A 144,179-nucleotide genomic window follows, 5' to 3' on the forward strand; every position below is an offset into this window, starting at 1 on the left:
AAACTATGTAGCAGCTTATCAATTGATCAAATAGATCCACACCACCCATTGCATGATTATATTTTCTCACAATTTCAGGTCTTTCTACTTTCACATATTTATGGTGCTTTTTGTCCCAAAGCTCAACTTCATCCACTGAGCCTTTACCAACAAAGTTTGAGCACAATACAATTGGCCTATCGTCTAACCACTTACACATGGTAATTTCATCACCACTAGTCATTTCTTCACAGTAACCTCTGGTTTGTTTCATTATTGTTTTATCATCTGAAAAAGGCAAGTTCTTTCCAAATCTGTTTTGACGGACAGTACCTGCTGCATTGATGCCTTGAGATTTCAGAACTTGAAACAGGAGGACCTAATCCAAATTTTTTTACAGCATGCGGTATTTAGTTCAGTTGTAGCGCCTTGATCCAAAAGTAAATCATGAAACTTAAGTTTGGAAAGTAGGAGACGAGATACTGGCAGAAGTAAAGCTGTGAGTACCAGGCGTGAGTCGTGCTTCGGTAGCTCAGGTGGTAGAGCACTTGCCCGCAAAAGGCAAAGGTCCCGAGTTCGAGTCTCGGTCGGGCACACAGTTTTAATCTGCCAGGAAGTTTCATCGATCCATTCTGTTATTTAACCATCGCTGGAGTTTTCATGGCTATTTACAGATCCAAATATTTAAAGAAAAATACAATCGCTGTATTGGACAAAGAACAGAAAGAGAATTATAATAAGAATCCGTAGCTTGGTTAAACAGTAACAACATTCAACAAGCTCTTAATGGTGGCAAAGTAAGAATACCTGGTGCAAAAGTAGATGGGTTTGGTAAAGAAACTAATACTGTTTATCAATACCATGGCTGTTATTGGCATGGATGTAAAAAATGTTTCAAAAGTGAGACGATTAACAATAAAAATAAGGAGACAATAGATGACATTTATCAAAAGACTTTGAGAAGAAGTCCAGAAATACGAAATGCTGGATACAATCTGGTATAGATGTGGGAATGTGATTGGGTGAACTCAGCAGAATATAAAAGGCTTAAGAAATTAAAGCAGTTGCCTGAAATTGTTGAACTGTTGAATCCAAGAGACACTTTTTGTGGTGGTCTAACAAATTCAATAAAATTAAGAGATAAAGCAGATGGTGTTAGCTCAAAAGTAAAATATATTGATGTATGTAGTATTTATCCTGTGCAATTTCATGACTTTTATCCTGAACAACATCCAAGAAAAGTATATAGAATAAAATATTATTCTAAAAAATGGTACAGTTTAATAAAATGTGAAGTATTGGCTCTTAGAGGATTGTATCGCCCTGTTTTGCCTGTACATATGCAAATCGATAAAAATGGAAAACTGTTGTTCCCTTTGTGTGTCAAATGTGGTCAAGAAAAAATGGATAAGTGCAATCACAGCGATGATGAAAGAAGTTTTATTAGAACTTGGGATGACTGATGAAGTGAAGAAAGATGTAGAAAAAGGATATGAAATTTTAAATGTGTATGATGTTTGGGATTTTAAAAATAAAACCAATATGTTGTTTGAAAATTATGTGAAAGATTTTCTGAAAATAAAACTCGGAACCAGTCAATATAATTTCGAGTCTGCTGAAGAGTATATCAAAACAGTTAAAGTGAAGTTGGATATTGACTTGGATCATAGCAGAAAAAAGGAAAATCTGGGAAAACCAGCTGTTGCTAAGATATATCTTAATATGAGTCAAACAGAATACATAACCAATTTACAGCACTTTTATGAGATACTGCTGGATGACCAATTAGATAACTTAGATATCAATTTTATTACAGAGCAGATGGTTCAGATGAGATATAATTTCAAGGTTTATTAGATGGAAAACAACACAGCTACATATATTTTTATAGCTGCATTCACCACATCAATGCAAGATTCAGATTATATGATATGTTAGATAAACTAGGAGAATCTGTTATATATTTTGATATCGATTCTGTGGTATATATTGATGATGGTGAAAATACTGTGGAAACAGGCTGTATGTTAGGCGAATGGATTGATGAAATGGTAAATAACTGGATTACAGATTAGGCATCAACAGGCCCAAAAAGATACTGTTATGAGAATAATGATAAAAAGACAGAGATGAAGGCAAAGGGCTTCACTCTAAACAACAGGAATATTCAAAAGTTGAACGGTGAATCCATGATATGGCTAATTGAGAGTGAAGTGGAAGAAAAGATACAGTTAGAGTACAATCAGATAACTAGAGATCATGAAACAAAAAATCTGGTCAACAAATAGGTTAAGAAAGAATTCTCATTTCAGTATGATAAAACAGTGGTTCTAGAAAATTTTGATGCAGTGCCTTATGGCTATTGAATCTCTTCTAATGAAAAAATAAACTTCATACCACATTCTTTATACAAATAATATAAAGTAGTTAGTTGCGTTTTGTTGTATTCTGTGCTATCTAAGTTTTTGGTTATAGAGTGAGATACTTTTAAAAATAATGAATAATCTTTCAAATATTTTTTGTAGTTCTGTTAAGAAATTATTAATAGACAAATTAGAATCAACTATTTGCTTTACAGTCATAAAATAGAGAGAACTGGAGTTTTCTAATTCCTCCCATATTTCTGTATCAGTTTCCTCATAGCTATCAAAGTTCTTTTCATGTTTTTCCCCATAAATTCTCTTTAATACATTAACATGTTCAGTATGATTCTGACTTCTCAAGTGTTGTATAATTAATGATGGTTTAAAATATTCTTTGCAAGAATTACACTTAATATGTTTCTCTCTAGGATTATTACTTCTCTCAATAAAGATGTCAAATTTGAATTCGTCCCACACATTAGTCATATTTATAAAGATTAAAAATTTAAAAGCTTATTAAAATTTTGTTCTACATAAATGGACGCTCTACTGAAGAAGCTCAATAATGAAAGCAATTGTAGTTTGTTTAAAACGATTAATGAGTTAGAAGTAAATAAATTTTATTATATTACAGGCTGTGAATATTTAAAAACTAGAAATGGGGGGAAAATTGCATGTAACTTGATGGAAAATTCAAAGCTACTTTACTAAACAGATACAACACATTAATTAGTGGTTGGGACTTTCAATATTTTGAAGAAGGTGACATTAGCTAAAATATAAAGGAATGAAGAAGATTAAAAATAAAGATTACGAATTTCATGTTGTGGAGTTCGTTGTGTTACTTTTGGGTGCGTTGGTTTGCACACTCAAGTGATTCGTTTATAAAAAATGTCATTAACTAAGTTTCTAGTGTGCTCAACTACCCGTTTATAACAAAATGAAAAATGTCAATAAATTACCTATGAGTGCGCTCAGTCCGCCCACTTACTACTTAAACGATTTACTTCCTTTCTTCCATTTGTCTCCTTCCATTTGACTGCCCTAATGCATTCTTTCTGTTCATATGTCTAAGCATTTTCCGAGAGAGAATTATCGGGGATGGCTGCAAACCAGTTGGAAGAGAGCAGCATATCGTTGGTGAATTTAAATAAAAATAATTATTCATTTGTTTAAATATTAATTTACAGCTTCGTATCACATACAAACTTTACAAATCAACCAAAAATTATTCTGTAACACCAGAAGTATGAAAAATTCATATTTAAGTAAATAAACACAGTACATGAATTAAGAATATACAGGGCGTTTTGAAAAGATTGACCTGGTTTTTGGCAGTAATAATTACAAAACGTGGGACGCACCGGCAGGGAAACCCGTTTTTTTTTTCCTTAGTGGACGTGTCCAAGTTTTCAAGAAAATCGCCTTAGCTGTCATTCAATACGTTTTCTCAGTTTGCAGTCTCTCACAAGTAAGATAACGTCTGCTTAACGGAAAGCGTCTTGTGCGCTGTACTTTGCAAAGAGTCAGTCAGTGATTTCGGCCCAGCGTGCTTTTGTCGGCGTTTTGGCATTGATTCGCCTGGACCCAAAAACATTCGTCGCTGATTTCGTCAATTTGAAGAGACAGGTTGCTTGAGCAAAAGTAAGAGACCAGATGATAGTATGGTGGAAGGAATCCGGTGGACGTCTGAGCGGAGCCCACGGAAGTCTACTCGCCACGATTCCGATGACTTCATTTTCCAATAGGATGGAGCTCCATCACAATGGCACAACAACGTGTGTTAGTTTCTCAATGCCGCTCTGCCTCAACGCTGGACAGGGCGCACGGGACCCCCATACACTGCTCTGCATTCTTGGTTTCCGAGGTCGCCATACGTGAAGGAAAGTGTGTTCATATCTCCTCTAGCTCGTGACATGCAAGAAGTCAAGAACAGAATAACAGCCGCCATAACTTCTGTAAAAGCAGATACATTGTGTAAAGTTCATGATAAATTTAGCAATTCTCTGGATTTTGCTCGTGCTGCTGCTGCTGGACGCATAGATCATTTTTAATAGCTTAAACTTTAAGATTTTTTGAGTATTTTGCAATTAATCCCATGTTTGTAGTATGTTTTTATTAATAAATATTGAGTTTTGAAATCAGATTACTCTTTTTGAAACACTGTGTACTTCATTTGACAAATACAGTTTTTCCCCTGTATCTCTTTGACATAAGATACGATATTTCTGTTGAGAGAGGCTGGCTCAGTAACTCAGAAACGAGTGGATGCCACTTTCGTCTGTCCCCGTGTTCTGTGCCTCTGACTGTCCACTGCCACTGGTGGCCGCTGTCTGGGATGTGGCGCCACCATCTGGAAACTCCGTGGGAAAACTGTAGCTGAAACTGCTCCTTTCTCTCTTCTGGCCAAAAAACATAACTTCTTCTGATATTCTCAAGTTCTCAACTGCCAGGAGGAAAGTGCACACCTGAAAAATAACATCAGCCTTTAGCGTATAAACGCGACACTGTATTAGTGTAATAAAAACTCTCACTGTAAATGTTTGTACTACTGTCATGTACAAACAGTGTTTCAAAATAAGGTGCATTCTTACAGATGATAGATGAATGTTTTGCGCTAATAAACTGGAGGTAGGCTAGTGTGAGTAGCATAGCTAAAAAATTTGTAGTTTGATCTCCCTAACAGCGCGTATTTTAAAATTAATTTCGTTGTGGTGTTTGAGACATTCCTGATGTAATAACTGCTTCATTGGTTCACGGTCGTCGCGTCGGATAACGTTGTGAAACTCCGCTTCGTCCGAACAGGCCTCGAAAGCCCCAATGGTACCGATCTACCGCCGTGTCATCGTCAGTCTATAAGAATTACTGGATACGGATATGGAGGGGTACACAGCACACCAATTTCCGGGCCGTAGTCAGATTTCGCGGCTGGAACCGCTGTTTCTAAGTCAAGTAGCTCCTCAGTTAGCCTCACTAGGCCTGAGTGATCCCCGCTTGCGAACAGCGCTCGGCAGACCTGGATTGCCAGCCTTCCTACTGCTAGCCCAGCCCGACAGCGCTCAACTTCGGTGATCTGACGGGAACGCTGCACGGTTGTGAAAGCCGCACGGTAGTTCAATGAGATAGCCACTAGTCATTTTCAGGTGTTTACTGGCGTTTTGCTGCAGTGGTTCGCCAGAAAACTCGCTAGAAAAACGCTGGCGCCAGTGGGTGGGGCTATAACGTCATCATAGACGAATCACAGAGCACAAAATCGACCAGAGCACCTTACCAGAGAAGTGGACCACGGTCTACGCTTTCGCAAGTCGAAGCCCTGCGTTCGCGTGGGCAGAGTGTTGGCACCCGGTGTAAGTGCCGACTCCGATTCCCCGTCTGAGTCGACTCATTGGATTCCTTGGTCTGCGGCCGCGATGCCTTAGTGTCGCCATTGCTGGTTTCCATGCCTTGCTGAGTTGAAACCCCGTGTCTCTCGTTACTTACGCACTTTCCGATTGCTTCTTTAATTATAGAGTCTCGGCACGTGGAGGCAGACGAAAGGATCTATGTCTCTCCATAGTTCATGCTATAACCCTTGTGAAGACAGTGCTCAGAATAGCAGACTTTCCTGGCTGACCCGATTTGGTATGACGTCTATTTTCAGCGCATCTAACATTGCGACCTGTCTGTCCAAAGTATGATTTCCCACACAGGCACAGGAATTTATATATCCCTGACGTCCTTACCCCAAGGTCGCCTTTAACAGAACCCATCATCGTTTTCACTTGCGCTGGTGGACAGAAGACACATTTTATTTGATGTTTCTTGTACGGCCTGCCGATATTAGAGGACGCACCACCAACATAGGGTAGAAAACCATCCTCGTGCGGTTCTCCATTTCTTCTGGCTATTCCTGAAGTTAAGTGCATGCAGGTTGAAATCCATTACGGATCGGTTTATCAGAGTACAAACACAAAGCAAAGATAGATAAGCTCTACTGATAAGCTCCCTGCAGCTGAGATAACTGTAGACCTATGAACGACAGTCAGAATGCGTCACTGCGTTGAGATGGATGATGGCAATTCCTGAAGTTAAGTGCATGCAGGTTGAAATCCATTACAGATCGGTTTACCAGAATACAAACACAAAGCAAAGATAGATAAGCTCTACTGATAAGCTCCCTGCAGCTGAGATAACTCTAGCCCTATGAACGACAGTCATAATACGTCACTGTGTTGAGATGGATGATGGCTATTCCTGAAGTTAAGTGCATGCAGGTTGAAATCCATTACAGATCGGTTTATCAGAACACAAACACAAAGCAAAGATAGATAAGCTCTACTGATAAGCTCCCTGCAGCTGAGATAACTCTAGCGCTATGAACGACAGTCATAATACGTCACTGCGTTGAGATGGATGATGGCAATTCCTGAAGTTAAGCGCATGCAGGTTGAAATCCATTACAGATCGGTTTATCAGAACACAAACACAAAGCAAAGATAGATAAGCTCTACTGATAACCTCCCTGCAGCTGAGATAACTCTAGCCCTATGAACGACAGTCATAATACGTCACTGCGTTGAGGTGGATGATGGCACTTCCTGAAGTTAAGTGCATGGAGGTTGAAATCCATTACAGATCGGTTTATCAGAATACAAACACAAAGCAAAGATAGATAAGCTCTACTGATAAGCTCCCTGCAGCTGAGATAACTCTAGCCCTATGAACGACAGTCATAATACGTCACTGCGTTGAGATGGATGATGGCTATTCCTGAAGTTAAGTGCATGCAGGTTGAAATCCATTACCGATCGATTTATCATAACACACACAAAGCAAAGATAGATAAGCTCTACTGAGAAGCTCCCTGCAGCTGAGATAACTCTAGCGCTATGAACGACAGTCATAATACGTCACTGCGTTGGGATGGATGATGGCTATTCCTGAATTTAAGTGCATGCAGGTTGAAATCCATTACAGATCGGTTTATCAGAATACAAACACAAAGCAAAGATAGATAAGCTCTACTGATAAGCTCCCTGCAGCTGAGATAACTCTAGCCCTATGAACGACAGTCATAATACGTCACTGCGTTGAGATGGATGATGGCTATTCCTGAAGTTAAGTGCATGCAGGTTGAAATACATTACAGATCGGTTTATCAGAATACAAACACAAAGTTAAGATAGATAAGCTCTACTGATAAGCTCCCTGCAGCTGAGATAACTCTAGCCCTATGAACAACAGTCATAATACGTCACTGCGTTGAGATGGATGATGGCTATTCCTGATGTTAAGTGCATGCAGGTTGAAATCCATTACAGATCGGTTTATCAGAATACAAACACAAAGCAAAGATAGATAAGCTCTACTGATAACCTCCCTGCAGCTGAGATAACTCTAGCCCTATGAACGACAGTCTTTATACGTCACTGCGTTGAGATGGATGATGGCAATTCCTGAAGTTAAGTTTATGCAGGTTGAAATCCATTACAGATCGGTTTATCAGAATACAAACACAAAGCAAAGTTAGATAAGCTCTACTGATAAGCTCCCTGCAGCTGAGATAACTCTAGCCCTATGAACGACAGTCATAATACGTCACTGCGTTGAGATGGATGATGGCAATTCCTGAAGTTAAGTGCATGCAGGTTGAAATCCATAACGGATCGGTTTATCAGAATACAAACACAAAGCAAAGATAGATAAGCTCTACTAATAAGCTCCCTGCAGCTGAGATAACTCTAGCGCTATGAACGACAGTCATAATACGTCACTGCATTGGGATGGATGATGGCTATTCCTGAAGTTAAGTGCATGCAGGTTGAAATCCATTACAGATCGGTTTATGAGAATACAAACACAAAGCTAAGATAGATAAGCTCTACTGATAAGCTCCCTGCAGCTGAGATAACTCTAGCCCTATGAACAACAGTCACAATACGTCACTGCGTTGAGATGGATGATGGCTATTCCTGATGTTAAGTGCATGCAGGTTGAAATCCATTACAGATCGGTTTATCAGAATACAAACACAAAGCAAAGATAGAGAAGCTCTACTGATAAGCTCCCTGCAGCTGAGATAACTCTAGCCCTATGAACGACAGTCATAATACGTCACTGCGTTGAGATGGATGATGGCTATTCCTGAAGTTAAGTGCATGCAGGTTGAAATCCATTACGCATCGGTTTATCAGAACACAAACACAAAGCAAAGATAGATAAGCTCTACTGATAAGCTCCCTGCAGCTGAGATAACTCTAGTGCTATGAACGACAGTCATAATACGTCACTGCGTTGAGATGGATGATGGCTATTCCTGAAGTTAAGTGCATGCAGGTTGAAATCCATTACAGATCGGTTTATCAGAACACAAACACAAAGCAAAGATAGATAAGCTCTACTGATAACCTCCCTGCAGCTGAGATAACTCTAGCCCTATGAACGACAGTCATAATACGTCACTGCGTTGAGGTGGATGATGGCAATTCCTGAAGTTAAGTGCATGGAGGTTGAAATCCATTACAGATCGGTTTATCAGAATACAAACACAAAGCAAAGATAGATAAGCTCTACTGATAAGCTCCCTGCAGCTGAGATAACTCTAGCCCTATGAACGACAGTCATAATACGTCACTGCGTTGAGATGGATGATGGCTATTCCTGAAGTTAAGTGCATGCAGGTTGAAATCCATTACCGATCGATTTATCAGAACACAAACACAAAGCAAAGATAGATAAGCTCTACTGAGAAGCTCCCTGCAGCTGAGATAACTCTAGCGCTATGAACGACAGTCATAATACGTCACTGCGTTGAGATGGATGATGGCTATTCCTGAATTTAAGTGCATGCAGGTTGAAATCCATTACAGATCGGTTTATCAGAATACAAACACAAAGCTAAGATAGATAAGCTCTACTGATAAGCTCCCTGCAGCTGATATAACTCTAGCGCTATGAACGACAGTCATAATACGTCACTGCGTTGAGATGGATGATGGCAATTCCTGAAGTTAAGTGCATGCAGGTTGAAATCCATTACAGATCGGTTTATCAGAATACAAACACAAAGCAAAGATAGATAAGCTTTACTGATAAGCTCCCTGCAGCTGAGATAACTCTAGTGCTATGAACGACAGTCATAATACGTCACTGCGTTGAGATGGATGATGGCTATTCCTGAAGTTAAGTGCATGCAGGTTGAAATCCATTACAGATCGGTTTATCAGAATACAAACACAAAGCAAAGATAGATAAGCTCTACTGACAAGCTCCCTGCAGCTGAGATAACTCTAGCCCTATGAACGACAGTCATAATACGTCACTGCATTGAGATGGATGATGGCAATTCCTGAAGGTAAGTGCATGCAGGTTGAAATCCATCACAGATCGGTTTATCAGAATACAAACACAAAGCAAAGATAGATAAGCTCTACTGATAAGCTCCCTGCAGCTGAGATAACTCTAGCGCTATGAACGACAGTCATAATACGTCACTGCGTTGAGATGGATGATGGCTATTCCTGAAGTTAAGTGCATGCAGGTTGAAATCCATTACAGATCGGTTTATCAGAATACAAACACAAAGCAAAGATAGATAAGCTCTACTGATAAGCTCCCTGCAGCTGAGATAACTCTAGCCCTATGAACGACAGTCATAATACGTCATTGCGTTGAGATGGATGATGGCTATTCCTGAAGTTAAGTGCATGCAGGTTGAAATCTATTACAGATCGGTTTATCAGAATACAAACACAAATCAAAGATAGATAAGCTCTATTGATAAGCTCCCTGCAGCTGAGATAACTTTAGCCCTATGAACGACAGTCATAATGCGTCACTGCATTGAGGTGGATGATGGCAATTCCTGAAGTTAAGTGCATGGAGGTTGAAATCCATTACAGATCGGTTTATCAGAATACAAACACAAAGCAAAGATAGATAAGCTCTACTGATAAGCTCCCTGCAGCTGAGATAACTCTAGCCCTATGAACGACAGTCATAATACGTCACTGCATTGAGATGGATGATGGCTATTCCTGAAGTTAAGTGCATGCAGGTTGAAATCCATTACGGATCGGTTTATCAGAATACAAACACAAAGCAAAGATAGATAAGCTCTACTGATAAGCTCCCTGCAGCTGAGATAACTCTAGCGCTATGAACGACAGTCATAATACGTCACTGCATTGAGATGGATGATGGCTATTCCTGAAGTTAAGTGCATGCAGGTTGAAATCCATCACAGATCGGTTTATCAGAATACAAACACAAAGCAAAGATAGATAAGCTCTACTGATAAGCTACCTGCAGCTGAGATAACTCTAGCGCTATGAACGACAATCATAATACGTCACTGTGTTGAGATGGATGATGGCAATTCCTGAAGTTAAGTGCATGCAGGTTTAAATCCATTACAGATCGGTTTATCAGAATACAAACACAAAGCAAAGATAGATAAGCTCTACTGATAAGCTCCCTGCAGCTGAGATAACTCTAGCGCTATGAACGACAGTCATAATACGTCACTGCGATGAGGTGGATGATGGCTATTCATAAAGTTAAGTGCATGCAGGTTGAAATCCATTACGGATCGGTTTATCAGAATACAAACACAAAGCAAAGATAGATAAGCTCTACTGAGAAGCTCCCTGCAGCTGAGATAACTCTAGCCCCTATGAACGACGGTCATAATACGTCACTGCATTGAGATGGATGATGGCAATTCCTGAAGTTAAGTGCATGCAAGTTGAAATCCATTACAGATCGGTTTATCAGAATACAAACACAAAGCAAAGATAGATAAGCTCTACTGATAAGCTCCCTGCAGCTGAGATAACTCTAGCGCTATGAACGACAGTCATAATACGTCACTGCGTTGAGATGGATGATGGCAATTCCTGAAGTTAAGTGCATGCAGGTTGAAATCCATTACAGATCGGTTTATCAGAATACAAACATAAAGCAAAGATAGATAAGCTCTACTGATAAGCTCCCTGCAGCTGAGATAACTCTAGCCCTATGAACGACAGGCATAATACATCACTGCGTTGAGATGGATGATGGCAATTCCTGAAGTTAAGTGCATGCAGGTTGAAATCCATTACAGATCGGTTTATCAGAATACAAACACAAAGCAAAGGTAGATAAGCTCTACTGATAAGCTCCCTGCAGCTGAGATAACTCTAGCGCTATGAACGACAGTCATAATACGTCACTGCGTTGAGATGGATGATGGCAATTCCTGAAGTTAAGTGCTTGCAGGTTGAAATCCATTACAGATCGGTTTATCAGAATACAAACACAAAGCAAAGATAGATAAGCTCTACTAATAAGCTCCCTGCAGCTGAGATAACTCTAGCGCTATGAACGACAGTCATAATACGTCACTGCGTTGGGATGGATGATGGCAATTCCTGAAGTAAAGTGCATGCAGGTTGAAATCCATTACAGATCGGTTTATCAGAATACAAACACAAAGCAAAGATAGATAAGCTCTACTGAAAAGCTCCCTGAAGCTGACATAACTCTAGCGCTATGAACGACAGTCATAATACGTCACTGCGTTGAGATGGATGATGGCTATTCCTGAAGTTAAGTGCATGCAGGTTGAAATCCATTACAGATCGGTTTATCAGAATACAAACACAAAGCAAAGATAGATATGCTCTACTGATAAGCTCCCTGCAGCTGAGATAACTCTAGCGCTATGAACGACAATCATAATACGTCACTGCGTTGAGATGGATGATGGCAATTCCTGAAGTTAAGTGCATGCAGGTTTAAATCCATTACAGATCGGTTTATCAGAATACAAACACAAAGCAAAGATAGATAAGCTCTACTGATAAGCTCCCTGCAGCTGAGATAACTCTAGCGCTATGAACGACAGTCATAATACGTCACTGCGTTGAGATGGATGATGGCAATTCCTGAAGTTAAGTGCATGCAGGTTGAAATCCATTACAGATCGGTTTATCAGAATACAAACATAAAGCAAAGATAGATAAGCTCTACTGATAAGCTCCCTGCAGCTGAGATAACTCTAGCCCTATGAACGACAGGCATAATACATCACTGCGTTGAGATGGATGATGGCAATTCCTGAAGTTAAGTGCATGCAGGTTTAAATCCATTACAGATCGGTTTATCAGAATACAAACACAAAGCAAAGATAGATAAGCTCTACTGATAAGCTCCCTGCAGCTGAGATAACTCTAGCGCTATGAACGACAGTCATAATACGTTACTGCGTTGAGATGGATGATGGCAATTCCTGAAGTTAAGTGCATGCAGGTTGAAATCCATTACAGATCGGTTTATCAGAATACAAACACAAAGCAAAGATAGATAAGCTCTACTGATAAGCTCCCTGCAGCTGAGATAACTCTAGCACTATGAACGACAGTCATAATACGTCACTGCGTTGAGATGGATGATGGCTATTCCTGAAGTTAAGTGCATGCAGGTTGAAATCCATTACGGATCGGTTTATCAGAATACAAACACAAAGCAAAGATAGATAAGCTCTACTGATAAGCTCCCTGCAGCTGAGATAACTCTAGCGCTATGAACGACAGTCATAATACGTCACTGCGTTGAGATGGATGATGGCAATTCCTGAAGTTAAGTGCATGCAGGTTGAAATCCATTACAGATCGGTTTATCAGAATACAAACACAAAGCAAAGATAGATAAGCTCTACTGATAACCTCCCTGCAGCTGAGATAACTCTAGCGTTATGAACGACAGTCATAATACGTCACTGCGTTGAGATGGATGATGGCAATTCCTGAAGTTAAGTGCATGCAGGTTGAAATCCATTACAGATCGGTTTATCAGAATACAAACACAAAGCAAAGATAGATAAGCTCCACTGATAAGCTCCCTGCAGCTGAGATAACTCTAGCGCTATGAACGACAGTCATAATACGTCACTGCGTTGAGATGGATGATGGCTATTCCTGAAGTTAAGTGCATGCAGGTTGAAATCCATTATGGATCCGTTTATCAGAATACAAACACAAATCAAAGATAGATAAGCTCTACTGATAAGCTCCCTGCAGCTGAGATAACTCTAGCGCTATGAACGACAGTCATAATACGTCACTGCGTTGAGGTGGATGATGGCTATTCCTGAAGTTAAGTGCATGCAGGTTGCAATTCAGTACGGATCGTTTTATCAGAATACAAACACAAAGCAAAGATAGACAAGCTCTACTGATAAGCTCCCTGCAGCTGAGATAACTCTAGCGCTATGAACGACAGTCGTAATACGTCACTGCGTTGAGATGGATGAAGACAGCCCTTAGCTCGTTGGTATACACCACTGTGAGTTGGATTACAGAACCTGATGTGGCCTTAGGGAACGTCTTCTTTTCTGGGGGCCAAGACATTTAAGAATGGGATGACTTGATTTTTCTCCACTTCCATGCTGAACCAGATGCTCGGATGGACGGAGTTAAGATGTTTCAGAAATGCAGCAAGTGATGCTGCCCCATATGGCTATACCACAAAAGTGCCATACACATATCTCCAGAATCTTTTAGGTTTTGACACAGCTGACTGATTGCTTTTTTCTCGAGGTCTTCCCTGAAAAGGTTAGCTGCTACTGGAGACAAAGTCAGTTTGCTCAAAATATCGGTCATTAAATAAAAAGTAGGACAAGGTAAGCACATGTTTCAATAGCTGTAAGATAGCCTCCTCCAACTTAGCTCCTATGGGTTGTAGTCAATCCATCGGAGATACTCGTGTGGACAAAGAGACCACATTGAAACTCAATAATATGTCAGCTGGTTCGAGACGCAAAGTGTTTAATCTCTGTATAACATTAATTTTATATATATGCATAACCATTTGTCTCCCATAGTAGCTAGCATTTTCATGGAAGACTTCGAGGAAAAAGCAGTTCAGTCAACTGTGTTGAAACCTAAATGTTTCTGGAGATACGTGGATGACACCTTTTTAGTAAGGCCACATGAGGCAGCAAGGCTTCCTGCATTTCTGAAAAACCTTAACTCCCTCCACCCAAGCATTTTGTTCACCATGGAAGTGGAGAGAAATGAAGGCAGGGTCACAGGGTGTGCAAACGATGCTGGGTTCTGTTAAGGTTTAAGGAGATCACGGATCGATAAAATTCCGTGCCAGGGAAATCATACATTGGCCAGACGTGTCGCACTGTTAGCGATAGATGCGCCGAAGATAGACGTCACGCCAGATTGGGTCGAGTAGAAAAGTCTGCTGTTGCTGATCTTGACAGAGGATGTAGTATGAACTACGGAGAGACAAAGATCCTTTCGTCCACCTCCACGTACTGGGACTTTAATACACAAGGCATGGGGACCAGCATTGGCGTCACTAGCGCATCGTCGGACACAGACGAGCGAATTAGAGTCAACATAGACGCCTATTGGAATCCGGGCGCTGGACCACCATTTGCGACCGTGATTTTCCCGCGTCGCGCATGCGTAGACTGTGGCCCCTTTCTCTGACAGGGGCGCTGGATGTAGCCATGCTCCATGATTTGTCTGAGATGACGTTACAGCCCCACCCCTTCGCGCCCGCGCTTATATAGCGCGCCGGCGCATATATTGGCGATCCACTGCAGCGACAAGTCAGTGAGCACCTGAAGATGACGTGCAGCTGTCTCGTTGAAATATAGTGCAGCCTTCACATTATTCCACGCAACGTCCGCAAAAATGAAGCACCAAATAGAATGTCAGCACAAAAAAGTTATGACGTACACACAGGAAAGTTTGATTTAATGGGATAATGAGGTACAGAGATCTCGGCAATTCTCGACTTCGCGTTCTGAGGAAAACAAGGAATTGCTTTGGAAAATACTAATGTTTGGCTAACATGAATATAGGTAAAGGCTGAACATGGAAGTAGCGAAATAGACTGTACATGCAGTCCTCCGAATATATTAAAAAGTTTTACTTGCGACGAAACCATGATGTACAGGAAGTTGCACATAAAACAACCATTGCGGAACAGAACTTTTGGAGTAAATGTTAAATTGCGACAAGAATATAAATACACTACTGGCCATTATAATTGCTACACAACGAAGATGACGTGCTACAGACGCGAAATTTAACCGACAGGAAGAAGATGCTGTGATATGCAAATGATTAGCGTTTCAGAGCATTCACACAAGGTTGGCGCCGGTGGCGACACCTACAACGTGCTGACATGAGGAAAGTGTCCAACCGATTTCTCATACACAAACAACACTTGACTGGCGTTGCCTGGTGAAACGTTGTTGTGATGCCTCGTGTAAGGAGGAGAAATGCGTACCATCACGTTTCCAACTTTGATAAATGTTGGATTGTAGCCTATCGCGATTGCGGTTTATCGTATCGCGACATTGCTGCACGCGTTGGTCGAGACCCAATGACTGTAAGCAGAATACGGAATCGGTGGGTTCAGGAGGGTAATACGGAACGCCGTGCTCGATCCCAACGGCCTCGTATCACTAGCAGTCGAGATGACAGGCATCTTATGCGCATGGCTGTAACGGATCGTGCAGCCACGTCTCGATCCCTGAGTCAGCAGATGGGGACGTTTGCAAGACAACAACCATCTGCACGGACAGTTCGACGACGTTTGCAGCAGCCTGGATTATCAGTTCGGAGACCATGGCTGCGGTTACCCTTGAAGCTGCATCAAAGACAGGAGCGCCTGCGATGGTGTACTCAACGACGAACCTGGGTGCTCGGATGGCAAAACGATATTTTTTTCGGATGAATCCAAGTTCTGTTTACAGCATCATGATGGTCGCATCCGTGTTTGGCGACATCGCGGTGAACGCACATTGGAAGTGTGTATTCGTCATCGCCATACTGGCGTATCACCCGGCGCGATGGTATGAGGTGCCATTTGTTACACGTCTCGGTGACCTCTTGTTCGTAATGACGGCACTTTGAACAGTGGACATTACATTTCAGATGTGTTACGACCCCTGGCTCTACCCTTCATGCGATCCCACCGAAACCCCACATTTCAGCAGGATAATGCACGACCGCATGTTGCAGGTCATGTACGGGCCTTTGTGGATACAGAAAATGTTCGACTGTTGCCCTGGCCAGCACATTCTCCAGATCTCTTATCAATTGAAAACGTCTGGTCAATGGTGGCCCAGCAACTGGCTCGTCACAATACGCCAGTCACTACTGTTGATGAACTGTGGTATCGTGTTGAAGGTGCATGGGCAGATGTACCTGCACACGCCATCCAAGCTCTGTTTGACTCAATGCCCGGGCGTATAAAGACCGTTATTACGGCCAGAGGTGGTTTTTATGGTTATTGATTTCTCAGGATCTATCAACCCAAACTGCGTGAAAATGTAATCACATGTCAGTTCTAGTATAAAATATTTGTCCAATGAATACCCGTTTATCATCTGCATTTCTTCTTGGTGTAGCAATTTTAATGGTCAGTAGTGTATTTGTTGGAAAATGTTATATTGACTGGTGGTTTCATAAGTAGGAGCGACTGACACTTGTGCTCTGAATTAAATTTCGTAACGTGACTGTAGGGAATTGATAAGTGACAGCACGGCACGGTATGACAGCCTATAGGATAACTGACCAACATCTGTATTAAATACATATGTTTGGTACGTGATACGTGATTGGGGAAATGTCAATAAAGCAGCTTTCATGCTAGCCAGTGCACCATGTCTTCACACTTGATTGGACGAGCTGCTTCAAAGACATTAGCTGCTACGACGAGAATGCAGCCAAAATAAAACAGAAGCTCTGATCTCAAGCTTTTGTGATATTTGACAACAAAAATTATATTGTCCAAAACTGGATGCGCCAAATGAGTCGGAGGAGAGGTAGAATAAGTTACACGAGACATCCCAAATGAACTCTTTCAAAAGATTGTGGACTCATTACCCTCGTGTTTAAGCAATCTGATGGACGCCGCTTGTACCTAAGTGTGTGCCCAAACTAGACTGCAATTCTAGATGAAGAATATGAAACAGTAGTTCAGAAGGGATTATTCAGGGTTGTATTTCACATGTTTTTCTTTCTGTTGACAGAGCATGGATAAAAGGAAACCAAGGAGAAATTTGAAAATGGAATTAAAGTTCAGAGAGAAGAAACGACGTCAAAGAGCTAGGAATGAATGGAGCGGATAATGTTTTGTGTAGCTCCACAACAGATGCTTATACAGACGACGACGGATACTACGGAAGTAACTGTAAGTAATCGCAAAATATAGTCGCGAAAACCTTTTTGGTCAACAAATTTACATTTTTAGATATAGTAACTTCTTAACTTCCCACTCAAACTTACAATGACATCATTTCCTTGCATATAGAAAGCTGTAGGGAATGCCCTACAGAAACTAACATTCACAAAATAAGGCAAGAATCACGGCAGACATTAACTGTTGCTATGCATAATTTTCGTGATAATAATTATCACTTAAAACATGTTTGCATTTTTAGAACTGAATAAAAGTACCCATCGATGACGGCGCGAAGGTACCGAAACATGTTTGGTAAAGTTCAGCGTTGAGAATTTTAAAATCAAAATTTGTATTCCTTTTTGCTTGCCACATATGTGAGACGCTGCTACAGTTTTGTGATCTGGAGATAAGGTACTGGCTTTTTAGCAGACGGATACCACAAGGCTTTAGAACCTAAATTAAGAAACCAAATCAGAGGTTTGGGAGCCTGAATAAAGAAACCGACGTCTGCCAGGTATTGCACGGTTACCAGGTATGACCCCTACGGCGATGGCGTTGCCGGTTCCTGTTATTGGACCGATAGTTTCAATGTCACCGTGGATCAAAGCAATAGAGAGAGATATTACGTGTCAATTTAAAAATAAAAACTACGTGCAGTGAAACGCAGACAATAGGTTGCTGCAATATTGTCTGTTACCTGGAACATTCCCTCAGATTTGTCTGTCGTTTTCAGGTACTGTTAGAGCACGTTGGAAAATCGACCACGGTTTTCTAAATGCTTGAAAACATGCTCTTTAGAAATGATATTAGTTTGAAATCAGTTATGCAAAAGAGATTTACTAAAAGCAAATTGAATGTGATTTATTCTCGTAATTTTTACGAAAATCTAGGCTGAACTGATTTTGTGGAAATTTAGAAAGCAGCACGTGAATGATATGTTACTAACTTGCTGTTTCCAAAATTTTATTTTTATCATGCCTTTAATCAACGAGGTATAACCGAAAGTTAAAACTGTATGCGCAGCTAGTTTACATCAATTTATATAGCTCTGTTGCATATTTTACCCACTGTTCTGGGAGGAGGCTAAAAATACGTTGTTTCGAAGGAGACTCGTTTTGAGGCTTTAGCAGAAAACGATATTTTGGAAAATATTAGCTCAATGATTTTGTATTCTACATTCTTGTGCTACCGAGGTACTGCGAATTAAGTTTCGTGTTCACCATGTGTTTACTCTACGAGATATAAGAACCCAAAGTTCGCATTTTTTTCGTGTCACTGTTTCCGTGCCCAAATCTGGTTAAAATCATCTAGTATTATTATCCCGCGTTTGGTAATCAAATACACTCTTCTAGGCCGTTTAAACCATGGACTTTCTAATAAGTCCAGGTTAGAGAGATTCTTAGGACACAGTTTTTTGCGCGTTTTTGACCTTTTCACGAAATCTTCAACTTCGTACTTCAATTACTCAGTATTGGAAAGTGGTGCATGAATGAAACTTTATATCTGGGGATCTTGTATATTTAGGTTACTACATGCCAAGGTTCACGTTCGTCACACCGTTAGTCTCTTGCTATATAAAAAATAAACATGGAAATTTTTCGAACGTCCATTTTTTCGGTTATTTTATCTAAAATTTTCTGGTTGAAGATAGCTCTTAAAATTATTTTCGTTATTGCTCTTAAGATAATGTTTACAGCTGTAGAAGACGGACAAATTTCATTTCTTTCAACAAAGAGTGTCCGAGATATAACAAGTTTACATCGTCAGAAGTTCACGCTCGCTCTGCGCCAAGTCGTCCATGGAGTCAAACTAGTGACTGTATGTCAGGCAGTATTACTTCGACGAACGTTAAAATTTACCTTTGTTCATAGGGGATATGTGCGAATATTCACATGACATGTCATCAAAATCATTCTTTCATGGAGAACAGATACTTCGTTGGCGAGTGTGGTTGAGGGAGGGCATTGGTCGGATGGAGTTCTTTTAAGGAAACTATGTATTGCTATGAGTACTGCAGAAAGGCCGTTATGCTATTTCTGGATTGAGCTGAAGTGAATATAAATACTGTGATTAGTTTTCATATTGTCTTGCAACCACTGATTCTCTGTTCACGCCACTTCTCCGCAAGCACGTGTGCTGCATCGAAAAGTTATTCCTTGTTTCCCGGCGCGAGTTGTATTAGTAATAGCAGTAGTAGTAGTGTGTATGCTGATCTCTTTTGCTGGTTATCAGAAGAAATTACATTCGTAAGCTGGTCAACTTTCTGACTGGAGTATTGTTTTTTGAAAGGGAGCACGTGTTACGCAATATGTTAGGCTGGTGCGTACGTTCGTAGCATTTTCCCGGAAGTTTAATAACGTATACTATGCTATGTGTGGAACACATATCTGCTGAACAAGCTCTCATAGCACTTAAGGTATGCATTTTTGAGCCCACGTTTATTGGACATTTTTTGCTTCTATTGGTCCGTACTATCACCTCTGACTGCCTGCCCTGCTGTCTTAGCAACAACAGCACCAGTACGTGTATCCGACTGTCAGAGGTATCAGAACTGTTTTCGCTTATAACTTTCGACTGGTTCGTTTCCTTGAATTTTGTCATTTTGGGATGGCTGAAGGGCGATCTGTTAAATTGTGAAAAACCATTCAACAGCCAGGATCGCATATATTACTTTTTTTAATTTAAGGCAACCTATTTCAACAGATTATGCTGTCATCTTCAGGTCTCAAAATCTTTTTGCTGTAAACATGTTCCTTTTACGCTGACATCACACATGTTAAGTGGATAAAAATATCACATTAATAAAATATTTAAAAACATAAAGCCTCTTGTGCAACAGGCTATGTGCATATACATATTTTTCACAGTTGCATGTTGCACCATAAAATCACGGTATACAAAAAGCGCGTTTCCAGGGCAGCGACCTTAGCCTTTTTAACGTCGTCGTGGAATCACCCTGCATACACATACAGGGTGCGCCAAAAAAATGTTTACACACTTTGAACTGTCATAGACAAATTATTTCCCGTTCTACAAGGTTAAATATTTGTGAGAAAGTAATGTTATGTTTCTTCGACAGGTGGCAGCAGTGGCAAGGAAGTAACTGCAACATGGCGGATGTGCGTTTGAGCTTTGAACCGCGGAAGCAGATAATTAAGTGGTACTGGAAGTTGGAGAATGTAGCTGCGGTTCGAAGACAGTGAAGAAGTGAGTGTGGTACAGAACCACCTTCAAGGTTAACAATTACACGTCTACGAGAGAAATTCGAAATTCATGGAACCGTGTGTGATGTGCATAAAGGTCGACCAGGGCGACCTCGTACAGCTACGAGTGATGATTTCACAACTGCGGTCTTGGAACTGTTTCAGCGTTCGCCTCAAAAATCTCCAAGGCAAGCGGTAATTGAGAGTAATGTAAGTGCTGGTAGTGTGCTACGCATTCTGAAGAAAGGCAAGTTTCGTGTGTACATTCCAAGGCTGGTGCAACAGCTTAAGTGACGATGATCCAGATCGAAGGTTAGACTCTTGTGAATGGGTTCAGGAGATGGTGAGACGTGAACCGGGATTTATGGGTAGCATAATTTGGTCGGATGAAGCCCAATTCAAACTCAATGGAACTGTGAATAGACACGATTGTGTACGGGGCTGAAGATAATCCTCACATTACAGATGAGAAGGCTGTGAATTTGCCTGGTGTAAATGTGTGGTGTGGTTTGTCTGCAAGGGGACTTATTGGGCCTTTCCGCTTTGAAGGTACTGTTACTGGAGAAACGTACCTAACAATGCTTGCTGACTCCATATTCCCTGCCATTCGTGCATTATACGGCAATGATGAGTTTTCTTTACAACAAGATGGCGCCCTGCCGCACTATCATAGGGACGTACGAGCATACCTAGATCACAATGTGCCAGGCCAGTGGATAGGCTGCAGGGGACCAATCGAGTTTCCTGCACGCTCTCCAGACCTCACGCCGCTGGATTTCTTCTTATGGGGCACAGTAAGAGATGAGGTGTACAAACGTACACTACGTAACCTGGACACACTTTGGAATGAGATTCAGGCGGTGTGCGCAGAAATCTCATTGGACACTTTGGTACGATGTACGGAATCAGTGGTGACTCGTACTCAGAAATGTATTGATGCTGAAGGCCACCAGTTTGAACATTAATCACATTTGCAAAGTACATTTATTTTTCGAATTGGACTTTAAGCTATCCATTTCCAGAAATTTAACATTGTAGAACGGGAAATAAATTTTCTATAACGCTTCAAAGTGTGTATACATTTTTTTGACACACCCTGTATGTGTACATGCGCCGGCGCCTATAATTTTGACGCTGTGTGCCGTCGTTGGATGGCGTTTCCGGACACAGGTTCCTGTGTAAAACTCGATCCACTAAGTTCCGTCTACAACCTCGTGAACTTGAAAAACCTGTAGAGCTTGGTTATAATAATTAAACTTTCGGTACTTTAAAGCACGCCCCCGCCTCCTCCCACCATGAAAACCGAGTGATCGTAGGACAATGAAATTTTACGGAAATTTTTGCAAAGCCATGCGGAAATGAAATTACGAATATGACGTTGAAAGAAACACATTTTAATTTCCACATAAGAGGGTAAAGTCTGTTAACTGCATACCGCTTCTAAGTCCCAGGCTACAAGCGTTCCGTAACGGGACTGCCGTCAGTAGCGTACAGCCTGGAACCACACTGGACATTCCTCTACTGCTGCCCGGGACTTCTCAGCTGGGACACAGTCTGCCCCCTTCGCTCCGCTCACGTCAAACCCCACACTGCGTCCGGCATTCTCCGCCGTGGCAACAGAATCTTCTTCAACAATTTGTAGCGCAACTGGCTGTCAGCTTCTCCCAGGAACAATTCCCAAATCGCCAGTTAATGCGGATGAGTAGGAGAAACAAATCCGTAATGTTCGGATACAACATTAGTAACGTCCTGCAGACACAGTCACGTCCTTTAAATATCTGGGCGAAACGTTGCAAAGCTAACATATAAGGACTGTGGTCGGAAAGGCGAATGACCGGCTTCGTTCTATTGGCAGAATTCAGATTCACCTTTAAAGGCGACCGCATATAGTACGCTAGTGCGACCTATTCTTCACTACTGTCGGAGTGTTTGGGATCCGTACCAGGACGGCTTAAAGGAAGACATACAAGCAATTCAAAAGAGGACTGCGAGATTTGTTACTGGCAGTTTCGAACAACACGCAAGCGTTACAGCGACCCTTCGGGAACTCAAATGGAAATTCCCAGAGGGAAGACTATTGAGGAAATTCAGATAACCGCCATTTGAAGCTGACTGTACAACGATTCTGTTGTTTCCAACATACATTGTCCGCAGCTCGTGGTCTCACGGTCGCGTTCTCGCTTCCCGAGCACCTGCCTCGGGATGGCTGGGTGTGTGTTGTCCTCATCATTTCATCATCATTCATGAAAGTGGCAAGGCTGGGCTGAGCGAAGGTTGGGAATTTGTACGGGTGCTGATAACCGCGCAGTTGAGCGCCCCACAACCCGAACATCATCATCATCATCATCCAACATACAATGCACGTAAGGGCCACGAAGATAAGATACGAGAAATTAGAGCTCATACGGAGGCATACAGACAGTCGTTTTTGCCACACGTCCTAAGGTCGATTGCAGAGTATCGATGTAGATGTAGAGGTAGTTGTAATTCGAATTTTGAATCATGTTCTTCAATTCCGGTGTCGAAAGAGGACCTCTCAACCTTTCTTTCACGCTTCGATACTCCCGAAGAGCAGGAGCGCTATTGCTGTTATTTTGATATAACCGCTTTACCGTAAAGCTCTGCTCACCTCATCCAAACCTACGTTGACTGTCTGCAGCTGTAGTGCACGCTGATGCTTGCTTGTGTTTCACCTCTACGTCCGCGTACCACTACACGCACTTAACGGCAAGTCATGATGACACTAAGACTACTACCAACGTAAATCCTGGAGCGCACAGTTTGAGTGAAATACCTATAAAACTGGGTACTCATACGGTAAATATTTTCCCGTCAACAGCGGCTCAAGTGGCTAAAGTCTGACTATAACCATTCTGTGCTTTCCTAACTACATAACGTGTCTGCAACACCAACAGGTGGCATTCTACATCTACATCTACATCTACATCATTACTCTGCAGTTCACATTTAAGTGCTTGGCAGAGGGTTCATCGAAGCACAATCGTACTATCTCCCTACCATTCCACTTCCGAACAGCGCGCGGGAAAAACGAACACCTAAACCTTTCTGTTCGAGCTCTGATTTCTCTTATTTTATTTTGATGATCATTCCTACCTATGTAGGTTGGGCTCAACAAAATATTTTCGCATTCGGAAGAGAAAGTTGGTGACTGAAATTTCGTAAATAGATCTCGCCGCGACGAAAAACGTCTTTGCTTTAATGACTTCCATCCCAACTCGCGTATCGTATCTGCCACACTCTCTCCCCTATTACGCGATAATACAAAACGAGCTGCCCTTTTTTGCACCCTTTCGATGTCCTCCGTCAATCCCACCTGGTAAGGATCCCACACCGCGCAGCAATATTCTAACAGAGGACGAACGAGTGTAGTGTAAGCTGTCTCTTTAGTGGACTTGTTGCATCTTCTAAGTGTCCTGCCAATGAAACGCAACCTTTGGCTCGCCTTCCCCACAATATTATCTATGTGGTCTTTCCAACTGAAGTTGTTCGTAATTTTTTCACCCAGGTACTTAGTTGACAGTCTTGAGAATTGTACTATTTATCGAGTAATCGAATTCCAACGAATTTCTTTTGGAACTCATGTGGATCACCTCATACTTTCCGTTATTTAGCGTCACTGCCACCTGCCACACTATACAGCAATCTTTTCTAAATCGCTTTGTAACTGATACTGGTCTTCGGATGACCTTAGTAGACGGTAAATCACAGCATTATCTGCGAACAACCTAAGAGAACCGTTCAGATTGCCACCCAGGTCATTTATATAGATCAGGAACAGCAGAGGTCCCAGGACGCTTCCCTGGGGAACACCTGATATCACTTCAGTTTTACTCGATGACTTTCCCTCTGTTACTACGAACTGCCACCTTCCTGACAGGAAATCACGAATCCAGTCGCACAACTGAGACGATACCCCATAGGCCCGCAGCTTGATTAGAAGTCGCTTGTGAGGAACGGTGTCAAAAGCATTCCGGGAATCTAGGAATACGGAATCAACTTGAGATCCCCTGTCGATAGCAGCCATTACTTCGTGCGAATAAAGAGCTAGCTGCGTTGCACAAGAACGATGTTTTCTGAAACCGTGCTGATTGCCTATCCCTTCGAGGTGATTCATAATGTTTGAATACAGTATATGCTCCAAAACGCTACTGCAAACCGACGTCAATGATATAGGTCTGTAGTTAGATGGATTACTCCTACTACCCTTCTTAAACACTGGTGCGACCTGCGCAATTTTCCAATCTGTAGGTACAGATCTATCGGTGAGCGAGGGGTTGTATGTGATTGCTAAGTAGGGAGCTATTGTATCAGCGTAATCTGAAAGGAACCTAATCGGTATACAATCTGGACCTGAAGACTTGCCCGTATCAAGCGATTTGAGTTTCTTCGCAACCCCTAAGGTATCTACTTCTAAGAAACTCATGGTGGCAGCTGTCCGTGTTTCAAATTCTGGCATATTCCATTCGTCTTCCCTGGTGAAGGAATTTCGGAAAACTGCGTTCAATAACTCCGCTTTAGCGGCACAGTCGTCGGTAACAGTACCATCGGCACTGCGCAGCGAAGGTATTGACTGCGTCTTGCCGCTTGTGTACTTTACATACGACCAGAATTTCTTCGGATTTTCTACCAAATTTCGAGACAATGTTTCGTTGTGGAACCTATTAAAGGCATCTCGCATTGAAGTCCGTGCCAAATTTCGCGCTTCTGTAAATTTTCGCCAATCTTCGGGATTTCGCGTTCTTCTGAACTTCGCATGCTTTTTCCGTTGCCTATGCACCACTCCCGTGGTGGGTGGTCTCACATGTGTATGGTTTCACGTATTGACGACTTGTGTTAATTGTAACGGTATACAGTGCACAGTTGCTATTTTGTAATATATCAAGGTTAATGGCGATCGATTTGCACAGCTGTAGTGCAATATTCCTCTCTTCCCCTCCACCGCAAAATAAATTAAAAGCCATATCATCCTACACCTCCCATCTCTTGAGCATACTACGCCGAATGTATTTGATGTCTTTGAACTTCGTCTAAGGTAAGTTTTTTCAGACTCTCAGTCTACGAGTCGCGTAGGTAAGTTAAAAAGAGTTCCCATTGCGGTAATTACTGCGAATGTCATCGACAGACCACTCGTGTTAATTAAGTTCAGGAAACTGCGCTTCAAGATTGATCCTTAGAACCGTACTAAAGCAGTAGGAATATCTAGGCAACCGACGGGTATACATGATAAGTTGTGTTTCTTCTTCGACATTTAGGAGTCGGATTTTATGTGAGCTAACAAAGGGCTTCATAGCTGTCAAAGGTAATGCATATTTTCAGGTCGATGACTTTAGTGATATTGCAGCTGTTATTCTGGTCGTATCTGAGTATGTGATTGAATGTGTCCATGCACTTTTCACTCTTACAGAACAGTCAAATATTTTGATATTATACTATTAATGTTATCATTATATTATTATTTTGACGTAATTACAAGCTATATAAGGCCAATTGTTATTGACGCAACAATGGTTAGACAGACTCGTCTGTTACTCCAATTGTCTCTCCAATTCGTAATTTTCAAAAATCTTACCTTCTTTTCGAGATTACTAAAAAATCAGCTGTCCTCATTGTTTTCTTCCTTCTTACTCATGTATACGTGTAATCTAATTACATTATCAGTCCACTTAATGTTCCTAGCATTTAGCTTTGCTATAATGTTAGGAATCTTAAATTAATTATAGAGCATTCGCCATCCCTTAGTGACATCCCAGATCACGTAAGATCTGGAGTGACATGAGCCTTCATTACACCAAATACTTTGTAAGTTTCCTCTCGAAATTCCTTCGTGCTGCGTATGTTAAAAGTGCAGTCTAAGTGATGGACAGATGCCCGTCTTTGCCTTGCTATATGTATATTTGAACTTTATGACGTCGTGCAGGGCATAAAACACTTCGTGTACGCTTTCAATGCTGGTTTTAGTGTTAGCTATCATATACTACAGTTAACATTCCACCCTTCCCAAATATAAATTGCAATGAATTTGTTCAAATGTTTCGGTTTAAACTATTAATTTTATCATTACCTTCGGTAATATAAGCAAAAATATATAATTTTTGTATTCTTTATTATATGCTTGTAATTTAAGGCAAATGGGTAGGTTGAAGTTAGATATAGTGGGAATTAGTGAAGTTTGGTGGCAGGAGGAACAAGACTTTTGGTCAGGCGAATACAGGGTTATAAATACAAAATCAAATAGGGGTAATGCAGGAGTAGGTTTAATAATGAATAAAAAAATAGGTGTGCGGGTAAGCTACTACCAACAGCATAGTGAACGCATTATTGTGGCCAAGATAGACACGAAGGCCATGCCTACTACAGTAGTACAAGTTTATATGAAAAACTAGCTCTGCAGATGATGAAGAAATTGATGAAATGTATGATAAGATAAAAGAAATTATTCAGGTAGTGAAGGGAGACGAAAATTTAATAGTCATGGGTGACTGGAATTCGAGAGTAGGAAAAGGGAGAGAAGGAAACATAGTGAGTGAATATGGATTGGAGGAGAGAAATGAAAGAGGAAGCCGTCTGGAAGAATTTTGCACAGAGCATAAGTTAATCATAGCTAACACTTGGTTCAAGAATCATAAAAGAAAGTTGTATACATGGAAGAGTCCTGGAGAAACTAGGAGGTATCAGATAGATTATATAATGGTAAGACAGAGATTTAGGAACCAGGTTTTAAATTGTAATACATTTCCAGGGGCAGATGTGGACTCTGACCACAATCTATTGGTTATGAACTGTAGATTAAAACTGAAGAAACTGCAAAAAGGTGGGAATTTAAGAAGATGGGACCTGGATAAACTGAAAGAACCAGAGGTTGTACAGAGTTTCAGGGAGAGCATAATGGAACAATTGACAGGAATGGGGGAAAGAAATACAGTAGAAGAAGAATGGGTAGCTCTGAGGGATGAAGTAGTGAAGGCAACAGAGGATCAAGTAGATAAAAAGACGAGTGCTAGTAGAAATCCTTGGGTAACAGAAGAGATATTGAATTTACTTGATGAAAAGAGAAAATATGAAAACTTAGTAAATGAAGCAGGCAAAATGGAATACAAACGTCTCAAAAATGAGATGTACTTGAGGACAATATTATGGAAATGGAAGAGGATGTAGATGCAGATGAAGTGGGAGATACGATACTGCGTGAAGAGTTTGCCAGAGCACTGAAAGACCTGAGTCGAAACAAGGCCCCGGGAGTAGACAACATTCCATTGGAACTACTGACGGCCTTGGGAGAGCCAGTCCTGACAAAACTCTACCATCTGGTGAGCAAGATATATGAGACAGGCGAAATACCCTCAGACTTCAAGAAGAATATAATCATTCCAATCCCAAAGAAAGCAGGTGTTGACAGATGTGAAAATTACCGAACTATCAGTTTAATAAGTCACAGCTGCAAAATACTAACGCGAATTCCTTACAGACGAATGGAAAAACTGGTAGATACCGGGAGCGAAAGGCAATTTACAATGTTTACAGAAAGCAGATGGTAGTTATAACAGTACGAGGCGTATGAAATGGAAGCAGTGGTTGGGAAGGAGTGAGACAGGGTTGTAGCCTATCCCCGATGTTATTCAATATGTATATTGAGAAAGCAATAAAGGAAACAAAAGAAAAGTTCGGAGTAGGTATTAAAACCCATGGAGAAGAAATAAAAACTTTGAGGTTCGCCGACGACATTCTAATTCTGCCAGAGACAGCAAAGATCTTGAAAGAGCAGTTGAATGGAATGGACAGTGTCTTGAAAGGAGGGTATAAGATGAACATCAACAAAAGGGAATTAGATTAGGAAATGAGACACTTAAAGTAGTAAAGGAGTTTTGCTATTTGGGGAGCAAAATAACTGATGATGGTCGAAGTAGAGAGGATATAAAATGCAGACTGGCAATGGCAAGGAAAGCGTTTCTGAAGAAGAAAAATTTGTTAACATCGAATATAGATTTAAATGTCAGGAAGTCGTTTCTGAAAGTATTTGTATGGAGTGTAGCCATGTATGGAAGTGAAACATGGACGATAACTAGTTTGGACAAGAAGAGAAGAGAAGCTTTCGAAATGTGGTGCTACAGAAGAATGCTGAAGATTAGATGGGTAGATCACATAACTAATGAGGACGTATTGAATAGAATTGGAGAGAAGAGGAGTTTGTGGCACAACTTGACGAGAAAAAGGGACCGGTTGGAAAGACATGTTCTGAGGCATCAAGGGATCACAAATTTAGCATTGGAGGGCAGCGTGGATGGTAAAAATCGTAGAGGGAGACCAAGAGATGAATACACTAAGCAGATTCAGAAGGATGTAGGTTGCAGTAAGTACTGGGAGATGAAGAAGCTTGCACAGGATAGAGTAGCATGGAGAGCTGCATCAAACCCGTCGCAGGACTGAAGACTGTAAATCTGTTGAAGGTGAAGTTAAGAAACTAAAATTCGTCCCTTCGGTTACAATAGAGCAGTTTCGTGCAATTACCTCTAATATTATAATTCTACTCAATCAAAATACTGTTAATTTTTTATATGCGTGAACCAATGAAAAACTGAATTATAGTATCAGTTGTGCGAAAACACAATCAGAATACAACTTTTACACAAATGGTCAGACTGTGTCATCATAAGACCTCCACATATCTTAGCATGACACCTCCATCATAGTTAAAAAACATTTTTTGTCAACAACCGTCGTACTTACCGTCAAATGCCCTTTCTTCCTGGCCTTGTGGTAGATGAGATTGAGACATTTCCTTCGCACCTTTGCAGAGATCAAGGATACAGCAAACTGCAAACCATGAGACTATGTCAATGCATTTTTACTATCTTTACCGTAATAAAAAAATTAGCAGAAATCCACAGAGAAAAAAAACACCTATTTTACAAGCCTACATATTTTCCAACAATGGAAATACATTTTGAGTCCAAATCTCGTAGCGAAGCACCCTTGAAATTGTAAGAAGGTAGCAAACCTGGCAAAGTGTCGCAATTGCTAAAAATGCTTGGGAATTGAATGTACATCCTAAACTCCTCCCCCCTCTCCTCTCTGACCCTCTTTCCCCTCTCTTCCACCATGTCCTCCTCCTTTCCCTCTTTCTGTCCATCTCCTAATTCCTCTTCTCTATGTTCACTTCATCCCCCCCATACCCCACCGCGGCCACTTACCATTTCTGTTTATTGTTACTACAAACAAAACCTTGATTCCCCGTAGTATGTCGATAGTCCCAGCCAATTTACCTGTTCACTTTAAGCAACTTCAGTATCCAAACACCTCTTTATCTGATAAACACACATCAAAAACAGTTTTGCATCGCCCCAGTTCCCAGAACTCCTGAAGATAGACGTTGACAATGGATATTGTATCACAGACACAGTCCCTTTGACTGTTCAGAGATGTCACTAAACCCGCCCAAAGATGTAAACAACCATGCATGAGCAGCGCGTATTAGGCAGAACGGGTCCGACAGCCGATCAGTTCCAGTCATTCCACCGGGAAGGAGGTCCACAGCTCGTGTAGTCTGTCGTTCAACCATGCCGGTTCGATCTGGTCAACAAGGGAAGTGTCTAGGCGTCTCGGAGTGAACCAGAACGATATTGTTCGACATGGTGGAGGTACAAAGAGACAGGAACTGTCGATGACATGCCTCGCTCAGGCCGCCCAAGGGTTACTACTGCAGTTGATGACCGCTACCTACGGACTATGGCTCGGAGGAATCCTGACAGCAACGCCACCACGTTGAATAATGCTTTTAGTGCTGCCACAGGACGACGTGTTACAACTCAAACTTTGCGCAATAGGCTGCATGATGTGCAACTTCACTCCCAAGGTCCATGGCGAGGTCCATCTTTGCAACCGCGACACCATGCAGCGCGGTACAGATGGGTCCAACAACATCCCGAATGAACCGCTCAAGATTGGCATCACGTTCTCTTCACCGATGAGTGTCGCATATGCCTTCAACCAGACAATCATCGGAGACGTGTTTGGAGGTAACCCGGTCAGGCTGAACGCCTTAACACACTGTCCAGCGAGTGCAGCAAGGTGGAGGTTCCCTGCTATTTTGGGGTGGCATTATGTGGGGCTGACGTACGCCGCTGGTGGTCATGGAAGGCGCCGTAATGGCTGTACGATACATGAAAGCCATCCTCCGACCGATAGTGCAACCACATCGACAGCATATTGGCGAGGCATTAGTCTTCATGGACGACAATTCGCGCCCCCATCATGCACATCTTACGAATGACTTCCTTCAGGATGACGACATCGCTCGACTAGAGTGGCCAGCATGTTCACCAGACATAACCCGTATCGAATATGCCTGGGATAGATTGAAAAGGGCTGTTTATGGACGACGTGACCCACCAACCACTCGGAGGGATATGCGCCGAATCGCCGTTGAGGAGTGGGACAACCTGGACCAACAGTGCCTTGATGAACTTGCGGATAGTATGCCACGACGAATACAGGCATACATCAATGCAAGAAGCCGTGTTACTGGATATTAGAGGTACAGGTGTGTACAGCAGTCTGGAGCACCACCTCTGAAGGTCTCGCTGTATGGTGGTACAACATGCAATGTGTGGTTTTCATGAGCAATAAAAAGGGCGGAAATGATGTTTATGTTGATCTCTATTCCAGCTTTCTGTACAGGTTCCGGCGCTCTCTGAACCGAGGCGATGCAAAAAGTTTTTTTTGATGTGTGCATATGAGAAGCATGCACCTTCAGTGACGGCATTTCGCAATATTTTAGTCTGTGAATGGATAGGATTACTAACTTTCGGACTATTCAGGTTCCGTAGTAGTATTCTAATCATAAGCCGTAAATACAGCTTTCCTGTATTCTGTAAAAATGATGGCGAGAAATAAAATAAAGCATCGCACTGTTGTGTGTAGAATTTTTGTTTGAAAATACGTATAAGGAGAAAGATTATATACACTGGAGAAAAAAGTTTGTCTAGTAGTTTACAAGCGCCCCCCCCCCCTTTCGTAGTTGAAACGGTGTCATATATCCTCCGCCCTGTGAATTTTCCGCCCTGCGAAATTTCCGCCCAGAAATGGTCGAGGAAGGGCCTACTAATCCCCTGGGGATGTGATCTAGCATGCTCAAGCCGTACGGTACTAGGCATACTGTATATTGCGTGTAACAATTTCAATGTAATTAATTCTGATATGTATATGTTTTTACGTAGAGAGTTCTTACTGATTAAAAGCAAAAAAAGAAAATGATTCTATTAATTTATGCAGAAATTTGGTTTATAGCACACACACAGCAATGTTGCCCAAATGGAGCACAAAATAAGTAAATAAATAAATAAACAAGTAAATTGCGGCCAGATTTTTGAAGGGCCATTTGTTGGCTGGTTCAATGCTGAAATTTGTTAAACTTACGTCGGAGAAGCACTCGACACAAAGGACATGAAAGAAGGCGCAAAAATATTATAGTTGAAGAGAGCATTTGTAGAGAATCAAAAATTTGACGAGACTAACAAAAATTAAGAACCTATTAAGTAGGTGGTTCTTGATAAAATCTTGCACATAACTGTCATGCAAAGTATGACAGTGTATTAGTTGAAGAAAGAGCACATGAAGAAGAATCCAATGAAAGTAGTAGTAATATTTTCTTTTTTGGTATCTGTCAGTGACCTTTGACTGTCTTGAAAATCTAACAGTTGAATCTTCAAAGTGGTAAGTGACAAAAAATTTAAAAACAAACATTACTCATTCGTTTTTGTTTAACAGATAATGAGATAAAAAAAAGCGTTAACTAACAGTTAACGTCTGACTCCTTCTATATCAGCCACAGCGTGAGAATGTTTTTAAAACTTGGATGGCACATTCAACTAAAAATAACAGTTTGTACTAATTTTGTTGTAGTCTCTTTACCACAGACATGAGTTTGAACAACACATACAAATTTGTTAAAAGTTTCAAGCGTAGTTGAATTTTTAAACCTTAAAACCTTAGGAACAAGTCTAACTGTAAATACCTTACCTAGACAGCACCTCAAACGGAAGAATGGTTCTATCTGAATTAGTAAATAAATAAAGGATTTTGTGAGCATGGTAATTGATGAGAATGACAGAAGTCCACGTTTGATTCCAAAATACATAGCTCAACCACTGCGTAAACGTCAGTCTGAAGTTGTGACTCACAACTTCTTCACATTCGAAGGCCAGACATACCAACAATTAAAGGGAACAGCCATGGGTACCAGGATGGCCCCCTCGAACGGCAACCTATTTATGGGTCGCTTAGAGGAAGCCTTCTTGGTTACCCAGGCCTGCCAACCCAAAGTTTGGTACAGATTTATTGATGACATCTTCATGATCTGGACTCACAGTGAAGAAGTACTCCAGAGTTTCCTCTCCAACCTCAACTCCATCAGATTCACCTGATCCTACTCCAAATACCATGCCACTTTCCTTGACATTGACCTCCATCTGTCCAATGGCCAGTTTCACACATCCGTCCACATCAAACCCACCAACAAGCAACAGTACCTCCATTATGACAGCTGCCACCCATTCCATATCAAACGGTCCCTTCCCTACAGCCTAGGTCTTCGTGGCAAACGAATCTGCTCCATTCCTGAATCCCTGAACCATTACACCAGTAACCTGAAAATAACTTTCGCATCTCGCAACTACCCTGGTACAGTAGCAAGTAACCAGAGCCACTTCCTCATCCCCTCAAACCTAGAACCTCCCATAGAAGAACCCCAAAAGTGCCCCACTTGTGACAGGATACTTTCTGGGACTGGATCAGACTGTGTGAATGTGGCTCTCCAGCAGGGATACGACTTCTTCAAATCCTGCCTTGAAATGAGATCCATCCTTCATGAAATCCTCCCCACTCCACCAAGAGTGTCTTTCTGCCGTCCACCTAATTCTCGTAACGTCTTGGTTCACCCCTATGAAATCCCAAAACCACCTTCCCTACCCTCTGGCTCCTACCCTTGTAACAGCCCCCGGTGTAAAATCTGTCCCATGCACCCTCCCACCACCACCTACTCCAGTCCTGTAACCCGGAAGGTGTACACGATCAAAGGCAGAGCCATGTGTGAAAGCACCCATTTGATTTACCAGCTGACCTGCCTACACTGTGAAGCTTTCTATGTGGGAATGACCAGCAAAAAACCGTCCATTCGCATGAACGGACACAGACAGACAGTGTTTGTTGGTAATGAGGATCACCCTGTGGGTAAACATGCCTTGGTGCACGGCCAGCACATCTTGGCACAGTGTTACACCGTCCGGGTTATCTGGATACTTCCCACTAACACCAACCTATCAGAACTCCAGAGATGGGAACTTGCCCTTCAATATATCCTCTCTTCCTGTTACCCACCAGGCCTCAACCTCTGCTAATTTCAAGTTGCCGCCGCTCATACCTCACCCGTCATTCAACAACATCTTTGCCTCTGTACTTCCGCCTCGACTGACATCTCTGCCCAAACTCTTTGCCTTTACACATGTCTGCTTGTGTCTGTATATGTGCGGATGGATATGTGTGTGTGTGCGAGTGTATACCTGTCCCTTTTTCCCCATAAGGTAAGTCATTCCACTCCCGGGATTGGAATGACCCCTTACCCTTTCCCTTAAAACCCACATCCTTTCGTCTTTCCCTCTTTCCTGATGAAGCAACCGTGGGTTGCGAAGGCTTGAATTTTGTGTGTGTGTTTGTTAGTGTCTCCATCAACGTACCATCCATTGGCAAGTTACATCATCTTTGTTTTATATATATATATATATATATATATATATATATATATATATATATATATATAATTTAGTTTTTGAAGGTAGGAATAACCTTCAAGCAAACCCCTTACCTCACCATACCCCTCGTACTTTTTCAGTAGTTTCTCCAGCCGTACATCCCGTTTATGTACACTGTTTTCTTTCTTTTACCTTCCAACATCAGTTCTGTTCTCATTAACGCGCAAGTTGAATTTTCTGCTTCCGTTTTCAGGCAAGTAATTACATCACTAATTTTAGGATTTGGTTTGGAAAGCATATTAATAATTTTGTCGTGCCAGCCCTTTACAGAGTTAGTTGTTCGATAGAGCCGTTTGTAGCAACTCCAAAGGCTGATAGGATGTTCTTCATTTTCCAACCATCTCTCTACAAAATAGCCGAAAAAGTCAGAAAGCCTAGGAAAATCCGGTGCCTGTGAGTGTATCTGCAGCCAGCCATCACATACATCTTCAGGCCGTAGAAATGCCAGCATAGCACACATGCGAATTTGTTGTCTTATTTCATTTTCTTTATATTTGCGATTGAGTCCAAGATCCTGTACTGCGACTTTGCCCTTTGCTTGTAATACGTTCTCTTCGTTATTCGCTGTTCTGGCATTTCTGTCACAAAGTCGTACCCTCGATTAGATCCTCTGAATAGATTTTGGAAATAGACGTATTTTCCTCTCGTGCCCTCTTCTTTGCCTGGTTCCGAGTCCTCAGTACTTTCAACCTTGCGTCACGCGGAGCTCTACATTGATGCTCGTGCTGAAAGAGCACTGTAGAATTCTTGGTTTTAAGCTTTCCTCGGCAATGCTTCTCTTTCTGTTTCGAACAGCGCCAAATCACAGTCCCATCTTCCTTCGTTTTGTTCACTGTGTAAGAATAACCTTCATAGTGGCAACTAGGCTTACCACGAATTGCCGTTGAAACTTCCATATCACAACTACTGAGATGGTAATATCCAAGTGGCACGATGTGAAGTCTACGAAAATTAGAGGGATACTAACAGGCAGACGGAACTGTGCGGGCGGAGTTCGGTTTGGCCGAGTCCAGCGAACAGGTAGAGCAAGGTGATTAGGACGGTCCGCTGCATGTAGGACGGGACACAATGGACGCAGGTACGAGGCGGAGAGTTCGTAGATTTCTGGTGGGGAGGAAAGTTCGCAGGGCGGAGAATTCATGTATTCTCCGCCCTCTGAAATTTCCGCCCAGAAATGGTCGACGAAGGGCCTACTAATCCCCTGGGGATGTGATCTAGCATGCTCAAGCCGTACGGTACTAGGCATACTGTATATTGCGTGTAACAATTTCAATGTAATTAATTCTGATATGTATATGTTTTTACGTAGAGAGTTCTTACTGATTAAAAGTAAAAAAAATTATTATATTAATTTATACAGAAATTTGGTTTAGAACACACACACAGCGATGTCGCCCAAATGGAGCACAAAATAAGTAAATAAATAAATAAACAAGTAAATTGCGGTCAGGTTTTTGAAGGGCCATTTGTTGGCTGGTTCAATTTTGAAATTTGTTAAACTTACGTCGGAGAACCACTCGACCCAAAGGACATGAAAGAAGGCGCAAAAATATTATAGTTCAAGAGAGCATTTGTAGATGATCAAAAAATTGAGGAGACTAACAAAAATTAAGAACCTATTAAGTAGGTGGTTCTCGATAAAACTGAAGGACTTAAAGAAAACGTAGAAAATCTTGCACGTAACTTTCATGCAAAAGAAGACAGTGTATTAGTTGAAAAAAAAAACTGAAACCGCACATTTTCATAACACAGCATTTTTTTCCTTGGAGTCCATTTTAACAGAAAACATATACATTACAGTTTAAGGAAAATGTATAGTATAGCTCTCTGAATGGTCATTAGAGTATCGTGTAAAAATTTGAAACAAAGTAGTCAGAAACTTTTCGAGACTTTAGGAAGCAACGTTTCCCCCATCATATATTGTATACATATTTATATATTATGCATATTTAAATAATGTATAGCCTATGTCCGTCCGAAAGTTCATTAAAGTAACACGTAAAAATTGAAGTGCTTCAGATAAAAGCTTTTCTCAACTTTTCATAACGACGTTCCCTCCTTATACATTACATATGTATTTGTATATTACGTGTATTAAGAATATATAGCCTAGGTCCATCCGTCGATTCATTAGAGTATCATGTGAAAATATGAAGTAAATCATTCAAATACTTTTCGAATTTTTCGACAACAATGCTAAAAACCGACTTGTCCATATATAGTAGGATGGATGTGCCGCGAAAATGATTGGCAAACCTCGCAAAGCGCTGAATAACGTGATCACCGTGTCTTTTCCTGTACGACACACCGAGAATGATGTAACACGTGCGCTTGTTGGCCTTGTCACCTGTGCATCTAGTTCTGACCTCTGTGTTTCTGTCACTTCACTCAAACTCCACATTAGCACTTCGATAACGAATAATCGCAGGAAGTACGACAACACAGCACCTTCTGTTTTGTGGAATATGGCTCCGTAAGCATGTCTTAGCATATACTTTTTGAAGCAAGTGTTAAGCTTTTTGCCAAATAAGAGCTCATTTATGCAAATCCGATAGTCGTTATACTAGTCTGTTACGTGGTGTTGTATATTTAGCAAGCTTCTGTGTGTACATCGATTACACACAAATGCAAACTTTGACAGATAGAAGGACACGTCTTCGAATTGCAAAATCATTTTTATTCGTTTTTATCCATTTTAGTTATGTTACTTCTCTTGTTGGAAGTGAAAGACGATTACGTGGAAATGTGAAGTATGTTCGTAGAGAAATAAAACGGTAAATATAAACTTTCTCTAATTAAGCGTAAATTTTCTGTGATCGAATCGCCATTACATTCCGGATTTGATTCGTATGTTAGTAAAACACTGAAATGAAATCGCATACAAAAACCAAGAACTACAAGATCCGTACTATAATACAAGTAAGTTTGAATGTAAACTGCCACATCATTATATAAATTAAAAAGGGAGTTAAGTTTTGAGCTAGACAAGAGAGGACAAGTGTCGTGTGTAATAAACTCCGTATCATCAAAATGAACGTTCACTCTCGTCTGAACTGTAACGGATTTGACCTGGTGTTGTAGACCATCAACAAGGCTAGCAACCTCACACAGTTGTTTCTATCCCACCAAAAGAACGAAAATCACGGTATGTGGCTTCCGAATATATGATTATTATGAGTCTGATGTAACGCGAGATCCTTTCAGTTGAACGAATATCTTACTTCAGTGACATTCATAGTTATGCCAAACTACGTAATTAAATGGTAACCACACGTTATAATCTTTTAATGAAACTTACATAACGGTTGATCGCTAATTCAGTTTATATATAGGTCCACGTGGACAGTCAGCTTCTTACACCATTTCCATGCTGTTTGCCTCATATCAGTTGTTTTTATGCAGTTCAAAAGTTTGAACTAGCTGTTAGCTTTATGTGTTGATCAGATTTTGCTTCAGCAAATGTGCCACACAATAATATACCGGGTGATCAAAAAGTCAGTATAAATTTGAAAACTGAATAAATCACAGAATAATGAAGATAGAGAGGTACAATTGACACCCATGCTTGGAATGACATGGGGTTTTGTTAGAACCAAAGAATACAAAAGTTCAAAAAATGTCCGGCAGATGGCGCTTCATCTGGTCAGAATAGCAGTAATTAGCATAACAAAGTAAGACAAAGCGAAGATGATGTTCTTCTCAGGAGATGCTCAATATGTTACCATCATTCCTCAACAATAGCTGTAGTCGAGGAATAATGTTGTAAACAGCACTGTAAAGCATGTCCGGAGTTATGGTGAGCCATTGGCGTCGGATGTTGTCTTTTAGCATCCCTAGAGATGTCGGTCGATGACAAAAGTGGTGGCTGACCACACGATCATCACCAAACGACACGCGCAAGAGATCTTTCACGCGTCTAGCAATAAGGGATGGAGCGCCATCCTGCATAAACATCGTACGTTCCAGCAGGTGTTTATTAGCCACGCTGGGGATGATGCGATTCTGTAACATATCGGCGTACCTCTCACCCGTCACGGTAGCAGTTACAAAACCAGAATCATGCATTTCCTCGAAGAAAAAAGGCCCTATAACGGTAGATGTGGTAAATCCAACCCATACCGTGACTTTCTCGTCGTGCAATGGAGTCTCCACGACAGTTCTAGGATTTTCGGTAGCCCAAATTCTGCAGTTGTGGGCGTTGACAGACCCTCGGAGCGTTAAATGAGATTAGTCGGTCCACAACACGTTACTCAATCAATCGTCATCTTCCGCCATCTTCTGGATCACCCACGCCGCAAATGCCCTCCGCTTCACTAAATCTCCAGGTAACAGTTCGTGATGCCGATGGATTTTGTACGGATAGCATCGGAGGGTACGGCTAAGAGCCAACCAAACAGTAGTGTAGGGAATGCCGGTGCGACGTGCGACTGCACGAGCGCTGACTTCCCCGTGCATAGACGAACCTGCTACAGTCTCCATTTCTTCCTGAACTGTCTCAGCAGCATTACACCTTGTGCTCGGTCGGCCACTACGGGGTCTATCGTCTAATCGTCAAAATAACCCGTGGTTTCGAACTTCGAAATCATTCTCGCCACAGCTGCATTTGTCAACGGACCTTTACTCGTTCGATTCCTCTTCCTATGGCGATAGGATCGTAACGCTGAACTAGCACATTCCCCATTCTGATAATCACTAAAAGCGCCTTTTCATCTAACGTCAACATGCTGCGACTGCTGGCGCATCTGATTCTCTCTCTTTTTCTTTTTCTTTTTTTTCTTTATTGTATTTCAATTCCCCGTCAGGGCAGGCTGGCAGCAGCATATGCGCTGCTCTTCAGCCGAAAGACATAGAAGAAACAATAGAAGACATTTAAAAATAACAAAGGAGAGAATATGGTGAACATAGATATAAAAAAGGGGGAACATCATGGAAGGCAATAGACAAAAAACGGGGTGACCGTAAAATGGAGATAAAAAACTGTTAAAACTGTTTAAAAGTAGCACACACAAAAAGCCACACACTGCGACAATTAAAAGAACACAAGGCACAGTATGACTGGAGCATAAAAGGTATCGACAGATGGCGCAGCACATAACAAACACTGACAGCGAACCTCAAGGCAGCACACAATTAAAATCACACCTCTTGACGCACAGGAGAAACAGCACTGAACACAACACTGATGTGGCACACTGATGATGATCAAAACAGGGGATCTGCCAGGCGCAAGGAGATGAGAGAGACCGGAAGAAGGGAGGGAGGGGGGCGCGCTGAAGTGGGTCAGGTAGGGAGGGATGTGGGAAGGAAAGAGGCAAGTATGGGGTGCAGGGTCTCAGGGGAGGGGGGGGGGGGGAAGGAGGAAAATCCGCTCTGGGAGAAGGAAGGAAGAGGAAAAAAGGGGGCCCTGGGGAGGGGGGGGGGGAACAAGGCCAGGTTATAGTTGGAAGGAAGGGTAGATGTCACGGCGAAGTTCATCATCCGGGAGGGGAAGGAGTTGGAAATTGCCCTGATGAAGGAGATGGAGGGTGTGGAGGTGGAGAGAGGGAGGGATAAAGCGATAGAGGCGCGGCAACGGGTGGCGGGTGGAGAGGAGGGAGGAAACCAGAGGGTGGGGGGGATCAAGCCTGCAGACAATGTAAAGGATGTGGAGATGTTGGAGGAACAGGAGGAGGTGGGGGAAGGGGATCAGTTCATACAGGAGCCGTGTGGGTGAAGGAAGGCGGATACGGAAGGCAAGGCTGAGCGCATGGCGTTCAAGGATTTGGAGGGCCTTGTAAAAGCAGGTGGGGGAGGAGATCCAGGCGACGCTGGCATAACAGAGGATAGGACGGATGAGGGATTTGTAGGTGTGGGGGATGGTAGAAGGATGCAATCCCCATGTCTGGCCAGACAGGAGTTTCAGAAGGCGGAGGCAGGAATGGGCTTTCTGCTGGACGGTCTGGATATGAGGGGTCCAGGTGGGGTGTCGGTCGAGGGTGAGGCCAAGGTATTTCAGGGTGGGGGTGAGCTGGATGGGACGACCATAAAGGGTGAGGTAGAAATCATGGAGGCGAAAGGCACGAGTGGTGCAGCCTATGATGATTGCCTGGGTTTTGGAGGGGTTGAGACGGAGGAACCACTGGTTACACCAAGTGGTGAACTGGTTAAGGTGGGTTTGGAGGGTATGTTGAGACCGTTGAAGGGTAGGATAGAGAGCCAGGAAGGTGGTGTCATCAGCATACTGGAGAAGGTGGACTGGTGGGGGTGGCTTGGGCATATCATCTGTATACAAGAGATAAAGGAGAGGGGAGAGGACAGAACCCTGGGGGACGCCAGCCATGGGATAAAAGATATGGGAGTTGGTGTTGTGGAGGGTGACATAGGAAGGACGGTACGAGAGGAAGGAAGCGACCAGATGGACAAAATTGATAGGCAGGGTGTAGGTTTGAAGAGGAGAGATTCTCTCTCTCATTAGAGCTCCTTTTATACACGATTGTCATGCGCAGTCACTGACGTTTTGCTGTCCAGCGCCATCTGTCAGACATTTTGTGAACTTTGTTTTATTTTTTATTTTTTATTTTTTGTTCTCATAAAACCCCATGTCATTCCAAGCATGAGTGTCAATTTTTACCTCTCTATCTACATTATTCCGTGGTTTATTAAGTTTTCAAATTTATACTGACTTTCTGATCACCCGGTATTTTGATACTTAATGATATACACATTGAGTTCACCAAATCTTTCAAACGTAAGGAGTTGTAATCCAAGTGTAATAATCCCGATTTCCCTCCGTCACTAAAAGTCGCAATTACACCCTTCTCCTGTATGTTACCTGTGTGCCTTAAATTTCACCCTCGAAGGTACCTTTTGCAGAGTGAAGGAGATAGGCAGCAGTTGTACTAATTATTATTCTTTAATTTCCCTTCAGTGTCTACTGTCTAGCAGGGGGTATGCTTTTTTAGGATTTGGCAAATTTTTATTATCAGCTGAGAAACTGGTGTTGCTCGGGTATGTATTTATTCCAATTTTCTATTAGTCCATCTCGTCGTTTCACCTCCCTCTGCCCACCTCCTCCTGCCCATCTCTGTGCTTCTCCCCCTACCCCTCTCTCTGTCTATCAGCCCTTCCCCCTCTCTCCGTCCATCTGCTCGTTCCCCCTCTGCCCATCGCCCATCTACTCCTCTCACCTCTCTCTGTCCATTTCCGTCCTCTCTCTGACAATCTCCTTCCCCTTCCCCCCCCCCCCCCCGTCCAATATCGGTGTCCATCTCCCCCTTTCCTCGTTTTGTCTGCCAGTCTCCTCCTCCTCCTCCTCCTCCTCCTCTCGTGACGTTACCACTCGACTTGGAGACTGGTGGTTCTTACTCCCATTTGTTCTATTTTCCGAACTTTACATGAGAACTCGCACTCACACTGCAGAACTAATACTATTGGAAGAAATCATGTTTTGTGTCAGTGCACACGTCGTTACAGAGAAAAAAAAACAGTCTGAGTAAGCCATTAGCCAGAAATATACTTTCTTGTAGGAGTAAAAGTCAAACCAGGAATGCAAGAGACCGTCAGTTAGGTTTGGATAGTAGGAGACGAGGGACTGGCGGAAGTAAAGCTATGTTAGCAGGTTGTGAGTCGTGAGTGGATAGCTCATTCTGTGATACAAGGTCCAGTCACATTCATGTTACCACCGCCTATTTATGATGTCAGCTCACAATACCCAGTCGCAAATGGTGGGTGGCTGCACTAGCAATGAAGGGTAAGGGTATGTAAAGCATATCGGGAAGACAGGGGAACATGGAAAACGATTCAGTGATAGTGTTAATGTGCAAATGGAGCGATTTATCTGCTATCCCAAAGCCCAAGATCATTGGGTTTCGAGCCATGGGTGGATGAATTTCCGAGATGGTTAAATATGTAAACTAACTGCTTACCACAGTGGATAAAGTATACTGTGCATGGCAAAATGGCGCTATCCAAAACCACCGCCAATGCAAATGTGGTGCACCATGGACCATAGGTGACAGAGGTGAATGCCGGACATGGTGGCCAAGTGGTTCTAGGGGCTTCAGTCCAGAACGGCGCTACTGCTACAGTCGCAGGTTCGAATCCTGCCTCAGGCATGGATGTGTGTGATGTCCTTATGTTAGTTAGGTTTAAGTAGTTCTAAGTTCTAGGGGACTGATGACCTCCACTGTTAAGTGCTCAGAGTCAGAGCCACAGAGGTGAACGTCAGCTGCAGAGATGCATATGGGCAAATAGGCAGGCAACTGTTGAGCAACTAACTGCCCAAATGAAGCAAGGAGCCCCCAACAGTGTCTCCTCAATGACCGTTCAGTAGGTGTTGCTCTATATGGGCTTGAGCAGCAGGCACCTGGTTCGTGCACCCATGCTGACTGCTGTGGATCAGCGACAAAGACTGGAATAAGCAGTACTGCGACAGGACGTCCGCTGAGTGAGGACACGCGTCCTTTTCAGATGAACAACATTTTTTTCTCCATCTAACAAATGTCTGTTGGCATGCACAACTTGAAATGTATGAAAGCAGACATCCTGCAACAATCATCGGAAATGTCAAGGCCAGAGGAGGAAGCCTTATTGTCAATGAATTCGTGGCATCCCCTGGGCGATCTAGTCATTCTGGAAGACACAATGGATCAACACAAGATTGTAGGTATCCTTGGGGACCATGTAGACCTCTACATGGAGTTTTTTTTTCCTTGGCATGATGGCATATACAAACAATGCAACATGTCACACAGCAGGTAGGGTACATGCGTGATTCAGTGGGCCCCAGAATGAGATAGTAAACTCCCCCCAATGAAAATCTTTGGTACTACCTCTATCAGGCTGTTCGCATCATGGAGCCTCAACCAAGAGACCTAGTGCAGCTGACCACGACACTGAGGTCTGCATGGATCCATATCCCTATCAGTACGTTCCAGAACCTTACCAACACTCTTCCTGTACGTCTCACTACAGTCCAAGCTGAAAAAGTGCTTATTCAGGTATTTGACAGATGGTCACAAAAGTGTGGCTGGACAGTGAAGCGTTTACGCACTGTATGCAAAAGTTCCGGATCTAGTCCTGGCTGGCATGCAGTTTGCATCTGCCAGAAAGTTTCAGATTAGTTTCAGCTACATAATATGTGGTGTATGGTACATTTTAATTTACCTCGATTTGTTCTTCCATACTTTCCTTTACGGGATGTTTCCGCCTGATGACATACTGGTACAGCATCCAGTATCCACAATGTTCGAATATGGCCTGCAACGTTACAGGGTCGTGCAGCCCCGCCTGGAAGTCCCCGAGGAGGCTGAGGTCACCGCCAGCCAACAGCAGCTTGTACAAGGCGAACCAGCGTCCACCCTCAGCGGCGTACCTCACGGGAGTCCAGCCGAGCAGGCCGTCCACAGCAGACAACGTGGCCTCCCAAGCGTCTCCCCACAGTCGCCGCAGCACAGGGATGGAGAAGACCCTGCCGTGCCCTACCGTGTCGGTGGCCGCGGTCAGATGCAGTGCGTTGCGGCCGCACTCGTCTGTCTGTCCGGGGTCGGCACCCTCGGCCATCAGCGCCTTCACCTGGCCCTCGTCGCCGTCCAGTACCGCCTCCAGCAGCGGCCGGCCCCTCACTGCCCTGCGGTTGAAGGACTCCACAAAGAACTCGAGTCGATTGCGCACGTAGGCCTTGCGGTACAGTGCCGCACGACTCTGCTTGCCATCCCCGAGGAAACACCATTTGGCGAGGAAGTGTTCGGCGAATGTCCTGTGCAGAAACGCTGGCTTCCCATCGGCAAACTCGTACACAATTCCGGCCTTCACAAAGTAGTCCCTATTGAATGACGGCTTTGCCAGTATGTCCGGACCGCGTAACAGAACGGATGCTGCGAGGGGCATCAACTGTTCCTCGTGCTTATTCAGTGCCTCCTCCACTTCTCTCTTCTTCCCAGGAGCGGAAAAGTTGTCACCACACTTCTCCTCATAAAGCCTTCTGAATTTATTTCGGAAGAAAGCTTCGTACAGAGTCACAATGTCGTATTTCTCACCTAATTCCTGGGACAGATTTGCAAACATTTCAGCAAACAGAGGCGTTCTCAGTAGATTCCTAACGTTCTGCTTAAGACGAAGGAAACGTTGGATGTTTCCCCTAGAGGAGTGGCGTCTGAAGAATTCTGTTAGCTCTAAGTTACTGAAACGCTCCAGCGAGTGGGCATCCACACCCGTCTGAGCCTTCAAGAGACTGACAGTTTCTGGCCTCGTCGTCACCAGTAGCCTGCCCTCGCGTGGTGACAGCAGAGGCAACACCCCGAGACACCTTCTGATGTAATCTGGGCACACCTCGTCGAAGCCATCCACGAGACAGACCACTCTTGGGGACTCTAGCAAATTGTAGCGAAGCAGTGCGTACTCCAGTTCACCAAACTCGCCCTCCCTAAAGACTGACCCCCTTAAGATGCCTTCCACAGCTTTCTCGTCGCTATCACTGTGCTCTAAAACCGTGTAAAACTCCAAAAGATTAACTCTTAATAGCCAACAGCCGGGGACCCTTTCTTTTATTTTCTTTGCCACATATGACAGCATCTTCGACTTTCCCGCTCCGGGACCCCCCACCACGATTACTGTGTTTCTACTAGTGTCCTGTGCTTCGAGCTGTACTTTTTGCTGTTTACTTTCACACTCGCGAATCCTATCCAGAGACGAGAAGAACTCGTCCGTCAGTAGCCTCTGGTCCGCCAACTCCCTTGCTACGTAGTGTGCAGGCAGCGTTTCCAGCTCGTGGCCCATCCTCAGAGGTTGCGACAGCCGTGCCAGAGCCAGCAAGAGCGCCGGCTTTTCGTCCAGCAGTGACTTGAGAGCATCGACTCCTGCCACCAGGTCCCGCAGGTGGCATTCGTAGGTGTCCCCGTTCAGTCTGACTTTGATGTCCAGGAAATCATTCCAGGTGTCATCGGAGACGTCAGATGATTTGTATTTGTCGTACAAGCAGTTAATTCCCCGTGATGACACAATGACGAGACGCCGATCATCTTTTATCTGGCTTACCAGCTCATCCAAAATGATAGGACTGTCTTCTTTATCATCGTCTACAATCACCTGTAAATGATTGAAACAGATTAGTTAAATACAAATGTTTTCGAAACTTATTTAAAGAAAAAGCACATGATATGCAACTCACCTGAATCAAGGCACAAAGGATTTACAGACGTTGGACCTGGGTTTCCTGCTTAATACACAGATGCTGCAACATAATGCCCCTGGCCAATCCTGTTATGTCCAAAAGAACAGACACCATACACACACACACACACACACACACACACACACACACACACAGTGAGGAAGATATATATATATATATATATATATATATATATATATATATATATATAAAATAAAGGTGAGGATGGCCACTGAGCCGGCCGGTGTGGCCAAGCAGTTAAAGGCGCTACAGTCTGGAACCGCGTGACCGCTACGGTCGCAGGTTCGAATCCTGCCTCGGGCATGGATGTGTGTGATGTCCTTAGGTTAGTTAGGTTTAAGTAGTTCTAAGTTCTAGGGGACTGATGACCTCAGCAGTTGAGTCCCATAGTGCTCAGAGCCATTTGAACCATGGCCACTGATCTCTTCAGTGTGGATGCACACCAGGCTCGAACTGTTACAGGAATTGGCGAAATGTCACGAATGATGAGGAAATGGGCAATGGGAGTTACGTTAGTAGTGTGTCGATAAGTTGAGACTTTGGGTCTGGTGGGATGAGTGCTGGGGTAGTCCGTGGAGTTGCCCAGACCCCTGTGTCCAGATGGCTTAGTTATCAGACCATCTGCCTAGTAAGCAGTTTCCCCACTGATTTAGATCAATTAGATTAGATTAGATTTACTTTCATTCCAATTGATCCGTAATGAGGAGGTCCTCCAGGATGTGGAAGATGTCAGAAAAACAACAATACGTGACAAATATTTACAACTAAAACAAATAAGCTAATGTACCATTCCACAGGTCCCAAGTGGAATGATCATCATTTTTTAATGAACACTACATGAAACAGTCATTTTACAAATATTAGTGCACTGAATTTAAAATTAAAAAGTTTTTTTATTTATTTATAAGGTAATGAACATGTAATACAACTACTATAATACTTATTTACAATGAACACATTACTGCACTGAAATTGTGCAGAAATTATATATGTATATGTATGTATAACAGTTGATTTTACTGAGAAATTCATCAATGGAGTAGAAGGAGTTTGCCACCAATAAATCCTTTAGGCTTGTCTTAAAGTGAATTTCATTGGTTGTTAAGCTTTTTATAGCTACTGGCAAGTTATTGAAAATGTGTGTTCCTGAATAATGCACACCTTTTGTACAAGACTAAGTGACTTTAAATCCTTGTGAAGATTATTCTTATTTCTAGTATTGATTCCATGAATTGAGTTGTTGGTTTGAAAAAGTGATATATTTTTAATGACAAATTTCATTAAGGAATAAATATATTGGGATGCAGTAGTTAGTACCCCTAGTTCCCTAAACAGGCTTCTGCAGGATGTTCTTGTGCCCGGAAAACTTTAGCTTGGCTTGATGAATTACCCCATAAAATAATCCCATATGACATTATGGAATGAAAGTAAGCATAGTATGCCAGCTTTTTCATTTTTATATCCCCTATGTCTGACAAAATTCGCATTGCAAACAGTGACTTGTTAAGATGCTTCAGCAGTTCCGTGGTGTGCTCCTCCCAGTTGAATTTATTATCGAGCTGTAATACCAAGAATTTAACACTGTCCACTTCTTCTATCTTCTTGTCATCGTATGTTAGACATATACTCGTGGGACACCCCTTACTAGTCCTGAACTGCATGTAGTGTGTTTTTTCAAAGTTTAGTGACAAAGATTTGGCTAGGAACCAGTGATTAATGTCCACAAATATTTTATTAGCTGATCTTTCTAAGAATTTTGCTACTTATTGCAATGTTTGTATCATCGGTAAACAAAACAAACTTGGCATCTGGTAATGTTACTGATGAAAAGTCATTGATATACACAAGAAAAAGTAAGGGCCCCAAAATGGAACATTGTGGGACCACACATGTAATTAGTTCCCAGTTGGATGATGCCTGATAGCTTGATACATGTCTTTTTCCTATTAACACCCTTTGTTACCTGCCACAGATATAAGATTTGATTCATTTTGCAGCATTTCCTGTTACACTATAATATTCTAATTTACTTAAAAAGAATATTGTGATTTACACAGTCTAATTCCTTTGACAAATCACAAAATATACCAGTTGCTTGAAATTTTTTGTCTAATGAATTAAGCACATTTTCGCTGTAAGAGTAGATAGCCTTCTCAACATTAGAACCCTTTAGAAATCTAAACTGTGACTTTGACAATATGTTATTTGAGATAAAATGGTTATAAAGCTGATTGTACATTACTTTTTCTAAAATTTTTGAGAATGCTGGCAACAGTGAAATTGGACGGAAATTTGATGCTATTTCTTTATCTCCCTTCTTAAACAGTGGCTTAACTTCAGCATATTTCAACCTTTCAGGAAATATTCCACTGATAAACGACTGGTTACACAGATAGCTTAATATGTTACTTAGCTCACAATCACATTTTTTAATTAACTTTGTAGATATTTCATCATACCCACTGGATGTTTTTGATTTTAAAGATTTTATGATGGACCTTATTTCTGCTTGGGTAGTGAGGGCCAAATTCATATTATGGAAGTTACTTGAAATGTCTGGTCTGAGGTATTCCATAGCAGCATCTACCGAACGTGAGAGCACCATCTTTTCTGTAATAGTTATAAAATGTTTGTTAAAAAGTTCTGCAACACTATACATATCTGTCACCAATGAATCATTTACTCTTAATGCTATTTCTTCCTCTTCATGTCTGGTTCTACCGGTCTCCTCCTTCACTATATCAAATATTGTCTTTATTTTGTTATCTGATATGACTATCGTTTCCTTGTAATATATTTGCTTTGACGTCCATATTACAGTCTTTAATATTTTGCAATATTTCTTGTAATGTGCTATAGCATCAACATCGGAACTGTTTCGGATTGACAGATACAGTTTTCCCACTTGCAACCAATGTCTGTAATTTCTTTGTGTCTTAATTGTAGCTGCTGGGTCAAAAATGGTGTTTTCTCTTTTGGACACGTATGAAACAACAGACACTACATTTACACATGTGAATTTTCGCGTATCGAAACATATACTTCTGTTTACAACATGAAATGTGTTGATACTTACTTTTTTTCAGACCTATGATTTCTACATTCTGTTAGATACTTTCATACGATTCAGTTTTCGCATTTAGTTTCGTTTAAGGAAATTAATCTTACGCTGGATAAGATGTATTAGCAGCAAGAACCACCGTTTGTTCCCAGTGAAATAATAGGGCTTGTGCCAGAGAGCTATCATAGGCTAATTTCACCAATCTTATGGCGCAAGAGCACTGCAATATTTGGCTTGAGACGCAGTTGAGAAACAGGTTATTGATCAAGCTGAATTATCTGCTTGAAAGTAGGAGCTCAAAACGACTCAGTTCACACACTTTCCCACACAATACTTCGTCTTAACTAACATGAATAAATTAAAACTTGGGCTACCTTCCACACAATTTTCCTAGGCAAAATATTATATCAGATTCATGTTCCCTATATCAAACAAACCCAATAGTCTGACATGCTTGTCTGTGTCATTCCATTCAACTTCTACTTTAGTAACATTCTAGAGAATTTTTATACGTGCAGCCTTTATGTCAATCTGTGCAATCAGAACATTGCTAATATGATTTACATGCATGTGGAAGTTGTGTTATGTGACTCACTGAAGCATTTATCTCAGTGAATCAGCGATATTACATATTTCCATAGTTACTACTAGAGGTAAACGATGTGTGGAAATAGCAACTCTCCATATTTACTGGACGAACGAACCGACCTCGAGCACAAAAATATGTATCGAAAACTTCATTGACATTGTAAAGCAGAAAAACGGGTAAAATAACCAAACCAGAGATACTAAGTAACTCACATCCATTGTAATAGCATAAACACTGTAGAAGAAAGATACAACATAAACTATAAAAAAACTATCAGAAAAAAATAAGAATGAAACATAATAATCCCAACACAACCCAGGTGAAAACGAAAGCAGATGTTTCAAATTTCAGGTCCAAGAAGTCAGTCACACAGGAGACTCGTGCAAACATATTGTCATTCGGACAGACTCCCGTATGGACGACATAGTAATAAGCACTCTGGAATAGAGAAACAATTGGAAGATTTGAAAACAAGTAATCACCAGGTCTGCAAGGAATCCCAATTTGGGTTTACATAGAGTACTCTACGACATCGGCCCCTTACCTAGCCTGCATTTATTGTGAATCTCTCTTCAGCACAAAGTCCCAAGTTACTGGGAAAAAAGCGCAGGTGACTCCAGTATGGGAGAAGGGTAAAGGTACGGACCCGCAAAATTAGAGCTCAATATCCCTAACTTATGTTTGTTGCAGAATTCTTGAACATATTATCAGTTCGAATATACTAAACTTTCTTGAGTCGGCGAAGCTTATGTCCACGAATCAGCATGTTTTTAGAAAGCATTGGTCGTGTGAACTCAGGGTGCCCTTTTCTCACATGATATACTGCGAATTATTCATAAAGGGCAACAGGCTGACTGCGTATTTCGAAATTTGCGGAAATCATTTGACCCGGTGCCCCATTGGAGGCAGTTAAAGGAGGTACGAACATATGGATTAAGTTCACAGATACGTGAGTGGCTCAACGACTTCGTAAGTAACAGAACCCACTGCATTGTCCTCGACGGCGAGCGCTCATCAGAGACAGAGCTATCGTCAGGAGTGCCCCAGGGACGTGAGATAGACCGCGGTTGTGCTCTATACAGGGTGTTACAGAGAGGTACGGCCAAACTTTCAGGAAACATTCCTCACACACAAATAAAGAAAATATGTCATGTGCACACGTGTCTGGAAACGCTTACTTTCCATGTTAGAGCTCATTTTATTACTTCTCTTCAAATCACATTAATCATGGAATGGAAACACACAGCAACAGAACGTACCAGCGTGGCTTCAAACACTTTGTTACAGGAAACGTTCAAAATGTCCTCCGTTAGCGAGGATACATGCATCCACCCTCCGTCGCATGGAATCCCTGATGCGCTGATGCAGCCCTGGAGAATGGCGTATTGTATCACAGCCGTCCACAATACGAGCACGAAGAGTCTCTACATTTGGTACCGGGGTTGCGTAGACAAGAGCTTTCAAATTCCCCCGTAAATGAAAGTCAAGAGGGTTGAGGTCAGGAGAGCGTGGAGGCCATAGAATTGGTCCGCGTCTACCAATCCATCGGTCACCGAATCTGTTGTTGAGAAGCGTACGAACACTTCGACTGAAATGTGCAGGAGCTCCATCGTGCATGAACCACATGTTGTGTCGTACTTGTAAAGGCACATGTTCTAGCAGCACAGGTAGAGCATCCCGTATGAAATCATGATAACGTGCTCCATTGAGCGTAGGTGGAAGAACATGGGGCCCAACCAAGACATCACCAACAATGCCTGCCCAAACGTTCACACAAAATCTGTGCTGATGACGCGATTGCACAGCTGCGTGCGGATTCTCGTCAGCCCACACATGTTGATTGTGAAAATTTACAATTTGATCACGTTGGAATGAAGCCTCATCCGTAAAGAGAACATTTGCACTGAAATGAGGATTGACACATTGTTGGATGAACCATTCGCAGAAGTGTACCCGTGGAGGCCAATCAGCTGCTGATAGTGCCTGCACACGCTGTACATGGTACGGAAACAACTGGTTCTCCCGTAGCACTCTCCATACAGTGACGTGGTCAACGTTACCTTGTAGAGCAGCAACTTCTCTGACGCTCACATTAGGGTTATGGTCAACTGCACGAAGAATTGCTTCGTCCATTGCAGGTGTCCTCGTCGTTCTAGGTCTTCCCCAGTCGCGACTCATAGGCTGGAATGTTCCGTGCTCCCTAAGACGCCGATCAATTGCTTCGAACGTCTTCCTGTCGGGACACGTTCGTTCTGGAAATCTGTCTCGATACAAACGTACCGCGCCACGGCTATTGCCCCGTGCTTATCCATACATCAAATGGGCATCTGCCAACTCCGGATTTGTAAACATTGCACTGACAGCAAAACCACGTTCGTGATGAACACTAACCTGTTGATGCTACGTACTGATGTGCTTGATGCTAGTACCGTAGAGCAATGAGTCGCATGTCAACACTAGCACCGAAGTCTACATTATCTTCCTTCAATTGGGCCAACTGGCGGTGAATCGAGGAAGTACAGTACATACTGACGAAACTAAAATGAGCTCTAACATGGAAATTAAGCGTTTCCGGACACATGTCCACATCATTTCTTTATTTGTGTGTGAAGAATGTTTCCTGAAAGTTTGGCCGTACCTTTTTGTAACACCCTGTATACATAAATGATTTGGCAGACGGGGTGGGCAGCAATCAGCGTGTGTTTGCTGATGATGCTGCGGTGTTCTGTAAGGTGTCGAAGTTGAGTGGCTGCAGGAAGACACAAAAGCACTTGGACAACATTTTCAGTTCGTGTGATGAATGGCGACTAGTTCTAAATGCGGAGAAATCTAAGGATATGGGCATCAGTAGGAAGAACAAACCTGTAATATTAGAATATAGTTTTACTTGTGTTCTGCTTGACGCAGTCAAGTCGTTTGAATATCGGTGGGGGGAGGGGGTGGGGGGGATTGCAAAGCGATACGAAATGGACGAGTATGTGAAAACTGTGGCAGGGAAGGAGAATGGGAGAATTTTAGGACAGAGTGGTTCGTCTGTAAAGGAGACCACATATAGGAAGGTTGTGCGACCTATTCTTGAGTACTGCTGGAGACATTAGGATCCATACCAGGTCGGATTGTAGGAATGCTTTGGGAACTAAATGGGAATGCGTGGAAGGAAGGCGACGTTGTTCTCAGGAAGCACTATAGAGAACCGGCATCTGAAGCTGACTGACACACGATTCTACTGCAGCCAACATTCATTGCACGTAAGAACCACGGAGATAAGATACGGGAAATTAGGACTCATATTGAGGCATATAATCATTTTCCTTCGCTCTATTTGCTAGTAGAACATGAAAGGAAATGGCTAGTAGTGGTTCAAGGTACCCTTCGCCACGCACCGTCCCGTGCCTTGCGGAGTGCCTATGTAAATGCAGATAATCGGAACGAAACCTAAGAAAATAACAGAAACATAACCGACTTTCCACACACCTCTTACTTCTAGTGGTGAATATGTAAACATGTAATATCGCTGATCCACTGTCATCAAAGCCGTCAAGAGGAAAGATAATGCACAGAAACCGACTAATGTATACATCTGTAAACCAAATATAATACTATGTTTACAATAAACGTCCAAATATCTTCAAAATACAATTCCAATACAGACAGCTGATGGCAGCATTAATATTACACCTTAAGGCAAAAACACCAGTTGAATGTATAATACCTTTACGATCATAATTACAGTTTACAATATCAAGTCTACCACGTATTTATGTATTTAAAGAATATGGCGTACACGAAAGGAGCCTCCCCGAAGATTGCAACCTTTGATGATAAGTAGAGAGATATGAATTGCATTCGGGTGTACCCTGGGCAACGTCAGAGTCCAACTCAGAATGACCTGGCGGCTTATCCTTTCACACCAGAAGTATCAGAGATATCGAATCAACTGTCCTTTTTAGGACCAGTGTTGACTATAATATCCGTGAATATCGAAGGAATATGAACAACTGTATTCGAGAATGCAAGATCCCTAAACTATGGCGAAAAGCAAGAGTAATTGCCGTACCGAAACCGGGAAAGGATAGGAAAGATCTAAAAAATTATAGACTTATCTGCTTACTCTGTCATCTGTACAAAATACTGGAGAGGGTCATTCTTCAGAAAATGATTAGAATGGTGGAGCCCCTTCTAATACTACAGACAGCAGGTTTGAGAGACGGGAAGGGTAGCACGTCTAAAATATTAAACTTAGCACAACATATCGAAGATGGATATGAGAAACGGCTCATTACAGGTGCCGTCTTTATCGATCTATCCGCGTCCTACGATACAATAAACCATCGGCTCCTTCTGAATAAAGTTTATAAAGATTTCACACTCCTGTGCAATATTACAAACCTTCTCCAAAACAGCAGATTTTTTGTGAAATTTCAGGATAAGAAAAGTAGATGGAGAACTCAGAAAAATGGGCTGCCACAAGGCAGCGTGCTTGCGCCGCTATTATTCAACATCTATACCAACGATCACCCTATCCCTGAAGGAACTCGAAGCTTTTTTTATGCTCATGACTACGCTGTCACTATTCAGGCTGACTGTTTTGAAATTGTAGAAGATACGCTATCAAAATCTTTGGAAGAATTCACTGTTTACTATAATGGGAATTACTTGAAACTTAAGCCTTGCCAAAAGTCAGACTTGCGCTTTCCACCTGAAGAATAAACAGGCAGATAGATCCTTAAATATATCCTGGGGAGGCATCGTATTCGAACATAATCCTACTCTCAAATATCTTGGAGTAGCTCTGGATCGCGCGTTAACATATAAAAAGCATAGCCTAAACACCGGACGGAAAGTGGCAGCCAGAAATAACATAGTGCGAACATTGACAGATACATCATGGGGTGCTAATCCATGCACTGTGCGCTCAAGCGCACTTGCTCTATGTTATCCACTGCTGAACATGCATGTTCGGTATGGTGCAAGTCCAGTCATGCCAGGAACGTAGATGCGGCTCTAAATGAGTCTTGCCGAGTTATCACGGGTTGCTGTAGACCTGCTCCTGTGGACAAACTCTATTGCCTCGCTGGCATAGCTCCTCCTGAAACCAGACGTGAGGTAGCTGCGAGATATGAGAAAAGTAAGGCCACAACGAAGGAAGCCCATCCACTATATGTTCTTCAGCCCGCACATCCCAGGCTAAAATCAAGAAAGGCCTTCTTGACAACTACTGAGGCTCTCATCGAGAATCCACACGCGGCATGGATCTCGCGATGGCGGGAGAAATGCCGGAGTTTGGGAGAATGGATGGCTCCAAAGGAAGAACTTCCCCCTGGACATTCGGAGAAGTGGTCAATATGGAGGTCTCTCAATAGATTACGATCAAACACAACGAGATGCGAAACCAATCTGAGGGCTTGAGGTTTCTCTATGGGCTCAGTTCTTTGCCAGTGTGGCGTTGAGCAGACTAACGGCCATTTCCTTCAGTGCTCCACATCACCAACCACCTGCACCATACAAGACCTTATGAGAGTTACACCAAATGCACTTGAAGTGTCCAGTTTTTGGCCTTCTTTTGCGTAAAATTATGTCAACATATATATATATATATATATATATATATATATATATATATATATATATATACGATAAAAATCATGTCACTAGCAGACAAGAAAATAAACTGAGTTACTGATTGCATCCACACTCCCTTTGCTGACTGGCAGCTGACGAGTCGATATGCGTCGGTCCTCGAGAATGAGCGCTTCAGCAAGGTGCATATTGTCAGGGGTGATAGCTGTGGATGGCCGCCGGGAACGCTGCAAATCTTGAAGCTCTGCCGAACTACCTTCTCGCAATGGCCCAGCGACTAATCTTACTTCTGCCGACTATCGATGCTCCGTAAACTGCTCACAGACTTCATTTGTGTGGCCGTATTCTACATCTACATCTACATCCATACTTCGCAAGCCACCTGACGGTGTGTGGCGGAGGGTACCCTGAGTACCTCTATCGGTTCTCCTATTCCAGTCTCGTATTGTTCGTGGAAAGAAGGATTGTCGGTATGCCTCTGTGTGGGCTCTAATCTCTCTGATTTTATCGTCATGGTCTCTTCGCGAGATATACGTAGGAGGGAGCAATATACTGATTGACTCTTCGGTGAAGGTATGTTCTCGAAACTTCAACAAAAGCCCGTACCGAGCTGCAGAGTCTTCCACTGGAGTTTACCTATCATCTCCGTAACGCTTTCGCTATTACTAAATGATCCTGTAACGAAGCGCGCTGCTCTCCGTTGGATCTTCTCTATCTCTTCTATCAACCCTATCTGGTACGGATCCCACACTGCTGAGCAGTATTCAAGCAGTGGGCGAACAAGCGTACTGTAACCTACTTCCTTTGTTTTCGGATTGCATTTCCTTAGGATTCTTCCAATGAATCTCAGTCTGGCATCTGCTTTACCGACGATCAACTTTATATGATCATTCCATTTTAAATCACTCCTAATGCGTACTCCCAGATAATTTATGGAACTAACTGCTTCCAGTTGCTGACCTGCTATTTTGTAGCTAAATGATAAGGGATCTATCTTTCTATGTATTCGCAGCACATTACACTTGTCTACATTGAGATTCAATTGCCATTCCCTGCACCATGCGTCAATTCGCTGCAGATCCTCCTGCTGGCGATAGTTCCTTTACAATTCCTGAGGATGTTTTTGTTGCACCGTTGCAATATAATAAAATGTCTGTAATTACAAATATTTACAATCTATTTTATTTTTAAGATTGAAAAAAAAATTGTTGCTTTTTATTTGCGGTAATTTCTGCATGGTTTTCCGCCTACATCAGAAAATGGCATCTGCTAGCACTTCTTTGGTTCAATTCCTCGTTAGACACTGACACTTACGGTCACTGCTTTGCAGAAGTATGCATTTTTTTACGTTTTACGCAGCACACATTTTCGTACACCACTGTACACTGTTTATTTGTGTACTTCCGTGTATTGAGTTCTGTAGTGTCGCCAACATTGCCATTGGTTTGTCTTTGACCTATTCTTTAATAATATGTATGTTATTGTATTTAATTATGTTTCTGTGTCTTTATGAACTGTGTAAGAACAGTGAAGGGACAGTGATGGAGTTTTTTTGCGGTGAATAGGTGGGGTGGGGGAGAGAAGCAAAGATGAGTGGCTGTAAGTGCATAGCAGTGTGATGGGGCGTGAGTTGGAGGAAAATGTGAGGAGCAAGAAGTGACATGAAATTATTATATGCAGTGTCGCGTTTCCCATATTTACTTGGTCATTGAGCAACTCCATCAGACAAGTATGCACATATGTCCACTCACCTTTCCTCCTCCCTCCCCCACCTATTCATCACAAAAAAACCTCCATCACTATTCCTTCATTACTCTTACACAGTGTATAAATACACAATAACACAATTAAATAACGCACATATAGTTAACTACAGAGAAAAAGAAAAAAATGTCTAGGTCAGAGACAAAGTCGTGGCAATGTTGTCAACACTACAAAACACAATACAGCTTTAGAATCACACAAATAAACAGTGAGCGAACAGTGGTGTACGAAAAAGTGTTTGTGTAAAACGTAATTAATGCATAGTTCTGCAAAGCAGCGAAAAATTAGAGCACAAGTGGCAGTGAATAATGAAAAACGAAACCAAAGACAGCATTTCCTGAAGTAGGTGAAAAACCAAGCAGAAATTACCATAAGTAAGAAACCAACAAACTCTTAATGAACTGCTTTCCGATCTTAAAAACAAATGAAATTGTAAATATGCGATTACAGGCCAGTGATGACACTTTACTTCAATGAAGCGAAATGCGTCTGGTGACAAAAACACGCATCTTCATGTAGTTGTAGCGATAGAACAAAAAGCAACAGAACCGTTTGTAAATGTTCCCAACAGTTTCTTTCTCTGCAGTGAGAAATTCAATGACCACACGCTGCATGTAACGTACATCACTTACAGACGCCATGTTGAAACATTGCTGCAGCTACGCTGTCTGTCGGAGGAACCGGAAACCCCGAAAATTTGAAATAGTGGGTACCTGCAGTTTCGCGTTAGTACTACCGTTGTTGGCTAAGACAATGTAGTGTATTACCTTTTGGGCGACCCTCGTGTATTGGTCTAAAAAGCTCTATATTCTAGAGTGAATCCCCAATTCACCTGTGTTCTGCTTGTTTACTTTCCTGGGCGCGTCGTGTTTAAACAATGCCATCTGTCGCCATTTCAGTCTCGCGATAGGCGGTGGTCACAGTGTTTTGGCTCATTCAGTCTAAACACTGTGTTTTGGCTCATTCAGCCAAAACACTGTGTCTAAAAAGCTCTATATTCTAGAGTGAATCCCCAATTCACCTGTGTTCTGCTTGTTTACTTTCCTGGGCGCGTCGTGTTTAAACAATGCCATCTGTCGCCATTTCAGTCTCGCGATAGGCGGTGGTCACAGTGTTTTGGCTCATTCAGTCTAAACACAGTGTTTTGGCTCATTCAGTTTTTAAAGGCTGAGCTGTCTTTTTTTCGCATGAATGTCGTGAAATTGTGCTATTGATGAAATACACTCCTGGAAATGGAAAAAAGAACACATTGACACCGGTGTGTCAGACCCACCATACTTGCTCCGGACACTGCGAGAGGGCTGTACAAGCAATGATCACACGCACGGCACAGCGGACACACCAGGAACCGCTGTGTTGGCCGTCGAATGGCGCTAGTTGCGCAGCATTTGTGCACCGCCGCCGTCAGTGTCAGCCAGTTTGCCGTGGCATACGGAACTCCATCGCAGTCTTTAACACTGGTAGCATGCCACGACAGCGTGGACGTGAACCGTATGTGCAGCTGACGGACTTTCAGCGAGGGCGTATAGTGGGCATGCGGGAGGCCGGGTGGACGTACCGCCGAATTGCTCAACACGTGGGGCGTGAGGTCTCCACAGTACATCGATGTTGTCGCCAGTGGTCGGCGGAAGGTGCACGTGCCCGTCGACCTGGGACCGGACCGCAGCGACGCACGGATGCACGCCAAGACCGTAGGATCCTACGCAGTGCCGTAGGGGACCGCACCGCCACTTCCCAGCAAATTAGGGACACTGTTGCTCCTGGGGTATCGGCGAGGACCATTCGCAACCGTCTCCATGAAGCTGGGCTACGGTCCCGCACACCGTTAGGCCGTCTTCCGCTCACGCCCCAACATCGTGCAGCCCGCCTCCAGTGGTGTCGCGACAGGCGTGAATGGAGGGACGAATGGAGACGTGTCGTCTTCAGCGATGAGAGTCGCTTCTGCCTTGGTGCCAATGATGGTCGTATGCGTGTTTGGCGCCGTGCAGGTGAGCGCCACAATCAGGACTGCATACGACCGAGGCACACAGGGCCAACACCGGGCATCATGGTGTGGGGAGCGATCTCCTACACTGGCCGTACACCACTGGTGATCGTCGAGGGGACACTGAATAGTGCACAGTACATCCAAACCGTCATCGAACCCATCGTTCTACCATTCCTAGACCGGCAAGGTAACTTGCTGTTCCAACAGGACAATGCACGTCCGCATGTATCCCGTGCCACCCAACGTGCTCTAGAAGGTGTAAGTCAACTACCCTGGCCAGCAAGATCTCCGGATCTGTCCCCCATTGAGCATGTTTGGGACTGGATGAAGCGTCGTCTCACGCGGTCTGCACGTCCAGCACGAACGCTGGTCCAACTGAGGCGCCAGGTGGAAATGGCATGGCAAGCCGTTCCACAGGACTACATCCAGCATCTCTACGATCGTCTCCATGGGAGAATAGCAGCCTGCATTGCTGCGAAAGGTGGATATACACTGTACTAGTGCCGACATTGTGCATGCTCTGTTGCCTGTGTCTATGTGCCTCTGGGGCTGTCAGTGTGATCATGTGATGTATCTGACCCCAGGAATGTGTCAATAAAGTTTCCCCTTCCTGGGACAATGAATTCACGGTGTTCTTATTTGAATTTCCAGGAGTGTATATATAACGGAAAATACTTAGGAAAATATTTGGCGCAACTAACAACAATGGAATATGGATCAAGAAACCTACAGAGGAACTGTACAAACATACGGAGACAATCACAGAAAAGATTAGAAAATGCAGACTACAATTCTATAGACACCTATACAGAATGCCATCACACAGGCTGACCAAACAGATCTTTGACTGGGTAACCACTAGAAACAACAAATGGGTGGCAGAGGTAGAAAACGACCTGAACCAGCTCAACATAACAGCAGACACAATAAACGACAGAATAAAGTTCAGAAACATCATTAAGAAAAGTAAACTACATGAGATACAATGCGACAAACGAACAGGCATAAAATGGACCGAAGAAGCAAGCAAAATCACAGCCAGAAGATGAAAGAAATATGGGCAACCAAAAAGGCAATCAAGATGAAGCCGAAGTCACAAAGCCGACAAGAAGCATGGACAGAGGACCGGAAACAGAAACACAGCGAGCGAATGAGGGAAGTTTGGGCAGCAAGGAAGGCAGCAAAAGGAACTGGCCATGTAGTTTAGTCCAAATGCGTTCTTTAAGGGCAAAACACCAATAATATATATATATATATATATATATATATATATATATATATATATATATATATATCAGTTCATGACATCCAGTCTTACAAATTTACTGTCTCTGATGGACACGGGTCCAGATCATCCGCTCTCAAAACTCCGCCATCTCTCTTCCCACATCCACCAATGCTGGCAGCTCACCTCCAACTGCGCAACGCTACGTGCTGTTTGATGTGTTGGCAGAAGAGCCAACACCGTGTTGCTAGAGGAGGCCGAAATGCACGCGTTTAAGCTCACGCAGACTGGCGTGAGGTCTGGAACAGGACAATGTCTTGAGAATTGCAAATAAAGTACGAAGATCTTGGAATACTTAACTTTAATCCATAATGGGTGTACATCGCTCTTGATGATACATAATTACAATCTCAATATAAACTGATAATGGCGCCTTGCTAGGTCGTAGCAAATGACGTAGCTGAAGGCTACGGTAACTATCGTCTCGGCAAATGAGAGCGCATTTGTCAGTGAACCCTTCCTAGCAAAGTCGGCTGTACAACTGGGGCGAGTGCTAGGGAGTCTCTCTAGAGCTGCCGTGTGGCGGCGCTCGGTCTGCAATCACTGACAGTGGCGACACGCGGGTCCGGCGTATACTAATGGACCGCGGCCGATTTAAAGGCTGCCACCTAGCAAGTGTGGTGTCTGGCGGTGACACCACACTGTTCACATCCAACTGCCCAACACTACAATAGCGAATATTGCACCAATGCCAACCAACCACAGACTGCACACGGCACAGTCAGTGATTTTCATACACAGCGCTACGTGGCGTTACCAACATAAGAACCTAAACAGCCTATTTACATAGCCCCCAGTATGAAAATCACTGACTTTTCTGTGTGCAGTCTGTGGTTGGTTGGCATTGTTGCAATATTCGCTATTGTAGTGTTGGGCAGTTGGATGTGAACACGCGTAGCGTTGCGCAGTTGGAGGTGAGCGCCAGCAGAGGTGGATGTGGGGAGAGAAATGGCGGAGTTTTGAGAGCGGATGATCTGGACGTGTGTCCATCAGAGACAGTAAATTTGTAAGACTGGATGTCATGAACTTATATATATATTTTGAATGCTATTAAGGTAAATACATTATTTGTTCTCTATTAAAATCTTTCATTTGCTAAGTATACCTATCAATTAGTTAGTGCCTTCAGTAGTTAGAATCTTTTATTTAGCTGGCAGTATTGGCGCTCGCTGTATTGCAGTAGTTCGAGTATGGAAGATTTTTGTGAGGTAAGTGATTCATGAAAGGTATAGGTTATTGTTAGTTAGGGCCATTCTTTTGTAGAGATTATTGAAAGTCAGATTGCGTTGCGCTAAAAATATCGTGTGTCAGTTTAGTGTTGATCAGAATAGGTAAAGAGCGAAATGTCTGAGTTCGTTCAGTTCTGTTCAACTGTTTGAAAATCAAATAATGTAAGAGGTTTATCAGCACAGAAATGCATAAATTTTTCTAAGGGGACTTTTGAAGACTAATGAAATTTCGTGAATGCATTTGTCAAGGTAATATATTTCAGGATTCAGCATTGCAAGATACGGTTTAATGTGTGTCCGAAATAAGCTATTACAAATGTGAAACATTAATAACCGGTGCAACCGCCAAAATGTTGAATGCAAACATGAAAACGTGCCTGCATTATGTTGTACAGGTGCTGGATGTCAGTTTGTGGGATGGAGTTCCATGCCTGTTGCACTTGGTCAGTAAATACAGGGACGGTTAATGCTGTCTGTGGGTGACATTGGAGTCGTACTGTGATGACTCATATGTGCTCGACTGGAGACAGATCTGGTGAGCGACGAGGCCAAGACAACACGTCGACACTCTGCAGAGCATGTTGGGTTACAACAGTGGTACGTGCACGAGCGTTATTATGTTTGGAAACACCCCCTGGAATGCTGTTTATGAACAGCAGCACAAGAGGTCGCATCACCAGACTGACGTACAAATTTTGCAGCCACGGTACACGGGATAGCCACGAGAGAGCTCCTGCTTTCATACCCCCAGACCATAATTCAAGGTGTAGGTCCTTTGTGACTAAAGTGCGCGTCATTTACGACGGCGGCCGAGTTTAGCTTCGTTCTGCGCATCTGACGTCACAAAACACAGTCAGCCAATGAACAGAGAACGACGTTGCCAGAGTTTGACTGCAGTGCAGAGCACGGACGAGTGTATTCAGTTTTAGAAACGTTCAGTCATAAATAAAATAATTCAACAAAAGCAATGTCTTCATAGCAGACTTTCTTTTATAGAAAGTTTGGAAAAAGCATTCTTTATACCAATTGCTTCATATTCTATTAATTAATTAAACCAAACAAGCAATAAACCTCCTAATTCAGGCAATAGCAAGGAAAGGTGTTTTTATGATTCTCACTAACCGCTTTTTCGCAATGAAGAACAGCGGTAATTGTTTATTTCCTATTGTACTTGGACGAAACGTGAGTAATTCATAGTCATACCAACAGTGTTTTTCGGTATTTTGCGTGATACATTAAAGTCCTCCTCCGGGAGGACTATTGAATAATGTGTTGCGTTAGTGTAATGGTTAAAGTGTATGGCTGCTAAATGTAAAGGTTCTGAGTTCAAACCTTGTTTGGTGCTTAATATTTTCTTTATTTAAAAACAATATCGAATTGTCTAACTTCATGAATTTTATTCGCTTGAATGTAATTTTTTGAAATTTCTAGTGGCAACTAAAATCGACCATACGGGAAGTATACGCTATGGACTTTTACCTCTGCAAACTCTTCAAAATTTCGTGCAATGGTTTACTACATCTAATGCTGCACAATAATTGCGTTGAACATCGAAACAAAATTAAGTCATTTATGGGGAGAAGGTATCAGTCAAGATGTGTAAAAATCAAATTTTTTGGTCAAATAGTTTTTGTGAAATCGAATGATAAAGTGTGTCAAAGCAGTCGGAACACCATGTGTCTGCACAGGCGAGCAGTGCAGTGATGACAAAATCGCAACCCGCGCGGAATGCGGGGAGCACGTCTCTGTAGCAGCGAAAGGGTTAAAAATGCGGCCGTGGTGGCTTTACTTCATAAACTGCGCGCTTCCCCCTAAACGTAAGTTTGCGAACTATACTATGGCGCTATTTCTCTTGGTGCGTGCAACTGGCAACGCAGCTATCTCCCGCGTCTGGGCGGGCATGCGCGAACCGCCAAGATAAAAGAATTGAACTATAGCACACAGATACGATGGTTGCAGAGACTCGGCTGGCCTCCTAACCAACACGCTGTCATCACTGGCACCCAAACAGAACCGCTTTCTGCAGAAACCACAACAGACCACTGTCCTTCTCTCCAATGAGCTCTCCCTTGAGTCACAAGTAGCGGTGGTTTCGCGTGCACGCAATGCACGCTGCAGGTTGTGCGGCTCGCAGCTCTTCTTGAAGTAACCGGTCTGTAACAATTCTTTATGTCACTGTGGTGGGAACTGCTGCTTATATTGCTGCTGCAGATGCGATGTGATGTGCTGTAGCCATACGCCGAACACGATGGTCTTGCCTCTCGTAGTGCCACGTGGCCGTTTGACGCCTGGTCTTGTTGCGACCGTACATTCACGTGATCACCGCTGACAGCAATCACGTGCAGAGGCTACATTCCTGCCAAGTCTTCCTGAACTGTTGCAGAAGGACCGTCCAGCATCTCGTAGTCCTTTTACACGACCCCGTTCAAACTCAGTGAGGTGCTGATAATGACGTCTTTGTCGCCTTAAAGGCATTCTTGACTAACATCAAGCTACAACGAACAATCGCAAAGGTAACTAAGGCTCACGATCACTACAGTATGTACAGGGTGATCAAAAAGTCAGTATAAATTTGAAAACTTAATAAACCACGGAATAATGTAGATAGAGAGGTAAAAATTGACACACTTGCTTGCAATGACATGGGGTTTTATTACAACAAATAAAAAAAAACAGACTTCACAAAATGTCCGACAGATGGCGCTGGACAGCAAAACGTCAGTGACTGCGCATGACAATCGTGTATAAAAGGAGCTGTAATGAGAGAGAGAATCAGATGCGCCAGCAGTCGCAGCATGTTGACGTTACCTGAAAAGGCGCTTTTAGTGAAGCTGTATTATCAGAATGGGGAATGTGGTACTTCAACGTTACGATCCGATCGCCATAGGAAGGGGATTTGAACGGGTAAGGGTCCATTGACAAATGCAGCCGTGGCGAGAATGATTTCGAAGTTCGAAGCGACGAGTTGTTTAGACGATAGACCCCGTAGTGGCCGACCGAGCACAAGGCGTAATGTTGCTGAGACAGTTCAGGAAGAAATGGAGACTGTAGCGGGTTCGTCTATGCACGGGAAGTCAGAGCTCGTGCAGTCGCACTACTGTTTGGTTGGCACTGAGGCGTACCCTCCGATGCTATGCGTACAAAATCCATCGGCATCATGAACTGTTACCTGACGATCTAGTGAAGTGCAGGGCTTTTGCGGTGTGGGCGTTTCAAAAGATGGCGAAGAGGACGATTGGTTGAGTAACGTGTTGTGGACCGGCGAAGGTCATTTCACGCTCCGAGGGCCTGTCAACGCCCTCAACTGCAGAATTTGGGCTACCGAAAATCCTAGAACTGTCGTGGAAACTCCATTGCATGACGAAAAAGTCACGGTATGGGTTGCATTTACCACATCTACCGTTATCGGGCCCTTTTCTTCGAGGAAATGCGTGATTCTGCTTTTGTAACTGCTACCGCGACGGATGAGAGGTACGCCGATATGTTACAGAATCGCATCGTTCCCAGCCTGGCTAATAAATACCTGCTGGAACGTACGATGTTTATGCAGGGTGGTGCTCCACGCCATATTGCTAGATCTCTTGCGCGCGTCGTTCGGTGATGATCGTGTGCTCAGCCGCCACTTTCGTCATGCTTGGCCTCCCAGGTCCCCAGACCTCAGTCCGTGCGATTATTGGCTTTTGGGGTTACCTGAAGTCGCAAGTGTATCGTCATCGACCTACATCTCTAGGGATGCTGAAAGACAACATCCGACGCCAATGCCTCACCATAACTCCAGACATGCTTTACAGTGCTGTTCACAACATTATTCCTCGGCTACAGCTATTGTTGAGGAAAGATTGTGGGCATATTGAGCATTTCCTGTAAAGAGCATCATCTTTGCTTTGTCTTACTTTGTTATGCAAATTATTGCTACTCTGATCAGATGAAGCGCCATCTGTGGAACATTTTTTGAACTTTTGTATTTTTTTGGTTCTAATAAAACCCCATGTCATTCCAAGCAAGTGTGTCAATTTGTACGTATCTATCTACATCATTCCGTGATTTATTCAGTTTTCAAATTTATACTGACTTTTTGATCACCCGGTATTTAAAGCTAACATGATTTGCATCCTCATAGTGGCGCTACTTGCGCCACTCTTATGCGACTGGCGCGAAATCTGAACAGAGATTGTCTTTCAGGTGTAGAAACACGCCTAACAACTTACGTTTGTATCGCTCAACTCCTTGGTGTTGCAATTTTTTACAGTCAGTGTATTTTCAGATCTGGAAACCCTACCTTTAGCTCACGGACATTCTGTGTTCTCATGTCTCACCTCTCATGCTACAATATCCTTATATCATTTTTCTGTAGGACTACGTCTGACCACACACGGCACGTTGAAAGATGCCTGTTGTTACCCTTTTATGGGTGTTAAGGGCACTTTGCGAGCTCTCATGCGTGCAGTTTGTAATGAGCTGCCTGTAAGTCTTGTTTCATGCTGCTGCAGCTGCGCAGAGCCCCTGCAGATGGGGTGAACGATTTTTGTTTGGTTATTTCAGTTACTCAAAGTTTGTTCTTTACCTCATTCTCTTTGTATGTGTTGGTGTATAAATGAATGTGAGAGTGACAAGGTTTTGAAGTTGGCACCACATGTCAGAGACAGTACAGTAGTAATTTTGCACTGCCAGTCGAAATGGGCTGTGTCAGGCAACAGAGTCCAGGGAGCTTCTTGACCAGTAACAAGATGAGAGCAGGGAAAATAAATCCCCGGAGAATGTTGGCACTGTCCTTCCGGTGCTTAAGGGAAACTACCCCACCTTTGGCCGCCCAGAGGATAGCCAGGACTCGCAGTGAAACCGGTATCTGTTGCTGGCTTTCCGGATGTAGTTGCAGCTGGTTCTTGCTGTGCGCTAGACGTCAGGATTAAGATATTGAGTTCGTTTAAGGGAATTGTAAAAAAGAAGCACTCCGTCTTCAGGCCTCAAGTGGCCCATCGGGACCATCCAACAGCCGTGTCATCCTCGGGCGAGGATGCGGATAGGAGGGGCGTGTGGTCAGCACACCGCTCTCCCGGTCGTTATGATGGTTTTCTTTGACCGGAGCCGCTACTATTCGGTCGAGTAGCGCCTCAATTGGCATCACGAGGCTGAGTGCACCCCGAAAAATGGCAACAGCGCATGGCGGCCTGGATGGTCACCCATCAAAGTGCCGGCCACGTCCGACAGCGCTTAACTTCGGTGATCTCACGGGAACCGGTGTATCCACTGCGGCAAGGCCGTTGCCAAGGGAATTGTAGTGGGTCGTTAATATTTTTTCTTTCATCTTTGATGCGAATTTTAGCCAAATACTTTGAAAGGTGGCTACACTGAGTCACAGCGAAGGAGATTGCGCCAAAGAGTATTATTTCGCCGCCTCCACTGGCGCAGTAGTAGTTCAGATGTTGCCGCGGGCAGTGATTGTTCAGAGGTTGCCGTGGGCAGTGCTTGTTGAGAGGATGTCGAGAGCAGTACTAGCTGAGAGCATGTCGTGTGCAGTTATTGTTCTGTTGGGCGAGAGAATAGATGGTGTTCGGTTGGTGTAATGTATATACGGAGGATGTTGCAATGATCATAGTGTATTTTTCGTCTATGTATATGGAGGTAACAAAAAAAATTTTTATTTCAAATCTCCTTAATAATAATGCATCTTGGCCACAGGTTCAGTCAACAAAGCATCTGGCTCGTGTTCATGTATTAGACTTGTAATTCTGGTTTCTATGTGCATTTATAGTATTTCTGGTTTTTCAATTAGTTCATTGTAAATGGTGTTCAAAATATCTTGTCGTATTGAGGAAGAACCGTGCCAGATACATGTACGTTGAACCACACTACCACACACAGAACAGTTACACTTGTGCTTTGTTGTTTCGTAGCTTTTATAGTTGCAGGGGACTTAATTAATCAATTGTGTTAACGGAAATTTCCTTTCATTCTTTATTGTTATTTTATGCAGTCAGATTGCGTACTAATACTGGTCAGGGCGAACCGGTTACGAGACTTCATAACCGGACACACAGCTACTAAAATTATTACAAATTTAATTTTATAATTAAGCCCCCCCGCAACTTGCTTTAATTAGTTAGTTAGTTACATGTGGATCATGATGCACGATAGATCGTAATATTGTCCAGTTTGATAGAGGATGGCTCAAATGGTTCAAATGGCTCTGAGCACTATGGGACTCAACTGCTGTGGTCATAAGTCCCCTTTGATAGAGGAAACAGACATTAGAACGTGTTAGTCCGGTTACAGAAATGCTATCACAGTCTCCTTCAGGTTCGTTTATGTTAGTAAAAGATCCAATATCTTGTTTGTTAATGGCATCTTGCGAGAGAGGTTAGTCTCACAGCCAGCGCTTTGTTTGAAGTTGAGCCAACGCTCTGTGATCATATAATCCATTTTCTTAAATCTTGGGCTTGACGTTTGTTAAATTCTGGTTAGCATTAACTTGCATAGTGAGTGGAAATTTTGTGTGGGGTTCAGTTTTTTCTTTGTGCCTACTAGGATGCTCTTTGTCCATTAGAATCCCATGTGCTCAAGATCTCACAGCTATTAAACTGTAGTATCTTGTACGTCTAATATGTAAAAACCTGTGCGAAGCAGATATCTACATTTCCTCTGAATTATTGTTGGTAATCATTTTGTTGACTTTTTTCAAACTGTTGGCGATCATTTGCCTTTGATGTGGCTGCTCCCAACACCCACTGTTTTCATTCTTTTCTTGGCTTACTGACAGCGGAGAGTAATATAGTCTGGCCATTTTAATGGTATGAGTGAATTTGTGAATTATGTAATTTCACTCTCGATTTGTGAAACTTGATATCTCTAGCTCTTGGTTGTATCCACTACCAATGATCCGTTTATCCAAATAAGTCCATCACCCTAATGTGTTAGGCGACTCATTATTCAATAACTAACCATGATTCACTGCTTCTGTTCGCACAATGAATATTGTGTAGTGAATACCCTCCAGAGAACTATTGGTGGCAAACTTCTGCCTTTTGATAAATACATTGTCACCATTTATGATAAAAAGTATCTTATTGGTTACACAAATGATTTTGTTACTATGAGTAATATTAGCCATTCCAACAATCTGTATTTGACCCTTAGAAAGAAATGTGTCTACAGCGCCAAAGCATATTTAAAGAAAGTAGTAAGTAAAACGAGATATTGTCAGTATGATAAAATCTAATGTGACTTACAATGCGTTACTTTCCCTGACACGGTCATTTAAACTCGTATTAACTGTTTTATCAAATCCTGTTTTGATTCATTCATTGGGTCATATCCGTTGTGCCCTCGGTGAGTCTATAAGACGAGCATGCTAATCAGAAAATGCGACGTATCCAGGAGCGCACTTTTTCAACACTATCTAGACGAAAATTAAACTCATTCGTTCAGAATCTGTGCTCATATTATGAATTTCCTTTACAAACAATAGTAAAATATGTACACCATCTTTCACGTGGCATTCCTGCTCAGGATCCTTCAATTACTAAAGCAAATAAATAATATCATATCCACATATACCTTTATATATACATATATAACTTCTTGGTTACCATCTGATTCTGATTTAAACTGTTCTCATGATGGCAATTGTTGGCTGATAGTTTTTTGCGAAACACAACAGACATCAGTAAATACTGCACTTGAGTACCACTTACCTGTTATTGAGGAAGAATTGCCACTAGACAGAACAATACTTCTATTGTCCGCAAATGGTACAGGTATTCACACATCAACAACTATGAGAACACCTATGAGAACGTTTTTGACTAGCTTCCAAACACTGTACACAGTTCATTAGGGAACACAGCGTAACCTCTGTGCATGTTCGCTAACAACCATCAGCCATACATGTCCACTTGTTTGGACCTGGACCATGGTTCGAAATAAGCGCATCACGAAATTCTGTTTCAAAATACTAACGCTATAAAACTTACCAACCATCGGCAAAATGGTCCCCAACAGCGGAGAATCTGATGTTCCAGCTCTCTGAACTGCTCCACAGCCACCATGATGTGTGATTCGAGAGCCAGTACTTGGTGGACCTTTGTAGCAGAGAGAACTGCAGTTCCCGTTTCTGGAGGCCTCACCCACGCAGGGTTAGAGGACTCTATGTAGCCGCGAACCTCGTCCACGCTGCAGTATCTGAGTCTGGTGGTCACCGACCTGCACACAGTCACCTCCTTCCTTATGTATTCGTCTACAATTTTCTGCCACATGCTCCAGCCACTTGTCAAACACACATTCTCCTTGTTCATCCACTGCCGGAGATTCTTGCACAAACTCTCAGAGATGGATTCGCATAGGAGGCCACCCATACCGAGCAGCTCTTCCAGCTCCCCATAAATGTTGTCCGCAATCTCCTCCCAATCTCTCTGCTTGCACAACAAGTAGAAATGATTCACGAAGCTGGGGTCTCGACGCACTGCCTTCTGCACCTGTGGGTTGTCCCAGTTGAGCCTGTAGAGGTCACCACCAGCGTGTAACAGCTCTAGTCCTGAGACACTGTCCGCATCCTGGCTCACAAATATGTTATCTTCACTTTCGCCCAGAAAGGCATTTGTCAGCAACACAAATGTGACCCTGTCCATCTTAAGTGACCCTCTAACTTTTACATAGGAGGCACAGTACTCCCTGATCCCAAAGTTGCGTTTAGGGTCCTCAGACAACCACTGTTTACTGCTAATGCGCATGTTATTGAGGGAGGTCTTGTGCTTGAGCTGCACCAGCAAGGTGTGCGCCTTGGTGTCTTCCTTGGGTCGCCACACCAGCACCAAGTCGTCGAACCTGCCTGCATCGCCATTGTTGGCGGACAACTGGAAGAGCAGCCTGCGCTTCAAGCAGCGGAGGAAGACCAAGGCTAGCATGCGCTCCTCGTACCTATCACCTTCTCCTGAAGCGTGTGCTCTCCTGTTGTATTCCAAGGCGACAGACCTACAACAAGCAACATCATAATGATGATGAGGATGATGATTTTAGGGTGCTCAAGGGTGAGAATACAAGCCCTTTTGCTGAACATGAATATATATATATATTTAATACGAAAGTAAAGCTAAAGTAGTCTCATAACTTTCTAATTTATTACAACAGTATAAACTCTTCAGTGGCAGCATTTCTCAACACAGGCACCACGCCATGAGGTGCACTCGTTGTGACGTTGCCCAAGTTTCCCAGTATCTGTAGAAAGATGTTTTCAGTTGAGCAGCAAGCAACACAAACACCAATCGCTTCTTCACGTCTTTCTTCACTGGAGGCGAACCAGTGGCGTCTTAAAACAGGGTTGCTATGTAGGCCAGCAATAATTTAAGACTAGAGGAGCCCTGTTATAGTCAAAAAACAAAGCGGAGGTCTAACTGCACTGCATAACAAATTAAAGAACGCATAAATTCGAAATCTGCCTCAAAAGTACCTACTACCTTCTTCTGTAAAGGTGCAAAGCTCGGCTCCCTGCAGCGTCACCCTCGGGCTCGACGATGCTTCAAAGAGCAAGGTGACGACACATAAGAAAAAAAAGGCCAGAGCTCAGAAGTTAATGATGTCACACTGGGATCACATTTCACCACAGTTCTGCCCAACGCCACCCTGGATATTTTACACAATGGGGAGGTCGTTGCACCCCCTCTTATCCATATGTCACCCCTTTCTTTAATGCTATGCCATGGGAGTCAGAACCGCAACACCCAAGTGGAAATCCCATGCCTTTCTTACAGGTGGCCAAGGCAAACATGTCAGACACACCGAAAAGGCTTCAGGGGGTAGCTTAACATGCTTCAGTGAAATCACACCTTTGCTTGGGGCGCTGATTCACACACATTTCGCGGTTCAGAAACACCATTTTGCTGTGCGATCAGCAACAGGACGATGTCTTCACAATCTTTGACACTGCTGACGTCTCCCAGACGGTTCAACCCTTCACTCAGGATATGTAGTCCTGCAACTGCTTTGAACGGAACCATTCCCCTTTGGAGTGTGGTGCGACCACAATTTTCATTCTGGTGTACAGCATGGAATCACTAGGGACTGTTCAAATCCCTTCGCCAAAATTTTAACGTGATCTGAACTAGCAAAGGATACTTATGCTTTTGCAGATGTCCTGTTTTGTGTCCTCCTCTGGTATAATAATGGGGGAAGTGCGACATTGACACATGCATGAGGAGAATGACAAAGGGTCCTTCTCAGACCACCCAGTTTGGCAGCACTGTAGGCGCTATCTGCCCATCATTGATGAGTGCTTTAAAAATGTACCTGTACTGAGAGAATCTGTGGTGGAGTCCTAGGCGCCTACAGACAGACAACCGCCTGACACCTCTCCAACTACGCATGCCTGCTAACAGGGGCTAGAACAGCAGCTTAGCTGAGCCTGAGGTTTACAACGCAGGGTGTCACACTTTTGCACAATTACAGAGGGCAGTCGCAGATACCTTTGAGCGAAACTTGAAACTCCTATGTCACAATAGGAGACAAGTACCGGGTTTAACACAGTTGGTCTTTTAATAGTGTTGTGCAGTGTATTTTCTATTGGCTTATTCAACTGAATTAACTGGTGGACAGCTGCCCTGCGTCAACATTAACCTCTCCAGCTTTGTTCACTGTCCCAGTTGCACCGAGATAAACATGGGGCACTTTAGTTGACAAAACTGCATGGCTTTGAAGGAATGGTTAATGGAATTTTGGCTGTTGCATGTGAGTTCCATAGCACCGAAAGGAAATTTCCTCTATACGTCTTTTCATCTCAATCATGACCTATAAGTCGTCTATCATTGTTTTCCTAACGTAAAGGTCACTTTAAAGTCATACTTAGAAAGATTAATTTGAATACTGAAGTTGCTGAAAAAAACAGTTTTGAACCTTCATGTTAGGTGCCTAGTGTCAATGTTTTGGCTTCGCCAACAATAAATATTGAAAATGTCCGCCTCCAGTGGCTGAGTGGTCAGTACAACAGAATGTCAAAACTGAGGGCCTGGGTTCGATTCCTGGCTGAGTCGGAGGTTTTCTCCGCTCAGGGACTGGGTGTTATGTTGTCTTAATCATTATCATTTCCTCCCCATTCACGTGCAGGTCTCCGAAGTGGCGTCAAATCTAAAGACTTGCACCTGGCGAACGGTCTACCTGATGGAAGACCCTAGTCACACGACATTTCATTTGTTTTAATATTGAAAGTGGTACTTTAGGACACCAAAGTGATGATGGTAGAAGGGACATCCTAAAAGTTCTCAAAAAACAAATAGAGCATGGCATCATGAACTATACACTTTGCACTATTTTTCGACTTGTTGGCCACCGACGTTGAGGCATTTGGTCGTAGTGGAAATCAGTGGAAGAAACCACCCTGGCAGAAATCAGTGCCCTGTGATCCAAGGAATTGTCCCACTACTCCACCTCAGTATTGGTTATCAAGTGGCTTCCTGAGATTGCAGCTTTCAGTGAAATGAACAGATGAAAATCTAATAGGACAAACAACACCAGCGACCAACTATTTTACAAGACATGACTTCTTCACTATACACTATGTGTAGGTATTCATGGATGACAACACACTAGTCCCGCATGCCCATTCGTACTGGATATCAGCGTGCACCTCCATTGGGGACCACGTTGTCGATACATATCGGTCTGCCACCGTGACCAGCATGAGATGTACTCGAATAATCTCTGACACACCGGTCTGTCTTCTTTGGCGCTCTGCGCATGCGTCATTCCTCAGCACTGATTCGCCTTCTGTCATTGTGTCAGCAGTGTGTATGGATTGATATGGCATTTGTTTGAGTCACCTCGTGTCCCATCTTACCTTTCAAACATAATGACGAAACTTATTTTGGACCGTCCCTCGTATTATAAGCAGCTTCATTGCTATAAACTGTAGGCACAAATCAGTTGGTCGATAAATTTAAAACTTTCAGTTTAAAGCTGATTGTTTGCGAAATTATTGTATTTGAATTCAGCACGGTAAAAATTGTTTGCTGGACACATCCCTTTTGTTGTCTCGTATTTTCCTAAGAAACATCTTTGCTTCTAGTTACAAGATATTGTTGTAAAATTGGAACACTGTCGTTGTTTCATGAACATGAATCTCAACTTCTGTTTTTTACATTACGTAGATGTCCGTTACGATGTTGATAAATCAGTATGAACACCTTAACGATTTTTTTTATGTAACTTTTTTTACCTCAGCAATTCAATGATTTATAAAGGGCACAAGTTGGTAATAAACCTTAAATGCTGATTTACAGGCTTTTAATACAAAAAAATGCTCTAAAATGCTATTTTTGAGCGTCAATCATCAGAGAATTGTCCTCTTGAGGCCTGCACCTCATGGCCAACGTATGAATCTACAGCTAAAATGCATACCTTAAGACCTATGAGCACTCAGTCATCTTCGCTACTGTGAAACATATCTTCTCTACCGAACAAGTGCTCATGCACACTCAAGGTACGCGTTGTAGAGCCTATGTTTACTTGACATTTTTCCTTGTTTTGTCAGTACTAGCTCCTCCCAAAATATGAAAAGCTAAGAGCTTGTAGTGGGCAACGACCTTGCCGCAGTGGATACACCGGTTCCCGTGAGATTACCGAAATTAAGCGCTGTCGTGTGTGGTCAGCACTTGGATGGGTCACCATCCAGGCCGCTATGCGCTGTTGCCATTTTTCGGGGTGCACTCAGCCTCGTGATGCCAATTGAGGAGCTACTCGACCGAATAGTAGCGGCTCTGGTCAAAGTAAACCAGCGTAACGACCGGGAGAGCGGTGTGCTGACCACACGACCCTCCTAGCCAACATCCTCAACTGAGGATGACACGGCGGTCGGATTGTCCCGATGGGCCAGTTGTGGGCTGAAGACGGAGTGCTTTTTAAGAGCTTGCAGTACAAGAGATGTTTCGTAGTATTGAAGATAAGCAAGTTCTCGTAGCTCTGCAGATATGCATTTTAGAGCCCATGTTTATTGAATTTCTTTTGTTGTTTTGGTGGCTACTACCACCTCTCAAAATATTCGACACTTTTTCTTAACATCCAGTATATGCAGACTGAACCGATGAACGTAAATTTGTACCAAGGCTGAGATTTGAACGCGAACGTTCTGCTCACTAAGCAGATACACTAACGACTTGATTATAGCACCTATGTCTGGGTTTCAGGTAGGATTCCCCATTTAGTTCGATGCTGACGTGAGTTGAGGAGCCCCCGCGGAGCTTAGGGAGAGTAGTCAGTGGGTTGGGGCGTAAGTGGGGATTTAGACTGAGGAGGCAGGAGTGCTAGGGTCAATCATTCAGCTGTGCAAGGCCACTGTGCTAGAGTGGAGTAGTGGTTAGCGCATCTGCCCAGTGAGCAAGAGACCTGGGTTTGAATGCCAGCCTTGGTACAAATTTTCATTTGTCGCAGCAGTACGCATATACAGGGTGTTACAAAAAGGTACGGCCAAACTTTCAGGAAACATTCCTCACACACAAAGAAAGAAAATATGTTATGTGGACACGTGTCCGGAAACGCTTAATTTCCATGGTAGAGCTCATTTTAGTTTCGTCAGTATTTACTGTACTTCCTCGATTCACCGCCAGTTGGCCCAATTGAAGGAAGGTAATGTTGACTTCGGTGCTTGTGTTGACATGCGACTCATTGCTCTACAGTGCTAGCATCAATCACATCAGTACGTTGCATCAACAGGTTAGTGATTATCACGAACGTTGTTTTGCAGTCAGTGCAATGTTTACAAATGTGCAGTTGGCAGATGCCCATTGGATGTATGGATAAGCACGGGGCAATAGCCGTGACGCGGTACGTTTGTATCGAGACAGATTTCCAGAACGAACGTGTCCCGACAGGAAGACGTTCGAAGCAATTGATCGGCGTCTTAGGGAGCACGGAACATTCCAGCCTATGAGTCGCGACTGGGGAAGACCTAGAACGACGAGGACACCTGCAATGGACGAAGCAATTCTTCATGCATTTGACGATAACCCTAATGTCAGCGTCAGAGAAGTTGCTGCTGTACAAGGTAACGTTGACCACGTCACTGTATGGAGAGTGCTACGGGAGAACCAGTAGTTTCCGTACCGTGTACAGCGTGTGCAGGCACTATCAGCAGCTGATTGGCCTCCACGGGTACACTTCTGCGAATGGTTCATCCAACAATGTGTCAATCCTCATTTCAGTGCAAATGTTCTCTTTACGGATGAGGCTTCATTCCAGCGTGATCAAATTGTAAATTTTCACAACCAACATGTGTGGGCTGACGAGAATCCGCACGCAATTGTGCAATCACGTCATCAACACAGATTTTCTGTGAACGTTTGGGCAGGCATTGTTGGTGATGTCTTGGTTGGGCCCCATGTTCTTCCACCTACGCTCAATGGAGCACGTTATCATGATTTCATACGGGATGCTCTACCTGTGCTGCTAGAACATGTGCCTTTACAAGTACGACACAACATGTGGTTCATGCACGATGGAGCTCGTGCACATTTCAGTCGAAGTGTTCGTACGCATCTCAACAACAGATTCGGCGACCGATGGATTGGTAGAGGCGGACCAATACCATGGCCCCCACGCTCTCCTGACCTCAACCCTCTTGACTTTCATTTATGGGGGCATTTGAAAGCTCTTGTCTACGCAACCCCGGTACGAAATGTAGAGACTCTTCGTGCTCGTATTGTGGACGGCTGTGATACAATGCGCCATTCTCCAGGGCTGCATCAGCGCATCAGGGATTCCATGCGACGGAGGGTGGATGCATGTATCCTCGCTAACGAAGGACAGTTTGAACATTTCCTGTAACAAAGTGTTTGAAGCCACGCTGGTACGTTCTGTTGCTGTGTGTTTCCATTCCATGATTAATGTGATTTGAAGAGAAGTAATAAAATGAGCTCTAACATGGAAAGTAAGCGTTTCCGGACACATGTGCACATAACATATTTTCTTTCTTTGTGTGTGAGGAATGTTTCCTGAAAGTTTGGCCGTACCTTTCTGTAACATCATATATACGTCATACATGGTTGAGACTTGAAAAGCTCTCTGGAAGCATACAGTTTCATTTGCTCACGAATTATTGACAGAGAGAATCCCAGGCGTGTAACGGAAAACGGCTGTCTTCAGCGCACACTTTGGCATCTTTTCTTCGCTTGTTTTGCCTCGTGAGTTTACATCTTGGCGGTGGTGACTGCGATGAGTCTGTACGAGGGTCGTTTGAAAAGTCCATGCAAAGTCCGAGAGATGGCACGACCGGTGTGGATTGAGGTCATATTTAGTTAGTAGCATCTTTGGAAAGAACGCACATATAGTTTCAGCCATATTGGTTTATTTCTTTGTGATTGGCATTCGTGTGAATCAAGGAAGTCGAGTGATTGTCAAAAAATGGAAGAAAAGGAATTTCGTGTGGTGATAAAACATTAATTTATGAAAGGCAAAACACCTCAGGAGACTAAAGAGAAGCTTGATAAACATAACGGTGACTCTGCACCTTCGATTAGAACTGTTTATAAGTGGTTTCAAAATTTTCGGAGTGGCCATATGGGCACAAGGGATGCTGAACGTTATGGACGCCCTGTGGAAGTTACTACTCCAAAAATCATTGATAAAATCCATGATATGGTGATGGATGACAGAAGAGTTACGGTGCGTGAGATTGCTAGTGCTGCAGGCATCTCGAATGAACGGGTACAGAATATTTTGCATAAACATTTGGACATGAGAAAGCTATCCGCAAGATGGGTTCCGCGATTGATCACGCTTGACCAAAAACAGAATCGTGTGAAGTGTTACAAGGATGGGTTGCAGCTGTTCAGGAAGAATCAGCAGGACTTTAAGCGTCGTTTCGTCACTGTGGATGAAACATGGGTACATTACTACTGAGACCAAACAACAATCTAAACAATGGGTTACCAAGGGAGAATCTGCGCCAAAGAAAGCGAAGATCATTCCTTCGGCCAGAAAGGTTATGGGGACTGTCTTTTGGGATTCGCAAGGGATAATCCTCATCGAATATCTGTAAAAGGGTAAAACTATTACAGATGCATATTATTCATCGTTAATTGACCGTTTAAAATCCGAGCTGCAAGAAAAACGTCAGCGGTTGGACCACAGAAAAGTCCTTTTGCACCACGACAGTGCACCACCACACACCTCAGCAGTTGTGGTCGCAAAACTATTGGAAACAGGATTCCAACTCGTTTCCCATCCCCCCCATTCTCCAGACCTGGCTCCCTCGGACTACTATTTGTTCCCCAGTTTGAAGAAGTGGCTGGCGGGACAAAGGTTTTATTCAAACGAGGACGTGATTGCAGCAACTAATAGCTATTTTTCAGACTTGGACAATTCCTATTATTCGGGAGGGATCAACAAATTAGAAGATCGTTGGACGAAGTGTATAAGTCCAGAAGGAGACTATGTCGAATAATAAAAAAGGTTTACCCAGAACACGTAAGTAGTTTTTATTTTTGCACGAACTTTTCAATCGCTCCCCGCACGGTAAGTCAGAGAAATCCCGATAGCCCCAACTTAAAGCTGTATATTGCGTTATGGAGAATTTCCGTGTAGAAAACTATGTATCAAACGGATCTGTATCCGACCATGTAGACTTACACAAAAGTCTATGCCTCTCGCCGTCCATGATATCCAGCTTCTGAGGAGTTACGCTTCGAAAGGCATCTCCAACACTTTTGCGGGGTTTTTCATCAGCCTTCTACCGACGTTGGTACGCATGGGACCGAATTACTGCCCATACTGAGTTGCCTGGTGTGGTGAGGAGCAGGCTACATAGTGGCCATATCAATGGGGCAAAGAAGTAGCCGAGACACGACCAATCCAGTAGCTTCGAAATTGTCCACCAAGGGACTCTTGCACCTGATTAGGAAAGTGTGCTGGAGTTCCAGCCTCCTCTAACGCCATGTGATCCACGATTCCTTTGTTTTCGAGAAGTTGTATTAACACATGTTTGCAACGTGTCTATATAATGATGCAGAGAATTAGTAGACAGTATACTGCTTGATATTTTATTTTTGTATATGAGCTCATTTCGGCTTTACTGCCTTCATCAGTACATCTGAAAAAAAATCGCTTTTCTTTATATTTTACATAATGTATAATTAATAAAGGATTTTTACATTGGATGTTCTGCTCACGTCCTGTCACTGTAAACGGACATGCGTCAACTTTGAGTAAACGTTTGCTGCTGTCGGTAGTTGGTCGATGTAACATTCTTTGAGTAACTTTTAAAGACACTCGATGATCTCTCGTTGCACGTATATTAAAATAGTTTCTGTATGTCCATCCTTCCAACAAAGGTTTAGGGACTTCAGCCGTTCACTTATGTAATAAGCCTCCTTTTGCTGTTTGCTCCACTCGTACACAGGGTTCCCTCACCGGCCACATCTATAAACTGGTTTCTGCGGATTGTAACAAAGATGTTGTGTCTCCAACCATCAACTTACCAACAACATGGTAGACTGTAACAACTACGTTGTGTCTCCAACCATCAACTACCAGCTAGTTGGTAGTTGATGGTTGGAGACACAACATCGTTGTTACAGTCTACGGAAACTAGTTCACAGATAGTGGCCACTGATGGAATTGTGTATACGAGTGGCGTTAACCTTCTCAGCGTTAGTTAAGGCCTAAAGATGGTGTAGTGAAGCACCGAAATTGGTTGCCATATAATAAATTTCAGCAAAAGGACGGCTGAGGTGTTCCATTTTATTACATACATCGAAACAAGTTTTTTTTATTATTTTGGCATTCGTGGAAATTCAAGTTAGACAGCTCGTAGTTTACTCAGAAATGTATATGTTGTTGCAGGTCGTGTATCAATGGATTTGTTATTAATGAGTTTGTAATCTCTGGTATTTTATTTATCTGTTATTCCTATATAAATTTGCAACAAAACTTTTTAAAAACTGTGTGTGCGTGAAATAGGTTTGTTCATTTATTATATCGTGGGGATAATGATTAGTGTGTATGTATATATCAAAGTCCTCAAAATGGAAATGAGCGTACGGCATTGTGGGCCGGGAGTCCCCCTTTCGGGGAAGTTCGGCAGCCTCGGGCACGTACTTATTGCCTTCGGCGCCACATTGGGCGACTTGCGCGTCGGAGGTGGGGATGAAATGATGATGACGACAACACAACACCTTGTCCCTGAGCGGAGAAAACCTCCTGCCCCAGCCGGAAATCGAACCCAGGCCCCTTGGCGAGGCACTCCGCCACGCTTACCACTCAGTTAAAGGGTAAATTCCTCCAAAATACTCATGATTGAGCCTTTCAGGATTTTGCGCAGCATTTTTAGTGCGTTTTCAAACTTGTCGACTTCGTGTTTTTCATTTTTAAAGTTTGTGAATGAGGTGGATAAATGGTTCAAATGGCTCTGAGCACTATGGGACTTATCTTCTGAGGTCATCAGCACCCTAGAACTTAGAACTACTTAAACCTAACTAACGTAAGGACATCACACACATCCATGCCCGAGGCAGGATTCGAACTGCGACCGTAGCGGTCGCGCGGTTCCAGACTGTAGTGCCTAGAACCGCTCGGCCACTGCGGCCGGTCTGAGGTGGATAGGTTGTTATTTGTTTCTCTCGTGTGTTCTGTGGATCTGACGCTGAAATTTCTCCCCGTCTATCCTGCATAAAATTTTGAACAGTTACTGTAGTAAATTTTGTAAATTCCAGTGTTCAAGTGTTTTTGGGAGTTTGGTTTTTCCTGAACGCAGTTATGTGTTAACATTATTTGTTGTTCTGAAGGTTAGTGGGGCGTTTATTTTATCGGATAGTTTTCCCATACAGTTTGTTGGTATGTAGATGGTTTTCTGTCTGTCTGTCGTTAGTATTATTTTATGATTATGGCGTCTTTTTCAGGTTGTGTTTTTGTTGTGAAGCTGTAGAACCATATTGTAGTCATAGCTGTTCTCGTATGTGATGTGCTGTAGCGTACTTATTTCTTTTTCCTCTTGCAGTGGCATACTTTGGATTCCGTTAATCATGGATTGAAAGGATGCATATGTATGAGATTTTGGATGTGAAGATGTATGGTCAGTTATTCCATCTTTAGTGGTTGGTTTTCTGTCGATTTCAAAAGCACGTTTATAGTTGTTGTTGGTTATGCAGGATGTTACAAAAGGTACGCCCAAACTTTCAGGAAACATTCCTCACACACAAAGAAAGAAAATATGTTATGTGGACATGTGTCCGGAAACGCTTACTTTCCATGTGGAGCTCATTTTATTACTTCTCTTCAAATCACATTAATCATGGAATGGAAACACACAGCAACAGAACGTACCAGCGTGACTTCAAACACCTTGTTACAGGAAATGTTCAAAATATCCGTTAGCGAGGATACATGCATCCACCCACCGTCGCATGGAATCCCTGATGCGCTGATGCAGCCCTGGAGAATGGCGTATTGTATCACAGCCGTCCACAATACGAGCACGAAGAGTCTCTACATTTGGTACCGGGGTTGCGTAGACAAGAGCTTTCAAATGCCCCCATAAATGAATATCAAGAGGGTTGAGGTCAGGAGAGCATGGGGGCCATGGAATTGGTCCGCCTCTACCATTCCATCGGTCACCAAATCTGTTTTTGAGAAGCGTACGAACACTTCGACTGAAATGTGCAGGAGCTCCATCGTGCATGAACCACATGTTGTGTCGTACTTGTAAAGGCACATGTTCTAGCAGCACAGGTAGAGTATCCCGTATGAAATCATGATAACGTGCTCCATTGAGCGTAGGTGGAAGAACATGGGGCCCAATCTAGACATCACCAACAATGCCTGCCCAAACGTTCACAGAAAATCTGTGTTGACGACGTGATTGCACAATTGATGTTGATTCTCGTCAGCCCACGCATGTTGATTGTGACAATTTACAATTTGATCACGTTGGAATGAAGCCTCATCCGTAAAGAGAACATTTGCACTGAAATGAGGATCGACATATTGTTGGATGAACCATTCTCAGAAGTGTACTCGTGGAGGCCAATCAGCTGCTGATAGTGCCTGCACACGCTGTACATGGTACGGAAACAACTGGTTCTCCCGTAGCACTCTCCATTCAGTGACGTGGTCTAGGTTACCTTGTACATCAGCAACTTCTCTGACGCTGACATTAGGGTTATCGTCAACTGCACGAAGAATTACCTCGTCCATTGCAGGTGTCCTCGTCGTTCTAGGTCTTCCCCAGTCGCGCGTCATAGGCTGGAATGTTCCGTGCTCTCTAAGACACCGATCAATTGCTTCGAACGTCTTCCTGTCGGGACACCTTAGTTCTGGAAATCTGTCTCGATACAAACGTATCGCGCCACGGCTATTGCCCCGTGCTAACCCATACAGCAAATGGGCATCTGCCAACTGCGCATTTGTAAACATTGCACTGACTGCAAAACAACGTTCGTGATAAACACTAACCTGTTGATGCAACGTACTGATGTGCTCGATGCTAGTACTGTAGAGCAATGAGTCGCATTTCAACACAAGCACCGAAGTCAACATTACCTTCCTTCAATTGGGCCAACTGGCGTTGAATCGAGGAAGTACAGTGCATACAGACGAAACTAAAATGAGCTCTACCATGGAAATTAAGCGTTTCCGGACACGTGCCCACATAACATATTTTCTTTCTTTGTGTGTGAGGAATGTTTCCTGAAAGTTTGGCTGTACCTTTTTGTAACACCCTGTATATTACGTACAATGTATATAAATGCGACTGTTTGCTGATGTACAGTTGAAGACAATAAAGCTGAAGTTAAGTTTTATACAAAAATGAAATACCAAGCAATATACTGTCTACTGATTCAATTCATATTGTCCTACTGTGGCATAATACACTGAAGAGCCAAAGAAACTGGTACACTTCCCTATTATCGTGTAGGGCTCCCCAGGGCACGCAGAAGTGGCGCAACACGACGTGGCATCGACTCGACTAATGTCTGAAGTAATGCTGGAGGCAACTGACACCATGAATCCGAGGGGTGTCCATAAATCCGTAAGGACACGAGGGGCGGAAATTTCTTCTGAACAGCACGTTGCAAGGCTTCCCAGATATGCTCAATAATGTTCATGTCTGGGGAGTTTGGTGGGCAGTGTAAGTGTTTAAACTCAGAAGAGTGTTTATGGAGCCACACTGTAGCAAGTCTGGACGTGCGGGATGTCGCACTGTGCTGCTGGAATTGTCCAAGTTCGTCGGAATGCACAATGGACGTGGATGGATGCAGGTGATCAGACATGATGTGTCACCTATCAGAGTCATATATCGACGTATAAGGGGTCACATATCACTCCAACTGCACACGCCCCACATCATTACAGAGCCTCCACCAGCTTGAACAGTCCTCAGCTGACATGCAGGGTCAATGAATTCATGAGATTGTCTCCATAACCGTACACAGCCATCCGCGCTATAGAACGAGACTCGTCCGACAAGGCAACATTTTTCCAGTTATGAACAGTTTAATGTCGGTGTTGACAGGTGCAGGCGAGGCGTAAACTTTGTGTCGTGCAGTCATCAAGGGTACACGTGTGGGCCTTCGGCTCCGAAAGCCCATACCGATGATGTTTCGTTGAATGGTTCAGACGCTGAGACTTGTTGATGTTCCAGCACTGAAATCTGCTGCAATTTGCGGAAGGGTTGCACTTCCGTCACGTTTTCAGTCGTTCTTGGCCCCATCCTTGCAGGATAATGGAATGTAGCGGAATTAAGTCGGGTGATGCTGAAGGAATTAGATTAGGAAATGAGACACTTAAAGTAGTAAAGGAGTTTTGCTATTTGGGGAGCAAAATAACTGACGATGGTCGAAGGAGAGAGGATATAAAATGGAGACTGGCAATGGCAAGGAAAGCGTTTTTGAAGAAGGGAAATTTGTTAACATCGAGTATAGATTTGTCAGGAAGTCGTTTCTGAAAGTATTGTATGGAGTGTAGCCATGTATGGAAGTGAAACATGGACGATAAATAGTTTGGACAAGAAGAGAATAGAAGCTTTCGAAATGTGGTGCTACAGAGGAATGCTGATGATTAGATGGGTAGATCACGTAACTAATGAGGAGGTATTGAATAGAATAGGGGAGAAGAGGAGTTTGTGGCACAACTTGACAAGAAGAAGGGACCGGTTGGTAGGACATGTTCTGAGGCATCAAGGGATCACAAATTTAGCATTGGAGGGCAGCGTGGAGGGTAAAAATCGTAGAGGGAGTCCAAGAGATGAATACACTAAGCAGATTCAGAAGGATGTAGGTTACAGTAAGTACTGGGAGATGAAGAAGCTTGCACAGGATAGAGTAACATGAAGAGCTGCATCAAACCAGTCTCAGGACTGAAGACCACAACAACAACAACATGACGTAATGTTCGTCTATTATGCTTTTAACGGATGGTGAAGGTAGTGTATGTTCAAATGACGAAAGACATTTTTTACGTGGTATAGTTACAATTGATGTTTCAGAGTTTTTTACTTTACTTATAACGTAAAACCTCGCTTCTTGCCAAGTTTCATTATTCTAGGCCGACGCGAGGTACCCTATTTGTTTTGAAGAGTGAGTTTGCGAATATCAAAATGTGTGACATAAACGGCCGTATCTTTTGACTGCAGTGACTTAGAATCTTAAAATTTCTACATCTCCAGCGGACCGTAGAGCTTAATACACTACTGGCCATTAAAATTGCTACACCACGAAGATGACGTGCTACAGACGCGAAATTTAACCGACAGGAAGAAGATGCTGTCATATGCAAATGATTAGCTTTTCAGAGCATTCACACAACGTTGGCGCCGGGTGGTGACACGTACAACGTGCTGACGTGGTTTCCAACCGATTTCCCATACAGAAACAGCACTTGTCCGGCGTTGCCTGGTGAAACGTTGTTGTGATGCCTCGTGTAAGGAGGAGAAATACGTACCATCACGTTTCTGACTTTGATAAAGGTCGGATTGTAGCCTATCGCGATTACGGTTTATCGTATCGCGACATTACTGCTCGCGTTGGTCGAGATCCAATGACTGTTAGCAGAATATGGAATCGGTGGCTTGAGGAGGGTAATACGGAACGCCGTGCTGGATTCCAACGGCCTCGTATCACTAGCAGTCGAGATGACAGGCATCGTATCCGCATGGCTGTAACGGATCCCTGAGTCAAGAGATGGGGACGTTTGCAAGACAACAACCATCTGCACGAACAGTTCGACGACGTTTGCAGCAGCGTGGACTATCAGCTTGACGCTGCATCACAGACAGGAGCGCCTGCGATGGTGTACTCAACTACGAACCCGGGTACACGAAAGGCAAAACGTCATTTTTTCGGATGAATCCAGGTTCTGTTTACAGCATCATGATGGTCGCGTCCGTGTTTGGCGACATCGCGGTGAACGCACATTGGAAGCGTGTATTCCTCATCGCCATACTGGCGTATCATCGGGCGTGATCGTATGGGGTGCCTTTGGTTACACGTCTCGGTCACCTCTTGTTCGCATTGACGGCACTTTGAACAGTGGACGTTACATTTCAGATGTGTTACGATCCTTTGCTCTACCCTTCATTCGATTCCTGCGAAACCCTACATTTCAGCAGGATAATGCACGACCGCATGTTGCAGGTCCTGTACGGGCATTTCTGTGTACAGAAAATGTTCGACTGCTACCCTGGCCAGCACATTCTCCAGATCTCTCACCAATTGAAAACGTCTGGCAATGGTGGTCGAGCAACTGGCTCGTCACAACACGCCAGTCACCACTCTTGATGAACTGTGGTATAGTGTTCAAGCTGCAAGGGCAGCTGTACCTGTACACGCCATCCAAGCTCTGTTTGACTCAATGCCCAGGCGTATCAAGGCCGTTATTACCACCAGAGGTGGTTGTTCTGAGTACTGATTTCTCAGGATCTATGCACCCAAATTGCGTGGAAATGTAATCACATGTCTGTTCTAGTATAATATATTTATCCAATGTATACCCGTTTATCATCTGCATTTCTTCTTGGTGTAGTAATTTTAATGGCCAGTAGTGCATGTGACGTAAATTTGAATTTGGTACGTCTATCCGTTCCTGAGGATATGAGTTCTTAACATTGGGAGAGACAGAACTGACTGACAACAAAGCGGTGCTGTAATGGTTCCATTTTTTACAGACTGAGGCACGGAACCATAATAAAAGGACAAAGATAGTGAAAGCCGCTGTGTACTCCTCCCGAATGGCATCGCAGCGGCTTCTGAACTTAACATTCACCCTCGACAGATGGATCACCGTCACCAGTGTCTCAGCCCCTCACTCCTTGAGACACTGTGTCGAGGTATGGACTCGAACCCAGGACAGTGGAGGAACGCCTGGTGATTATAAACCGTATGCTATCACCACTTCTCGCCTTCCTGGCCAAGTATTTGCTTTGGAAATTTACTCTACCAGAATTTTAGCCAGGCGTCTCTGGGTCGCATGCCATATCGCAACAATGCGATACCGACCTCGTCTACAGGGGTGGGTATGCAGTTACTCTTACTAACAGTCTTTCCTTGTAAAATGTTCTTATGATGGTATCCCAAGGCTGTCTGGCTACGTTAACTACCTGCTGTAAGTACAACAGAGCTTTCGTAAATGTTTTAAAGCAGTGGTCGTCAAATTTTTTGCTTAAGATCCAATACTGACATTGTAGAGCGGTACCTTGGGCCACATAGGAAGGGGTGATGGGTAAAGTGGCCACTCGAAGAGAAATTCAATTTTCAGCAAACCATAGTTAATGATAGTAGCTTACAACTTACACATTTTGAATCTCCATATGTTGTAACACCCCAAATATTTTTAAGTGAAAAACAAAATAACATACTGGAAGTACATGCAATTTTGTTAAGGCCTCATACACTCATGCTCATAAATTACGGGTAATGCTGATACATGGCGAAACAACGCTCAGATGGGCGGTTTGCGGGTTTAAAGTAGGTCAGGGTATGACCATGCGGTGCATTTGACCTGCAGTCGTGGCGCTGGGAGCAGTCCACATACGCACAGATGTGTTGTTGCATGCCAGAGTACGGTGCGCCGGCCGGAGTGGCCGTGCGGTTCTAGGCTCTACAGTCTGGAACTGAGCGACTGCTACGGTCGCAGGTTCGAATCCTGCCTCGGCCATGGATGTTTGTGATGTCCTTAGGTTAGTTAGGTTTAATTAGTTCTAAGTTCTAGGCGACTGATGACCTTAGAAGTTAACTCGCATAGTGCTCAGAGCCATTTGAACCATTTGAGAGTACGGTGCAGCGAGTAAGTGTGCAGACGTTTTCAGACGAAATGATGGTGACTGTGTGTTGAAAAAGGCTCAAAGAACACATTCTGATGACGTTATGAGGGGTAGAATACTAGGGCGACTGGAGGCTGGTCAAACACAGCAGGTCGTAGCACGGACCCTCTGTGTGCTACAAAGTGTGATCTCAAGATTATGGCAACGATTCCAGCAGAAAGGAAACGTGTCCAGGCGCAACATTACGGGACGTCAACAGTGTACAACACCACAAGAAGAACGTATCTCACCATCAGTGCCCGCAGACGGCCACGGAGTGCAGCCACTGGAACAGTTGTCTCCAGACGACTGAACAGACATGGTTTATTCGCCTGGAGACCTTCAAGGTGCATTCCACTGACTCCTGGTCACAGGAGATCCCGTAAATCCTGGTGTCACGAATACAGTACATGGTCATTGGAACAGTAGTCCCAGGTTATGTTCACGGACGAGTCCAGGTATTGTCTGAAAAGTGATTCCCGTCGGGTTTTCATCTGACGTGAACCGGGAACCAGATGCCAAACTGTTAATGTCCTTGAAAGGGACCTGTATGTGTGTCGTGGTTTGATGGTGTGGGGTGGGATTGTGATTTGTGCACGTACACCCCTGCATGTGGAACTGTTACAGGTCAGGTGTATCGGGCCGTCATTTTGCACCAGTATGTCCGCCTTTTCAGGAGTGCAGTGGGTCCCACCTTCTTCCTGTTGGATGATAACTCACGGCCCCACCGAGCCGCCATCGTGGAGGAGTACTACTCCATTCGCCTGATGTCTTCTGCTTCGACATCAGGCGAATGGACTGGCCTCCCTGTTCTCCAGACCTAAACCCCATCGAGCACGTCTGGGATGCTCTCGGTCGACGTATCGCTGCACGTCTTCGAACCCCTACCACACTTCAGGAGCTCCGACAGGCACTGGTGTAAAAATGGGAGGCTATACCCCAGCCGCTGCTCGACCACCTGATCCAGAGTATGCCAACCCGTTGTGCGTGGTGATCATATCCCATACTGATGTCGGGGTACACGTGCAGGAAACAGTGGCGTTTGTAGCACATATGTTTCGGGACGGTTTTCACAGCTTATCACCAATACCTTGGACTTACAGATCTGTGTCGTGTGTGTTCCCTAAGTGCCTGTGCTATTAGCGCCAGTTTTGTGTAGTGCCACGTTGTGTGTTGCCACATTCTGGAATTATCCTTAATTTATGAGCATGAGTGTAGTTACCAATATTCAGTCCCTAGGCGGTACTAGTGGACAGTGCCATTTAAGGGCAACCCATTTTCCTGATTTGGCCAACGGACTTGCCGCCGTGGTAACACCGTAGTTAAGCGCTGCCGGGATGGGCAAGCACTTGGATGGGTGACCGTCCGGTCTGCAGAGCGCTGTTGACAAGCGGGGTGCACCCAGCCCTTGTGAGGCAAATTGAGGAGCTACTTGACTGAGAAGCAGCGGCTCCGGTCACAAAAATTGACAACGGCTGGGAGAACGGTGTGCTGACCACATGCCCCTCCATATCCGCAACCAGTGACGCCCCTGGCCTGAGAGGATGGCACGGGGCCGGTGTGTACCGTTGGGCCATCAGAGGCCTGTTCGGATGGAGAGTTTATTTTTCCTGATTTTCGGGCACATTCCCCAGGCGTCTTCACGCCAACAGGCTGCAGCAGGCGGTTTTCAATCGGAATTTCTATTACACCAAATACAGCACAGACGGTTTTAAACAATATAACTTGATTAATTGTAAATTATCAGAAAGGGAGAGAATGGCGAATAGCTTTGTAGATAAAAGGGTTTATATATAAATTTGAAATTTTGTACTACGCGTGGTTTTTGGAAGTAACTAACTCTTGTAGGAGCGAACATCTTTGGTACTTTAGCCGACGATTAGTGGCACGCCGTGTCGGCTTTAATGATCTAGGGAACAAACTATCGGACTGAAGTAAGTAACAAGGAACTACAGTTGCAGGCCAAAAGACGTTATTTAAACATTAGAATTATTACTCTACGCACAAATGTGGTAAGGCGAATTATGAGAATGACATATTTTAAATCAGGCGACTCAAAGAGAAAAAAGGTTTTGCTAAAAAGTAACGGAACAAGCTTCCCCTGTCAGTCTCAGTGACAACAAAGGTGATATGTATTAGAATTAGTGTGAGCACTTCTCGGTAGGCAGCAGCGCTGTCCAGGGAAAAAAAGAAAAAAATGTAATTTTTCCGCTTTTCCCGTCCTGGTCACTGTACAACACGTTACTCTACTGATCTAAGTATTAATTGGTTACCTACACTACTGGCCATTAAAATTGCTACACCAAGAAGAAATGCAGATGATAAACGGGTATTCATTGGACAAATATATTATACTAGAACTGATATGTGCATAGAACCTGAGAATTCAGTACCCACAACAACCACTTCTGGCCGTATTAACGTCCTTGATACGCCTGGGCATTGAGTCAAACACAGCTTGCGTGGCGTGTACAGGTACAGCTGCCCATGCAGCTTCAACACGATACCACTGCTCATCAAGAGTAGTGACTGGCGTATTGTGACGAGCCAGTTGCTCGGCTACCATTGACCAGACGTTTTCAATTGGTGAGAGATCTGGAGAATGTGCTGCCCAGGGCAGCAGTCGAACATTTTCTGTATCCAGACTTGCAACATGCGGTCGTGCATTATCCTGCTGAAATGTAGGGTTTCGCAGGGATCGAATGAAGGGTAGAGCCACAAGTCGTAACACATCTGAAATGTAACGTCCACTGTTCAAAGTGCCGTCATTACGAACAAGAGGTGACCGAGACGTGTAACCAATGGCACCCCATACCATCACGCCGGGTGATACGCCAGTATGGCGATGACGAATACACGCTTCCAATGTGCGTTCACCGCGATGTCGCCAAACACGGATGCGACCATCATGATGCTGTAAACAGAACCTGGACTCATCCGAAAAAATGACGTTTTGCCATTTGTGCACCCAGGTTCGTCGTTGAGTACACCATCGCAGGCGCTCCTGTCTGCGATGCAGCGTCAAGGGTAACCTCAGCCATGGTCTCCGAGCTGATAGTCCATGCTGCTGCAAACGTCGTCGAACTGTTGGTGCAAATGGTTGTTGTCTTGCAAACGTCCCCATCTGTTCACACAGGGATCGAGACGTGGCTGCACGAATCGTTACAGGCATGCGGATAAGATGCCTGTCATCTCGACTGCTAGTGATACGAGGCCGTTGGGATCCAGCACGGCGTTCCGTATTACCCTCCTGAACCCACCGATTCCATATTCTGCTAACAGTCATTGGATCTCGACCAACGCGAGCAGCAATGTCGCGATACGATAAACCGTAATCGCGGTAGGCTACAATCCGACCTTTATCAAAGTCGGAAACCTCATGGTACGCATTTCTCCTCCTTATACGAGGCATAACAACAACGGTTCACCAGGCAACGTCGGTCAACTGCTGTTTGTGTATGAGAAATCGGTTGGAAACTTTCCTCATGTCAGCACGTTGTAGGTGTCGCCACCGGCGCCAAACTTGTGTGAATGCTCTGAAAAGCTAATCATTTGCATAACACAGCATCTTCTTCCTGTCAGTTAAATTTCGCGTCTGTAACACGTCATCTCCGTGGTGTAGCAATTTTAATGGCCAGTAGTGTACATAAATAAGTGTATTATATGAATCAGTAGTTGCAATGGATGACACTGTGGTGTCACCGCCAGACACCACACTTGCTAGGTGGTAGCCTTTAAATCGGCCGCGTTTCGTTAGTATACGTCGGACCCGCGTGTCGCCACTGTCAGTGGCGTCATTTGCTACAACGTAGCAAGGCGCCATATTTAGTTACTATGAATGTATTCTGAACAGATAATATTGTGAATCATGTACCGTCAAGAGCGACGTTCATCATTAATGGATTAAAGTTAAGTATCAAATGATTGCGTCCGCTTTCTGAATTCTAATTCCTTCTCATGTTCCAGACCTCACGTCAGTATAGCTCTTCCCTCCTCACGCCAGCCTGCGTGAGCTAAAACGCGTGCATTTCGGCCTCCACTAGTAACACGGTGTTGGCTCTTCTGCCAACACAACAGACACGGTCACAAATGTTTACTAAATGATTAGAATGTTTTTTTCATTATACTCACTGCGTTGTATTACAACAGCCTTAGTTTAATTTCTTATTACTTGCTACAAACACGTACGGCAATTGAAGATGACCATCTCTATAATGCGCAGTTGCGAATGCATGCTACTTCCGGTTGACATTTCTGCCATAGCAGTTGATCCTTGCTAGTTGCGCACGCTCGTTAGTTGCCAGCGCTAGAAGGCGAACAATAAAATATTCTTCCTCTGACTGCTCTTAATCATCCAGTAGCCGCGCTGCACACCACTCTGCGGATAACTTTACTTAGCTCACCACCGAATTCACCAATGCCAATTAAAATTAAGCTTATCTACTGCCTCTATAAGCATTTTTGTTCGTTACTGAGCAACAAAAATACACTCTTAACAAGTTCTCACCGTTAGTTGATGTTTACGAATGTGGCTGTTAGTTGCGAGATGGATGTTGTTATAAGATACGGCTGAGAACCGCGGGCCGCACGAATACTTGACTAGGACCGCAGTTCGACTAGCATTTATTTAAAGAATAAACAGAATACTCACTCGTCATTAGTGGACTTAGCCACGGCACTTGTTATATCCAGCAGTCTGGCCATTCTGGAAAATAAAATAAAAAAACGTACATTTAAACAAATAAATGACCAGAGTTCTGTCTCGGGTTTAGTTATTCAGTGACAGTAATGCACAGCATTATAGATAGGATTCCTAACGAGGAGTTGGGCGATACGCTTCTGGTGCATGGATTCACTGAACGTCATGGGAAAGCGGCGCTGAGTTGAGCTGTTCCCACGTTCCACCACTTTTGGATCTGTCTAAAGCACGTCGCATAACTCTGTGTTTTGAGTTCTGTATTTTGGGGACTGAATATGCCAGGTTTTTCCAAGGTATTTGAAGATATTTACACAGAAACAACTGAGGTAACAAACCGAATAAATCATAATTACATTATTACTCCCTAAAGACCCACCGAAGACCAAGTGTCTCTTAAAACAATATTTCCAGAAAATATTTGTAAATAAATTTCGAAATTTTGTCGGTGGAATCAGGTTTATCCTATACTGCTGTGGCTCTGTCTGGTTAAATGGAAAAGAAAGAAAGTGCAATTGGATATACGACCTAATCTCTTTCTGCTCCCTGTCTCTCTCCATCTCCCCCTGCCCCTTTCTTTGTCCATCTCCTCTCCTCCTTTCCCCTCTCTGTTCATCACCTCCTCTCTCTCTCTCTCTCTCTCTCTCTCTCTCTCTCTCTCTCTGTCCATCATCTCCTCACCCCCCCTCTCTCTCTCTATCTTCTCCTCACACCCCCCCTCTCTCTCTCCAACTGCCCCCTCACTCTCCCCCATTTCCTGTCCATCGCCTTGCGGCGGCGCGGTTCCTTTCGTCCTTTTACCTGCACCTACCTGTGAATTCGCTGCAGCAGATCGCCCGTAGGAAAGCTGAGTAGAAACCTACCGTACTGCGACCCACACGAGCCTGCATACAACGTAACTATTCTAAGAATCGGGAGAAGGTCTCAATTTTGAATGAGAGGTTCTTTCGGACATATAGTTCTGGCAATACCGGCCATGACCTCCTTCTTCTGTGCGGATGCACACATATTTCCCGAACTCTTACGGGACTTGGAAAGAATGTCTTCCACGAGTAATGTGTGTGTTGGGGTGGGACACTACGAATGTAGTGTGTGGGCATACAAGGTGAGAATGTGGGTCTCGCGGGAGGCGTGCGCGTGATAGTCCCTGCAGTCGCACTATCCTCTGTGCCCTCGGTGGCTCAGCTGGATAGAGCGTCTGCCACCTAATCAGGAGATCCCAGATTCGAGTCCCGGTCGGGGCACACATTTTCACCTGTCACTGTTGGTATATATCAACGCCCATCAGCAGCTGGAGGTATTAATCTAATTTCATAAACGGATTGACACATCGAAATGAAATTTTTGCAAATGATAGCATGCAAAGAGGCGAGTATTGTGCGGTATGGTTATTATGCAAAATTTCAATATGTACTGTGTTATTCCACCATAACTATAATGTAATTTTTAAGGGTCATCGACAGCTGGCTAAACGAAAAATGCTATCGGTTTTGGAGCAACATAAGTGAGATCATTTCACGTTTATTTTGTACCGAGGATGTACTTTTTCGTAAGATGCTGGTCTTACTTTCCCTCAGTTCCTCACTTAATAAACCACTGTTTCAGAATTCTCTCGAAATTGTGTCGGCACAAAATATTAGCGAGGTGAGACTGTGAAAATCCGGTTCAGCTTTGGCAAAAGAAGCAAATTTTAAAATGGTAAATGTGTCTGTTTTACTCAAAATTTCGCCACTCATGACACTTCTCTGAAAATTACAAATCATTAACAAGCCAGGCGAAAAGAAATCGCTGCATTTTCGGTGGAATTCTTTTTAGCTACTAACCGAAGCAGAGGTGACAGATCTTTTTGAGTGGTCACCATGCAAGTGTGGACGTGAAGGGACCGCACTTAATATCTACATAAAATGTGAGTATAGGCTTTAATTAGAACGGGACTTCCCTTCAGCGCTCGGAATTTCCCCTACAGCGCCCGCCCACAGCCCCCACTACTACCCCTCTCCCCATGCATGCCCTGCCCTCTGCGCATCTACCGGCCACAGTATTCAGCATGCACTGTACTCTATGGGGAGGTTGAGGTAATATTCACATTCACACATTATTACCTTGATTTCACAGTTGCTCCTACAACGTTGGCTTGATAAGTATGGTTAAAAAAAAAAAACCAGAAAAATGTTTGTTTCGTAAACAGTTCCCCTTACTTATTTACGTAGTCTCCTTTGTGGGATGTACTGTTGGTCCAGTGATCCTGCAGCTTTTTAATCTCATAGAAAAAAATTCTGCCAGACTCTGCAAAATACTCGTTGACTGCAACTATCACTTCCTCATATGATGATAATTTCTTCCCAGCAAGCCGAAGTTTCAAGGTTGGGAGTAGGAAGACGTCACTTGAGCGCATATATGCTGAAAAGGGCGGATCAGGAACCAATTCAAATCCCAATTCACACACTTTCATCATTGTGTGAGTAGGTGCCTTATCCTGGTAAAAGAACATATTTTTAAGTCCCCACTTGGTCTTTTATCGATCAACCCAATCTTCAAACGATCCAACAAAGAAGCATAACAGGGTCCAGTAATGATTCAGTCTTCTTCCAAGTAATTTACGAAGATTATTGCTTGAGAATCCCAAAAAACAGTGGCCATCACGTTATCAGCTAAAAAAGCGATCTTTGCCTTATTCAGTGCACTTTCACCAGCCTTTGTCCATTGCTTTGACTGCCATTTTTACTCTTGTGTGTTTTGACAGATTCAGTCACAAATTGATGCAAACAGTCTTGCGGACTGCGGTTAAAAATCACGAGTCCTTGTTTTGAAATGTTGTGCGCTCCTGGTCGAATATGAGCAATTGTGGCACCCTCCCCGCATACAGCTTCTTCGTAGCCAATTTTCCTTGTAGGATATTATGCACTCAGTCGTTTGAGACGCCTGCAGTTTCAGCAATCTCACTAATTTTTATTCGATAGTCTTGCATTACCACATCTGCATCTACATGGATACACTGTAAATCACATTTAAGTACCTGACAGAGTGTTCATCGGAACACCTTTACAATTCTCTGTTATTCCAGTCAAGTATTGAGCGCGGAAAAAACGAACACATATATCTTTCCGTGCGAGCTGTGATTTCCCTTATTTTATTATGGTGATCGTTTCTCCCTATGTAGGTAAGCGTCGGCAAAATATTTTCGCATTCGGAGGAGAAAGTTGGTGATTGAAATTTCGTGAGAAGATTCTTTTAATAAAGTCCTTCCCAAATCCTGTACCATTTCAGTGACACTCTCCCCCCTATTTCGCCATAATACAAAACCTGCTGCCCTTCTTTGAACTTTTTCGATGTACTCCGTCTGTCCTATCTGGTAAAGATCCCATACCGCGCAACAGTATTCTAAAAGAGGACGGACAAGCGAAGTCTCGGCAGTCTATTACTAGATCGGTTAAATTTTATAAGTGTCCTGCTAATAGACCGCAGTCTTTGGTTAGCCTTCTCCACAATATTTTATGTTGTTCGTAATTGTATTTGCTAGATATTTAGTTGAATTTACGGCCTTTAGATTTAACTAATTTGTCGTGTAATCGAAGTTTAACGGATTCCTTTTAGTACTCATGCTAATGACCTCACACCCTTCGTTAATTAGGAGCAATTGCCAATTTTTTTACCACACATATACCTTTCCAAATATTTTTGCAATGTGTTTGGTCATCTGATGACTTTACTAGTCGATATACGACAGCATCATCTGCAAACAACCTAACACTGCTGCTCACATTGTCGTTTATATAGATAATGAACAGCAAAGGGTCTATAACTCTACCTCGGAGAACGGCAGAAATCACTGCTGTCTTACTGGATGACATCCCATCAGTTACTACGGACTATGCCCTCTCTGGCACAAATTCACGAATCTAGTCACGTAACTGAGACGATATTCCATATGCGCACAATTTCACTACAAGCCGCTTGTGTGGTACAGTGTTTAGCCTTCCGGAAATTGAGAAATACGAAATCAGTTTGAAATCCCTTGTCAATAGCACTCAATACTTCGTGCGAGTAAAGAGCTAGTTGTGTTTCACAGCTTTATAAATCCATGTTGACTGCGTATCAATAGACCGTTTTCTCCGAGGTAATTCACAATGTATGAACGCAATATATGTTTCAAAATCATGCTGCATGTCGACGTTAATGATATGGACCTGTAATCTAATGGGTTACTTCTACTACCTTTCTTGAATATTGGTGTGACCTGTGCAACCTTCCAGTCTTTGGGTACGGATCTTTCGTCGAGCGAACGGTTGTATATGATTGTTAAGTGTGGAGCTATTGTTATCAGCATACTCTGAAAGGAATCTAACTGGTATACAATCTGAACCGGAAGACTTGCTTTTGTTAAGTGACTTAAGTTGCTTCATTACTCCAAGAATATCTTCTCCTACGTTACTCATGTTGGCAGTTGTTCTTGATTCTAAGTTTGGAATATTTACTTCGTCTTCTTTGGTGAAGGAATTTCGGAAGGCTGTGTTTAGTAACTCACTGTCTTCGATATTATCTCCATTGCTATCACGCAGATAAGGCATTGATTGTGTCTTGCCGCTGACATACTTCACATACGACCAGAATCTCTTTGCATTTTCATCAGGGTTTCGAGACAAAGTTTCGTTGTGGAAACTGTGGTGTCACCGCCAGACACCACACTTGCTAGGTGGTAGCATTTAAATCGGCCGCGGTCCATTAGTATACGTCGGACCCGCGTGTCGCCACTGTCAGTGATTGCAGACCGAGCGCCACCACACGGCAGGTCTAGAGAGACTTCCTAGCACTCGCCCCAGTTGTACAGCCGACTTAGCCAGAGATGGATCACTGACAAATACGCTCTCATTTGCCGAGACGATAGTTAGCATAGCCTTCAGCTACGTCATTTGCTACGACCTAGCAAGGCGCCATAGCATTTGATAATTAATATTGTGAAGCATGTACAGTAACGAGAGATGTTCTACAATTGTGGATTAAAGTTAAGTATTACATCAACTACGTACTTTATTTGCTACTATTAATTCCCTTAACTGTTCCAGACCTCACGCCAGTCAGCGTGTAATTAAACGCGTGCATTTCGGCCTCCTCTAGCAACACAGTGTTGGCTCTTCTGCCAACACTTCAGAAACTATTACAAGCATCTCGCATTGAAGTCCGAGCTAAATTTCGAGCTTCTGTAAAAGATTTCCAATCTTGGAGATTTTGGGTCCGTTTAAATTTGACATGTGTTATGATCCGTTTTGTGTACTAAGAAGGATCAGCTTCGTTGTTTGTTAATTTATTTGGTATAAATAATATAATATAATAAACAACACCAACAAATCTTTATCTATGTAGGAGACGAGATACTGGCAGAAGTAAAGCTGTGAGGGCGGGGCGTGAGTCGTGCTTGGGTAGCTCAGATGGTAGAGCACTTGCCCGTGAGGGGCAAAGGTCCCGAGTTCGAGTCTCGGTCCGGCACACAGATTTAACCTGCCAGGAAGTTTCATATCAGCGCACACTATGCTGCAGAGTGAAAATCTCATTCAGCTTCTGTGAAGTTTGGAAGGTAGGAGACGAGATACTGACAGCAGCAGTACGGCTGTGAGGACGGGGCGTGAGTCGTGATTGGGTAGCTCAGATGGTAGAACACTTGCCCGCGAAAGGCAATGGTCCCGAGTTCGAGTGTCGGTCCGGCACACAGTTTTAATCTGCCAGTAAGCTTCGGCTACTACAGCTTGATTGTGACTGCTTTTAAAATTTTGATATAATTCCCGTTTTGTTCTACATGATATCCTTATCTCACTAGTCAGCCACCTGGGCCGCCTATTACTGCTAGTAGCCCATTTAGAACGGAAAGAGCATGAGAAATGTGTTATTGGCACTATAAACATCCCACTACTCTTGTTCCCTGACAAGGTTTAAATATCTCTCTATTGCTGTTGGATTAACTTTGTTTCAGGAACTGGTGCATAATGTCTCCCTTACAGCAGTTAGTACAGTAACTTTTACATTTTCTTACCTATAGTTTTATTATCGTTTGATGGCTAAGTGTCGAATTTTCAGCCATATAACCTGCATATAGCAAGCACACTATTGCAGTGTCGAATATGAAAATATTGTTCTTTCTTCGGTTACACGATTAATACGCACTTTTTCTGAAAGGTAATTCACCATGAACACAGTTCTTATTTTAGAATTTCTGTACCAGCTGCGACAATGCGGTTTTTACATCTTCTCCAGGCAGATAAAAATAAAAATGCAATGGATCTCTTACCACCAACGTCTGCAATTTCAGTCACTTGGTGAAGTGCTCGCTTGTTCATAAAATTTCAGTTTTAACAGTGACAGATAACATTTCCAGCTGTGATTGTCCTTTACAAAAAGAAAACAGTCCCTGACTGCTGACAAATCTCTTAGTCAAAACAAATTAACAATGCCTGTTTATGTTTTTCCCTCAATCCAAATGCAAAAGAAGTTAATGAATGTCAACTGCAATGGTTCGAGCACAAAATAATTTTCAGAACAGCAGAGATCAGAAAACAAAACAAAAACTTTACCTTATAACAACCGTAGAGTTTACAATATACAAGAAGTCCTCACACACGTTTCTTAACATAGCGTAAACTATAACATTTGCTTGAGATAGCTGACTTGGAAATAAATTACTAAAATTTATGTTCCATTATTAATAACATACAGAAAACCAGCTGAGAACGTATCCAGCCTTTGCAAACTGCTATAAACATCTGCGATTCTCTGGTTTTCCGCCAAAACAAACTCAATGATCTCTGCTTGGAACGTATCTACGTTACAGACGCCATTTTGACGGCTGCGTGTAGCACCGCCACCTATGGGATATTCATGAAACCATAGGGGCTGAAGCGGGAATATTCTGCGATGTCCCACAACAAATTCAGCATTTTTGCAACCGAAATTGGCAAAAAAAGTGTTGCATTACTTACTGAACGACCCTCGAAGTCCCAACTGACGATTTTTGTCTAAAGCAGAACCTGACTCTCCTTCAAAATAATCGATTGCTATACCCTACACACTTCGATAACAATTCTGGTTTCGAAACATTTTCAGCTCCTTTCTCGGCAGGCGCCATCCTTTCTACATACGCAACACAAATAGGTTCAAGAGTATACCAAAAGTCTTTATTGTCTTACCTTCGCCTTTATTTAAAGGCCCGTTGTTGCTGATCCTTTACCAGTCCAGAATCTGCTGTCCTTTTCAATTTTTTACGCCGCATTACAGCTGATATCTTGTTTCCTCTGATCGGGAAGATTTGTGTAGCTGCGATTCTCGACAAAGGAGCTGCACTCGCAGAAACTCTCACGTACAAGCACGTTAATATTGTACGCACCGAAAGTTGTCCATCTGTCTCAAATTTCCTGAAACCGTTGTTTATAATACCGAAATTTTTCCTTTCAGACCACATGCGCAAAAATTTTCGACAGACCAGTATTTGCCTCTGATAATGTTAGAGCAACACCTCACTCTTTGCCAGAAGCACGTTAGATAAATGGAAATGTAACAAATTCTTACCGTCGATGTATGCAATCGCAGCCTGTTAGCAGAATTCCTGCCTATTGACGAATCTACAGTTCAAACGGTAACTGATGCTCATCGACTTGTGAGAGAGATTGCGATAACGTATAATCAAATGATGCGCTAAGGCGCTTATCAGAACGTGTGTGAGCTCGAAACCCACACACAACATGGTGGGATAAGGTAGCTGCAGATATGGATAACATTTATCTTATTTGCGCTGTCAAGTAATCTACCGGAGAGAAATTTCACTCAAAACAGTCGATGTACTTAGCCAACACCCGTTGCCACGTATCATAAAGCAACAATTTTTCTTGCCTTTGTAGCGGATCAGACACTTCACGAATATTATAGCGTTCGTAAAAAGCGTTTCATTACTGTCTCTTTAGAACACTGGTTCCCAAGCTTTCTTACAAGGGAACCTCCCCATCGCACCCCCCTCAGATTTAGGTATAAATTGACACGGTGGATAGGCCTTGAAAAACTGAACACAGATCAATCGAGAAAACAGGAAGAAGTTGTGTGGAACTATGAAAAAATAAGCAATATATACAAACTGAGTAGTCCTTGCGCAACATAGGCAACATCAACGACAACGTGGTCTGAAGAGTGCCGTGGTCCCGTGGTTGGAGTGAACAGCTGCGAAACGAGAGGACTTTGGTTTGAGTCTTCCCTCGAGTGAAAAGTTTACTTTCTTTATTTTCGCAAAGTTACGATCTGTCCGTTCATTCATTGACGTCTCTGTTCACTGTAATAAGTTTAGTGTCTGTGTTTTGCGACCGCACCGCAAAACCGTGCGATTAGTAGACGAAATGACGTGCCTCTCCCATAGGAACCGAAAACATTTGATCGCAAGGTCATAGGTCAACCGATTCCTCCACAGGAAAAGACGTCTGATATATTCTATACGACACTGGTGACGGCATGTGCGTCACATGACAGGAATATGTTGTCGACCCACCTAACTTGCACACCTGGCGAATGGGTAAAAAGATTCTTCTACCTTGCCCGATTTAGGTTTTCTTGTGGATGTGATAATCACTCCCAAAAAGTGATGAAAACATAAGAGTTTGTCACGTAAACTGCAACAAATGAAAGCAACAGTTTCACAGTCGCACAGTTTTCCCTGTGCTCTGTCAAAACATATGTTTATCACGTTTTCAAATGCTTCCGTGTGTAGACCGTCAAATCCTGCATATGTCCAAGCAAATCTGAACATGTCGTGGAATTTTGGAGAGCGAAGTTGATTATGTGTGAGTGCCTGAACTTTGAAAATTGTCTGTAAACAAAAAATTAAACTTTTCACTCGAGAGAAGACTTGAACCAAGGACCTTTTCTTCCGCAGCTGCTCACGTTAACTGCGGGACCACGGCGCTCGTAAGCTCATATTCTCCTTGATGTTGCCTACTTTGCGCATGGACTACTCAGTTTGTATATTTTGCTTATTTTTTTCATAGTTCCACACAACTTCTCCTGTTTTCTCGATTGATCTGTGTTCAGTTTTTCAAGGCCTATCCCTGTGCCATCTTATAACTAAATCTGAGGGGGGTGCGATGGGGAGGTTCCCTTGTTAGACCATTACCGGACAGTACAACCAGATATTAGCTACCCCCCCGCCCCCCCCCCCCCCCCGCCCCGCCCCTTTTCCCTGCCATCATCACCATGTAAGTGCCTAACTAAACTTTATAATAAAAGGGAATTTTCTTCGAAAACTTTTATTTTTAAAATGATGGAAGATAAATAATATCTAGCTTTTGTGGGTGTTTTACTAAACCACGAACTACGGACTCAATGTGGCAATTACTGCTGTTTGTTTTTAACAACATTTTTTGCTGAACGATGAAGCAATTCTCAGTGTGTAGCGAGTGTCACCTATAATTCTTTCGCAGAAAAGAAATCTAACACTCCACATTGATGCTAGACACTAGTTCAGAAACATGCATCTGCCCCAGTCCTCTTCCCAGTGAGACTTGCTTCACCCATCGCAGTTTCTCCATTTCGAATCAGCCGTGTCAAAATGTATGCACTGTACCTACTATTTTGCGAATCACTTGATTACCTTTCTCCTTACTCCTGAACTGTCAGAAACTGGAAGATTTCTGGCTGACAGTGCCCTGTCCCTGACCAGTCCCAGTAATATTAACACCAATAATAATAATGATAATAGTAACAATAATAATAATGTGTAGGTACTACAGCAGTATACTAAGCATCACATAGATACTCTTGTGATGTAAGGTAAATTAGTTCATTTACTCTTGTGAAATGAATAAGCAAGCAGTTTGTGGCTTATTCTGGAAACTACCTATAACTCTGAGAAGTCATTCTCACGTGAGATTTGAGCGTATGTAATGCATATATCTCAACTTTATTCTTACAGATGCATTATACAAAGCAAAAAGTATGTGTGTTGTCGCTGGACTGTGTAATCAATAATACAGTCTTGCAGAATAGTAATGATCTTTGAAAAACAATTATTTTCATGACGGGAACACATTTGAATCCTTTTATTTTTTCCCCTCAGAAAATTTCATTTTACCCGTCAGGGTGTAATTACCCCCAGAGTGGGCCGAGCGGTTCTAGGCGCTACAGTCTGGAACCACGCGACCGCTACGGTCGCAGTTTCGAATCCTGCCTCGGGCATTGACGTGTGTGATGTCCTTAGGTTAGTTAGGTTTTAAGTAGTTCTAAGTTCTAGGGGACTGATGACCAAAGAAGTTAAGTCCCATAGTGCTCAGAGCCATTTGAACCATTTAGTCACCCCCAGGGTGGAAACTACTGCTCTAGAGTCTAGAGCAAGACGCCATATTTACAAGATTTGATACGTAGGGCATCCGCAGTAGAGATGCACAATAATTAACTTAGAGAGATCTGATTCAGTTGTACTAATTATTTATTCAAACCGCGACCAGTTACGGGATTTTAAAATCCCATCTTCAGGTGTACGAAATTATTTAATTGGGAACGCATAACATGCAGTCTGCTGCTCGACGGCGGACAGTCTCCGCCAACATGCAGTGACTGGACCGACTGAATGTTGTTGTTGTTGTTGTGGTCTTCAGTCCTGAGACTGGTTTGATGTAGCTCTCCATGTTACTCTATCCTGTGCAAGCTTCTTCATCTTCCAGTACCTACTGCAGCCTACATCCTTCTGAATCTGCTTAGTGTATCAACTCTTGGTCTACAATTATCACCATCCACGCTGCCCTCCAGTACTAAACTGGTGATCCCTTGATGCCTCAGAACATGTCTTACCTACCGATCCCTTCTTCTAGTCAAGTTGTGCCACAAACTTCACTTCTCCCCAATCCTATTCAATACATCCTCGTTAGTTATGTGATCTACCCATCTATTCTTCAGCATTCTTCTGTTGCACCACATTTCGAAAGCTTCTATTCTCTTCTTGTTTAAACTATTTATCGTCCATGTTTCACTTCCATACATGGCTACACTCCATACAAATACTTTCAGAAACAACTTCCTGACATTTAAATCTATACTCGATGTTAACAATTTTTTTTTCTTCAGAAACGCTTTCCTTGGCATAGCCATTCTACATTTTATATCCTCTCTACTTCGACCATCATCAGTTATTTTGCTCTCCAAATAGCAAAACTCCTTTACTACTTTAAGTGTCTCATTTCTTAATCTAATTCCCTCAGCATCACCCGACTTAATTCGACTACATTCCATTATCCTCGTTTTACTTTTGTTGATGTTCATCTTCTACCCTCCTTTCAAGACACTGTCCATTCCGTTCACCTGCTCTTACAAGTCCTTTGCTGTCTCTGACAGAATTACAATGTCATCGGCGAACCTCAAATTTTTCATTTCTTCTCCATGGATTTTAACACCCACTCCGAATTTTTATTTTGTTTCCTTTACTGCTTCCCTTTCATGCCCCTCGACTCTTATAACTGCCATCTGGTTTCTGTACAAATTGTAAATAGCCTTTCGCTAATTGTATTTTACCCCTGCCACCTTCAGAATTTGAAAGAGTGTATTCCAGTCAACATTGTCAAAAGCTTTCTCTAAGTCTACAAATGCTAGAAACGTAGGTTAGCCTTTCCTTCATCTTCCTTCTAAGATAAGTCATAGGGTCAGTATTGCCTCACGTGTTCCAACATTTCTATGGAATCCAAACTGATCTTCCTCGAGGTCGGCTTCTATCAGTTTTTCCATTCGTCTGTAAAGAATTCGCGTTAGTATTTTGCAGCTGTGACTTGTTAAACTGATAGTTCGGTAATTTTCACATCTGTCAACACCTGATTTCTTTGGGATTAGTATTATAATATTCGTCTTGAAGCCTGAGGGTATTTCGCCTGTCTCATACATCTTGCTCACCAGATGGTAGAGTTTTGTCAGGACTGGCTCTCCCAAGTTATGTGCTACATGTTATGTGCTACAAAATTCAATACTTTCGTACACCTATAGACAGAATTTTGAAGTTCAGAAGCCGGTCGTGGTTTGAATAAATAATTGGGTATAACTGAAGCGGATCTGGCCGAGCGGTTTTAGGCCCTACAGTCTGGAACCGCGAGACCGCTACGGTCGCAGGTTAGAATCTTGCCTCGGGCATGGATGTGTGTGATGTCCTTAGGTTGGTTAGGTTTAAGTAGTTCTAAGTTCTAGGGGACTGAGGACCTCAGCAGTTAAGTCCCATAGCTCTCAGAGCCATTTTTGAACTGAAGCGGATCTCTGTAAATTAATAATCATGACATACACTCATGCTCATAAATTAACGATAACGCTGATACATGGTGAAACAACTCTCTGGTGGGCGGTTTGCGGGTTTAAATCATCTCGGGGTATGACCATGCGGTTCATTTGACCTGTAGTCGTCGCACGGTGGCGCTGGCAGCAGTCTACATACGCATAGGTGTGTTTGTGCATGTCAGAGTACAGTGCAGCGAGAAAGTGTGCAGACGTTTTCAGACGTGCTAATGGTGGCTGTGTGTTGAAAATGGCTCAAAGAACACATACTGGTGACGTTATGAGGGGTAGAATACTAGGGCGGCTGGAGGCTGGTCAAACACAGCAGATCGTGGCACGGGTCCTCCGTGCGCCATAAAGTGTGATCTCAAGATTATGGCAACGATTTCAGCAGACAGGAAACGTGTCCAGGCGCTACAGTACGGGACGTCCACAGTGTACAACACCACAAGAAGACCGATATCTCACTACCAGTGCCAGTGTACGGCCACGGAGTACTGATGGTAGCCTTGCTCGGGACCTTACCGCAGTCACTGGAACAGTTGTCTCCAGAAAAACAGTCTACAGACGACTGAACAAACATGGTTTATTAGCCCAGAGACCTTCAAAGTGTATTCCACCGACCACTGGTCACAGGAGAGCCCGTAAAGCCTGTTGTCAAGAACACAGTACATGGTCATTGGAACAGTGGTCCCAGGTTAAGTTCACAGACGAGTCCAGGTATAGTCTGAACAGTGATTCCCACCGGGTTTCATCTGGCGTGAATCAGGAACCAGATACCAACCCATTAATGTCCATGAAAGGGACCTGTGTGGAGGTCGTGGTTTGATGGTGTGGGGTGGGATTATGATTGGTGCACGTACACCCCTGCATGTCATTGACAGAGGATCTGTAACAGGTCACATGTTTCGAGACGTCTTTTTGCACCAGTACGTCCGCCTTTTCAGGGGTTCAGTCGGTCCCACCTTCCTCCTGATGGATGATAACGCACGGCCCCACAGAGCTGCCATCGTACAGGAATAACTTGAAACAGAAGATATCAGGCAAATGGAATGGCCTGCCTGTTCTCCAGAGCTAAACCCCATCGAGCATGTCTGGGATGCTCTCAGTCGACGTATCGCTGCACGTCTTCAAACCCCTAGGACACTTCAGGAGCTCCGACAGGCACTGGTGCAGAATGGGAGGCTATAATCCAGCAGTTGCTCGATCCCCTGATCCAGAGTATGCCAACCCGTTGTGCGGCCTGTGTACGTGTGCATGGTGATCATATCCCATATCGATATCTGGGTATATGCGCGGGAGTCAGTGACGTGTTTTAGCACATGTGTTTCGGGACGGTTTTCTCAACTTATCACCAATACCGTGGACTTACAGACCTGTGTCGTGTGTGTTCCCTATGTCCCTACGCTATCAGCACCAGTTTTTTGTAGTGCCACGTTGTGTGGCACCAAATTCTGCAATTATCAAAGAAATGGCTCAAATGGCTCTGAGCACTATGGGACTTAACTTCTGAGGTCATCAGTCCCCTAGAACCTAGAACTACTTAAACATAACTAACCTAAGGACATCACACACATCCATGCCCGAGGCAGGATTTGAACCTGCGACCGTAGCGGTCACGCGGTTCCAGACTGAAGCGCCTAGAATCGCACGGCCACATCGGCTGGCTCTGCAATTATGCTTAATTTATGACCATGAGTCTATTTAATACACACGATATTTTACCGACCTGGCAGTGTGTTCTTCGAGACTGCCGAAGACACCGAAAAAAAATTTTGCGTTCTACTTCTCAATATTTTCCTCATTCGAATCAGAATAAAATTCGAAGGTACTGTGCTCTGAAATGATTTTAAAGACACAGAGTTTGACTTAGTTATGAAGTGCAGATCGAGTGCAGCCAACAATATTCGCCATAATTTGGCAGACTAGTTCGTCGGTTGTACTGCAGAACGCTAATGGCACTACTCTCGAATTTAAGGTTGGAAAAATTGTGCCAATCATAGAATCTATAGCTCGTTGTTGTCGTTTAGTGAGGAAGGAACTGCAGCATAATGAGTCAGATATAGACGTTTCTCGGTAAATGGCTTGCTAAAGATTAACAAGAATTTTTACGTGTTCTTACCTATGACTTTGTTATCCTGTGAAGGCCTGATGTCGAATTTTCCGATATACACAGAGATGACGAAAGTCATGGGATACCTCCTAATACTATGTCGGATCTCCGTAGTGCAGGAACTCGGCGCTGGATGGGCTCAGCAGGTCGTTTGAAGTCCCCTGCAGAAATATTGAGCAATGCTGCCTCTGTACCTGTCCATATTTCCGAAAGTGTTCCCCGTGCAGGATGTGAGGCACGAATCGACCTCTCGATTGTGTCCCACAAATTCTCATGGAATCGACTAATGTCGAGCAATCTGGATGGCCAAATCATTCTCTCGAATTGTCCAGAATGTTCTACTAACCAATCATGAACAATTATTGTGTCCCAGTGCCACGGCGCATTGTCATCCATAAAAATTCCACCGTTGTTTATGAACATGAACTCCATGAATGGCTGCAAATGGTCTAAAAGTAGCTGAAAATAGCCATTTTCAGTCAATGATCGGGTCAGTTGGATCAAAAGACCCAGTACATTCCATGTAAACACGCCCACACTGTGGGGCTGGTCCCGGTGGAAGTTCGAGTCCTCCCTTGGGCATGGGTGTGTGTGTTTGTCCTTAGGATAATTTAGGTGACGTAGTGTGTAAGTTGAGGGACTGATGAACTTAGCAGTTAAGTCCTGTAAGATTTCACACACATTCGAACATTTTGAACACCCACACCGTTATGGAGCCACAAACAACTCGCGCAGTGCCCCGTTGACAACTTGGGTTCATGGCTTAGTGGGATCCGCACCAATCTCGGACCATACCATCAGCTCTTACCAACTCAAGTCGGGGCTCATTTGACCAGACCACGGTTCTGAAGTCGTCCGGGGACCAACCGATATGGTCACGAGCCACGGACAGGCGCTGTAGTGTTGGCAAAGGCACTCGCGTCTGTCGTCTGTTGTCATAGCGCATTAACGCCAAATTTCACTGCACTGGCCTAACGGATACTTTCATCGTACGCCCCACATTGATACCTAAGGCTATTCCACGCAGTGTTACTTGTCTGTTGGCACTCGGTCGTTAACTGAAGCCCGTCGGCCACTGTGTAGTCCGTGGTGAGAGGTGATGCCTGAAACTTGGTATTCTCGCCACACTCTTGTGTCTAGCTCCAACTACCATTCCACGGTCGAAATCTGTTACTTCCCATCGTGCTGCCATAATCAAAGCTTTTCACATTAATCACCCGAGTACGAACGAAGTCTCCGCCAATGCACTGCACTTTTATTTACATCTACGTCTACATCTACTCGGCAATCCACCATACGGTGCGTGGCGGAGGGTACCTCGTACCACAACAAGCATCTTCTCTCCCTGTTCCAGCCGGCCGAAGTGGCCGTGCGGTTAAAGGCGCTGCAGTCTGGAACCGCAAGACCACTACGGTCGCAGGTTCGAATCCTGCCTCGGGCATGGATGTTTGTGATGTCCTTAGGTTAGTTAGGTTTAACTAGTTCTAAGTTCTAGGGGACTAATGACCTCAGCAGTTGAGTCCCATAGTGCTCAGAGCCATTTTTCCCTGTTCCACTCCCAAACAGAACGAGGGAAAAATGGCTGCCTACATGCCTCTGTACGAGCCCGAATCTCTTTTATGTCTCGTGGTCTTATCGTGGCGTGTTTATCTTCTGCCGTTAGGTCAGACGACAGAAATGCCACTTGCACGCTTAGAGTAGCAGATTGACGGTGACCAACTTTAAACAGAACTTGATTAATTTTCACACACATTTATTAAAATAATAACAAGCATAAAAATTACTTAACTTGGTTCTGGATGCTATTTACAATTGACAATCTGAAGTTCCTGCGGTATTGGTCCATTAATCTTAGTCTCACATATATCTCTGATACTTGACAAAAGTGTCTATACATTTATCTTCATGGCTATGTACAGGAATATCATAATCTTATTAGGCGCAGATTGAAACTTGACTATAGACTGGTACAGACAAATGTAGAACTCGTACTGACTGGTACAGACTAATGCAGACTGACTAATTGGAGGTCTGTACACTCGTTATAATACCTCGTGCATTCGGGTATCACTGCGCGAGTGTGATCTGCGAGGAGAAAAGGTTCTACGTTAGCAGAAATCTCATTGGCTGCGTTACATATTAATACGCGGATCGGCGGAAGCAGAATTTGGTCCGTCTCTATGGCAGCGCCATCTCGTAGTGCGGAGACGGACGAGCGCTGCACCTGCACTGTTGTGCTTAGCGGGGCGCGCTCTAGTGGGAAAGTTGTGTACGCGCTGACTACGCGGAACTGTGTACACAACAGAATCAACGCCCCAAGCGAAAGGGTGGTTTCATACACGTCCATCATGCCACCCCCTGAGGCCTTTCCGTCTCGGTTCTTAGTGGTCGTCTGTCTGAATTGTTTCCCCTCGGCTACCCACAAGAAAACCGCGTGATTTCAACGCTCAGCGTCGCAGTCCTCACCTCCATTGCAGAAGCGTCAAAAGAAGGGCTGCAAAGTTGTTAAGTGAGATGTGACGTCCTTCTTATCGTGTGACGCATCCACGGTGGCGTTGTGCGGAGTTGCGGTGAAATTCTGTGACAGCGTGACACCATTAACGTACCCTACAGCTCACATGAACTTCTCAGCTGGGGCCTAGTTTTCAACCTCGCCGAGCCCGAGCCGACTTCGTTGGCCGCATGCTTTTGCGCCATTATAGACGAAGTTCGTAGGCACCTCTGAGCTGAATTGTCGCCGGGGGAGACAATGGTGAGTGAGTTATCATTTAATTGCGTCGCACAGTTTAGAAAGTGGCATCTACAGTTAGTTTAAAATTACTTAATAGGTGACTTTCCGCTACGGTTTTTTCGCATCGGCCGCCGGTCCCCGCTCGGTTACAGGTAACAGACAAATACGGCAAGTCACATCGCAAATGCTGTTAACGTGTAACGCGAGCTGTGTTGGAAGTGGCGGCCGCGAGGTACGTCGGGAATGCGAGATGCACTGTGGGCAGCTGATTTTAATTGACCAATGACTGAACTGCGGCAAGAGTCCTGAATTTAAACTCACCGCCGAAACTAGCCACAACCTCGCGATGCGTAATGTATCCGAGAAAGCGGTGGTCATCCATCAGCGGCAGACCTAAAGGCACCAGCCCTTTGATCACCGCTATTAAAGCTGAATTCTAGGTTCAATTCAAGGCAGGAAAAGTTCGCTTTGAGCGCTAAATTCAAATTGTATGTCTTGCTATCATTTGTCACCTAAAACTGTCTACACAAGCTGCCACGTCACAAACCGATGAGCAGTCCTCGTTGGCACTTGGTTGTAGTGTATACACGACGCAGCAGACTCCAGGCGAGAGAAGAATGATAGGTACAAAAATAACAGCAAATGAGAGAGTCATTGCCATGATGAAAATAACATGGCAAGGAATTAGAAATAAACCATTACATTTAAACCAATTAATTGATTAGATTTAGAAATAAGAAAAATATTATGTTTGATGAGATTCGAATCTACGATCTTCAACATGTACAACTACGTCTTCGTGGATACTCTGCAATTCACGTTTCAGTGCCTGGCAGAGGGATGATCGAACCACCTTCTCAATAATTCTCTATTATTCCAATCTCGTACAGCGCGCGGAAAAAACGAACTACCATATCTTTCCGTGCGAGCACTGATTTCCCTTATTTTATTACGATGATAGTTTTTCCCTGTGCAAGTCGGCGTCAACAAAATGTTTTCGCGTTCGGAGGAGAAAGATGGCGATTCAAATTTCGTGAGAACATTCCGCCGCATCGAAAAGTGCCTTTGTCTTAATGATGTGCACCACAAGTCTTGTATCTTTTCAGTGACACTCTCTCCACTATTTCGCGATAGTAAAAAAAGTGCTGCCCTTCTTTGAACTTTCTCGGTGTACTCTGTCAATCCTTTCTGGAAAGGATCCCATCCGCGCACAAGAGAACGGACAAGCGTAGTTTAGGCAGTCTCTTTAGTGGATCTGTTACATTTTATAAGTGTCCTGCTAATAAAACGCAGTCTTTGGTAACCCTTCGCCACAACTTTTCTATGTGTTCTTTCCAATATAAGTTATTCATAGTTGTAATTCCTAGGTATTTATTTGAATTTATGGCTTTTAGTTTTGACTGATTTATCGTGTAACCGAAGGTAGCACTCAAGTGGATGACCTCACACGTTTCATTACTTAGGGTCAAATGCCAGTTTTTGCACGGTGTATATATCTTTCCTAAATCGTTTCGCAATGTATTTTAATCATATGATGACTTTAGTAGTCGATAAACGACAGCATCATCTGCAAACAACCTAAGACGGCTGCTCAGATTGTTATTTAAATAGGTAAGGAATAGCAAAGGGCCTATAACATCACCTTGGGGAACGCCGGAAATCACTTCTGTTTTACTTGATGACTTTCCATCCATTACTACGAACTGTGCCCTCTCTGGCAGGTAATCACGAATCCAGTCACATAACTGAGATGATATTCCGTAAGCGCGAAATTTCACTACAAGCCGCTTGTGTGGTACAGTGTCAAAAGCCTTCTGGAAGTGTAGAAATACGGAGTCAATTTGAAGTCACTTGTCAATAGCACTGAACACTTTTTGTGAGTAAAGAGCTAGTATTGTTTCACAAGAACGATGTTTTCTAAATCCATGTTGACTATTTGTCAATAGACTGTTTTCTTCGAGGTTATTCATAATGTTTGAATAAAATGTGTTCCAAAATCCTGCTACATATCGACGTTAATGATACGGGCCGGCAATTTAGTGGATTATTTCTTGAATATTGGTGTGACCTGTGCAACTTTCCAGTCTTTGGGTATGGACCTTTCGTCGAGCAAACGGCTATATATGATTGTTAAATATGGAGCCATTGTATCAGCATACTCTGACAGGAACCAAACTGGTATACAGTGTGGAACGGAAGACTTGCTTTTGTTAAGTGATTTAAGTTGCTTCAGTGTAGCAATTTAAGTTGCTTCACTGCAGAAATATTGAGCCTCTATAGCCGACCATAATTGCAGAAGTGTTGCCGGTCCGGGATTTTGTGCACAAACTGACCTCTCGATTATGTCCTATAAATGTTCGGCGGGATTTATGTCGCGTTATCTGGGTGTCCATGTCATTCACGCCAACAGTCGAGAATGTTCTTCAAACCATTCGTGAACAATTGTGGCCCGGCAACATGGCGTATTGTCATCCACAAAAATTATATCTGTTTGGGCACATAAAGTATACGAATGGCTGCAAATGGTCTCCAAGTAGTCAAACGTAAATATTTCCAGTCAATGATCGGCTCAGTTGGACCAGAGGACCCAGTCCATTCTATTTAAACACTGCCAACAACGTTATGGAGTTACCACCAGCTTGCACAGTTCCTCGTTGACAACTTCTGTCCGTGGTTTCGTGGGGTCTGCTCTGCCCTCGAAACCTACCATCAGCTCTTACCAACTGAAATTGGAGCTCATCTGACCAGGCCATGGTTTTCCAGTCCTCTAGGGTCCGACTGATATCGTCACGAAACCAGAAGACGCATGTGAGCAAATGCACTCTGGTCGGTCATCAGCTGCCACGGCCCATTTTAACTCCACATGCTGGTGCCACTTACCGCAGTACATCTTGGCCACGGAGCAAGATGACATAATGATACACATTGGTGGAACAAAAAATCGCAACATCAAAAAATAATGTAATGAAATTTCTGGAATACATTTGTCTAGGTAAGTTATTTACGTAATTGACGTTGGGAGATCACAAGATAATGTAAACACGGGATAAGTCATTGCATATGTGAAATCCTGGTACATTAATAACAGGTGTGACCGTTAGAATTTTGAATGCAAACGTGCAAAACTGCGTGTATTGTGTTGTGCAGGTACCGGATTTCAGCTTGTGGGATGGAGTTCTGGGCGGTCAGTACAGGGATGATTAATGCTATTTGTAGATGATGCTCGAGTTGTCCTCCAATGATGTCCCACGTGTGCTCTATTGGAAAAGATCTGGTGATCGAGCAGGCCAAGGCAACAAGTCGACACTCTGTAGAATACGTTGCGTTACACTAGCGTTATGTGGGCGAGCGTTATTCTGCTGGAAAACACCCCCTCGTTCTTTCTTTCTTTCTTTTGCTACCGTCTGTATCCCGCATTGTGCGCATGGTCGGCAGGGTTAAGCACGGATTTGGCATGGTTAATTGTAAGGGGTGGCCAGATGCCCTCCCTGCCGCCACCCCATACCCCTCGGGACGGAATTAGTGTACCCCAGCTGTCTGCGTCTAGCGTAAATCATGAAGTACGAGGTGCATTCAAGTTCCAAGGCCTCCGATTTTTTTTCTCCGGACTGGAAAGAGATAGAAACATGCGCATTGTTTTAAAATGAGGCCGCGTTCATTGTCAATACGTCCCAGAGATGGCAACACCGTACAGCAGATGGAATTTTACCGCCAGTGGCGAGAATGAGAACTGTTTTAAATACTTAAAATGGCTACGTTTTCCTTAATTGAACAGCGTGAAATCATTCGTTTTCTGAATTTGCGTGGTGTGAAACCAATTGAAATTCATCGACAGTTGAAGGAGACATGTGGTGATGGAGTTATGCATGTGTCGAAAGTGCGTTCGTGGGTGCGACAGTTTAATGAAGGCAGAACATCGTGTGACAACAAACCGAAACAACCTAGGGCTCGCACAAGCTGTTGTGACGACATGATCGAGAAAGTGGAGAGAATTGTTTTGGGGGATCGCTGAATGACTGTTGAACAGATCGCCTCCAGAGTTGGCATTTCTGTGGGTTCTGCGCACACAATCCTGCATGACGACCTGAAAATGCGAAAGGTGTCATCCAGGTGGGTGCCACGAATGCTGACGGACGACCACACGGCTGCCCGTGTGACATGTTGCCAAGCAATGTTGACACGCAATGACAGCATGAATGGGAATTTCTTTTTGTCGGTTGTGACAATGGATGAGACGTGGATGCCATTTTTAAATCCAGAAACAAAGCGCCAGTCAGCTCAGTGGAAGCACACAGATTCACCGCCACCAAAAAAATTTCGGGTAACCACCAGTGCTGAAAAAATGATGGTGTCCATGTTCTGGGACAGCGAGGGCATAATCCTTACCCATTGCGTTCCAAAGGGCACTACGGTAACAGGTGCATCCTACGAAAATGTTTTGAAGAACAAACTCGTTCCTGCACTGCAACAAAAATGTCCGGGAAGGGCTGGGCGTGTGCTGTTTCACCAAGACAACGCACCCGCACATTGAGCTAACGTTACGCAACAGTTTCTTCGTGATAACAACGTTGAAGTGATTCCTCATACTCCCTACTCACCTGACCTGGCTCCTAGTGACTTTTGGCTTTTTCCAACAATTAAAGACACTCTCCGTGCCCGCACATTCACCAGCCGTGCTGCTATTGCCTCAGCGATTTTCCAGTGGTCAAAACAGACTCCTAAAGAAGCCTTCGCCGCTGCCATGGAATCATGGCGTCAGCGTTGTGAAAAACGTGTACGTCTGCGGGCGATTACGCCGAGAAGTAACGCCAGTGTCATCGATTTCGGGTGAGTAGTTACTTAGAAAAAAAATCGGAGGCCTTAGAACTTGAATGCACCTCGTAGTGTGAATGTGTTTTCAAATGTCTGCAGGTCGTGTAACTGAGGCGGGACGTGGGGTATTCACCTAAGAGGATGTGGAAAACCGCCTAAAAACCACACCCAGGCTGGCCGGCACACCGGCCGTCGTCGTTAATTCACCGGGCAGATTCGATCCGGGGCCGGCGCGCCTGCGCGAGTCCAGGAAGCAGCGCGTTAGCGCCCTCGTCTACCCTGGCGGGTAAAACACTCCCTCGAATGCTGTTCATAAATAACTACAGGTCGAATCAGCAGACTGCCGTACAAGTGTACAGTCAAGGTGTGTGAGATAACCATGAGAGTGCTCCAGACCATAACTCCAGTTGTTTGTGTGTGTGTGTGTGTGTGTGGTTTGAGGTGTTCGGGCGCTAAACAGCATGGTCATCAGCGCCCAAACGCATAGAAACAGGAACACATGCGGTGAAGACAGACAGCGAACAAGGAGAACGGCTAAAAGACACAGACCTGACGCAGTTCTAAATCCTCACATACAGAGGCAAAGCAAGAAGAAAAGAAACGTACTAAAAAAAGGAAACACAAGGAAAAGAGAACAGGAATCGAAGTGAAACAAGTAGGTAATCGTGACTGGCGGACCTCTTACCTAAAACCTGGGCGAGCCAGTCACCCAGCGGCACATTAAAATCCTCTCCCTAAAATCCGAAGGAACAAATTGGACAGGACACAAAACCGTAAGACCTTAACGACAGTCGCTGCGTCGTCTTGCAAAATAGAGGGCAAATCCGGTGGCAAGGAAACCACCGCCCTCTGGTCAGAGAATAAAAGACAGTCAAGTAAAATGTGGCGGACAGTAATCTGGACGCCACAAGGACTGCAGATTGGGAGGTCCTCCCGCCGGAGTAAAAAACCGTGCGTTAAGGGACTGTGCCCGATGCGGAGGCGAGTGAGGAGAACCTCATCCCGCCTGCACGACTGGTAGGACGTACGCTATGGCCGCGTGGTGCCCTTGACCAAACGCAGCTTATTTTCACCGCCAGCCACTCCTCTTCCCATTGACGCATAACACGAAAACGCAAAAGGGAGGTAACAGCATGGAGGGGGACGGCACATTCAACAACGTGAGGGAGGGAGCATGCATCTTTGGCAGCCACATCCGCCAGTTCGTTTCCCCTAATACCCACGTGCCCCGGCACCCAGCAGAAGGAAACCTCCTTCCCCTGCCGTTGCAGGTGGAGTAGGGCATCATGGGTGTTCTGGACGACCGTAACCGCTGGGTACAAGTGTTGCATGGTCTGAAGGGCACTCAGGGAGTCAGAACAGATGAGAAACGAGACTGGGTACACATCTCATCTGCTCCAATGCCCGCAAGATCGCAAACAATTAGGCATCAAAGATGGTAAACGCCGCAGGAAGCCGTAACTTGACGACTCGATCAGGGAAAACAACAGCACAACCAACAGAGTCCCCCTGTTTAGAGCCATCCGTAAATACTGGTACATGGTCGGGATGCTGGTTTAAAATATCGTAAAATAAGGAGGTAAAGAAAAAACAAAAAAGCAGGAGTGCACCTCCTCCGGTACTCTGACAAGTCTAAAATGACGCTGGGCCTCTGGAGCAACCAGGGAGGCAGGCGGGTAAAACCCTGGAGTTGGGGTACCACACGCTCCACACCAAGGGACTCTAGCAAATGCTTGGCACAAATCCCAAATGGTCTCGTTGCCCTGGGACGACTGGAAAAGAGACGTTCCATAGGCAGTCGGGCAACGGTAGGGTACGCAGGGGAGGTAGGACAGGCAAGGAATTGACACACCCGTCGCACCGTGAGGAGTTTCCGCCGGATGGCGAGCGGCGGTTCCCCTGCCTCAGCACACAGGCTGGGGATGGGACTGGTACGGAAGGCACCAGTGGCCAGCCTAATACCTTCATGGTGCACTGCGTCAAGAATCTTCAGATACGAATGCCTCGCTGACCCATACACGGTGCATCCATAGTCAAGAAGCGACCGGACGAAAGCCCTATAAAACTGCAGCAGACGCGCCCGATCTGCTCCCCAGGACCGATGGCTCAGACACTTCAAAATATTCAGTGCCTTCAGGGCCCAGTTGTAGGTCCAGTGTGTCTCTAGCACGTAGGCAGGTTGGTTGCAGGCTTTCAACTGCTCTGATTCTAAACAACGTTCGGCCATCACTGGCACCGAGGCAGAACCATTTTTCACCAGAAAACATAACAGACCTCTGCCCTGCCTTCCAATGAGCTCTGCCTTGACACCACTGAAGTCGCAAATGGTGGTGGTTTACTGTCCGTGTAATACACGCCACAGGGCGTCTGGTTCGAAGCTCTTCTTGAAGTAACCGATTTGTAACAGTTCGTTGTGCCACTGTGGTTCCAAGTGCTGCTCAAATTGCTGCTGCAGGTGCAGTACGGCGCGCCAGAGCCATACGCCGAACACGATGGTCTTCCCTTTCGGTAGTGCCACGTGTCCGTCTGGAGCTCCATCTTCTTGCGACTTACGCCCTCCTGGTCACCACTGCCAGCAATCACGTACAGTGGCTACAGTCCTGTCAACTCTTTCTTCGATACCGCAGAAGGAACATCCACGTTCTCGTAGCCATATTACACGTCATCGTTCAAACTCAGTGAGATGTTGACAATGGTGTCTTTGCCTCCTCAGAGGCATTCTTGACTAACTCACCACATAAAATCTCAAAGTGAATTAACAGTCACGACCGTTACGGCATCTATTTAAAGCAAATCTTATTTGAATCCTCATCGTGGCGATGCTAGCGCCGCTCTTGTGCTACTGCTGCGAAATTCTAATTGACATCAGTTTTCAGATGTAGTAACATGCTTACCAACTTCATGTCGCAAAACTGCCTCCTGATGTTGCGATTTCTTCCGTCAGTGTATTTTTAAGGAAACGGGAAGTGAAAAATCTGTCGAAGTGACGATTACTTTTTTATTGTGTTAAGCTATACCTCATCCTTCCTAAATGAAAATACGTGTGGATTTTGCATGTTTGGCGTATATTGACAGGAAGGAGAGCGTGTGGTGTCACCGCCAGGCACAACACTTGCTAGGTGGCGGCCTTTAAATCGGCCGCGGTCCGTTACTATACGTCGGACCTGCGTGTCGCCACTGTCAGTGATTGCAGACCGAGCGCCGCCACACGGCAGGTCTAGTCTATGGGACTCCTAGCACTCGGCCCAGTTGTACAGCCGACTTCGCTAGCGATGGTTCACTGTCTACAGACGCTCTCATTTGCCGAGACGACAGTTTAGCATAGCCTTCAGCTACGTCATTTGCTACGACCTAGCAAAGCCCCAAATTCAGTTACTAGAAGTCGTATCTCAAGAATGTATTCTGAACAGATAATATTATGAATCATGTACCGTCCAGAGCGACGTTCGTCATTAATGGATTAAATTTAAGTATTAAACTAATTACGTCCGCTTTCTGAATTCTAATTCCTTGTCATGTTCCAGACCTCACGTCAGTATAGTTCTTCCCTCCTCACGCCAGCCTGCGTGAGCTAAAACGCGTGCATTTCGGCCTCCACTAGTAACACAGTGTTGGCTCTTCTGCCAACACAACAGAGAGAGCATTTCCGCTCCCCTCTTGTCAGTTCAGGTCTATTTCTCCCGGCCGCAGCAGACTTCCTTTGTATTTACGCTATTCTTTGACCACTGTTTTTTTAAGTTGGTCACTCCGCTGCTAAGCGAATGTAGATACAGTAAGCGCATTCTGTTAACCTTGCACCCGTCGTAGTGCTTTGAGGGAGACGCTCGATTCTAACCCTCAAACAGTACGGTGCGGGTAGGATCCGGCTCAGTGGTCCAGTTCTCTTCTGCACTGCTCTCCCAGCTTAGGCGGGTGTTCCACTATCATATTTCTTTGACAAAGATATTTAATCAAATATTCGTCAGGCTACTTTAACAAAGATCTTTGACGTGGCGATAAATAGGGGTGTTACACTGTCGTCATGTTTTTCGTCAAATTTTAAGATGGTGGACAACAACTTGTTATTATGAGCTGCAGTTGTCACTACAGTACAGTAATGTATTTCGAAGAAGAACGGTAGAAGAAAGGAAACATACTTTTATGAAGCCTTACGTATTACGTCGAGGAAATAAAAGAATTCAGCAAAATTTGTTACGAGAGCTGCAAGTGGTGGAAGTCAACTCTTAATATATAAATTTCTTGCGAATGGATGGGAGTGTATTTGAGTACTTGCTCAGTGGCTTCTCATATTACAAAACAAAATACTCTCTTGAGAAATGCGTATGTGCAGAAGACAAGCAAACTATAAGACTGCGTTTTCTTGATACAGGAGAGAGCTACTCTAGTTTACAACGCAACTGTCGAATATCACATTGCACATTAACCGAAACAACTCCAAAAATGTGTGAAGTGGTTTATAAAGCACTGAAATGCGAATATATGACGGTAAATAAATATTTAGCGCACTGTGTGGGCAATAAGAACTATTTTTATTTTTGAATAATTTAACTAATGGAATTAGTGTTCCAACAACTACAAAATTAATAACAAGTACGAAAGAGGTGAAGCGCTTTTTAACTTGTGGCACCCAGAGTTCAAAAATAGACAAAGTAGAATGGAAAGCTAAGAAAAAAATTTTATTTTATAGTGTGACCACATCCTCTATTCCAGCTTGCTGAAAAGGTGCCTGTATGTTATCAGGTCTAGAGGCGGATTGCTGTAGCTGTGATGGTGGACATACACACACAATAAATAGCATGCACTATGCCCCTTGCTCGCCCCCCCCCCCTTACCATAGTCGAAGGAAGGTTACTAAAAAAAGAGTCGAAGGAACACACTAATTTTGAAGCCATGTTTACAAACACACTAAAGAGACGTCAAATAGTTGTAGCGACGCCAGCACTCCTAGCGGTTACATTTCACACTGCAGTGAAAAGAAGACGAACTACTTTTATGAACAAATCTATGGCGAGGCTCTAGATTTGATCATATTTATTTGAAGACAGACGAGATATGACGAAGTTCCCTCTTACACCATCAAATTTCTTTTGACAGAAATATCTGACACATCAGCTTTGACAAAGAAATATGATAGTGTAATAGCGGCCTTAGTCAGGGACAGCCAGGAACCCTACTAGCCAGCCCTGTGAGGGCTTCTGGAGTGACTGTAGTTATGGCGTAAGTGAACTTGGTGTGCTACATGTATTCCGGATCAAATGTGAGCCGACCGTACCAGTAATGACACTAATTTTACTACGAATCTGTTTCACAGTTTTGATACGAAATAGCTCGCAAAGCCGCGCGGTTTAAGGCGCCATATCATGGATTACGCGGCCCCTCCCGCCGGAGGTTCGAGTCTTCCCTCGGGCATGGGTGTGTATGTTGTTCTTAGCATAAGTTAGTTCAAGTAGTGTGTAATTCTAGGGACCAGTGACCTGAGGGAATTCACACACACATTTAGCTCAGAAACAACTGTTTGACAAACCTGGGGCAGTTCTAGCTGAGTTACATCTCCAGGAGGACGGTGACCCTGAGCTGGAAGGGTCTGTCTCAGAACCTGACGTTGGAAGTCCTACGAGCAGTGATAAATAAGAAGGTATTTTCGACTATGATGATGTGGTTGAGAGGTACAGGAGTGAAGAAGAAGGAACAGAAGATAGATTAGGTATGGACGAGCAAATAATCTGGATCGACACGCCTTTACGTTCAAAATATTCACTAACCCCTTCCTCAAATGTGATTACTCTGCCTGTATTAAAGGGAAGGTGCAAGGGATTACAGATGAAGAAAACATTGTTTTCACTTTTTATGACCGATGGAATGATATAAAACATTGTTGGTCATACTAATAACGAAATGTAACACTCAAAGCTCAAGTATTGTGATCGCTGCAGTTCATTTTCACATCCGACAGATGTAACTGAGATAAAAGCTTTCATTGGTGTCTTCTTCATGAGTGGTGTCTTGAAAGATTCTGGCTTACGCCAAGATCATTTTTTTTCCGACACGTATGGACCACTGATCTTTCGTTTTACTACGTCGCAGAAAAGATTTCTGTTCCTTCTAAAAATATTTGAGATACGTGATAAAAGTATTGTAGGGAGTTGAGATAGACTAATGATAAATTTGCTGCGTTTCGGGAAATACAGGATACTTTTGTAAACTATTGCTTGCATTATTACAGCCAGTCAGAGTATCTGACGGTGGATGAAGCATTGCTGAATTTCAGTGGTCGGTGTCCCTTCAGAATGTTTATAGCATGAAAACTTGGTAAGTATGGTCTAAAAATAGTTTCACTGTGTGACGCCAGAACGTTGTATTTCATTTCAGGCATGGAATAAGAGCAAACAAACAAGAGGGATGATTTATCCATACCGACTCTCTATGTTTTTAAACTTACTGACTCCGTGACAGAGAGCAGTCGAAATGTGACGACTGATAACTGATTCACATCAAATGAGTTGGCAGAGGAACTGCCTGAGAGAAAACTTACGGTAGTCGGTTCACTAAATAAAAATAAGCATGACACACCGCTACCCCAGCTGGAAATGTAAAATTCGTTTATAAGAAAAAACAAAATAGTGGTTCTTTCTCCCATAGAAGGAATAAAAAAAGTTATTCTGATGTCAGAAATGCACCACAGTGGAACAATAAGCGATTAGTCAAGCAAGACAGAGATTGTTGATTTCCTTAACCTAACAAATGGTGGAGTGGACGGCTTGGACGAATTCTGCGAAGATGAGGTTACCAAACTGGAAATCCGAGGGTGGCCATTGAGATACTTCTTGGGAATGTTAGACATCGCAACTGTGAATGTAACTTATGTGGTCCTTTGAAAGGCAGAAAGGAAAATGAATTTTGCGTCAAATGCATGTCTCGTGTATGTGGTGAGCATAAAACAATGTGGTGTGTTAGGTGCGTGACTAACGATTCTGTTGAGGATACAGATACACGATATTCCTCTCTATTTCTGGACACGTTTCACTTTATATTTTTTGTTTTGTCGAAAAAGACAGGAATTGTATTTCATTTTGTGTAGGTGGATTTGACGACCACTAAAGGCTAACGGTTATGTCTACGAAAGGGGCTATTGGCATGTAATATATTATCAGTAAACTTTATTATTGAATAACAATACTATACATACTGTGTACCTACATCCACACAAACCCCATCGAAGAGAGAGCGTGCCGGATCCGACGCGACCTTACCGTTGTACGTAGGCTATTTAGGTGTTGGTATGTTGGCAGCGCTATGCAGTGCTCTGCATTAATAACTCTGACGTCGTTGTGCGCACCCTGTAAGAGATTCTGTGGCTGGTCGGACTCGGAGGTGAACTGCCAGCAGTGATGGAAGTTGGGAATGAGTAGTCAACAGTGATGGAGGTTAGAGGTTACTAATTAGCAATGTTGGAGGTTTGCGGTATTAGCGCAAGTGGGCGGTCTGAATTTTGTATCCGTCATGGAGATTTATTACTGATGATTATATAATTTTTTTAAGTGGTTGTAACATGATTAAGGTAAAATCTACTAAATACATTGTTTGCTCTGCAACAAAATCTTTCCTTTGCTAACCACACGCCTATTAGTAGTTAGAGCCTTCAGTAGTTAGAATTTCTTATTTAGCTGGCAGTATTGGCGCTTGTGACAGGCGAAATACCCTCAGACTTCAAGAGGAATATAATAATTCCAATCCCAAAGAAAGCAGGTGTTGACAGATGTGAAAATTACCGAACTATCAGTTTAATAAGTCACGGCTGCAAAATACTAACGCGAATTCTTTACAGACGAATGGAAAAACTAGTAGAAGCCGACCTTGGGGAAGATCAGTTTGGATTCCGTAGAAATATTAGAACACATGAGGCAATACTGACCTTACGACTTATCTTAGAAGAAAGATTAAGGAAAGGCAAACATACGCTTCTAGCATTTGTACACTTAGAGAAAGCTTTTGACAATGTTGACTGGAATACTCTCTTTCAAATTCTGAAGGTGGCAGGGGTAAAATACAGGGAGCGAAAGGCTATTTACAATTTGTACAGAAACCAAATGGCAGTTATAAGAGTCCAGGGGCATGAAACGGAAGCAGTGGTTGGGAAGCGAGTGAGACAGAGTTGTAGCCTATCCCCGATGTTATTCAATCTGTATATTGAGCAAGCAGTAAAGGAAACAAAAGAAAAATTCGGAGTAGGTATTAAAATCAATGGAGAAGAAATAAAAACTTTGAGGTTCGCCGATGAGATTGTAAATCTGTCAGAGACAGCAAAGGACTTGGAAGAGCAGTTGAACAGAATGGACAGTGTCTTGAAAGGAGGATATAAGACGAACATCAACGTAAGCAAAACGAGGATAATGGAATGTAGTCGAATTAAGTCGGCTGATGCTGAGGGAATTAGATTAGGAAATGAGACACTTAAAGTAGTAAAGGAGTTTTGCTACTTGGGGAGCAAAATAACTGCTGATGGTCGAAGTAGAGAGGATATAAAATGTAGATTGGCAATGGCAAGGAAAGCGTTTTTGAAGAAGAGAAATTTGTTAACATCGAGTATAGACTTCAGTGTCAGGAAGTCGTTTCTGAAAGTATTTGTATGGAGTGTAGTCATGTATGGAAGTGAAACATGGAGGATAAACAGTTTAGACAAGAAGAGAATAGAAGCTTTCGAAATGTGGTGCTACAGAAGAATGCTGAAGATTAGGTGGGTAGATCACATAACTAATGAGGAGGTATTGAATAGAGTTGAGAAGAAGAGGCGTTTATGGCACAACTTGACAAGAAGGAGGGACCGGTTGGTAGGACATGTTTTGAGGCATCAAGGGATCACAAATTTAGCATTGGAGGGCAGAGTGAAGGGTAAAAATCGTAGGGGGAGACCAAGAGGTGAATACACTAAGCAGATTCAGAAGGATGTAGGTTGCAGTAGGTACTGGGAGATGAAGAAGCTTGCACAGGATAGAGTAGCATGGAGAGCTGCATCAAACCAGTCTCAGGACTGAAGAGCACAACAACATTGGCGCTTGTATTGGTGTAGTTCCCGTCATGAAGGTTTTCTGTGAGGTAAATGACTTACTATATGTATGGGTTATTGTTAGGATTTCTTCTAATTCAGGGCCATTCTTTTGTATTAATTATCTGAAGTCAGGTTATCATTTTCGAGCAGTCAGATTGCGTTGCGCCAGGATATTGTGGGTCAGTTTTGAGAGGGTAAAAATAAGTATAGAGAAAGTAGGCTCAGTACGTTCAGTTTCACTCAGCTGTTTAAGCAGGTTCACTTGCATTCAATTTAAATCAGCATTCTAAGTGAAAGGAGTAATAATATAATACAGAAGTTTCACCTTCTATTTCGTCTCCAACCATCGTTATGTATGAGTGGTAAGAAGCAATCTGTTTTGTAGTTAAATGAGGGGATTTTATAACAAAAGGTACGAAACAGCACTGTGGGTATAAGTGACGTCTTCGTTCAAAAGTAATCACCAGAGGTCTGAATGCAACTATCCTTGTAGATTTGTGGACCCCATATTACCGTGAAGCTCAAGTACTCCCTCCGTGAGCAGCCCAGGGCGTTTGCTCTTGATGGGCTTGCGTAGGCAGCGGAGTGTCTCACATTACACATCACTGTTTAATGGTTTCTCCGAGCTCGAGGAATTCGATCAGTATCGGACTTCGGACGTTGAAAAAGACGTTGAGCGTGACCGTGCCTGTTGAGGGCACAGCTTTGAGTTTTGTTAGAGGGAGGAGAGAACACAGGCCTCCACAACCCTAGATGTCGCACTACGTTATCCCAATGCGTCAAATGCGAATTCCAACCGGTTTGGTTTTTACGACATTCCATTTGATTAATCTTTTATTTCATCTGTATAGGTCATAAGTATGGACAGAATAATACAGAGAGATGCGAATAATGTACAATAAGTGAGAAAATCTGTGTGGGGCACTTTCTTTTACAGGATTGCTCTCATTCTCTCTTGTCAAAGGGTCATTGTGTAAATATCAGGGAGCTAGTGTAACTGTTGGTTAATGTAGACTCAACCGTTCCCTGTGGTTAGTGGGGCCAAGCAGACAGGTTTTCCCGGTCACAGTCAACGTCCAGACAGACAAGAATCAAGAAAAATGGAATAAAAGAAACTTCATGCACACTAAATAGGGATAAAGCTAAGGGTAGTATTATTTTACTTCATCAAAATATCAGGGGAATAAAAAATATAATAGATGAGCTGTTAGTGTGTTTAGCTGATCTCAAAACAGGAATGAGATTGCGATACTTCGTCTGTCTGAACACTATGTAACTGTGAGGATGGGAAGTGTCAGTACAAACAGGTATAATTTAGCACCTTACACTTGCAGATTTAGCATGGATAAAGGAGGAGTTGCCATTTACACAAAACAAGGGTGTGGGTACAAAACTGTAGAAGTAAGCAAATTTTGTGTCAAGCAGCATTTTGAAGTTTGTGCATGTGAACTACAGCTGGATAATGTAGTGTTGATATTAGCAACAGTGTACAGGTACCATTAGGAGATTGGAAGCTATTCATAAAAAAGTTTGACTCAGTATTATGCTTTCTGTCAGACATAAAGAAGAAATTAATCAGTGATGATTTCAATGGAAACATTCTAAGTAATTATCACAGGAAAAGTGAACTAGAAATGTTATTAATGACATATAACTTAGAGTCAATGATGAACTTCGCAGCACGTATAGCTCAAGATAGTAGCTCTCTAATAGATAATCTATTTGTACAGCAAGAGGATGTAAAACTAACACATATTTTTCCTATAATAAACTGATTATCAGACCATGATGCACTATTGATTAACTTACGAAACCTAGAAGGGAGTACAGCTCAGAAACCACTAAGTAAAAGTGTAAGGCTGTTCAGCCCAGTATCTATAGAGCACTTCAGAGAAAGTTTAAGAAATTTTAATGGGGGAGATGTATATAATGAGCCGAATGCTAATGATAAATACAACATATTTCTCTGTAAATTTATATGCATTTTTGAACATTGTTGCCGCATAAAAATTACTAACACCAAACAGTTTTCAAAGAAACCTTGGATTACTACAGGTATTAAAGTATCTTCATAAAGAAAAAGAAAATTGTATGAGACAGCAAGAATTAGTAATGACCCAGAAGTAATTTTACTCTATAAAAATTATTGTAGCATACTAAGAAAACTTGTCAGAAAACCAGAAAATATATATATGTAGGGTGAAATTAACATCTCCAGCAATAAAATCAAGTCAATATGGAATGTTATTAGAAGAGACAAGAAAAGAAACCACTGGGGTATGTAGTATTATTATTAAAGAGAATGAGACCATTTTGACCAACAGTACATAAGCAGCTAAAATATTGAACAACATTTCTTAAATGTAGGTGAAGCAATAGGCGACAATAGTTCGAAAGGAAAAGTCAAATAGTACATGGAGGAGTCAGTTTTGAAAAATCCTTGTCAGATTAATTTTCATCTAACAACGTCTTGTGAAATAAGAAAAATCATGTTTGAAAAATAAGTGTTCTGTGTGAGTAGATGGCATCTCTAACAACATATTAAAACAATGTGGAGCAGTTACAGCTGATGTTCTGGGTCACATCTGTAATCCGTCACGAACTGAAGGTATTTTCCCAGATAGGTTAAAATATGCCATTTTCAAGCCTCTCTACAGAAAAGGGGACACCGCACATGTCAATAATTACCGGTCAGAATATTTGCTTACAGCATTTTCAAAAATCGTCGAGAAATTAATGTGCTCAAGAGTGGTTAGTCGTCCCAACAGTAATGGGACTGTTAGTAAATCACAGTTTGGATTGCAAAAATGCTGTTCTATTGAAACAATACACAATTTCACTGCCCACATACCATAGCCTTTAAATAGTAAAATGTTATCAATAGGAATTTTCTGTGACTTATCCAAAGACTCTAACCGTTTGAACCATGACATTATGTTATAGAAAATTTAAGTCTACGGTATAAATGGAACAACATATGAGTGGTTTAAGTCATATCTAAAGAACAGGAAGTAAAACGTTCCTTTATATGGACTAAGTGATTTAATGAAGTTTCGCACTTCGTCTAACCAGGGTGAAATTACATTAGGTGCTCCACAGGGTTCGCTCATACGTTCCCCTCTGTTCTTGATATATGTGAATGACCTCCCTTCTTATCTGAAACAAGAAGCTGAACTGACACTGTTTGCTAATGATGCAAGCACCATTATTAATCCAGTAAAAGAAACTTTAATAGAAAATGATACAAATAATGTGTTTGTAAAAGTTATTGATTGGTTTTCTGGAATGGGCTTGCTCTGAACTTTGAAAAAACACAGCACATCCAGTTCCTTCAAGAAATATAACACAACAACAGAAGTCAGTAGCCAGGATAGAGCATACTAAGTTTTTGAATGTACAAATAGATGAGAGTCTTAATTGAAAAATTCATATTTTGGATCTCCTAAAGCGAGTAGGTTCAGCAACTTTTCTAATCAGAATAGTTGCTAATTTTGAGGATAGAGAAATTAGGAAGCTAACATACTTTGCATACTTTCACTCTCTGATGTCATACAAAATAATATTTTGGGTTAACTCAATACTTAGGCAAAAAGTATTCACTGCTCAAAAGAAAGTGGTTAGAATAATGTGTGGGGCTCATAGTCGCGCATATTGTAGGCATCTGTTTAAAAGGTTAGGAATTCTTACAACAGTCTCACATTACATTTAATCAGCAGTGAAACAACATGAACCAGTTTAAAACAATAGCCGTGCGGGATTAGCCAAGCGGTCTGAGGCGCTGCAGTCATGTTAAGTCCCATAAGATTTCACACACACAAAACTAATATTGACATTTATGATTATAATACCAGAAGAAAGAAATATCCACACTATCCTCTGCTTAACCTATATTTGACACAGAAAGAGGTAAAATATGCTGCTGTAAAACTTTTCGATAAATTACCAGATGAAATAAAATGTGTGACAGACAGCAGTAACAGTTTCAAAAATAAATTGAAATCATAATCTTTGGCAAGTCCTTCTATACCACAGATGATTTCTTGAATAGAAATAAATAAATCTATAGGTATAATATATGCTTTTTGTGTCATTTTAGGCAATGAGGTAAGTAATAAAAATTTTAAGAAAAAAGAAATAAACCTTGACTTATGTGTGCATTTCTTATGCACTTCGCACATTCCACATCATAAAGGTTTCCGTGAGACTGACCAAGGCAGCTTGTAACTAACTAACTACCAATGTCAATGGAGGATGTTATATCTGTAGAGACCTAGATCGCAAAGAACTTGCTTGAAAAATGCATCCGTGGAAGAACCCGAATTCCAACGAAGGTTTAGAAAACTATTTGGTAGAACTTTTGCCAAAACAGTATTTGTGGATGCTGAAAACCTTAAAACCTGGTGTCATGGACGTGGTGTTGTATCTCAATGATGGGTCAATCAATTGGCTGAAACTTTTCAATGATATGGGCAGTGAACCTGGGGTCCACATGAAGAATGCACTTGTGTCAACTGACTATCCGACGGGATCGAGAGTCTGACAAAAGCACTCTACAAATGACAAAAGAGGCGAGAATTCAAAACGGGATCACCAAATGTAAGCTGGAAGATACAGAAACCCACAACAGTGGCAGCTACGGAACAGGCGTATTTTAACTTTCAATTCAGGATGAACAGATCGTATTTAAAATCGTAAATAGGAAATAACTTTGACGTAAATTATGAAATATGTAATTTTACTGAGAGACTCAACAAATTATGCGATAAACACGTTCCTCCGATAATAAGTGCAAATCGGGAGAAAACCTGCGCCATGCCTTATCGATCAACTCAAGCACTTTCTATCAGAGACGCAGCACACAGGAAATATAGACGGCACCACCCCTCCGAGGGCTAGGAACAGGCTAACCTCAATCTGCAGCTGAACCTCTCGCTCCTATTGAGGATCTAGATGAGTATTTCGCCACGCCTGTATCTGCACTTGATCAACGCACAAGGACGCAATCCATGGAATCCTTGGAATATTTTCAGTTAGTACAATCGGAAATTCTTTTCTGCAGCCGATGAGCCTTAACACCGTCAGAAAGGCAAATGAGTGAATTCGTTCTGCAGCTGCAGGACGTGAAATTATACAAGTAATCAGTTTCATCGTCGATCCATTATTGCCGATAGTAGCGTATATTTTAAACCATTCTCTGACCTCCAGAATCTTGCCAATGTCCTGGGAAAACATACAAAATCTTTACCCAAAAAGTAATCTGCCGAAGAACCTTGTGACTACACGCCAATTTGAATTCTACCAGCATTATCTCAGACTTTAAAATACATTGTTCACTATCAGCTCGCCAGCTGTATACCAATCTGGTTTCCAGAGAAATCGCAGCACTACGAATGCTCTTATGAAAGTGACTGACAAAACGAAACAAGCTATGGACAAACAAAAGGCGATTATTAGGTGCTTTCTGGATTTCAGTAAAGCTTTCGACACCGTAGATCTTCATATTCCACTTGCTACACTCAAAAGTGAAAACTTTTCGTCAAGCCGTGTACCTTACATGCATCCAACGGTGTGTAACGATCAGAAGAAAGAGGTCACAATAGAAGAATGTAGTACGAGGGATACCACAAGGATCAGTATTGGAACCGTTCCTTTTCGCATTATATGTTAATTATGTGTCGAATATTATCTCCCATTTCAAATATCATTTATATGATGATGACGACTTTCAGTTATACATAAGTGCAAGCCCAACAAATCTGCGGAAAGCTATCCAGAACTAAATGCTGACTTAATAGCTTTATCAAAATGGTTACACAACTTAGGTCTGAAGCATAAGTCATCTAAAACGCAAGCAATCTTAGTCGATCACAAACGACTTACAGTTCTCAGTTAAGAGAATCTCTTCCACCCTTACTCCTAAACATTACAAAAATCACCTTTCCTTCTTCTGCAAGGAATTTGGGGATAATTCTGAACCCTCTCCAAGACTGGACTGAACACACAAAAGAGTTTGTAAGAAGCTGTCAACATCGCTTGATTCGTTACATAAACATAAAAAAGTAGTTTATCTCGAGCTTGGAAAGAAACTCGTGAAGTCACTAATTCTCCCCATCCTAGATTATGGTGACCCTGCTCTCCAAGGACTTCAGTATGATAGCTCACGTCTGCTGGAACTGGTGATGAATGCTTGTGTGCGATACATTTGTGAAGTGCGCTATTTCGTCCATATCACTACTGAATATGAACAATTATCACGGTTACTTGACGATAAGCGTAGAGATTATCATACCCCGTGTTTGCTGCATTATCTTCTCAATCATTGGACTCTTTCCTATTTATCTCCAACCCTTACCTACTATCTGAAGAACACAACAGACGTACTTGTTCTCACCCAAGTAAGATCCTCTCTGTACCACTGCACACCATTGCCATACTCTATAAATTATTTTCTATATCGGGAACCCTACTTTGAAATAATCTTCCTCAAAATATCAGAGCAATTAAAACCCTTTCAAACTTCAAAAGACAGGTAATGGCCCATTTATCACAACAACTATCACTTCTCTCTTTCATCTCACTCTCACCAACTCTCTCTTCCCTACCACTTCTACCTCCCCTTGTCTACAGACTTTTCTACTGAAATTCTCTTCTTTCTTAGCAGCCATTGTCACTTTCATTTTAATCCTCTCCTCTTTCATTACCCCCTCAAATTCTTGTAATAGCAAACAAGGCTTCAAAAGTGTTAAGCTAATCAATATTATTCTTGATGCCTCCATTTTATTATTATTATTATTGCAAATTTTCACTTTTTGTTAATAATGCAAATTATTATTATTGAGTTTGTTGTGTAATAACTGGTAAATAATATTCCAAATTCCTCCATTATTTTATCACCATTATTACTGTTGCAATTATTAGTATTATTGCTAATTATTATTTTTATTAATATCGCAGATTATTATTACTGTGATTGATATGAAATATTTTTGTATGTGTTTTTCCTGGTCAGACGTAACGGAAGGGTTCAAGGCCCTAATCTGGATAGGACCAAAAGCGATAAGTGAGTAAACAAATGCGTTTTCTCGAAAGTGCGAGATTTTCAGCTTTAAGTGTAGTTTTCTCTGAAACTAATACATCTATGTCAGTGAAATTGGTGCAGAAATTAATTGCACCACTTTCATTAAAATGTACTAGAATTATGGCAATCAAATGAAAGGTGTGACAATATTCAGATATTATTATTTTTAAATAATACTTTTCTCCGAATTTCTGCTGCGACAACAATGCTAGTGTTGTATAAGTATTACACTTTGAATAAGTTATAAGAGGTAACACACGATTCAAATTCGGCATCACTTTAAGAAATAGTTTTTGATAAATGTGCCGCAATGTTGGTAGGGTCAACCATAGGAATTACGCTGACGATCTGATCCCCTTAAATCTACAACAAAAGCCATACTCACAACCACAGCGAAGTACGTGGCAGAGGGTACACTCGGAAAGAACGCTGCCCGCGTATGGCAAAGTCCCGGCGCAGCAACCAGTAGTAATCCGCCAGAGTTTCAGTGCTATGCGATTCCTTCTTCGTTTCCTTCCAAAAGCCGTTGAGGTCTGTGAGGTCACTGCTCCTACTCCATCGATGCAACAACAAATAAAACTTGCATGAGGTGGGAAAACGCGCGGTTGAACATCTCTAGGTTCGATATACTCTTTCATGGTAGCTTGTTTTTGAGCGTCCACCAATGCGGAGGGTCGTTTAAGTGGGATGTTTAGACGATGTCGGTCGCCAACACTCGATCGGAGGAAAAATTTGAAAGAAAGCCGAATAGCGCTATGAATTTGATGGCCGAGTGACGGAAGAATACTCAACAGTCATTCTCAAGTTGCGCATATCGTCCAGGACAAGCATTCGTGAAAGTCCATGTTTGATTCTCATGCCGTTGTAAGAGGTCCATGATTAAGGAGTTTGTTGCTAGCGCACTCGAGCAGATGTAATTTCGATGGATTGCTCACGCGCTGCCTGCGATATGTAAGATATAATAGAATGTCAGACCAGAGAGCTGTGCTGTAGGAACTGTGTGTAGTTGTAGTAGTAGTAGCTAGCAGTCGTGTGTATGAAGTTGGCTAGGCCGGTCGTGTGGAGCGATGGCGGTGCCTGAACGATATAATATAAGGTAAAAGCAGCCTCGCGCATATGTAGTATTGTTATGTCAAGTCCCATGTAAATGTTTAAAAAAATCTCTTAATAATAATCTTTTTTATAAAAATTAACTTTTGACAATCATTCATCTCAATTTAAAGAATTTACTAATTTCTCCACCCCATGTTCATTCCGATTATTGTAAAGAAAAATCTGTTGTTTCGTTTCATACATGACAAATCTATCGGCCAGCATTGCACTGGGCTGTGCCAGAAAAATTTATTATAAGAGCGGATATATATGCGTTATCCGGCGGCTTCATTGAGGTAAGAATTTTCATTTTTTTATTCAGAATGATCTTTCAGAGCCATGACGCAGCGCTGCTGACGTCCAAAATTTACCAGTTTAGATTCACAGTCAATTATTGAAAGGTTATAAGTGAGTCACATTTTTATTATTCCTAGGTTACGGAATAATAAACTGTTGGAAGGTTACGCTGAATGTGAATGAAATAAATAATTATATTGTTTTTACTCTTGGGAGGTTACGGAATTTTTTTGTGGGGAAGTTACGCCGTGGCATGGTTCAGTTACCGTGTGGGTGATAAAAAAGTTTTCTTTCGAAGGCCGTGCAGTCTGGAATCGGGTCGCTTATGAGGAAAAATCGCCGTGAGCGTTGTGACAGCCATGTCAGCGGCGCACCAGCTTGAGGATATCAGTTTGGTGAAACACCGTGTCCCGCTTAGCGTGAAGAAGTCCGCAGCTGCCTGCTGCACATCCTCGGTCGGCGGGAGTCGCCGATCCTTCAAGGCATTTTTTAAGGGGCCGGAGACGTGCTAACCTCACTGCCAGGGATCAGAACTGTAGGAGGGTGCTCGATTGTCTCCCACTTGAGTTGACGTCAGCTCTGCGTTACGACATTTGCAATTCGGGGGCGTGCGTTAACGTGAAGCGGCAGCAGCACCCCTTGTCGCTGTTTTCCTTGGGCGTTCGCCTTACAGTCGCGCTACGTCGTGTAAATGCTGCAGCAACGCCCTCAGACGGAAAATTTTTGATCGTTTCTTACAGAACTCAACAGTGCCTTTCGGCAAAGAATATGACGGTAGTATCCCGTACGCAAAGTGTGAAAGGGCAGTACATTGGCGGAGTCGTGATTTGTAGTCCGGTGATACACGTGTGAAAAGGTTTCCTACGTGATTGCGGTCGCACGACAGGAATTAACAGGCTTTGAACGTGGAATAATACACTCGTGTTCATAAATTAAGGAGAATGTTGATAAATGGTGAATCAACGCGCTGGTGGGCGATTTGCGGGTTCAAATCACCTCATGGTACGACCACGCAGTCGTTGTACGGTGGCGCTGGCAGCAGTCCACATACGCAGAGGTGTTCAAAAAATGGCTCTGAGTGCTATGGGACTCAACATCTTAGGTCATAAGTGCCCTAGAACTTAGAACTACTTAAACCTAACTAACTTAATGACTCACAAACATCCATGACCGAGGCAGGATTCGAACCTGCGACCGGAGCAGTCCCGCGGTTCCGGACTGCAGCGCCAGAACCGCACGGCCACCGCGGCCGGCGCGCAGCGCTGTGTTGGTGCATGTCAGAGAACGGTGCAGCCAGTAAGTGTGCAGACGTTTTCAGACATGCAGATGGTGACTATGTGTTGACAATGGGTCAAAGAACACATAATTATGAGGGGTATAATACTAGGGCGACTGGAGGCTGGTCAAACACAGCAGGTTGTAGCACGGGCCCTCCGTGTGCCACAAAGTGTGATCTCAAGACTATGACAACGATTCCAGCACACAGGAAACGTGTCCAGGCGCTAAGTTACGGGACGTCCACAGTGTACAACACCACAAGAAGACCGATATCTCACCAGCAGTGCCCGCAGAGGGCCACGGAGTACCGCAGGTAGCCTTCCTCGGGACCTTACCATAGCCACTGGAACAGTTGTCACCAGACACACAGTCTACAGACGACTGAACAGACATGGTTTATTCGCCCGGAGACCTGCAAGGTGCATTCCACTGACCCCTGGTCACAGGAGAGCCCATAGGGCCTGGTGTCAAGAACACAGTGCATGGTCATTGGAACTGTGGTCCCAGGTCATGTTCACGGACAAGTCCAGGTATTGCCTGAACAGTGATTCTCGCCGGGTTTTCATGTGGCGAGAACCAGGAACCAGACACCAACCCCTTAATGTCCTTGAAAAGGACCTGTATTGATCTAGTGGTTTGATGGTGTGGGGTGGGATTATGGTTGGTGCACGTACACCTGTACATGTCTTTGACAGAGGAACTGTAACAGGTCAGGTGCATCGGGACGCCATTTTGCACCAGTATGTCCGCTTTTTCAGGGGTGCAGTGGGTCCCACCTTCCTCCTGATGGATGATAACACACGGCCCCACCGAGCTGTGGAGGAGTACCTTGAGACAGAGGATATCAGGCGAATGGAGTGGCCTGCCTGTTCTCCAAACCTAAGCCCCATTGAGCACGTCTGGGATGCTCTCGGTCGATGTATCGCTGCACGTCTTCAAACCCCTACGACACTTCAGGAGCTCCGACAGGCACTGGTGCAATAATGAGAGGCTATACCGCAGCAGCTCCTCGACCATCTGACCCAGAGTATGCCAACACTTTGTGCGGCCTGTGTACGTGTGCATGGTGATGATATCCCATATTGATGTCGGGGTACGTGTGCAGGAAACAGTGGCGTTTTGTAGCACATGTGTTTCGGGACGGTTTTCTCAACTTATCACCAATAGCGTGGAATTACAGATCTGTGTCGTGTGTGTTCCCTATGTCCCTACGCTATCAGCACCAGTTTTTTGTAGGGCCACGTTGTGTGCAATTATCCTTAATTTATGAGCATGAGTGTAGTTGGAAGTAGACGCACGCGACTTTCCATTTCGGAAATCGTAAGGAACTTTAGTATTCCGAGAGCCACAGTGTCAAGAATGTGCAGAGAATACCAAATTTCAGACATTACCTCTCTCCGCAGACAATACAGTGGCCGATGGATATCACTTAATGACCGAGAGCAGTAGCGTTTGCGTATAGTTATAAGTGCTAACAGACTAGCAACACTGCTTGAAATAACCGCAGAAATCAATGTGGGACGTACGACAAACGCATCCCTTAGGACAATGCGGTGAAATTCGGCTTTAATAAGCTATGGCAACAGAAGACCGGCGCTGCTGCCTTTGCTAAGAGCACGGCATTTCTTTCAGCGCATCTCTTGGGTTCGTGAGCGTATCGGTTAAACTCTAGGCTGTTGGTGGTCAGGTGAGTTCCGATTTCAGCTGGGGAGAGCTGATGGTAGTTTTGGTGTGTGGCGCAGACCCCACGAAGCCATCGACTCAAGTTCTGAGCAAGCATTCCGTCTTCAGGTCACAAGTGGCCCATCGGATCATCCGACCGCCGTGTCATACTCAGATGAGGGTGCAGATAGGAGGGGCGTGTTGTCAGCACACCGCTCTCCTCGTCGTTATGATGGTTTTCTTTGAGTGGGAGCCGCTACTATTCGGTCTAGTAGCTCCTCAGTTGGCATCACAAGGCTGAGGGCACCCCGAGAAATGGCAACAGCGCATGGCGGCCCGGATGGTCACCCATCCAAGTGCCGGCCACGCCCGACAGCGCTTAACGTCGGTGATCTGACGGAAACAGGTTTATCCACTGCGGCCATAAACTTATGGCACTCTGAAAGCTGGCGGTGGCTCCATAGTAGTGTGGGCTGTGAGGCTACTTCAAGGCTGTTTGCAGCCATTCTCTGACTTCATGTCCCCAAACAACAATGGAATATTTACGGATGACAATGCATTCACGGATTTAATGTTCCCAAACAACAAGGGAATATTTACAGATGACAATGTGTCATGTCACGGAGCGAAAGTGATTCGCGACTGCTCTGAAGAACATTCCGGAGAATTTGTGCAAACGATTTGGCCACCCACAGTGTCCGACATGTACCCCATCGAACATTTATCGACTATAGAGGCAGCATAGCTCAATATTTCTGCAGGGGACTTTCGACGACCTGATGAGTGTATGCATGGCATGTCCAGTAGCTGCACTACTCCGGGCAAAAGAAGGTCTGACACGATATTTGGAAGTAGCCCACAACTTTTGTCACCTCAGTCTAATAAACCAGTAGTGCCACGTCAAGTCATTGTGGCTCAAATGACTCTGAGCACTATGCGACTTAACTTCTGAGGTCATCAGTCGCCTAGAACTTAGAACTAATTAAACCTAACTAACCTAAGGACGTGACACACATCCATGCCCGAGGCAGGATTCGAACCTGTGACCGTAGTGGTCGCTCGGCTCCAGACTGTAGCGCCTAGAACCGCACGGCCACTCCGGCCGGCCAAGTCATTGTGCCTAATGAACTTCAACCGACCAGTCATGAAATAATACTGACGATGAAATAGTCCTTCATCGACAAGGAGAGGAGTAATTGCCACCAAAGTGAGCAGCGATAAGGGATCTCAGCCCGTGTACAGCAGAACGTCTGTTTGTTGAACGGAAAAGTGTGCCAAGTAGCATGTTGTGTCCCGATAAGCTTGTGAAGTGGACTCCGGACCGTCTGCTAGTTTTCCTCCTTCCACTAGAGGTAGCTTACGCTGCATTAAGATTGCGCAGAAAGCCCATACTCTGATGTTCTTATCTGAGAACGGCACGCCTGATACTGCACTCCTACGGCTTCGCCAACAAAGGAGAACCAGTGCCCCCTTATCGTCTGTCAAGGTTACAGACGGGGGAAGAAAGCACCTCACCCAAGCCAATCAGGAACCTTACCGTCACTAACAGAATGTTCACGGTGTGTGGCGGAGAGTGCTTTTGGTTACATTCTCTGCTCACCGCTTCCCCATCCCATTCGCGAATGCCGTGTCGATAAATGTCCGAATTAGCACTGACTTCTCACATTTTCTCGTTGTCGCCTGTCCGCGGGGCGTAAGTGGGAAAAAATGGTACGTTGCCCGACTCTTTCGGAATGTACTCTCTCGCAAATTCTCCACAACGCCTCTCTTGTGACGTCTGCCGCTCAATTTGGTTGATCATCTCAGTAACGCAGTTGCGTTTGCTAAACAATATGGCAATGGAACACGGACTCTTCTTTCGATCTCCTTTTCTGTTAGTCCACCTTGGTAAGGCTCCAAAACTGTTGAGCAATACCCACTATAGTGTTGCACTAAGTAACATAATTTTAACTGACATTTTAAACATTTGACTGGCTGTGATGCTGCAACCGTACGCTGCTTCATTACAGGAAGTATATACAGCCACTTCAGTTGCACAAAATTTTTTCAGTTGACCACGGTTCCGCTGCTTAATTACAGGAAGTATATACAGCCACTTCGGTTGCACAAATTTTTTTCAGTTGACTACGGTTTGGATTGCTCAAAGGCAATCTTCATCAGAATAAAATGTTACATCGAATACCTAAAAATATAATGACATGGATTGAAATAATATACGCTTAATATGATTACTTCCATAAATTACGTACAATCAGAACGTACTTACATCTAATCAAACATCAAACGTCTGAGCAAAAGTGCTCTCGTCAGACAAAAATGTCACAGGAATAAAAACTAAAACGTGAAAGTGTAACATGATTGTCAACCAGATAAAATACTCCATGGAATGCAATGATAAATACAAGGTTGCTTAGAACCAAGAGCGGCATAACACAGCCGCTACGGTCAGACTAAACGGCTAACACGCCGAGGCAGCCACGAGGTCGACACGAAAACGGATACATGCTATCTAGCAGGAAGTAATCGAAATATAGACAACTTACGAGCAAATGAGGCACTGTAAGGACAATTTTAAACATTACTCGTAACAAACAGGGACCAGTGTGTGAAAGTTACAACATAACGCAACAGTCTTTTTTACAAAGGTAATACAGTTCAAGTAACAAATAGAGAAAAAGTAACATTGGAAGCAGGAACGATGTTTAGGAGACTACATTGAGAAGAGAATCACCGTTCAGGAAATTTTAATTAGCGGCTGTATACGTTGAAAACAGTTTTTGTTGGGTAATAACAACTGCTCGTTGCACAGTCCTTCAGAGATAGGTGTTTAAAAATATCTCTCTCTTCTGAGACGCTATGCCTAAAGCCCTTTTCCTCTGAGTCAAGGTCTGGACGTCGTTTATATCTGTGTTATTAAATGATCGGCAAAAGTTGAATTATGAACATTGCTGCCTTTTTCTCCTAGAACACGTTCCTCTTTATAGTGTATATAAATGATCAATTGGAAAACTTCAGGAGGCGGTTGTCTGTAAGAGAGTAGCAACATCATAAGAGTGTAGCAAACTGCATGAAGTCCTGCAGATAAATGACAAAATTTGCTGGAACCGGCAGTTGATTCTGAATTTATATAGTCGTAACGTATTGCGCATACACAGGAGAAAAAAATCCACTGCTGTACAATTACTCTATTGGTGCCAAATCTCTGCATACAGTAACCACCGTAAAATAGCTAGGATTAACCATCCAGAGTGATGTTAAGTGCAGTGACAATAGAAATATTAATATGAAAGACAGATGCGAGACTGAGAGTCATAGGAAGAATCTTCAGGAAATGAAACTCATCCACTAACGAAGTGGCTCACTAAACATTCTTGAGTACTGCTCATCAGTCTGGGAACGTTACCAGGTAGGACTGACAGAACAGGTAGAGGAGATCAAATAAAGAGCGGATCGTTTCGTCATCGAATTGCTTAGCAAGCGCAAAAGCGTTCTGGAGATCTACATCTACATCTACGTAGATACTCTGCAAATCACATTTAAGTGCTTGGCAGAGGGTTCATCGAACCTGCCGGCCGGAGTGGCCGTGCGGTTCTGGGCGCTACAGTCTGAACCGAGCGACCGCTACGGTCGCAGGTTCGAATCCTGCCTCGGGCATGGATGTGTGTGAAGTCCTTAGGTTTGTTAGGTTTAATTAGTTCTAAGTTCTTGGCGACTGATGACCTCAGAAGTTAAGTCGCATAGTGCTCAGAACCATTTGAACCATTTTTTTTTGGTTCATCGAACCACCTTCTCATTTCTCTATTACTCCAATCTCGTATAGCGCGCGGAAAGAACTAACACCTATATCTTTCCGTAGGAGCTCTGATTTCCCTTATTTTATCGTGGTGGTCGTTTCTCCCTATGTAGATCGGTGTCAACAAAATATTTTCGCATTCGGAGGAGAAAATTAGAATTTCGTGAGAAGATTCCGTCGCTACGTAAAATGCCTTTCTTTTAATGATGTCGACCCCAAATCCTGTATCATTTCTGTGATACTCTCTCCCATATTTCACGATAATACAAAACGTGCTGCCTTTCTTTGAACTTTTTCGATGTACTCCGTCAGTCCTATCTGGCAAGGATCCCAAACCGCTCAGCAGTATTCTAAAAGAGGACGGACAAGCGTAGTATAGGCAGTCTCCTTGGTAGGTCTGTTACATTCTCTAAGTGTCCTGCCAATAAAACGCAGCCTTTGGTTAGCGTTCCCCACAACATTTTCTATGTGTTCCTTCCAATTTAAATTGTTCGTAATTGTAATACCTAGCTGTTTAGTTGAATTTGTAGCTTATAGATTGGTCTGATTTATCGTGTAACCAAAGTTTAACGAGTTCCTTTTAGCACTCATGTGGATGACCTCACACTTTTCTTTATATAGGGTCAACTGCCACTTTTCGCACCATTCAGATATTTTTTTCTAAATCGTTTTGCACTTTGCTTTGATCTTCTGATGACTTTATTAGTCGATAAACGACAGCGTTATTTGCAAACAACCGAAGACCGCTCTGCACAGATTGTCTCCCAAATCGTATAGATAAGGAACAGCAAAGGACCTATAGCACTACCTTGGGGAACGCCAGAAATCACTTCTGGTTTACTCGATGACTTTCCGTCAATTACTACGAACTGTGACCTCTCTGACAGGAAATCACAAATCCAGTCACATAATTGAGACGATATTCCATAACAACGCAATTTCACTACGAGCCGCGTGTGTGGTACAGTGTCAAAAGCCTTCTGAAAAATTCAGAAATACGGAATCGATCTGAAATCCCTTGTCAGTAGCATTCAACACTTCATGTGAGCTAGTTGTGTTTCACAGGCACGATGTTTCTAAACCCATGTTGACTGTGTATCAATAGACCGTTTTCTTCGAGGTAATTCATATGTTCTAAAATCCTGCCACATATCGACGTTAACGATATGGGTCTGTAATTTAGTGGATTACTCCTACCATCTTTCTTGAATATTGGTGTGACCTGTGCAACTTTCCAGTCTTTGGGTACTGAGCTTTCGTCGAGCGAACGGTTGTGTATGTTAAGTATGGAGCTAATGCAACAGCATACTCGGAAAGGAACATAATTGGTATACAGTCTGGACCAGAAGACTTGCTTTCACTAAGTGATTTAAGTTGCTTCACTACTCCGAGGATATTTACTTCTACGTTACTCATGTTGGCAGGTGATCTCGATTCGAAATCTGGAATATTTACTTCTTCTTTTGTGAAGGCATTTCGGAAGGCTGTGTTTAATAACTCTGGTTTGGCAGCACTGTCTTCAATAGTATCTCCATTGCTATCGTGCAGAGTAGGCATTGCCGCTAACATACTGCACATACGGCCAGAATCTCTTTGGATTTTCTGCCAGGTTTCGAGACAAAGTTACGTTGTGGAAACTGCTACAGGCATCTCGCATCGAAGTCCGCGCTAAATTTCGAGCTACTGTAAAAGATCGCCGATCTTGGGTATGTCGCGTCTGTTTAAATTTGGCATGTTTGTTTCGTTGTTTCTGCAACAGTGGTTCAAATGGCTCTGAGCACTATGGGACTTAACATCTATGGTCATCAGTCCCCTAGAACTTAGAACTACTTAAACCTAACTAACCTAAGGACAGCACACAACACCCAGCCATCACGAGGCAGAGAAAATCCCCGACCCCGCCGGGAATCGAACCCGGGAACCCGGGCGTGGGAAGCGAGAACGCTACCGCACGACCACGAGATTCTGCAACAGTGTTCTAACCCTAACCCTATGCCCTACGAACTCAAATGGCAGAGGCTACAAGAGAGGCGTTGTGCTCCACGGAGAGGCTTACTGTTGAGACTCCGGCAGTATGTCGTGGGAAGTGTCTGACAACATACTACTTGGTCCCACGTACGTCTTGCGAAACGTCCCCAACGAGAAATTCGATAAATTATAGGTAATACGGGGACTTTCCGACAATCATTCTTCTCACGCGCTATCTGCGAATAGAACAGGGAGGAGGAGATGATAAAATGGTACCACGAGTATCCTTTGCCACACACTGCCGAGTACAGATGTACATGTACAGGCATATAGGCTTTATTACGTCGTATATCACCGAATATGTGGTAAATGCCAATAGTTGCAGTTAAAGAAACCTAATGGTAGGATCCATCCCTATGATGATTTCCAAGTTCAGTGTTAACATGGAGTCACAAATTGACCTGCATCGAGTCCTGCACCCAGAAGAATTACTGGTGGTGGAAAGTTCAATGTGCCTTTTGGCATGTGCTGTCACAATCACTTACTCTTTGTCGTGGCTAGCCCTATTTCATTGAGACTTGGGACAGTTTACACAAAGTAATCCTAGCTGCGTAAACTTTCCCGACAACTTTATTGAAACGACGGCCACAAGCAAGCGGAATGTGCTACGCCTCCGAATGCTGTTCACTCACTGACGTTAAGGGCATGACAGATTCACTTTCCTTAAGGCAAGAATTAAGTGCAGAGGACATTTTTTGAGCAAGAAAGGTCTTAAATCTATCTCAAACCGCATGAAAGGTGTAATTTGTGCCGAAAGAGCTAAAAGTGGCGCAATCGTTTTTGAGCAATGTAGCCTATATTACCCGAAATTTATATTTACCCCAGCGAAAACTGCAGTTCTTTTATATACAATATGCTAAAGGATGCAAAATGTTAATGGACAAACGCTTGCCAGCAGGCTTGCTCTAACCAAAAAAAGGTCTCAAATCTGCTTCCTGACTGGCAACTTCTACACCAGACATGCACCAAGTTTTAGCTACTAATTAATGTATCTCGATATCGCATTGGCCATTTGCTGTCCTGCAGTCTTTCTGCCACCACACAACATTACATACATGTTAGAACACTGACAGTGGCAAAGATGAATTACTCTCAGATGGATAAAAAGGCGTAACAGTATTTTATGGTATAAAAAATTCAGTGCGTTTCTGCGTGGCACAGACTTGCATCTACTAACAGGTCTTAAGTCGCTGATCACGCATGTTGGACCCTGCAGCAAGCGCCCAGATTAAATGGCTAAATGGCTGCAGTGGTGGGCACTATTTCTAAGCGAATGTAATTATGGAACACATAATCCCACCATTCAACACGCTAACGCCGATGCTCTGTTTCACCTACCCGTGGGCCAACGAGTGGCTCCATTTTGCATGTGGAGTAATTTGCTGAAGATTACGAAAAAATGAATACAGTTTGCAAACTTGTTCTATTGGAATTGGCCCGCCCATTCCCGGGACCATTTCGGTTGCTGATGGTACTTGTACTCTCGCGTTTATCTTAAGTGGCGCGTCTGACATCAACAAAAGCAGATGCTGCCAACTTTAGCACTTCTGTCACAGACAATTGTCACAGACAATTGCTGTTTTACCAGCAGAATGGCGCCAAAAAGACGACGGCCACCACCTTTCGCCCAGCATTCAATTCAGAGGCGGGGCAGTTGGTCAGAAATTGTAAGACGCTGATGAATAAAGCAATGACGAGGACATTATCTGTGGAAGCTCTGACCACCTCACCACATACATAGCCACCACCATCACGGTCGCAGTACAGTCGTCCAGCCAGAATTTTCTGCCGTTCCATCTCCTGGGCTCAACTTCTTAATTCCACACAGTGCACGTTCGTGTCCTGTGGGAGGTTTTCAGATGGCAGCTCCGGATTCCAGGCGACTTTCCTGCGTGTACTTCTTCGTCTCCTCCCCCTCCCCATCTTCTCGCCTTCAGAAAACATCGCTTTTCATTGGACTCTTGGTATCAAAAATAAATGTCAATCTAGTGATCAACGGCGTGGGTTGCATTTCCTCTGAAAATAGGTGCTTATGTGCACATTTTTCTGTAACAGAAATTAATTTCTGAATCTTATTCCAGTGCTAAACGTTAAGAGAAGAAACAATTCATTTACATTTAAGGAAATGCCTGAAATATCTAAGAGCATAAAATGACAAAGAATGAAACGTAGTGTGTTGTTCAAACTTCAGTACAAACGTGCTATCTATTAAACTGAGTGGAATAATAAAAATGTGAAATATTTGTCGTTTTTAGGTTGCCGTTCCTCAACCAGTAAAAACGAAACTATTATAGCATAGCTTTGTTGTTCGTCTGTCTGACTGTTAGGAAACCTTTTCTCACGAACAGCTAAACGTATCAAGTACAGGTTTATGTCACTTACTAAGGGTTATCGTCCCTCGGCAGTGTAAAAATATTAAGCTTCTAAGTCAATTCAGTCAAAAGATTCGGCCTTTTATGTCACACATTTTGAAACTCGAAAACTCACACATCAAAACTTGTAGGGTATTTCCTGTTGACCTGGAATCTTAAAATTCGGCAAGAAGCTTCATAGTACAGGTAAAGGAAATAATCCTAGAATTGTTTGTAGTTATAACACGGGCAATTCTTTGTCATTTTTTATCTGTCTGTTTTATATGTCCGTCTGTTAGGACCCATTTTTATGGTGAACAAATTTATGTCACATACGACGGGTTATGGTCCCTTGGCGGTGTAAGACGTTCAAGCTACCAAGTCAATAAAATCAAAAGGTTCAGCCATTTATGTCACATATTTTGATACAAACTCACCCATCGAAACCTACTGGGTACTCCCATTGATAAAGAATTATGGAATGTGCAAAGAAGCAGTACAAGTAACATAAAAACATCTGAAAATTGTTAAACTGTAATTATACCACATAAAAATATCTTTTTGCCATTACAACACACATTACATTCACCATCCGTCAAAAGCGTAATAGACGAATATTACGACTTGAAAATATAAAATGTAAGTTGTAGTTATGTTTTACTATATAAATAAAAATATTTTATTAAATATTCTGTCTCTAAATATAAAAGCTCAAGTCTCCTGCCTGCTTGTTTTTGTACGTCCATGCTGCAGAGATTTTGATACGGTCTTGGAATTCCCGGGATCGATATCTTGCCGGTATACACATCGTTGTGTTTATCAGTTCCCAAGATGGGTGAACTATACAGACATATGCATAGTTAAATTTGCGCCGAACCCTTAGTGGGCGAGTCTACTCGCACATGCCCAATTCTTTTTAGCTTAATGACAGAAATTTTTAATTCTATAATTTACAAATTATTTCACTTTTTTAAAGTGCAAGGCGAGGAAAATTTAATTGTTCCCCTTCGCCTCCTGACGTCTCATTGTATGAATCACATTAGTTGTAAGTCGTGTTAAAAAAAAATTCGAGAAGAAATAGCGAAGAAACAGTTTTGAATTGTGCCAAGAGGAATGAGCCTTAAGTGTCTCAAATAGTTGGACCGTCAGATAGATACGCAAATATCCTCACACACTGCAGCAACTCTTTTGAGTATACTGGGCATAAACGAAAAATATTTTGAATATGAAATAATTATCTCGGGTGTCTATAACGAGAACACTGTATTCAGCTATACGAAGGCCACCAGTTGGTTCGCGTTTATTTTCATAAGTAAGTTGCACATAACGTACATCTAGCTATCTCATCAGACCTCTAACTACTGCTAGCGCAAAAGAAGTATATTTGATAATAATGACCAACTTGTTATCTTTCTTCTCACGTAATGAAACTAGTGAAAAAAGTGCAACAAAGATTCTTAAACTTGCTGCATCTATGGTCTCTTACGTACCGTGATTAGAGATGAATAGTTTCGCAGGTTTCGAAATTCTATGCTTGACGTCTAAAAAAAACGTGGAGTACAAATATAAAAAATATTGTTTCATTTTATAATGATGTGTAGAACATAAAACACTTATTAAATGCGCAAGTTATATGTTACATGTCAAGAAAACTCAGCATATGGGGGTAAATTTTAGTAAATCTACATTGAAAGTAGTTGAAAAGTTAGAAACATGGTAAAACTTTTTGTGTATGCCCTATTGTTCTGCTCTGTCAGAAGACTGGTTTGATGGAGCTCTCCAAGTAATTCTGCACTGTGCAACGCTCTTCAACTATGTAGAACTACAAGGGGCGTTCAATACGTAATGCAACACATTTTGTCTGAAAGTGGGTTGGTTTCATTCAGAATTCCGATACACCATATTGTTGGACCCTGAAAGACTGGCATGAAGTGACAACGAGTGATGTAATCAGGTGGTCAAATTTAAACAATTGCTTGTAATTTTATCGTAGCTGTCTGTACCTGTATTTGCTCTGTTACCCCGCCCGATAATAACAATACGTTAGTAGACTGACGTACGCTGCTATTGTTAAGTGCCGCGTCATTTCCTTGCGGCATTGTTTCCTGGCCGGAAGAGTAGGCATTTGTTGGGCATTAGGTTGGTGTCCGAGCGGCGATCACAGTCTACATGCTGCGATACTAAATTCCTTCTCCCCTTAAATTTTCACGGGTCCGGTTGGCGTGGATGGGAAGCAGTTGTTCAGAACGGAGTCAGACATTTCGGAGAATATGCAACACTGATTCAGTGAACACTAGGTGGGAAACGACGTTTACTAGGCCAATACTTCGTTACCCATTGTACATTGTACAGGAGGTTGGGGCATGGGGGGCACATCGAGTAGGTTTGATTTTAATTGGGCTTCCAGCAAAACTGAAAAAATTATTGATAAGCCCGAAGTATTCTAATCCTAGTT

At 43.2% G+C, this 144,179-nt stretch overlaps 1 protein-coding gene and 1 pseudogene across 2 annotated transcripts; both read right to left on the reverse strand.

Moving 5' to 3' along the window:
- Positions 1 to 4,436: 4,436 nt before the first annotated feature.
- On the reverse strand, positions 4,437 to 98,795 carry LOC124551144. 2 transcript variants are annotated; one of them, XM_047126107.1, is made up of 7 exons: positions 98,728 to 98,793; positions 98,349 to 98,573; positions 91,129 to 91,182; positions 69,181 to 70,177; positions 43,690 to 45,609; positions 29,468 to 29,554; positions 4,437 to 4,810 (listed from the first exon to the last, which is right to left on the reverse strand). In XM_047126107.1, the coding sequence occupies exons 3-7, from the start codon at positions 91,179 to 91,181 to the stop codon at positions 4,589 to 4,591; spliced, it is 3,279 nt and encodes a 1,092-aa protein (XP_046982063.1). In that variant the 5' UTR covers position 91,182; positions 98,349 to 98,573; positions 98,728 to 98,793; the 3' UTR covers positions 4,437 to 4,588. The 2 variants fall into 2 exon arrangements, with proteins under 2 accessions (XP_046982063.1, XP_046982064.1); XM_047126108.1 differs by lacking the exon at positions 98,349 to 98,573 and having other exon boundaries at positions 98,728 to 98,795.
- Positions 66,359 to 66,476, reverse strand: LOC124551658 (annotated as a pseudogene).
- Positions 98,796 to 144,179: the final 45,384 nt, after the last annotated feature.

This window comes from Schistocerca americana, chromosome 9 (genome assembly GCF_021461395.2).
Source record: "Schistocerca americana isolate TAMUIC-IGC-003095 chromosome 9, iqSchAmer2.1, whole genome shotgun sequence".
Taxonomy (NCBI): Eukaryota; Metazoa; Arthropoda; class Insecta; order Orthoptera; family Acrididae; genus Schistocerca; species Schistocerca americana.

Bases quoted from the DNA above. Each gene is read 5' to 3' on its own strand.
- LOC124551144 (XM_047126108.1), bottom strand. From the start codon at position 91,181: ATGGCCAGACTGCTGGATATAACAAGTGCCGTGGCTAAGTCCACTAAT. The intron at 70,178-91,128 runs GTGAGTATTCTG...TGCTTGTTGTAG, and splicing joins GCTAAGTCCACTAATGACGA to GTCTGTCGCCTTGGAATACA. The intron at 4,811-29,467 runs GTAAGTACGACG...GTTATTTTTCAG, and splicing joins GGAAGAAAGGGCATTTGACG to GTGTGCACTTTCCTCCTGGC.